We start from the raw sequence: 144,179 nt of genomic DNA, 5'->3' as shown, positions 1-144,179 counted from the left end.
CCGTCTTCCTTGGGCTCTGCATGCGCCAACAGAAAAACACACACATACACACACTTGAGACCCCCCATGTCCCATGTGCTGGTCCTGGCTACAGCTCCAATTACCTGGTGGCTACATCAGTTGGGCCCTAAATGGGTTGTAGCATCGAGCAGGCATGTCTGCAAAGGATCACTCAGTGGGAGGGAAGGGAACAGGAGGAGGAGGAAGGGAGTGAATGCTGGGATAGAAAGATGATGAAGAGTGAAAAAGAAACAAGGATGGAAAACAGGAAAGTTTGACTGCCAAAGAGGGGAGAGAGAGGTAAAAAAAATAAACAAATAAAAATGGAAGAGAAACTATAAAAAATTCAGAGAAGGGAAGAGAAGAGAAGAGAAGTGCCTCCCGCTGATGGAAAATACAAGAAAAGACAAGGAAATCTGCGACCACGAGGGAGGAAACGAGACATTTTATTTTATCTCCGATTGGCTAAATGCACCTGACATTTCAAACAATTAAAAGCCGTAACACAGTAGGAATAACATTTGTGTGAACATGTTTCCCTCAAGTGTCCGATATCTTTGCATTATTCCAGAGATTTCCTCTCATCCCACATTAATCTTCTTGTATTGTCACTCATACCCTCACTTCTCTGTGTGCTGCTGTCCTGTGTATTTTAATCTAATACCTCCTTTCTCGTCTCTTCCCTCTTGTATCAGTTCAGTTGTGAGAAGGAGGAGGAGAAGGAGACGAAGGGGGAGACACAGGAAAAGGAAAGCGAGCAGAATACAGGCCACGAGTGGGTGAGAATGAAAAGAAGCTGTCATTTCCCACAGAGCTTAAGAAATGATCTGACTGAGCCTAATGCACGACACAATTTGTGTGATTTATACTACATTGAATTAAGGGGAATTTTCTAATAGTCTATTTTTGCACCTCAAACAACAACGATACAACCTCAAAGGAAAAGAGTGTCACAAAACGCTGCTGGTTACGTCGGACAAAATTAAAAGGGTCACAGTTTTTTAAATATCTTTGAACGTGGTAATAATGTTCTGGCTAAGTCAGCATGATTAGAAAGTTTGAAGCTGTTGTGTGAATAGTATTTAGTTTAATTACAGTATTCATCTTCCTTTCAGAGTAAAACAGTCATGTTGAAAATACTTGAGTTCAGCATATCTTCTAGGGATGCTGCCCTTATTAGTCATTTTGGCCCCAGATACAATTTTCAAGTATTAAATATATCCTAATCCTGAAACTTACTTGCGCAATCTGATACCTGCAAAGTCTTTCTTTATGGACCTGCAAGCAGAAATGTGGCATAAACGTAAAATCTCAGTTCACAGAAGCTTGATTTAGCTACAACTATTTAAATCTGGGATATTTTTCAGAATGGTTCGACAAAGTATTTTAACTTTCAGTCGCAGAAACAAATCACAACTCCACCGAGAGCAGTCATGCTCCCGGCCTGACAAGTATCAAGCCGGGAAACTCAACTTTTTTGTTGGCAACTTTCGAAAATGGCTCCCAAGGTGAAACTTTGAGAAAATGTTCCAACTCCATCTCTGGGTAAATGGAGGAAAATGCACTTTTTTCATAAGGCCGGACAACTTTGCACTGCTACTGCGCAGGCGCGCCGCGGCTGTAGTAAACAGTTCTTCTGCTCATGTTCAAGTAGAGCGACAATAACAACAACGGCAGCCTCCAGAGTGTCGTGACTCTCAGTCCATATTCTTCTAGGACTTGTTAGTTTTACAGTCAACCTGATAACAATTCAATCTGGTCGTCTGTCCATACAAATGACTGTGTACTGTGCCACCGTGAATGCTTATGGCACATTGTGTAAGTGTGTGTTGCATTCATTACCAAAGCAAACAACAACACCCACTCGTTGCCCCACATGCTAACTACACCTTCTACAGCGTTTCTGCCATTTCCGTGTAAACAGACATCGTTCATAAAACGCTGGCTTATAAACACAAAAAACTTTTCTGAAACGAAAACACGAAATACAGTGCATTTTTACTTGAAACGTTGTTGTGTAAACAGATCGACACACTTAAACTTGAATTATGGCTGTTCCTGGTGACTATTTCCTCTCGCAAATAACCAGCAAAATCTCCCATTAAGCACTAAGATCTCTTTCAAGCCTTTCATCATCACAATCTTCAACATCCCTATCAGATTTTCAGTACTGCAGAGCAACACAATGCAAAACTAGAAGTTTTCATTTTGCTTTCCCACACAGCGTTTTCGGGATCAACATCCTGACGCCTCTGTTTTCAACAAAGTAAAGTGGCTCCACAAAGAGCATTGTTGTGATATATCTTCTCGTAGCTTGTCAGGCTGGCATCGGATTACAGCGTCTCCGTTTAAACAATGTCTGTTTGGCCTGAGTGTGGCTCCCAGGCACATTAATATGAATGTTGCACTTGTGGAGTGTTTATATTCAAGAATTTTTCTGAAGCAGCCTTCATGCGCCCTTGTTGTTTTCTGAACACAAGTACTGGACAACAAGGCAATTGTTTTACTGTTACGTCATTATTACACTGTTATTGACTGATATATTGTCTTTTACCTGTATAGAAATGTTGTTAATTAAAACACTACACAACCAGACTCAGGCTTTCAGTAAATAAACTTGAACAATTGCAGTCACCACACTCCGTTATTCAAAATAAGGGATCTTCAGTCATTGTTTCCTTCGAGTTGATGCTTCTCCTTTCTTTGTTTTAAAACGCTGGCGATCAACAAATAACTATTCATAGCCTGTCAGGTCTCATAAACAGACACTTTTTTTAATGTTGTGCTGATTTGCCGTGCATTTATATTGTATATATAGTGTTTATATCCTTCCGTTTTTCTTATTTATTCAATTTTTTAAAAAGGTTTTAAATGGACAATAAAGTCCTTAATATGCTTGATGTCCCCAACAGAAAGGAAAGTGTCACGAGAATGACGGATGTTGCAGTTTATATTAGAAATAATGTTTAGTTTTTTCTCCTTGCTGCAATAGTGGAAGTGATATTAGTACTATAGTGAGATAATGCCCAGCATCACTGTGTAATCAAAATCCTTTTTTTCTTCATGTATGCACATACTAATTGATCTGATTCACTTTAATTTTTTTCCTTTCAGCTCTAATAAACAAATTAGAAAACATTAAAGAGGATATTATGTGTCAGAACAACACTGAATCGGTTTATGAACAATTACCGGCAGAGCTGGTGGAGAAGAGTGAGGAGCACCTGAGTCCCAATGCTGACTGATGGTTTTGACTATTTTTATTATCAATAATTAAATTACTACATTATCTACATTCCAATTATTACAATTAAGTTAATCTCATTCTATGATTGTCTTCAATTGATTTTAATGTTACATGTAAATTTCAATAATAAATTCAAAAGGTTATTATTCTAAAATTACAGCAATATGATCGACAGCAATTACAACAAATAGACTGGAGCAATTCAAGTTGTTGTTTTAAAATCTCAACAAAAGTTATTTATATTCAATGTTTTGTCTAATTTCTTGAAGCAAAACAAGTCAGAGTCCAGATCTATGATCATTATACTGTGTTGGTCTGCAATCATAAGATGTCTTTTATTTCTGGTTTGAAAAGTTTTTATCTGAGTTTTATTTTCAGGTATTGGTATTATGATAAGTTCACGTACCGGATGTGTATTCTTTCTGTCCTGAGGTCAGCCATTTATTCAAACAAAATACCATTAAACATCTCCAGGTCAGTTTCATAGCAATAAAGATTTCAGATAATTCTACAAATAAATAGAATTGGGATTATTTGGCAAGCAATTGCATTGTTTACTCAACAAGTTAAAAGATTTTTAAAAAAGCAACAAACAAATGTCACAGGCAACATTTTTATCAACAATTAGAAGCCTCATCCACTTAAATTAACGTACTTGGGGACATACGAAACAAGTCTGCAGGGGGCGCTACACTCATATCGAATATATAACACAAAGGCATAATATATAACTAAAAAAAAGAATAATTTGGCAAGAGAGGAAATGTGCAGAAAACTGAGGCCCCGTGAGGCGTTCTCAAGCGAGAGCGGAAAACTATTGTTGTGTTTTGGGTGTCCGTTTCCATGACAACATGCTCAAAGCCACTGAAAACGCAACTTTTTGAAAACGGCTCCCAAGGTGGAACTTCTTTAAAACACTCATTGTCATGACTCCCAGTCCACGTTCTCCTGGGACTTGATTGTTTTATTAATTGAGAGTCACCTGTAATAGCAATCCAACTTGGTCATCTGTGTGAATATCCATACAAATGTTCTTGTACTCGTCATTCTTAATGTTTATAGCGTATCGTTCTCTGGTTTCATTACACAAACAACCAACCGACCGACTCCAACCTTCGTGGCCTAACATGAAAACCATGAAAACCCAAAAACAATGCGTTTTCGCTTGAAACATTGTCGTGTAAATGGGGCCCGAATGTATCCAGGAAACATTTGAAATGTCAATGGAATTAAACAGCTGTTTGAATATAATTTTATTACTGTTATATTAGGAAAATAAAATCGTTGTTTTCATAGAAAACAAGATTTGGTGGGCAAAGCTGAATATGAGCCTTGTAAGATTAGATGTTGGTTTATGATAATCATTGTTTTACAACCAAACAAATCCTTGCATATACGTATGTTAAAGAATCCAGAACCGTTGGTTCGGGAGCTCTCAGACGTATCATGAAGCCAATGCAAAGATAGTTCTATATCCCATGGGCTTTTAAAATAATTATAATAATTTGCAATAAAGTAGTTGCCAGCTTTAATCAGTTGTTGCATTAATGAATTGACATGCTCACATGTTGACCTGTACAGATCAAACATTAATAACTTACATATCAATAATATATGTTGCAACTTGACATAGACAAGGTTATGCAAAACCTTAAACTGTAATAAGTATATATATTGAAATGCATTATTGTTGTGTGGATTTTTTTTTGAAGATTTTGAAATGAAAGTCTTTAACAATAATACCTAAAGTAAAAATAACACGAGATGGTTTAACATTTAATCCAAAACCATCAACTGGAGAATACATATAAAGATCTAAACATAAACATATAAAACTCGACTATTTATGCAACAAGCATGCAGCCTAGTTGGTCCAATATACCCATACACCTAGATGATGTTTGGGTTCAAAATCAACTGGCCTGTTTATGGCTATTTCTGTATCCTAGTGCTGTATTGTTTTCTTCGTGTTTACTTTCCTCATTTTATTGAATTACCTGTGATTTTCATACACTATTCAGGTGTCTGCACGCTGCTTACTCCACATGATATTATACAAGCAGGAATTCTCTATAGGTTATTAATAAATACAATATCAGACATCAGGGTGAGCTGACGCAGAAAATCTAATAATGTTATCGACTGACATTGATTTCAAAAACTAATTACAGGTCACCCATGTTTGATCTCTTTACACACATCGGAGAGAAAACACACACACACACACACACACACACACACACACACACACACACACACACACACACACACACACACAACTACTCAAGGACGTTATTTTGCCTATGAGGAAGCTGATCTCTACCGTGTGTGTGTGTGTGTGTGTGTGTGTGTGTGTGTGTGTGTGTGTGTGTGTGTGTGTGTGTGTGTGTGTGTGTGTGTGTGTGTGTGTGTGTGTGTGTGTGTGTGTGTGTGTGTGTGTGCGTGTTACATGGTTTAATAATGTTCCTACTTCTTGTATTTCATCGGCTGTTCTAATTTGTTGGGTCAATGGCGTCACATGGCAGCACGCATGCTCAGGACGAAATTACACAAGGAAGAAGAAGATTTTTAATAAAAATAGAAAGCACAGATGATGTCAGCGGCCTCTTGTGGAGCAGCGGTGTGCTGGGATGTGGAGTTTGGTTTCAGTGAGATGTGACGTCAGACCACCGATTTAGAGACGAGACCAGAGATATCGCCTCCATTCTCTCTCCAACAGTTCAGAAGCATATGTTTGACGTTAAACTGTGTTCATATGGATCGTCACACTGTGTTTCCCCCGCCAGGGACTTGTGACATGTCCAGTGTTGTACACTGCGAAGCCGTTTAGAAGATGAACAGATGGACATTTCAAGCACTGCCAATCTCTCCCTACAGCAAGTTACACAAAGCACAGACAATAAACCAAAACGTGTTTTGGTAACATCATGACTTCTATCGACCTATAAAGAGAACCTCAAATGTTTCCAAACCAGGAATCAAGGCTCAAACCCTTCAGAATGCAGCTAAAGCTGGTCAAATGTCACTGCGTCTCGCTTGCACGCGGTTCAGCTCAGAAATTCAGTGGTGGATTGTAGAAATCAGCTCGATGTTCTTCTAGAAAAGAGAAAAGAAATGATCACGGGTTACTTTGCATTGACGCCATCGCGCGGGATGATAATGTGGCACTTCAAGCTTCGCTCCGGCTCGCAGGTCGTGTTGCTTTTGACAAAAATCAACCATCAATTGTAAGTCACTTCGCACATTGATTTGGCACTTGTGTTTGAACATCTCCCATTACGCCATTAGTGGCACAAAAGGCCACAAAGAACTATGCACCGGTGCACATAATTTATCCTCTTGTGCAGTTTCTGACAGCTTTGCTGTTTTTCTATAAAAGACTCAACAGTAAGAAACAGAAAAAAGTGGCCTGTGAAATGTCTTCCGTCTTCTCACCTGCCACCCAAACAGTGTGAGAGTGTCCTCAGCCACATATTTTCAGCATATATCTCGTGTTCTTCTTTAGCACATGTGGGTGTGTGTGTGTGTGTGTGTGTGTGTGTGTGTGTGTGTGTGTGTGTGTGTGTGTGTGTGTGTGTGTGTGTGTGTGTGTGTGTGTGTGTGTGTGTGTGTGTGTGTGTGTGTGTGTGTGTGTGTGTGTGTGTGTGTGTGTGTGTGTGTGTGTGGGCAATGGACTGTTTGGGTGTGTGTCCAATGCCAGTCCCATATTCCGCCATCACCATTCATCTCAATTTAACAGTGTTCAATGTGTGACTCCCCGCCCGTGTGTGCATGTGTGAGTTTGCGACCATCAGAGCCTGTAGATGTATAAATCATTGGTCGAGATTACGGCTGTTTTATTATTCATGATGCAGGCCTTTTATTGCCAGCGATATTTATCTCTTCGCTATCTCCCATGACCTGCAAGGGAAAGGGGGATGATGAAGGAGGAGAAAGAGAAGGGGGGGGGGGGGGGGGGGGGGGGGGGGGGGGTTGTTTGAAGAGGGTGGGAGGCTTCAGCTCGAGCTGGACATAAATACATTTGTTAAGTGGGCGGGTGTGGTTGGGTATCCGTGTGTGCGTTGTGAGTGTTACCTTCCATTCTCCCACCATGAGGCCGAGAAACCACACGCCGTAGTCCCACGTAGCACATTCCCACTTTCTTTTCCTCCATTTCTTTCATGAATCTTATCGTTGCTTCTTTTCTGTTGCTCAAACCTTTTTTGTTTTTTTTGTTGTTTTTTTTCACTACAATTGTGTTTATCTGATATATTTCTTCTTCATGGAAAAGTATGGTATACGTTCATTACCCAAGCTCGAGTTCTTCTAAAACGAGGTTGAAAACCTTTCTGTCTGATGCCACCTTTCAATACAGCGACCAGTTGTTTCATGCTGCAGCGTGCTTTTAACTCTTGCATTGCACGTAGTTCTTCTTTTTTTTTTTTTTTTATTCCCTTGTTTTAATTACCTTATTATTCCATATTGGTTGCCGCTCCAGTTCGGTGATGCAAAAGCATTTTTGCTGAAATGTGCAATACAAATAAAGTTGTGTGGCAATGTCTGAGCACTGCAAGAAAGCCCTGTTTCCTTTCTTCTGCACACCTTTTTCCGAAGCAAAGGGAGGCGCACTGTTATTTTTCCTCCTGTGACACACTGTGTAATTTTCAGAAAACACAGATATGAAATTGGGACGAGTCAGCATGCAGCATAACGTAATTAAAACAAGTGCAGCCGGAAGGTACCCGCGGCGACCCGGACCATGAAGGGGCTGCAGACGCTTAAAGTGTCAGCAAAACAAATCCGAGCCGCTTCCTGTGAAAATCTAACGTGAAGGATCTGTGGAGCGAGCAACTCAACTAGCAGCGCTTCATTATCACAGTTTCTCTCTGCCTCCCTTTAAAGCTTCCACTTCGTGGTCGTAGTTTGCTTTCTCCGATTCATTTTCAAGCACAAGTAGAATTTAATAAACATTAATTAAAGATCTAAGAGCTAAATTCTGCCTCAAAGGCGCTGGCTTGCATCTCCCTCTGAGATATTGAAACTGCAACTCCAGAAAATGCGGCTCGCCTGCATTCAGCCGGGTCTCTGCTCTCCATGCGGCGGCGGCGGCGGCGTGGCCATTTTAACTAAGTGGTCCCCGGGATCCTGTGGTCAATCTGTTTCTGTTTCTCTCCATCTCTATCACACACCTCAAGTCGTGTGGAACTAAAGAGGAGCATGTGTCGCAGGTCAGCTTCCCTTTCACCTCACAGGTGGCAGCCACAGCTGTTCACACACACACACACACACACACACACACACACACACACACACACACACACACACACACACACACACACACACACACACACACACACACACACACACTCAAAGGTATAACAGTAGTATGGAGCCCCCTGTTGAGGCACTAATGCATGTTAGAGGTTTTCACCTGTTTTTATAGATAATAAGAGATATTTTCTTAATTGATGCCGTTGCAGTATCACTTTGTTTGAAATGTTTCTAATGCTTATGTTGTGAATTCTAATGAATTGATATGCTTTACTGTCATGTTGTCATGTCTCGATGGTTAATGTTCAACCCATTTTACTAATAATACACTCTGGTATGCTGTCAGAGAGTATGCAAAGTGTCCCAGTGCAGCAGACTCACTCTGGATATACTGTTGTCGCCTCTATCTCTCCACATAATACAACGCAATGAACTTTAATAAAGACAATATTCCTTTTCTGAGTGCGTGTGGACCTCAAATAATGAAAAATATTGATTTGAGGCATCTTTAAGTCGATATTACTCTCTGTCATCAGGGAGCACGCACACTTAAGAGCTCAGAGAGGAGCTGCCATTAAGAAGCCTACACCACCATCTAGTGGCAGTAAGGGGAAGAGCAGCCTTAAAACACCCTCGTGGCTTTGCACTTTATAAAACAAAATATGTGTGTGCATGTGTGCGTGTGTGTGTGTTACTTTAAATAGAATAAACTGTCCAGCACTATAAATACGCTCACATTCACTCCGCCACGCAGTCCTGCGATGCTGAGGTCTAAAAGCATCACTCACATCCATCTTTTATTTATCGAAAAAGGAATGTATTATTTACTATCCGGGTTCCCAAAGAGAAAAGACTAAAAACTAATTTAGGTAATGAGTTGAAAATGACTTAAACTTTCAGCTCTGATCAAGATATGATATTTCAGAGCAGGGATGTCAATGTTATTTCAGTTCGGAGGCCACACGCTGCTCAGTTTGATCTCCAGTGGACCAAAGCAAACCAACGATGGCATAAAAAACAATGAATAACAAGAAATTCAAAGGTTCCTCTTAGGATTAGAGAAAAGAGGTCTACGTAACACATGACAAAGATGTGTTTCACTTTTCTTCTTTTTCAACATTTCATCACACTTTGTGACAACAGGCCAGATGCACACACGCACACACACACACACACACACACACACACACACACACACACACACACACACACACACACACACACACACACACACACACACACACAATCTAAGACAAAATGACTAAAAACAACAGTTTCAACAAACCGTTCCATTTCTTAAAAGCTGCTGGTGGGAATTGCAGCATGTCATAATGAAAAAATTCAATAATTTTTTAAACAAAGCGAAGCTGTCTGGTTAAAATGTACTCTTGATTCCTTGATTTGACGTAAAACGGGTCAAAGTAGGACTCATAGTTTTCATTCATTTTACATTTATCTTATAAATGTCAAATTAATTTTTTGTTAAATCAAAAAACATGTCATAACTGAGTCAAGCTGGGCATAGAAAAAAATAAGTAGAAGAGATAGAACAGAATAGAAATACTTTATTCATCCCAAAGGAAAACTCCACACAGAATAAATATAGAAATATAAACAGAGAAAGGATGGAATTAACCAAAAGACAGCAAACAATATTTATATTGAAGGTTATAGAGTCCTATTGCCAGAGGAAGGAAGGCTCTCCTGTGGTACTCTGTAATGTACTTGGCTGGTATTAGTAGCAGTGTTGTTCCATTGAAAACAAGAGGTTTTGCGATTCTACCGCTGCTGATGTAACTTGATTACTTGTCAGTCACATCAAGTATCCTCACTGTTTTGGTCATTACACTGCAAAGATGATTGTGTCATTTCAGTGATGCTGTCAAGATGAAGCTCCTAAGCTTCAACTCAACTTATTTTACACTGCCTTGATTAGATTTGGAGAAACAACAAGTGGCAGAACACAAACAGGTTCAATCACAAACTGAATCAATCAACTTTTTAGAGCCGCCACTGTCTGATTTCTACAACTATCCAACACATCTGCAGTCACATCAGTGGAAAACGTGTGTTTGAAGGTACAGGAGAGACAGTATAACCAGCAGAAATACACAGAGGAGTGAGTGGATTCATTTACTACGTCAGTTAAACGCTCCTGCGGGTTTAAATACTGGATTTTTCATCAAGGACAAATAAAAACATTTGTTCCTCACACAACAGAAGTCCTTCATATGAAGGTATACGCAGCGAAATCCCTGAAATCGCCATTAAAGCCAAAATCCTCCAGGGCGTTTATTCCTTATTAACATTTCCCAGCAAACCTTCTTCCTCTTGACAACTTATTTATTCTTTTCATTGTTTGTAAATTATTTGATTTGTTTGTTAAAGACTGATGCTTATATCACCTTTTTGTTTTTAACTCAACTTCAATGTTTTTCATATTATAACTGTTTTTAAAGTATTTTTTTTGCTTATTTTTGTTTGATTTATTTATTCTATTCAGTTATAATACTGGTTAGCAATAGTCTTTTATTTATTGTTTTATTTTTCTGGATTGTTTTGTCTAAATAACACATTTTCAGCAGTTTGTTTAACCATTTAAATTGTAATTACCTGCATGAAAAACAACTGTACCGACAGTTTCTTCTCAACAGGCGGTTAATGGGAGTTGGTGAAAAGGCAGTAAGTGGATCAAAGTTACATTTATTTTTGATAAAACATGCTGTCTCAGAATAATTATTTAATGCTTTACATAAAATTGAATGCACAAAAGAGACAAACTAAAAGCTATGTTTAAAAAAAAAAAAAAAAAAAAGTGACAGCTGGGACATTTTATTTATACAGCGTCTTTCACACATTAAATGCACAAATTGGTTTACTGTAAAAGTAATGCAATAATAAAAAGACAAGTATAACTAATGTGAACTAAGAACATGCAATTACTGATATAAATACCAGAGCTAATCATAAATCTGTTTAAATAAAAGACATTGAATTAAATAAAAGACGTTTTCTGCAGAGTTTTGGAGCCACTGCCTGAAAAGGATCACTGTCCTCTCGTATTAAAATGGTTCTAGGAAGCAAACAACAGTTTCTGACCTGAGTACAAACTGTGATATAGAGATGAATCAAGCTGAATGTTGAATAACTGTGTAATGTCCAATATGTGAACTGGCTTTTTGCAGTTTTGTATCATTACAGTACAATTGATTTGAAATTAAACGACATTATTTTTGCTCTTTTAAGTTTGAGACCCTCGGTTTAGAAAACTTAGCTGTTAAATAAAAATTCTCAGGATGAGAAATTCTACACACACACACACACACACACACACACACACTGGATTAAAGGAGCAGAAGTGTTTCTTCCGGTTCAGCCTGCGCGAGTGTGTGTCTGAGTGAATGTTCCCTTTTCACAACCTTGTCGATGGCATTGGTGCACATGAGTTCTGTTGTGGCGTGGGAGTTTTGTTTTCTTTATCCATCTCAAGGTCATGCAAAGCCCTGTTTTTTTTTTTTGTTTTTTTTTAAATGTTCTTCCACTGGCTGTCATCTTCTATCTTCGTCATTCTTATGAGGCGAAGCGTTACGCCAGAGAAAGGCTCCAAACTCAGAGGGGACAGGGTGGTCAGACGCAACAATAACAACATAATTGTTGTGAGACAAATCTCTCGCGCTACACCAAAATGTGGGCCTCAACAATTGTTGGAATTTAAAAATGACTACATTCATCTGCTGTCACACTTGTTGGTAAAAATATGTCTTTTTTTTTGTTTTTGTTTTTCCACAATAATTCATCTGTTTGACAGGGACAGTGCTTTTAAGGGTAATAGTCAAAATATGAAAGCGTCTTGCCCAAACAAGCCAGTGATTACCAAGTGAATTAGAGTTGGTATTAAATTTCTTGTAGTTGTTCTGAGGAAAAGGTGCTTGAAAAGCCTCCTCCTGGTGAGGATCTTCCTTTTTTTAAGTAACTTTTGCTTGACTTTCCATTTGTATTTGTATTTTTTTGCTTGTATGCTGTCGGATTAGTTACATATTTTTATATTTTTTCATTTCTTTTAATCTATTTTATGGATTAATTTATACTCTTTTTTTTTCATTTAAATCTGGTCCTAATCCAAACTTTTGACTCATCATGTGTCAAAAGTTGTGTGTGTGTTTTCTCACAAGCTATGGCCTCATGGATGCAATAGACAAAAATAGAATTGAATGCATCTTGACAACGTGAAAAACCGTTAAATGAAAGTTTGAAACTGCAAAGCTGAAGCAACACCCGACGACCAAACAGCCCAAGACAGGATTTAATCCCAAACGGTTTATCCTCAGAGAAAGGAACTCATTGTCACAAAGGAACTGTAAAAAGGGAACTCCCCTAGGGAACTAATAAAGTATGGTTTGTTAAGTCAGTTGAAGAGAAAATAATAGAATAATACTTTTGTAATCCTTTACAGATTCCTCCAGCAATCGCTGGCAATTAATACATTACACATGTTGTTAAACGGAAAAGCTTTAGGGGGAAGGCAGGGATGCTGGTCGGGTTTATAACATAGCATGTAAAAAGCATAACAATTTTATCTTGGTTGAAAAGTACCATATTAGATACAGTCTGATCGATTGGCTGATCTAATTGTTGGTTGATTGGTTTATCTTGAGTGTGAAGCAGTGACTTGTGACTACCAGGAGAGGGCGTGGCTGTGCTTCCACTGTGGTGTCTGGGGGTTGTGTTGCTGTCTGGGCCGGCGGCTGCACAACGCACACACACACGCACGCACGCCCGCACGTACGCACGCACGCACGCACGCACGCACGCACGCACACATACACACATACACACACACAGACAGGACAACAGATGAGATCTGAATCCCTCATCTCACAGGATCTCAGATGTTCTCGAGACATCTGCCACTCTGCGTCTTGTTTTGATTGTGTTTACACGAGCTTCAATCAGATAAGCCGCGAGATGTACGCTGCTCTGTCGTGCTTTGATGACGCCATCACGGGGACTTTCCGGATACGTCATTAGGGGCTTCCGAGTTATTAGCCAGCTCCGCCGCGGTCTTCTCGCCGTTAGACGCCTCAAACGTCGCCGCGTTGGTCGGGAACGATCCCAGAAACATGTCATGAAAACGCCGGAGTCTCTCTGCGACGCCGAAACGTGTGAGTACTGAGACGTAGTGGTCAGGAGCGGCGGTCGGACGGGGAGGAAGAATGTCAACAACGCGGCCTCTCCTCGGTATGAGACGAGGCCCCGAGCTAACGTGCCCGGAGCAGCCGGGCGGTAGGACCCCCGCGCCGGGCGGCCGCCAGCACCAACAAGAGGCCCTCACCGTGGACGAATTCGCCGTCCTGGAAGACAAAGAAGATGAGCTGAAGTGTGCCAAACCTCGAGTGGAGCAGGTTTTCAAAGTGACGTTCACCATCATCGGACTGCTGGACCACACAGGGCAGCAGCACGGCAGCAAAACATCCCGCCAGATATGGCTGCAGCTCCGGGGGGACAGCGACGACGTGTCCAGGGCTAAGGTGAGGCTCTTAACACACCCTCACTCACTTGAATCTTTTTCAGTGTGTATTTGTTGTTATTGCAACGAGGCAGTAGTGTTGCAGTCAAGACCACCCAACCTGAGACCCGAGTTAAGACCAAGATCAGAGCATCTCAAGACCCAGACTTTCAGAGTTTTCAAACCAAGTTAAAACCAAGACTTTAAGGGCCTAAAACCAAGAATTTAAGAAGTTGAGACCAAATTAAGACTTTCAAGGCTTTCAAACGAAGTCGGGGCTGAGACCAAGACTTTAGGGGTTTCAAACCAAGTTAAGACCAAGACTATAAGGACCAGAGTCTCAGTAAGACCAGCATTAGAGCATCCCAAAGCCACTCTCGAGTACTACAATACTACTCTTTGGTTGTCAGAAAACATGGTCATCTCATAGCCACTAGGCTATATTTCTAACTTAAACACATCAGTTGATGGTAGTTTCAGAAGTCCTTAAGTTCATTGAAAAGCTTTAGTAAACTCAAACAATCTCAATAGTGAACCAACAGCTCGTGATCACTCGCAGTTAACTCAAAAACTCTTTATATGTCGGCAAACTCTTGCGTATATTGCATCTTTGAGAATAAGTTTGGTCTAAAGTTAGTCATGTTTGTGTTTTCCTGTCAGTGTGCCCTCTGTTTAATCAGGCATGTAAACAATGAATACTTATGTCTTCTTTGCCACCAGTTTGCAATACAAACTGTTCCTCTCAGACACAATATCACCCATTCAAGGCTTAGTTCTCGTAACCATGATAACAACTCCAATATATGACTTTGGTATTTGCATTGTGGTTTTCTCCTCACAAAAATTTGACATTTGATTGTAATTCTTATCACTGATCAGACTCTTGTGGACGACGGGTTGAGAGCAAACTATTCACCATTAGTCGTCATTGCTATATGTGAAAATCGGGTGGTTTTACTTTCAGAATGACTTTGAGCGAAATTAGACCCAGTGACTGGTTTCCATTGCTAAAAAGGCGAAGGAGGGCTGAATCAGATTACAGTACAAGCAAAGCACCAAGTCAGTGTGGGTACTGTTTAGTCAGGGCGAAGAGTCATTCATTACATTTATTTAATGTTGATTAAATCAGATGACATTGTGTTATTTTTAAATGCAATTGATAATAAAATGAACAGTTGTTTTTAAGGTCTTAGTTGTCTTTTTTTTTTTTTTCCCATTTGCTTTTGCTGGCAGTGCTCATGAATGGGTAATTTTTGCTAACCAACAGTGACGGAACAGGAAGTTTCCTCATAGGAAGCTGCTTTATTTGTTGTTACAATTTACGTGCAGGTTTTTTTTTGTAACCACCAGTCCACCTCAGACGGACATACAAGCACTCCCACATACCCACTTGAACCTAAGTTACAGGCGTGTATTTAGACGAGGGGAGGCAGTTGGAATACCTGGAAAAAACCCACAATGAAAGTTGTTGAATATGCAAAGTACACAATGGCCTGGGCAGTGAAGCTTATCCTCATTAATCGCAGAGAGGTTGCTAACCACTCTCCTTGAGGTCATTTACAAAGAAAATGTTTCTTGGGGGAACATGTTTAAACTGGAAAGCACACTGCTGCGAAGCCCGTAGTAAACAAATAGATTGCAAGTAGATGAACACGTCTTTTTTTTTTCTTTTTTTTTTTTTAACTGAAGCTTTGTTGCTTTGCATCATAGACATAAACCCAGTGAGATCATTTCTAAATCAACTCGGAATGGTCTTCGATCTGATAGCAGCTGCAAAATAATCTATGCACCATGCAGAAAACTATGTTGCGTCCACATTTGTTTGCCATGTCATACAGCCTTAACGTGAACCATTTCAGCTCGAGACCTTTGAGAATGATCTAAAAACCCCTCAGACAATTTGAAGTGGTCATCATAGTTAAAAAAATCCTACCATAATATGGTTTCTGTGTTTTGTCAAATTCACGGCTATAATCCGATTATAAAAAAGCAGATGTGCACACCCTTTTACCACAATCTCAGCATTAAGCAAATTTTAATGAAATCCTCTGGTGCAAAATACAGTGAAATTTTTATTTATTTTTTATTTTTTTAAACTTCTCACAGTCTCAGTGTTGTGTTGTGTCCACTACTCTTAAGAAATGTGTTTTAAAAAATTCTCTTTTTTTTTTTTTTTACTTTTTAAAATTTGCTTGGTGGTTTGGTGAGCCGGTTTGAAGCCTCTTGTGAGCCAGTTTTTACCCACGGACATCGTGTTTGACACACCTGGCCACTTCTGTTAGTGGCACCCACTCGCATTCAGTTTCTGGTTAACTATTATTACACAGAGGCTAAATCTGGATTAGTATGTCTATATTCTGAGGAGTCCTTGATTAAAACTCATGTGTGTTAGATTTGGCTTGACTGGTTTATGTGTTTGAGACATTTCTATGTTTTCAAAGATGCATTTCAATTTCAAAATTATAAAAGAAAACAATTTAACATTTGCTTATAAAGTCTTGATTGTCTTTGTGTGTGTGTGTCTATTTTGGATGACACCGTTTTAGCCCTTGCTTACAAACTGCAGTATTTAAATCGAGAACTTTTGACTGAAGAGTAAATGTTTTTCATGTGACATTAAATAAGAAATTCTCTCCTCCGCTAACCGTAAAGCAACTGCTAAAGTCTTTTTTAAGATGAACCATGTTTTGATAATGAGACAGTCTTTTGTCACTCCATACGTTTTATACTCCAAAAGACAGAAAGAAGCGCATGAACTTTCCCATATTTAAATATCTTGTCACGCGTGCGTCTTGTGCGTCATGATGCTGCGCACTGTAAGCAGCTGCTCCGGGGTCTGCCAGTCAACCGAGAACTTGCTGTGGAAACGGCCCTTTCATCGCCCCGTGTAACTCCTGATGAGAAATACCTAGCACACAGAAATGCCTTTGCATGGCTCACGCTGTTATGTTGGTGGCGTGTCCTCTCTGGTTTGGGAAATTGCGACAATTACACCCACAGTTTTCTTTTTTTTGTGTGTGTTTTTCTTTCTCATTTCCCTTCTCGTGCGGTAACATATGATTCACTATCAGTTGCTCGAGCTCCTCGCGTCTTCCTTGAGAATGGTAGCATGTGTTTTAATAATTGTGGCGAGTTGATGAGACTATTTCTCTACATGTCTGTCTGTTTATTATCACTTGATAGAAATGGTGGACGTCATTCGGTCAGGATGTAATTACAGGGAAATATCAGTAACTACATAAATAACAGCACGCTTTCACTTTTAGATTTAGCTTGGTAACACTTCTGCTGGGGGGAAAAATAATAACGTTTTGGGCGTTCTTGGCCGTGTTTTGAGTTTTCACTTCACTACAGTGGAGGTTAGCGGGAACTTTTCTACTTCTATTGTTAAGAGCCGCCACAATTTCCAGACTCGGTTTCCCTGTCAGTTTGGACGAGGCTCAGGTTTCACAGTCAGCTGTGTTCCTCAGAAAAATTGGATGGGAGTATTGGTGGTAGTTTCCAAGTCTTGTCCTCAAGTAGCAGTTGTCAAGCGTGGACCAGGCGTTCCCGAGATAGTGTGTGGGGATTAGCAATCGGCCACTAAACTGCAGTATTCGCTCGTCACTCCCAGGAGAGTTTTACATTGTTTAACCTCGTATTCTGCCTGGTCTGCGAGAATAACACAGCTTATGTCAACAGTGGCCTCATCAGTTGAAGGTGAAAGTTCAGGGAGTTAATCGGCTGTGTTGAGTTTGAATATAGCAAAGTGTGTGACTGTGTGGAGAACTTCAAAGGCTGCTCTTTCAAGTCTATTTAGATCTGAGACTTATGGTTAAGCTGGTTTTGTCGTTGTCCTCAGAGAAATGTCAGGTGAGCAGAGTAAAGGCTATTTCCTCAGAATAAGCTTAAATCATACACTTTACTCACATATTTGATCCCCAAAAAATGTAATTATTTTGTTGTTATATTTCTAGTGGGGTAATTTGCTTTCTAAAGTTTCAAAATGACACATTTTATTCTAAATGCCTGGCCTAAATATCACCATGTCAGTTTACTTTCAGTTCTAACATCTTCTAAAACTGTGTCATGTTATAATGAGTCATCATAAGGGCGCATTGTCTTTTCATCTCCACCCCACCTCACCCCCACCCGCCCACCCACCTGCAGCTGATTCATCCAAATATCTGCCTCAGCCAGGAGATTCCCTGAATCAATGGCAGGCGTTTAGTTTCGGCACGTGTCTGCTTCTATACTTCTGAACCCGGTGAGCTCATATCAGCTCTGGTGGCACAAGGCTTGTAAAATAAATCTGTTTTCCTGCCTAATGTGACTCACCCTGATGGGGTTTTTATTTTTAAATTTTTTAGAGGAAATGAACACTGACATTTGCAGATGTTTGGAGTACAGGGCGTGGATACCTACTGTTATCATTAGCATTAGCTGTTGTTTATTATATCACTGATATCCTCTTTACTCGGTATGCACCTAATTTCTGTTGAGCCAACATTTTTCTCGTAACCGCGGCTTGGTGGAGTGGACTGTAATGTTAGCATTAGCCTGTATCTGCAGTGCTGACTGAATTTGCACAAAAGAAAAAAACTCTTTGTTGCGTTCAGGCTGTTGATCATAGATGTACATTTACAGACAGTAGCACAAAACTGCTTCAAGGGTAAAATGTTTTTGAAACTCTGGTGCATAATTTGTATTTATTAAAAAAAATTTAAGTCTGTCTCACTGGATTTTTAAAAAAAAAAAATTTCTAAAGCCAGCAACAAACTGCTGGTTCAAGAAAATCTACTGTTAGTAGAAATACAGATTAAAAAAATGCCCAATGTTTCCAAAGTCACTAAGTTATCATCTTAAATGATTTTGACCAAAATAGAGCAAGTGTGACTTTTGTCGTCATTTTGCAGCCCTACCTTTTTGTTTATGGAATTTGTTTCAATTTCTGGAGGAAATAGCAGGTTGTCTTGTAAAAGTAGTTGTCATCTCGGGATTTGTCCACAGCCGTCATTTAGGAAGCTCCAGGAAAAGTTTCACACCATAAGAGACGAGGAAAGCTCTCACAATACTATCACATGCTCGCAGTTTCTTTACGGTTCTTTCTTTTTCTTTTTCTTTTTCCTTTTGTCCTTGCAGGAGTATGTTCGAGGACTTTGTGACCCTGAGCTGCAGAAAGAGGAGCGCTACCCTGTGGACATGCACTGCATCTTTGCGGGGGCCCGTGGTCTCTTCCTGGACAGACTCACCAGGGACACAAGTGCAGAAGTCCTGGTTCCTGAACCGGGTCGCCTGCGACTGTTAGGCCGGGCTGAACCTGTGGTGATGGCCCAAAGCCGAGTTCAGCAGTTTGTAGCACTTTTCCAAGTAGGTGTTCCCATTATCATTTTCTGATTCAATGTGATGACTCAGGTTTTGAGTATGATGTGTCCTGAGACTATAATAATGAGTGGAGCGATGAAATCAGTCAAATAATAAAAGAAAAAAAAATTCTTTCTTTTTTTTTTAATGTCCAAGTTTGATTGTTTTCGTCTCTAAAATGTAAAGATATTGAAGTGAAATGTAATCTGGAGGTGACTGTAAACGGTGTGTGTCTGTGTTTGTGTGCTGTCCAGGAGAAGCGAAGTCTCCCGAGCGACAGAGAGCCTTCGGTCAAACGGGCGTTCAAGTCCTTCGTGGAGGAGCGGGACGATAAATACACTATGGAGCTCCTGCTGCTCCCCAGTGCTCTGAAGGAAGAGCTGCTGGGATTAGTTCACAGCCCCACTAGCACAAACGCCACTTCTCTGGTTAGTTTGTAACTTCTGTTTTGCCTTTTCTCCTCAATATATTTAAACACGTGACTTATAACACGATTACAAACAATGTAATCGCTCAACACGTCAAAGGAACACAAAGCCAACGCTAAATGCTGGGAACCTTTCCAGGAGTGGCTGTTCTACCAAAGTAAATCCAAAAGTGCACCGACAACTCATCCAGGCTTTTGAATTCCATCATTTTTTGGGTTGTCTTTGTCCTAAGTATGATAAATATGCACACAAAAAAATTACTTGAAAAGTTGAAAAGGGATCATATATTTTTATTACAGCACTGTATCATCCATACAACTTTATCCAAGTCAGGCTCATAGGATGCTGGAGTGCGGTTGCTTTCAACTAATAAGCCCCGTGTTTGAACTGTGAGAGGAAACCAGAGTACTGGGAGAACGCGCAAACTCCACACAGAAAGCGCCGTGAGTCCAACTCCGGATTTGAATTGGCGACCTTCTCGCTTTTGAGGGGAAAGTGCGAACAACTACACTATACAGCATCTATTGTTAGTTTAAAACCAATTCAATCGCTTGCTAAATAAAGGGTTCATACAATCAAATAAGGGTTGCTTTGAAAACACGTACACAATATGTGCAACACTTATTTTAATCTATAGACTTAATGTAAATTATTTCAACGTGACCAAAATCTATCAATTTTAATGATGTCCTTAGAGATACTGAGGTTTAGCACCATGTGAGGAAAAAAATGAATTGAAGAACTAAATTGGATCGTTGTGGCAACTTTGCTGTAGATGAAGAGAAGAGAGGTCACGTCTCCCGAAGAACACAGTGTGAAGTGTGACTGTGGTACCTGCTCATAGTATCTGAGAGGAACTTCCGCTGTGCTTTTCTAACTGAAGTGACTGTTGCCACGTTCGCTTCCAGCAGGCTCAACTCAACCGGACGCTCCATCCGAACTTAACGGAGGTGGACCAGGACCTCTCGCGGAGCAGCACCCCCGTGACGGAGCTTTCCATCCGCATCCTGGACGCCAGCTTCGAGGAGAAGGGGGCGTCCGTCAGCGGAAAGGCAGGAGGCGGGGGGATCGGATCAGGGCCCGAGTCCTTGGTGCTCAACGGCACGCGGCCCTCACACAAGCGGCGCTCGTCGGAGAGCGAGACCCGGGACACAAAGAGACAGTACTCCCTGGAGCGGAGGGAGGAGTCGCCGGAGAGGGCGAGAGAGAGGGAGCGGCAGAAGGACCGAGAGGGCCGGGGGGGCAGCGGCAGGTCCAAAACCCCCTCCGCCTCGTCGTCCCTCTCCTCCTCAGCCAAAGCAAACACAGTGGGCGGTTTAATCATTCTGGACTCCTGGGACGCAATTTCAGATGAAGGAGAGGCCGTCAGCCCGGAAACCAACCTCCGCTGCCTGGTCAATTTCTTCAGGTAAGATAACGGCGAATCAACTCGTTTTGATTATCGACAGGTCACAGCCGCGCAGAATGCAAATACAGCTCATTCTGGACCTGGTAACATCCGAATGTTTGTCTAAATCAGAGTCCACATCAAATCAGAGGGCCCTCTCTGTTTTAATGATTTTATAGATTCACATGTACCGACTCTTCAAGTACAGTAACGGTTAAATAACAGTTGTGAAGTTGGAACAAAAAGGGATTTTCTGTGGGAAAATGTTCACAGGTGGAGCTCAAGCTAAGCTTTTGTTTACCATTTTAAGAGTTAGGGATCAAACTTGGTTTTATTTTTACATTTTTATGTACGATGCAAAACTTTTAAAATGTTCTGCAGTGTTCCACTTTTATATTTTGTTGATTTTTCAACATTCTTCATTGTAATTATAAATGAATATCTTCAGAATTTTTGTTTTAGACGATAATAAAACCGCATGATCAGATATGTGTGTGATTATTTACATTTAATTCATCTTTTTCAATGTGGTAACAAAAGGTTTTGTGCAAATAACGTGGAATTAAAATAGACGAATAAAAAAGTCTTTATTAAGCAACAGAAAAACAACTGCAGCCTCGAGTGTCTTATATGAAATAAATGGTCTGTTACACTTTTCTTGTCCAGAACGATGGGATACAAGCAAGAAGTGGTGGAGCGCGTCGTCAAGGCAACGGGACAGACGGAGGACACCTTCCTGGTTCTGGAGAAAATAGTTGAGGAAACCAAGCGCTGCGAGCAGGGGTCAAAAGGAGGGGACAAAGAGAAAAGATTGAACACTGTGTGTACCGTGAACACTGCCTCGGCCGCCGCCTCCGCCCCGTCTTCAGCCTCTCACACCAGAGAGAAGGAGCGCGAGCTGAGCCGAACGCTCCTCGACCCCAGCAGGTCGAAAGAGAACATTAAGCCCGGCCAACCGGCGAGCAGCAGCAACGGGCTGGGGCACCGGAGACAGTGCAGCAGCAGCGAGACGAGCACCCAGCAGGTATTTTTGCAGGCGTCAACAACCACAGAGCCCTGGAGAATACTTGTATCGATCAGTATAAAAAAATGCAATGGTTATTTCATTCTTGAAAAGTCTTGTGTACCTACCTTTTTAAATAGTGCTGTATTCATAAGGAGCATGCATTTGTGGGATGAGCAGAACATGCTAAATGACTGATTCTGCTGTAAACTTTGTAAAAATTTTACTTTTTCTTTTTTTTTTCTTTTTTTTTTTTCAAAACAAACCATTGGAACCCATATACTCACATCTTCAGTTCATTCCACAAAGACATGGTACTTACAGATGTGGCACTTTTCAAAAGACAGATTTCTGATAATCTGCAGTATAAGTCAACCAGGATCAATTTCTCCATAGTTCAACACTCAACTAGTCCGCGCAGGCACAGTGCCTCCTCTTGGTACGTTTTATAGAAAAGTAACAAAACTTGGGATTTCATTTGTTTGAAGAGATTTTAAGATTTGCAAATACTCGAGGTTTGGCTGAGATTTTAATCACAATCTTATACTAAACAAGTATGTTACGTACAATAAGTTGGATCAATTGGAGTAGTTTCTGTATGATTGAGGACGGATGGGCTTAAAGTAAATAATAAAAAAGCAAGACAATAATAAACATGTTGAGATCAAGTACGTGTTTCTCAAGTATTATACCAAACCTTTTGAATCATTTTATAATGTCTAGTTTTCAGAGCTTCACCTGATAGAATAGACCGCATTTCACACATTTCAGTGTTGTGTCCCATCAGTGTCGTCTAAGTAAAGCTCTCGATTCAAAATTGAATTCGATTCAATTCAGACGGATCCCTACCAGTCATGGTTTTATGATTTTTTCTGAGACTAACAGTGTTGGATAATGCATCTTTCAACCAGCATGTCAAATTTGGTTTCAGGCCATCACCATCAAGAGGAGCTCCAGCGCTCAAGGCGGAGCGGGGAACTATGAGGTCATCACTATCGACGATGACGACGAGGTCATCCTCGTGAACAACAAAACCACAGACAGCAGGACATCCCGGATGATGACGGTGGCACACTCCGACACACAGTCGGGATCCAGAACGGACTACCTGGCCCGGGGCGGGGGAGGGGGCGGAGGCGGGGGCGGGGTCCCACAGAGGGATTACCTGTCTCGAGGCGGGACTCAGACTTTGGGGGGATCGATGAAAGTGGAGACTGTAACGGCGCTGCGCAGCCCGCCTCAGTGGCTCACTGCCACCTCCACGTCCCTGGCTTCAACCCCCAGTGTAAGTATTTCCTTTTATGTTGGAGGGTCTGTTCTCGTCTGGTACATTTTTCACTGTTTCCACACAGAAACTGAAGAGGAAGTGAGGTTGGAAACTGCTTCATACATATATGACAATGCATATCACGCTCATGGTTGTTCACAATATCATTTTTTTTCTTTTCTTTTTTTGTTTATTTTCAAAATCAGTTCAAAAAAGCTTTTAATGAAAACCTTTTAATTTTTCGTCATGATTTCTCATCAAAACCTGCAAAAAAAAGACAAATGGAAAGAAACCTCCTCATCCTGGTAGTTTTTAGACGAGGTTTAAATTAAATTGTGGATTAGGTGGCGCTCTTACATCGTGTAATGCACCGATTCGTGTCTATAACCTTTCTGGAGTCGTTACTTTCATTAAACACACACGTGGACAAAGTGAGGGTCCAGGTTCGGTTTCATTCCGATTCCCATCGTGATTCGTCTCGTTGTCTTTGCTCTGCAGTCGGCTGCTCAGCCCGTCTTCCGGCCCTCTGCCTCTCCGTACCAAACCATCGGCCACACGGCTTTCCACGGGGGAGCAGCGCGCACTCCCCCCGCCAACGACCCCCCCGCCCCCCCGGTGACGGGTTTGGCCCGTTTCCATCAGTCACTGAGGACCCCGTTCACCCTGAAGCTGCCCAACGAGCCAGGGCTTCCCGAGCTCAGACACATCATCATAGACGGCAGCAACGTGGCCATGGCGTGAGTACACACACATTGTCTTTGTAATCTTTGTCAAGAAGTAACTTATTTTGATTGTTAAAAAATGAAAAAAATGGTCACGGCACGCCCTAAAGGATCTCAAAAGAAGTACACAAGGCCATTTTGACCTTTCCTCCGCCAAACATCCATCCATTTTCTCCCGCTTATCCGTTTCCGGGTCGCGATGGTGTCAGTCTGAGCACCGTCACCCAGATCACATCGCACCGATTAAGAACCTTTCCTACAGGTGGTGAGTCCCCGGGAACATAGCCGAACAATTCTGTCCTAAAATGTGTGGTCTTGTGTCCTACAATGAGAGTTTACAAACAACCTCCGTCATAGCTGTGTGACCACGGACAAGCTGAGATCATCTTCTGTTTGTAGCAGTAACATGGCGCCGTGTCTCACCACTTTATCTTCACGTGCTGTAAAGCACACAACTTGTCACTTGTTTCTTCTTTTGTTCCTCCAACTTGTTCTTTCTTCAGGCTAAAGTGTACTTTTGGTTCTTTTATGCTTGGTTTCTCTCAATCACGGCACAAGTTTTGGGATCACTTGTTTACATGCAGATTTTAAGGATATTTTGTCAGTTTTTATTCTGCTTCTGAGACAAATTAAGAGCCTTCAGTATTGGTAGATTCCACAGAAAATACAGGGATTTTTAGATTTGAAGAGATGTTCGCAACCATCCGAGCATATTTATTAAAGGGAAAGAGAAAAAAAAAAAAAGGAGGAAGCAACAGGTTTATACATGTACATATTTTAACAGAGTGAGTAGATTTCAAGGTGTTGGCAACTTACTTGATGACAAATATGTTTTGAATGGTCTCACTTCCCACATTCGTATTACATACGCCACTGGTTTTTTTTTTGTTTGTTGTTTTTCTTTTACATATGAAGCCATCGCCCTTCCCATCATCGTCTTCATCATTACTTCACGTATCTCGCTTACACACACACACACACAGTCAGAAGCCATCTGTTATAATGCAGAGGGTGCACATGTGTGGGTGCACCTAAACTCTACCTACACACTCGCATAATGTTACTCATCAGTGGCTTGTGTGAAGATGTGTGTGTGTGTGTTTGAATGTTTCCGACAAAATAAATACAGTTGTGAAAACATGATATTGGAGGCGTGGGGTTGTGTTACGGGGGCGTTTTACAAAAGAAAGACCTTTTCATAAGAAAAGCTCTATTTGCAGTGTCTTGGCCGGTAATTGCGCAAGAAGAGTTTTGTGTGTGTCACTCGAGGAAGGGAAGCAGGTAGGATGGCTGGTCTAATTGTTTTTCCCCTGCCTCGTTCTCCACTCAGATTTTCGCAATCTTCATCTCGGCCCGGCCGTGTCCCGACTTCTCACTTTTGCAACCAAAAGTCATAGTCATAGTCTCGTTTCGTCCTCCCTTTCATCTTCCCAGAAATATGTCTAAAGAAAAAGGAGAGGGTCACTTCTGACTCATTATTGGTCCTGCAGTCGGAGCAGGAAAGTCTTGTTACTCACAAAATACCAGACTGACAAAATCAAAGTGAGGCAAGCAATCATTGTCCTGATAAGTCTCTTAAAGCCACTTCTCCACAGTTTGCCAATCCCGGGATTTGCGTTTTCCAAATTACACCAAGTCTAATCCACAAACTTTTTTTTTTTTATCACGTTTTGTATGTAAAAGATTTTCAGAGGAGATATGTGATATTACCACGTCTCAAGTTGCGTTTCCACGGTGATTTTACAGGTTGCGTAATCTCTTCCTGCCGCGGTGTCACTCTTCACTTTCTCTTTCAACTGTTGCTGGAACTTCCCCCGAGTTTTGCATTTTGGCTCCGACCACAAGCTGAAATCTGTCGTGGTCTGTCCTGTGCGTACGCGCTTGTGTGCAAACGCATTTTAATTCCCAACATTATTGGGACAAAACTCTAAATGTCCATATTGAGAAAAATGTACATGAAGATGTGTGTTTAGGGCACTGTCAGGGTTCCGGGTATTCAAGTAGTAGTCATACTTAAGGTTAGAGTGACGCTGTAGAGAATTAATAGAAATTTAGGTAAATTCAGCCAAAGTGATGAGAATGCTGCTTTTTGTATGCGTGGCTCTAAAATCTGTTAGAAACTCCTTTTTTTTTTTGTTTTGTTTGTTTGTTTGTTTGTTTGTTTGTTTTCGCACATTGTTGGCCCCATCGTTTTACGTAGTTACAAATGGAAGCAAGAGGAAGTGTGGTGTTTATGGTTAGCGGTGCAAAGAACGTGAACGTCAGACCTGCTCGTCATTGCTCTCCGAAAATGCTCATTGTTTGACATTCGTTCAGATGTGTTGAGATTTCTGCACAAGGTAGTGGGACCTTTGCTCACAGTTATGGTGCAGTAAGAGAAAAGTGGAAAAGACTGGCTTCTAACGCACACCGGGGTTGTTTCTTCCTTGTGGTTAAAGTTAGTGTCGCATCCCTGGGAACAAATACAAGTCAGGGTAATGACCTCTTTATTCACAGAGGCGGGTTTTGTTAAATGATCGGTGGTTGGTCTTTGTGTCTTTTGCTGGGTTGTGTGTGTGTGTCTATTGTATATACTGGGAACTTGAGTGAACTGATCAGTATGTGCAACAACCACAAGATCAATTGAGGTCATCGAACCTTGTGAAGGAAATCTCCTCACCTCCTTCCAAAAAGAAGATCCACTGTTTCCACTGATATAATCTGGTCAACACTGAAGCCAGTACTGCTTTACATCTTGTTGTAGGTTTTGTCTCCACTCAGCTGTGGCTGAAGGGACTGACTGCGTCTCATTGCATCATTTCTTCCTGAAGCCCCAGAGTTGTTGTTGTTGTTGTTGTTGACTCTTACTTTGTGTTCCACCGCTGTGTGGTTGAGCAGTCGGCCGCCGGGTTTGCCAGACGTACTTTACACTGCTCGTGTGAGGCTGGAGTTGTGGGTGAGATCGTAACCTCTCTCACAAGGAAGTAGCCAGCACAGACGGAACAAGAATTCACATGATGAAGTTTCATTTATACTTATTTAATTTTTCACCACAAAACCTCTTGCAGTCTATTTTATTTTGTCTCCATTTTCTGCTGCATGTGTCGCCTCTTCACTCTAGAAACGAAACCCCCCTTTTTTTTCTTTTTTTTTAATGAGCAGCTGTAAGATAATGAATTGAACCGGATGAATACATATATGTGCACAAAGACATTGGCGTATTGCGTAGAAAGCTGTTTGCATATCCAAAACTAAATGAATGCCTGAAGTGTTTGGATCGTGTCTCTGCTCTCACTGTTGCTTGTGTTGTTCTGTGGTTATCTGCACTACCCATCTGTTTGTTCTTTCCCAGTTTGGGTGACGTGCACTAATGCATGTGCACGTCACCACCAACAATCTGGGCCAGTCCGTCGAGTTACTTTCAAAAAGTAGACTCGTGTGCCCGGAGGCTCTTTTGTAACACTAACCGGCTCATCAGCAGGTTTATTGTTGTCGTCAGAGGGATTGTTAAATACCTGTTTGATAATACGTAGTTGGAAATTCTGGAGTTAATAGACATAAATAGACTAATTGCTTTAGATTACTTTGCTTCATGGCACTAATTCTTACTGGGTGAGTGTTTGCCCTCAGTCACGTCAAAAAGCAAAAGTTTTGTAACTGGAATAACTAAAAAAAACTTTTTTGAATTAAACAAAGTAGTTTTTTTCACACAAAGTAGGTGTTTGTCTTCATTTTCATTCACATTTTCTAATTGTATTATTTATTATAGTTCCTTACCTTACCATCAGCCATACTTGTACATTGGCTTTGTTGCACGACACTGACATGTTGCTATAGGCATGATTTGTCTTGACTAAAGTGTACACGTTGCATCAAAGCATGTCCTTTTTCTTCCGCCTGCAGTCATGGCCTGCATCGTTTTTTCTCCTGCCGCGGCATCGCACTGGCAGTGGAGACGTTCTGGAAGAGAGGCCACAGGGAGATCACGGTGTTTGTCCCTCAGTGGCGTCAAAAGAGGGACCGACTCACTACAGGTACGTCTGTGCATTTCACAGGTGTTTGACTCTCCCGCCGACCTCCTCTCAAAAAAAAGAAATCATCAGCGTGGGCCTTAAAATCAATTTAGAGGTTTAAGTAAAACGGTAGGTAACGAAAGGAAAGAATAAAAACACAAAATATACTAGTGTAGTATTCGGTCATCTCCCATACCAGTATCTATTAAGCTGAACAGGAAATGACGCAGTCCAAATGTTAGTTTTTTTTTTTTTTGTCTTTTGATTTTTATCAAACAAAAGAACCTATAATTGTAATGCTTCCTAAAATATATCCGCTCTAATACAAAGAAACGACTTTCCCAGCCTGCAATTAACATACCAGAGAGGTAGGTCACCTACAGTAGTAGTAGGGCATCTATTTCTGTTCTCGCCTCGAAGGTCTAAGCGTTCCTGCCACGTTCCAACGAAACCCGTTTTTAGTGTTGTCTCTAACGTAACTGTGATGTAATTGCAGAGCAACATTTCCTAAACCAGCTGGAAGACCTGAGGCTGCTCTCCTTCACGCCCTCCAGAGAGGTCTGCGGTCAGAGGATATGCTCCCACGATGACCGGTAAACACCCGTTATCCCTCATCACATCACAACCTGCTGGAAAGCTACTTTTAACCATATTAGCCATTTAGCATTTCTAGCAATTTTAGCTTTTTGAGCCATTTTATTTATCTACTTATAACAACTGTAGCCATTTTAGCTGTTTGGTAACATAAAAATCGTTCTTCAGAAACTTTTAATTTGGCTTCTTCAATGGTTGCCTTACTTGATGGCATGATTGGAAACTCAACATTTATCGCCGTAAGACTTTGACAGGAACCGCTAACAGAAAGGCTAAAGAGCTGCATGGAGGACCCTGTTAAAACACATTTCCAGCAGCTCAAACGTGCAAAAACAAATGTATTGCAGACGGGGACAAGTGTACTAATAAAAACAGAAGATGTGAAGTTATGTGCAAAAAGGTTATTTCATCTTATAAAAGGTTTTGTTAAACAAGGTAATAAAGTGCACGGTGAGGCGCGAACAGCTTCTACAGTCCTGGATGATGGTGATTTTGAACGACTTTGAACCAGATATCTATTGAAATGATTGTATTCCTGAGTTTATTTCTATATAAAATGCATGTTGGATAATGTTAGACATAAAATTTGTCCTTTTCATTAAACTCGATTCCATAAATCTTTAAATCCTTGTGCTTCGGTCCTCGGTTAGTGAGGATGAAGATGTCCTTCGCTTCCTGATGGGGACAATACTTTGACTTGAATTGTCCTTTAAACATGTCTTCACCAGAAAGTGTGTTGATTCTACTAATGGAGGTTTTTGTACCTCATGGGTTTACAATCACTCACTCCCTCCCTCCCTCCCTCTCCTTCCTACCAGGTTCCTGCTCCACCTCGCCGAAAAAACTGACGGTGTCATTGTATCCAACGACAACCTGAGAGACTTTGTGGACGTCTCAGAAACCTGGCGCAAGATCATCCAAGAGAGGTGTGTGTGTGTGTGTGTGTGTGTGTGTGTGTGTGTGTGTGTGTGTGTGTGTGTGTGTGTGTGTGTGTGTGTGTGTGTGTGTGTGTGTGTGTGTGTGTGTGTGTGTGTGTGTGTGTGTGTGTGTGTGTGTGTGTGTGTGTGTGTGTGTGTGTGTGTGTGTGTGTGTGTGTGTGTGTGTGTGTGTCTGAGTGTGTGTTTGTTCCTTCTGCACAGCTCGGTTAGTCATTCACGTGCAGCTGGACTCTGGAAAGTCCAGCTGACGAGCTGGAAGACAAATGTTAAAGGTTTACCGTCTGTTTGTGGCCTGTTTATTTACATTTACCACCAATCACAGGCGTCCTAATAAGAAAGAAGGAACCAACTAATAAGACAAATGCGGTTCAAGAGCAGGAACTCCGAGTTTAGAAGCGTGTTCATACAAATGAAAATATAAAGAAAACTGACTTTTCATTTTTAATTAATATCTTTAATTATACATGATGACTTTTGAGTATTTTATACTTATTAATGCAGCTCAATACAATTTCATTTATATAAATGACATTTTATGTCTTTAATTTATATTCGTGTTTATTTAAGATCATATCGTTTATCCCGGCAGCTTGGTATGAAAAGGAAGAAATCAAACTTTAAGAAACTCTTGATGCATTATGTCTTTATTCATTCAAAGAGAACCAATTAACAACAAATGCACCTTTTTTCAAATATTTTAATAAAATACTGATACTTACAACAACTCTATGGTTGTGACTGATATTACACATGGTTGTTACTGTTACTGATGTTGAAATAAGTAAGAATGTTTCATGTCCTCTATGTATTATTGCATCCTGTGAGCAATGCAGAGAGAGGAATAGGAAAATGAAGTAACGTCGCCCTCTGCTGGTCAGGACCTGCAAGCTACTCCTACAACCCTTAAAATCTCACTACATCAACCTGGAACCCCGCTACTGAAAGAGCTGTTTATTTTCAGTAAATTTAACATTAATGCTGCTTTAGAAATTGAATCCACTATCTGCACCGGTTTATCCATTTTAAGGGCGCTGCAGATGATTCCACCCGACTATCGACAAAGAAAGACACTCACACTCACGTCTATAGGCAGTTTTTAGAGTCGCCATTGAAGTCCCATGTTTTTGAAGTGCGATTGATCCACCTGATTGGACCTGCTTCCCTCCTAAACTTTATGGAAGATTATTGATATAATTATAGAACAAGATAAGAAAAGACACACAGAGAATATGAATGACAGCAATGGCAAAGAACCGGGAAGATTAAATTTGACAGAGGAGAAAAAAAGAGCTAGAAAACTTAACTGAAAGCACATAAAAGATGAGGTGATATGATGGACAGACGGAAGTGAATTTGAAGAAAAGATTGCTTCACACTCCACCACCACGTTCAAGTATTGTCAGCAAATTAAATAGACACAAAAAACATCTAGATATAGTTGGTTCTCATTAAAAACAAATCTGTAATCCAGTCCGTCTTTCCGAAAAGAAAGTGTTGATTCATTATCGTTTTAATGATCATTTTCCATGAATGACAAACAAACATCTTTGAGTGACTATTAACTTCTTTTAATTATTTACTGGGACTAACAGCAACCCTCGTCAGGAAGTGATTAACAGTTACCATGGAAACCGGTCGCTCAGCGCTCCTCCGCCAGACTGCACACGTCGATTGATGCCTTTGTTGTTTTAACACTTTGACTGAAGTTGACTGCACCTGTACTGTAGATAACCAACAATCGCAAAATGTTGAATTAAACCTTTAAAACATTCAGCACGGGGATCCAGTTTTCTTAAACAAATATACGAATATGCCAATCAATAAACGACATGTGGTTTATTTAAAGGTTTATCTCCCGGAGCTTTGTCTGTCTAGATGTAGGACGGGCTTTTCTTCTTCTTCTGGGATATGAGAACCGGGACTGAAAACCGGTGTGAGGCAGAGTTCTGACAACCTCAGAAAAAAGCGCAGCCGGCTGAATGGAGTAGAACAAATGCGTCTTTCTTAAAACAAGAATGTGAACTCGGTAAAAGTTTGTCGTCTCGAGCCGAGCGCCCTTTGGCGTCTGCCACCGTCCCCTAATTTGTTTCGATTGGCAGGTTGCTCCAGTTTACGTTTGTGGAAGACCACTTCATGATCCCCGACGACCCCCTGGGGAAACACGGGCCTCACCTTGACCTCTTCCTGCGTAAAGACATCAGGTGCGTCCTCCCGGAGCGTCCGTCTTCCAAACACTTCGAAAGGCCTGTGTCGCTCCTGTTAACCTCCCCCTCCCTCTCTGCTCCCGTCAGGAGGGCGTCGGCCACGCCGCCCCCCCTCAGGCCTCCAGACTCCAGACCTTCCTTCCAGCAGCAGCCGGTTTCCGTCCAGGCGGTCCACTCGGCTCCGCTGCTGCCCCACTCCACCACGCACTGGCCCCACTCCGGCCCCCCAGAATGGCACATGCCCCGCCGGTCCCCGTCGCCGTCCCCCTCCCCGCCCCCCCAGCGCTCGCCGGGCGAGACGTCGGAGCTGAAGAGAAAGCTGTACGACATTTTCCCCGAACAGAAGCAGCGGATCGACCGCATCCTCAGTGACAACCCGTACATGAGAGACCTGAACGCCCTGTCGGGGCTGCTGCTGGGGTAGTGGACTCGCACCGACGTCCAATAATTTATTTTTAACCATCGACGTGGACTTTTCTCCCGACATAAAGAGTGGTCATCAAACTACCCGCTTCTCCTCTGTTGCTCCCCCCCTTCGATTTCCGGGACAAAACTTGTCCCCACAACCAAAGTGTCAGCGAGTTGCCGCGTGTCTTGTCAAGCCGCCAAACCTGTCCCGTTCACCCGGTTTTCAAATCCCAATGAATCGGTGGCTGAAGGGTTTCCGTGAATGTGGGACCAGCGGCAGCGAGGCGGAGCGACGGCTCCCTCCCTCTTCTAACACGTCGACGTCAAACTGTACCGCCTACAGACGTTTCTCTCTCTCTCTCTGGGTATCGGACACTGGCAGGGTATGCATGAGGCTCTTCTTTTTTTCTTTTTTTCGGAACTTTTCTGCAGCTTAACGTTGAGCCCAAAACGGCAGTCGTCGGTGCACATCGTTTTAATTTCACAAGCTGGGAAAAAAAAAAAAAAAAAAGCTTTGATTTTTGGAAACATGATTGCAATGCTTTGTGGGCCACATTTTGAGGCTGCATCAATGGGCTGTAATAGCAACTTGTATTTTTGTAATATTTATTTAATCAAACCGAGTAAAGACGTGTTGCCCGTCTTCATCCCCTCAAAATGTGACCCATAATTCTGTGTTGTTGTTTTTGTTTTTAGTTTTTTCAAATTTCAAGAAACCACAAGTATTTTTTTTTTTTTTGCCCAAACCATTTGGTGTTACTTGAGATTTATTTTTTTTTATTTTTTTGTGAAATAATTGTTTAATCTGAGTTGGAAACATGCAGAATGATAAGATTAATCCGGCCCAGTTGTTTTGGCAGGACCATGCTGTTCCCCTGGTCGCTTCTGAATTCTGCTACTCACCGATGATTCCTGAAATATGGGGAAAAGCTCCTGTGGTGAGCCTGAATGTTCACAATCGGTTCTTCCTGGTTGAAATGGTTACTAAACAAAAAAAAAAAAACTAAAAACATTTAATAGTTAAAAATAACGAGGACATTTGTGTTTGGTAGATTATTTCTTTGCTCAAACAGTACTTGTTTACAAAGCCTTTGGGAAGTGGGATTATTCATCCTTTAGGAACCATTTGTGGGATGAGCAGCAGAGCGACGCCTCTAAATGAGCTCTACTGCACATCCTGCAAATGCAGGGTATTTACAAAAGAAATGGGAATAAACCAGCTTTCCAATGGAAATAGCTTTTGGAATCGGTCATTGTTACGAGCAAACATAATAATAATAAAGCCAGACTTCCTCACTTTAGTTTTTCCATCACCGTTTTGATGCTTTCTGATCTTCTCGCTCCCTCGCTCTCTCCCTCTCTCCCTCCCTCTCTCTCGCTCTCTCTCTCTCTCTCTCATTCCGAAATAAACAAAACACTACACCAGCTTTAGATTCATCTTTTCTCTTTCTGTTTGGAAAAAAAAAAAAATTGCAGAGAAAAAGAAAAAAAAGCAACCACAGACTCTGTAAAGTGTGATTTGTAAGTAGTGTTTACTGGCTACATTTCTTGCACTGAACACGAGAAGCGAGGCGAGAGAGAAGACGGGGAAGGGAGAAAAAAACAAAAAAAAAAAAGGTTTTTGTCGTCACACAGCCGGAAAAATGCAAGTTTGCGTTTTCCGAAATGGTTCATATGAGATTTGTGCTTTCCGAACCACTTTGCAGTGAAGAGTCTCCGCACAAAACGTTTACATGGTGTCAGAAAATGACTTTTGCTCGAACTTGCTCTGTTCACGTGGTATGGATCACTGAAGGATTTTATTTCTCTTGTAACATAATTCTTTTGTGTATATGGATTTCTGTTCTGTAAATCGATGCAAATTTTTTGGGCTACAGTGCACATATGGATTTATGTATGTGGAAAACGACAAAATAAATGCAGCATTCCCCAAGTTTCCCTCTTTTCTGAGTGCTCGATCAGTTTGTTCATGAGTTTGTAAAAAAAGGTGCCTAATGCGACGGTTACAGAAGTTTTCTGTACGTTTCACTATATTTTGCACCTGGAAGTCGCATTAAAATCGTTTTTACATTCAGATTCCAGTCATTTTCTCTAGTAATTGTTTGGTTTTGTGGAAAATATGCATCATGCAGCAGCTATAAGAGAAGTTTCTTTGCTGCAGTGCAAATGTCTATTTTTTGTCAAAAAGCTAAAGTAAAACTTTAGATTTAAAGGTTAAAGTGACACTATTTTACCAGATGACATTGTGCTGCATGTTTCCCCTGAACTAAAGTGTTTTTGACAGTTCACTCAAAGATGCCACAGTTTTAATACATCCCAAGTATACCTCCGCTGTATGGCAGCCTTTTAAAAGTTACTCAAAATGCTCTGTTAATAATTCATGTTCTTTGGGAGATACTGGTGGTTCTGCAGTGAAAGAGAGCCACCTTTTATGTTTCCGTTTTGCCCCGGAGGGCCCGTGTCCCGCATGTTCTGGCGGATTCAACGCTTGAATCCACTGACGGTCGTCAGAAAGCCCCTCGTCACATGAAGTTTACACTAAACGTGGCTCCTGGACTCTCCTCCACACTCTGATGTGTGAGATGTCAAACGTGACGCATCAATAAAAGCCCTGTCAGGTGAATTCATCACATCCTTGCCCACATGCCTCTTGTCAAATCAGGTTTCCTCCCACCGTCCAGAACCATGTGTTTTCGGTGATAATCTGTCTATATATATATATACAGTATATATATATATATATATATGACCTTTTCTGAGTGCAGTGTGCATGTTTTGGGGTTTTATTGTGTGTGAGTGTTATCAGCTTCCTTTATTCTAATTACAGCGTTCAGATTGGTTTGCTCTAATCATGCTGTCCGAGTTCTCTCTTTACATAGAGATTAGTAAGACTGGACTCATGTTTCCACTCATTCCGATCCATCTTCACATATAAAACACTTTCAAACCACCCAGCATAGCAAATGAATGAGAAAACGGTCCCAACATCCAGATTTGTATCCCTATCCGGACGAACACCATCGGTCACATTCCCTCTGTTCCCGGACGGACGTTCGGTTTTCATGAAGAGGCTGACCTCATCTTCGTCCTGGGACTGAGTGGTTTCACCCGATGTGCTTCATCGCCGCGGCCGAAAGAAACAAAGATAAGAAACGGCCTCTCCCTCACTGTGACTTTCAAAGGTGGACGCGTCGCTGCTTTTTTACCGCACTTATGAAGAGAACGGCTGGATTCTTCATTCTGAGCCCTGAAAACTTCCCCAAAGCCTTGTTGGGATTTAAAAGTATTTTAGAGACACACATGAAGTGAAACAAACACTTTGGACTTGAATATTGTTTTTGAACATTAGAATTTTTCTCTTCTGTCTCAGTGTTTCTAGACCACTTTATCCAACTTATGGTTTCACAATAAAATCCACACATGGAGTGTTTTGTACGAATAAACCAACCAGAAGAAAAAAAAATTTGCTGAGGACTGAGAATCTGCACAGCTCTACAAAGTTCAGTCTTTAATGTCAAATCTGTTCTACTGGCAGTGCATCTGCACGTCATACATACAAGACACTGTTCACACATGTGTGACTCCTCGCAGCCACATGTGATCTTTTATTTATACTTGTATAAATATTTGAAAATGTCATGCAGTCTTGGATCAAAGGTTCCCGTTGTGACCGGCATGTCATATGCAACAGCTTGTCATTCTTGTTTTAACGGTTTTTGAAGCACACGTCCTTCACTTCTCCTGATTCTTCACTAGGTGTCAGTATGCATTAACTTGTTTTCACGACAGTGATGGTTCTCGTCTGCTGTCGGCACAGTCTGTCAAACAGCAGGTTCAGTGTTTGGCTTCACCACAATCCAAATATGTGTCGATTCTCTCTACTCAGTTAAAAACATAATAATAATAATCCTGCACGACAACAACAAATTGTTTAGAGAGAAACTGCAGAGCAAAGCATGAAATCACCATGTGACTGGATTTCCGTTCATTATTCTGGAGTGCAGGGGGGAAAAGAATGATCATTCTGAACAGTTTTGTGTCAGATGAGTCACGGTCGATATGTTTCTGATCCCCGGGTGCTGTTCCAAGGTCAGGGTTCCAACAATACCTCCTGAACAACCTTCCTTCAACCTTTCCATGAGCACCACTGCCTTTCATGCTTTAGCCTTTTAAACATGACGGCCTCAGAATTAGAACAGACGGTCCAATTAAACCTGTGAGCTGCGGCCGCAACAACACACAGAGGCCATATTTTACTTTGGACTCCAACACCATTCAAATGAATCATCATCTCACACACACAGTTAAATAACAAAAAATCCTGAGACGCCACAGATTATGAAGCTATCATACACTACGAATATATCATGCACACACGTGATGTAATGTAAATTTACATCTTTTGTACTGAAGCAAAAGAAAACATTGAGGAAAAAAAAAGGTGTATTTAAAGTCGGTTGTGTCGCCAGAAGCCAGATTCACATCATGTGATCAGCAGCTTCAACGTTCAGCTTCATCCAAGTGAACATAAGTTAAAAAAGAAAAAGCTTAAATAATAGAGATGACAGGAGATGTAACACTTGATATGAAGGGGGGGGGGGGGGGGGGGGGGGTGGGGGGTGGGTAATATTTGATATTTTAGGGTTATTTTGGTGCTCTGTTTTTGCAGACACACTTATACACCATTTCATCACATTTCGAGCTTCACAAAGGGCCGACGAGAGACAAGCTGTACGTTTAAATTTACGGGCTCCTTTACTCTTGGATAAACCCATGTGTTAAAAAGCCTGACTTTATTTACTTTATTTATTTATTTTTTAATCTGCAGCTCTTCTGAGCAGCATTTTGTCAAGTAGATTTATTACACCGCAGCATCAAACTCTATTACAGCTCAGCGCCTGCAATTTGTTGCACTTGCAGTGAGATGAAAATAGAAGATGACAAAAGCCCGGGTCTTATGAATAAGTGATTGTGGTGTCTCAAAATGCACTGTTGTCCTCTGCGGCCTGAAGGCGTATCATTTTGCTGGCCATCAAGGTAATCCCTTAAATACAGCAGAGAGAGGTGGAGACTTCAAACACTTCATGTGTGTCCTTGAAGAGGATTCCTGATAATTGACTTTCACATAAACACCAAGATAATCACAGACGAGCAATAATGATAAAATGTGCTATTTATCATTTAACCCCTTTATAGGATAGATTTTTCTTGTTTTTCTCTTGACATATCATCAATGTAATAATAATCATAATAATAATGTGGTCCATTCTGAATGTAGTCAAGCCAGTAACTTAATAACTTTCAATAATGTAGTAAAACATATTGTTATAGGGTTAAAATACATTTTACAACCCTGTTGGCACTGAGTAGGAATTCTCAATGTGTTTCTATGACTATATCATCCACGGTACCGATTGTTCAAACCTGCAAAAACAGGATTTTATTTCAAAGAAACGCAGGTTTATTTGTGCATTATTACAATACTGACTGCACTTTATACATTTTTAGTAGATATTTCTTGAAAAACAACTTAAATTGTGTAATAACTTAATTAATTATTGGAAAATATTATTACGATAATGGTTCAAACATCTTATTACACTAAGTTATTATGTTACAGTGTTTATTACATTGAAGAATTACAGTGGGGGCAAACAAATGATCACTTTAGACACTGTTTGTTGTGCCTAAACAAAGTCAGCAATTTAAGTTTGGGGTAGGAGACCCAAACAAGGCCTCACCTCATAGAGAGATGTTAGAGGTGGGGTTTTTGTATAAAAGGAATATATAAATAGATATTGTTGAAGTTTAGTATTTCAGGATCTTGTATCGTTCCCATATGTATGAAACTCATTGATGACTCTTTGTTCTACAGCAAAGACACAACAAAACCTAATAAGGAATCTAAGAGGAAGTCAGAATACCAGGCGGAATACTCCAGAATAAAGTCTTTATTTCTTTCCCCCCCTTTTTTTTAATTTCTTAAGCAAAATACAAATTGAATCATTAAGAAATGTATTACAGTATTGAGAACAGCAATGATTGAGAGGATAGGAGCACAGTACTGGAGACTATAAGATATGAATATTGTTTTTATAAACCATAAATCAGAAAGGAAGCAGTTTGTCACCTCTTTGTTGTGAGGAACGTTTTCATCCTTTTAGAGTCTTAAACTCAAAGTCATGCATTCTATCAACTGGATGTTTGTGATTACTGCTTCCCATTAGCTTTCCCTCAGAGCCATCGATGGTTGAGGGTTTGAAACCCAGCCTTTCTGTGTCGAGTTTACATGTTCTCCCTGTGCACGTACTCCAGACTTTCTGGTTTTCCTCCCACACAGAAAAATGGAGAATCTAAATGGCCTGAACGCTTTTTGCTTCCTTTCTTTCATAAAGAGCCGGGATCACCTCGATCCTAATGCAGAACTTTAAAAAAAAAAAAAAAAAAAAAAAAGTTGTGAAAGAACAAGGATTGAAAATTAAAAGACTGCAATCGATTAAGCACACAGGACGGAGTGACGCGTGAGAACAGTTAAATAGATGATAACGTCAAAGCTGCAAGGTCGATAAAAGGTTAGGGCCGCATGTAAAAGAAAGCTGTTTTATTCTCAGATCCTCGGGCAGAGTGACACTTTTTCTCTGACGATAAAGAAACTGTTTCACTGAGACACAATTCAGAGAATTTCAACGTCAATAAAACAAAAGAATCTGACAGGGAATCAATGTAACGACAATAAAACAGGTGTAACAAGATCCAGGATAGTACTGACAAGGCAGAGCTCTGAATCACTCCTAATTTATGTAGGAATTTCTTTTTTTTTTTTTTTTTTTTAAAGTCGCAGATTACACTAAGACTCGTGTTTGTAGGGACAGCTGCACAAAGACTGTGTAATCAGGTCAGTGGAGACAGATGTTGTGTCTGCTGACATTTGCCCCACTCTCCTCATGCATATCCACTTTTCTTTACCCATATTGTCTTGCATGCATATTTAGAAGGGGAGTGCTACTTATAATACTGGAAAACATCACCGTCCCGACGCTCCTGTTGGGTTTGTTGCACCTGTTCAGGCAGGAAAACCGTCTTTCTTTTTTTCTTTAAGCATTAAGGTTAGTGATCAGCTCCACCCAATGTTATTGTGAGTTATTGTGACACGTCTGGTGAACCACAATAACTGAAGGACCGCTGCAAAGTGACGTTATATTACAATCCACAAGTCTGACCTATGAACGAACTGCATGAGAATTGTCTTTTGTTTGTTTATTTACATATACATTGAACAGCTTCTGTATCTTCTTTCAAAGACAGACATTAGAATCTGCATGTATCAATAAGGTTTCTCAAAAAATACTGCCCTACTGATGATGTAGAGGTAGAAAAGCTCATCTATCAAATGCGATACTCTTGGATTTATAGGGTTAATCCTAATTGAAAAGGAGTGGGAAGAAGTGTAAATTATTAAATCCCACCCCCTCTTCATAAATAATATATACATTTCTTTAGCTTCCATTTATTTAATAATCAATTCATTTAAACATCTTAGAGCTATTATACTAATACTAATTATCTGATTAAAAGGTATAAAAAAGTACTTTTTTAAAGTAATAATCAAATACATATAATATAGACAAAATATATTAAAGTATAATCATGATTTTGGAAGGGTAATATTCATAAATAATAAAATAAATGTAATTAACTTCAAATTAACCCCAGATTTTGTGTCCATGTGTAGTAACAGTGAATCTATATACATTATAGATTTAGAGATATGTGCATATAATACATGAACTGTGTTTACAATAGTGTACATTCGATTTATGTGTCTGAAATGGTAGGTGTTAAAAATAAAACGTTTGCATCCAAATATTGTTGCAAAGACACAAGGTTCATCCTGAGCCTTATAAATCCAAACCATTAGTGCATTTCATATTGTTTCTGCAACGTTCATTAGTCTAACCAAGCCCCCAGAGACTCCAGGAACACTTATGCAACGCATATCAGGTGCAACATCACACATGCAGCACGCGTCCTGCAGCTTTGCGTCATTATGCAAATGCCTGTGGCTTTTGTTACAGGTGCCCTGCCAGCTATTCCAATGTGTGTGTCCAGGAGTGATTCCTCGACTGCAGTGGAAAGTACTGATGTCTCTCATATGCAGGCCAGCTTTCACCGAAAAAAAAAAAGAAAAAAGAAATCAGCTTCAGGAGAATTTCCCACAAGGGAGGCAGTTTAATTTGAACCAGACAGGGGTGCTTTCTGTTGCAGCGATAGGCTTTAGCATGCAAAACATCTGGATGCTGCACAGATATTTTGGCTGTTATACATGCGCTTCTGACCTGAAGGTTGAGAAACTCCAGATTTTAGGGGGACTTTTAATGTGGAATCTTCTAGTAAGTCGTGTTTGGAATGAATCTAGAGAAACAAGATGTTCGTACATGTAATACAACTTTTCAGGCTAAACATGTCTTCTTATAACACTATTATCAGCTTTTATCTGTACAGCAAAGTAAACATTTAAAGTGGTCCAGTATACACATTTTAAGAGTTTTCCATAAATTTTCCCTTGCATTTCCTGTTTTGATGTCCTTCAATCTGAAACAAAGCCGCTGATCTTTTGTCTCTTCAGTGCGTTTCCACACATGCCGACATGCAACACCAAGCTCTCGCAATTTACCACCTTGTTTCTGAATTTTCTCTTTGGAAGAATCACTGACGTTTTTTTATTTTTTACTTTTTTAACCAGTTAAGCAGTCTACAAATAATTTAGCCTCCAACACATTTGCTCATTCGCACACATATCTCTGAGAAGACACTCTTTCCATGAAGTGAAAATGTCAAACTTTCATTTCACACCTTGGGAGTTGAAATCGGAACTTTTTGAAAGCAGCTTCCAATAGTGCAACAGTTTCAACAGGCAACACTCTCCCGTCGCCGTGTTTTAAGTAAAAATCACTCGCAAACTATAGTTTTTTCTGCACATGCATGAGTAGAACAATAACAGAACTGATGGTGAGCACCTCCAGACGACTGCTGTGCTTCTCACTCTTTTGGTTTTAACATTGGTTCTCCAACAGAGTGTACATTTACTACACCATCATCTGAATACTGACTGGGTTTATACTAATGAAGAAAAGGGAGTTTAAAAGAGCTTGCATGTTTTCACTGGGTTGTTCTTTGCGTGCGTGTGCGGGTGGTTGTATAACAAAAGACATATAGTACACAAGTAAACTACTGCCTTCTAAATGTGAAATTTTCTGAAAACAATTCTGTTTCCAGCCCATCATTGTTGTGTGAACAAAGCCTGAACTACTGAGGGAAAATGCTTGAATAAGAAGGTTAATGTTAACATGGCTTGGTCGAGCTTGTGTAATCACTAGCTGCCAGAGCACAAGCTCCATTTTCCTGTTCTTTGGCCTTTTTCTACACATGGTGTTTGGATGCAGGCCCCACTCTTGCCTCATAGCAAGAATATCTCCAGTTTGGGGGCCTTTCTGTTTGTACTTTGCATGTGTGTGTTTTTTTTGTTTTTTTTTCTGGGTACTTTGGTCTCCTCCCTCAGTCCAAAAACATATGTTCGAGGTTATTTGTGACTTTAGGTTGCTTTTAAGCATGAATGTGACTGTGTGTGAGAGATTGTCTGTCTCTCTGTATTTGCTTCATGGTGGCCTTGTCCTGGGTCTGCCCTTACCAGCTTCGTGGCCAGGGATCGGATGCTCCTCATGAGTTGGACAAAGCAGCGTAGAAGTTGGATTGGTAGATGGCAAGGTCAAGGTTGCAGCCAAGAGAACAGCAACAATGAGACACAGAGACAGCAAGGCGTGTGACTCCAGATCAGCTCAATTTGGGTACTTCCATAGCGTACATTCATATTAAATCTGTTGTATTTGGAGTTGTGGTTTTACACACAGATGTGGTAAACAGCGAGACGCTCTATTTAGCAAAAACAGGACTCGGTGAGGCGGCGCTCACAGGATGTGATTGAGCCCTCCACTGTTTCTGCTCAACAGAAAATGGGGAAACACTGGTTCCCATTATAGACTTGTGGTTTTTCCACTCTTAATGATCCCACTTAAACACAAAATGCTGCCTGTGCCACTGTTTTCCTTGTTTTTCTGAGTCAGACTCTGTCCTTAATTGCCTCTCTCGTTGCTCTCTGGCCCTGTGTGTGTGTGTCCGGCACAAGCCTGCAGTTATGTGGCCATAAAGACACAGACAATGCTGTTCGTGCTGCAGCCGGGCTTTGATCACTGCCCGTGGACCGTATTTTAATAACCAGATTTCATAATCACATAATTACATTAATCCACTGTAAAGTTATTTGAGAGCCACAGGACTTTAGGCTGCAAGCTGGTGAGCTGGTGAGAGGAAATACATGGAATTATGTAATGTGACAGATTTATTTATTTCTTTATTTATTTTAAAGCTACTTAGCTAAATACACGACCGGTTATCCATTCTTTTTGAGGGTCCAATTCTTTATCTGCTATCATGTGAGGCATTGTGGACTTTGCACACGCTTCAGTTTAGCAAAGCTGCCTCAAGATAGCTAAAAGTCACAGGAATTTTTTGACGTTTCGGGCAAATAACCTGATTTACTTTCTTGCCAAGGATTAGAGGAGGCAATCAATAAGATTCTCGTATCTAAGAGTCCTATTGATTTTCTCCACTGTCAAGATAGCGAGTAAGTATATAAATGTATCTCTAAAATGTCCTTTTCGCATCAATGTGACATAGTGAATATTGAACGATATGTGAGCTTGACATTTATTTATTTATTTATTCATTCATTTATTTATTTATTTATTTATTTATTTATTTATTTATTTATTTATTTATTTATTTATTTATTTATTTATTTATTTATTTATTTATTTGTTTGTTTGTTTGTTTGTTTGTTTTCCTGGCATGATCAAGGAAAAGATTTGTCTTGAATGAAAACAACCGCATTAAAGAGACAATGCTTCAGATCCCATTCATGCACATTGCCGGCAGCCTGCCTCAAACTCAACTATTTCCCAACTCGGCTGCCACACAGCCAACTCGAGCTTCAGTTTGCAGGGTGGAGATTTCAACCAGTCAGCTCGAGGTTTTTTCCACAAGAATCTCAGGACCAAACAAGTCTTCACACTGAGCCTCGGAGACTTTGATTTCAGGACAACAATCGGTTGCCAAACACTGTTACGCTTGGAATTTGCTGATGCTTCTCTCTCCTCACAGTCTCCTCTCCTTCTTTCCTCTTCAAAGTTCCCCTCCACCGTCTCTTTTTACTAACATCAACCCATATGTTACCTTTGTCCCGCACTTCCTCCCTCTCTTTCTCCTCGACTCAGTTTTTCTGTTTTTCCTTCTCAGTTCAGACCACCTACGTTGACCATTTCAAGCATCTTTCCACTGCCTTTTTTTTTTTTTTTTTCCTTTTTCACTCATGAAAAAAGAAACAAAAGTATGTGTATGATGTTATGTCCAACCAAGATATTCAGATTCCTCCAGCATACCAGCACAGCTTAACATTCTCTTTGGTTTGGATCCCTTTACTCTCTCTCTCTTTCTCTCTTTCTCTCTCAACCTCATCATCATCCCCTCACCCACCTTCTCCTCACTGCTCTTTCCCTGTACAACCATCCCTTACTTACTAGCTTTCCTTTCCAGCACTGAGGACAGAGGGCTAAAATTAGCCATCTCCAATACACCTACGACTGACTGAGAGATGTTCTTGCTTATAGAAGGTCCTCATTGCGAGATGGTCACATGTAAGTTCACCGGCTCCTCTTGGGAACTGGTTCGCAGCCGTCACAAACATCCACCCAAATGTTCGTCTTTTCAAACAACCTAGAGAGGTCACCAGCCAAACACACTCAAATTCACTCTTACGTGTAATTTACAGTCACTAATAACCTCAAGTGATTGATTTTTGGGACTGGAAATCGTAGAAACATGACACGTGCGCAGGGAAATCATGCAAACTCCACACAAAACAGGCCTTCATCTGTGCAGCCCAACAGGGAATAACTAAGATGCTAAAATGAACTGTTGTTCAAAGAGCAATAGGATTGGGAATTACTTTAGTCCACATTGACAACATGCCAGTTCTCTATCATTTACAACGTTTCTTTAACTCACAAAAGTGTCAAAAACCAAAAGCATTTTGAAGCAACCTGACAAAAGTGAGACACACGTCCCCATGCAGCACATATCGTTCTAAAGGTGGTCTACTGTGCAATTGATTTACCTGATATATTCGGACTACACCTGGTGCGATGACAGTAAAGTGACTTAAAGCCACACTTCACAAAAAGACAACAAGAATATATTAACTGAATTCTTTTTCCCTCACTTTTCTTGCCGACTGAGTGTCTCCCGCCCTCCAATGCACTCTGACTGCAGCCGGCCTACTGGGACAATGCACTTACATAACCAATCCTTCTCTGTAATCCCAGGCTATCCTAACACCCCCCCCCCCCCCCCCCCCCCAAACCCCCCCGCTCACTCTCTCATCCCCTCCAAAACTGTCTGTGCGGGACAGGAGTGGTGTTGCATCCCCCCTCATGCCCAGATTACTATGGAAGAAGCAACCTGACCTCTTAATCTTAATCCCAGCCAGTTACATGTATCGAGCATCAAGACTGAATTGCATGGCCTCGCTCTCCAGGCCATTTCTTGACGCAAAATATTGTTGGATTTGTTAGAAGGATTTGAAACCTGAGAAGAAAAATAGAATGAGGGCTGTTTTTGAAAACACTTTAAATGTAATTTCTAGGCATAGAAACAGACAAACACACTATTCACATGTATGGACAATCCAAGGCCACCAATTAATCTATGATCTTATGAGCAGCAAATACCGGGACTCAAACTAGGAATGACTTCACTGAGAGGGCCAACCATTACCCCACTGTATAGTTAACTTGCACTGAATTTTATTTTTTTTCTACTTTAGTCTTATAATTCACATTTACTTATTTTAGTCCTGCCACAGCTGCAATTGAATGATCCTACTTTTAATGTTGGACCAGTTAAAGGTGCTCTAAACTTTTAGAATTGTCTAACAATATAATGCATAAAAACGGTCACCTTATAAATGAATAAAATGAGGTATAAGGTTTAAAAGAAAACAATAAAATGCATACAAACACTCAGATATAAAATAAACAAAGAAACTAAAACAGACTCATGCAACATACTACAATTACAGCACTTTCATTTCAGTTGTAATGAGCTGTTCAATGTTATTATGGGCCTAGGGTAAAGTCTATCTATCTATCTATCTATCTATCTATCTATCTATCTATCTATCTATCTATCTATCTATCTTTTGGTCTACATCATAAAAATGACTTTTTTTTAGTGGAAATAATCTTAGAATGAAGTCAAATGCACAAGAGAGAGAGGGAAATAATGCTTGTTTTAAAACGTAGAATTGTATGCATAAGGATTTCTTCTCTTTTTTTAATATTTCACATCTATTTTATTTAAGACCACTTTGTACAATCTGCGATTCGTGCAGAGCGCGCTCCCGCGACAAACTTCAACAACTGCGCGCGCCCCCGAGCGGCTGGTACTTAACGGCTGGCGTCTCGTCTCTGCTCTGGTTGCGGTGCCAATGTGTACAACGAGTAAACGGATGAAACACGCTAAAGACGCGTCCTCTATCCCCTGCCGCGTATTGACGGATCTATCGCTCGTGAGCTGAAGGATATTTCGTCCGAGGTAAGCGAGCAAAGTGAAACGTCTGATTTTTTTTCCCCGAAAACAACAGACGTTAGCTTCCTTCCATTAGCGCGATGCTAATGTTAGCCGCTCGTTAGCACAGCGCTACCTTAAAGCTGCGCCTCGACGCGTTTTGGCGTGTTTAACTGCGGCTTCCCTGCGGTGTGCAGTCCACTGGTGTGTGTGTGTTTGACATTGTCGTTAAGGTTTACAGAGAAGTGCATGAAAAACGCGAGGGTAGCGGCTTCTTGGCTGGTTCACACTCACGCACACACACACATACACACTCACACACACTTGCTAAGCTATCAAGTCGCCGATTTAGCTCGCCACTGTGCTTTACGGTAGGACGAGGCCTTGTGTGCCTGGGTCGCTTTCGTGCTTTCCAGGGGACGTCGTTGTCTGCCTGGCCGGACAAGGCCATTTCGCTCTCCAAGCAGGTTGGTTCGGGTCAGTGGAAACCCATCGAGGCGTTGTTTTTGTGTTGCGGCGCGGCTGGTTTCGTGGCTGCTGTGTAGGACGCGATGAGTAATGTTTACTCAAAGGAACGACCGTGGCTGCAGTCGGATCCTCCGTGACTGCAGGAGCCCGGCTGCCTGTGCATGACCTGTCTTACATGGGACGATTGAATGTCGGATCTCAGTCGGCATCGACCATTAGCGGACTCTGTTCTCCTGTTATTAGTGCACGCTTATGCCGGTCTGCGTGGCGAAAGCATTTGTTAACGTGGACACCTGTAGATGACTCTCAAGTTATCAACAAAACTAAAAGGATCATCGTCAACATGCTACAGAAGTTTTCAAATGTGGGGATCACACGAGGTCACCAAACTAATCAACTCATATCATGACAAAGGTTAAGGTGCTCAGAGCAGGTACGTGATGCCAGAGCATAAGGTCTTTATGCCCACGTTAAAGAGCTAGGGTTATATTGTACTAAGATGTTTCAAATATCAATATGCATTGGGTTGTAGAATTTGAAAGTGTTTATTTGGTCTGTGTGATTGCATATCATGATGAAGGTATGTGACTGCACTGAAGATTTAAAGCAGGGCTGTCAAACAGAAGGCCCATGGGCCAAAATTGGCCGGCAAGTGGCTCCAATCCGGCCTGCCAAACTACCAAGTAAATTGTAAATATTTCAGGGTGAGTTTGTAAAAACCTGCATTGTGCAAATGTTGTGTGTCCCCCCTGACATTTTTCAAAAAGGATAAACTTTTAAATTTAAAGGTTATTATCGCACTAGGTTACTGGTGTGGCCCACTGAAGATGGAGTTGGGCTGCATGTGGCCCCTGAACTAAAATGTGAACTAAAACACGTACGGTCAAGTTTATAATAAAAGTGCATTAGATTAAGTGCAACACATGCAGATGACGCCCTTACATCATACTCATAGTAGCATGTAGATAATAAATAATAAATAACAGGGATTCTAATGTAATTCCTGCAAATACAAGCATGCTTGTCAGCTTAACTTGTTGCATATAAAACCAATGTGGTACATTTTGTCCTGAGATGCTCAGGTTAAAGTACAGATTCATTACCAAAGATTTGGTTGTTTTGAATCATCAGTTTTATGATATTTAGTATCCGTTTGGAACAGGTGGATAAATATCTTTTGTCGATCAGTAACTTGATTTTGTATGTTTTTGTTGTGAGTTGTAATTACTTGTGGCATTTATCGCCCTCTGTTTCAATGTAAGCAGTACCGTACTGTTTTGGCATTTGTTTTGCTGTGACTAGAAATATTTAAACGTCTAATTCAGATATTTAAAAGTGGTTTAAAATGCTTTGACCATCAATCATACTTAAGCAGGGAGAAGTGTTTGTTGCATGTAAAGAACACGTTTGGTATTTTCAACCTCCTGTCAAAGTTGCAATCATGTCAATCCAAAGAAAATGGCTTCTGTGGCGATGGGCTATATTTTTAAAGCAACGAGTAAAAATCCACCAAAAGAAAGCGTGTAACGCTGTTTTAAGGAGCATTTTGTTATCAATTTTGATCGTTTCCCACTCTGTTGTTGCAGTACTGCTAAAGTGAATTACAACAAAGCACAACTGAGCCTGAGCTGAAGTGATGGGTAAAGTTTTTGGTATATCGGTGCCTGAGGCTGAGTGTTTGACATTCTACTGTGGGGATTGCACAACAGATATCACTGTGCTCAGCAGCAGGGTCTCCTGACCTTTGGATGATTGGCACTTTCAGCTACATTTGATCACATTGCTGCCTGTTTAGTGTGTGAAGATCAGGATCCCCTCTTCAGGCATTTAAGTGAAAAGAAACTTTCCAGACCTGCATGGCAATGACAGGGAGGAAAAGGTGTTTACTTGTTGCTTTGTCTTTTTTGTGCGCATATAATCCAAGCAACTGCCAAGTTTTTAACAAGCTATATTTTCTTGCAAGTATATGTAATCTCTAAAAGAATACTGCAGTTACTTTCTGCAGAACATAGTGGGATGAGGAGAGTCATGTTTCCATTACTGCTCGGCTTTTTCTGGCTACACAAAAGGCAATACATAATATTAAAAGCTTGGTCCATTTAATAAAACTGATAGACTTTCCTCATAAGCAAATGTAGGTTCTAGTGGAACATCAGTTGGCATAATGTTTACCAAAAAGGTTTCAACTTTACACACATGTAGCAGAGCTGATCTCATTTCCACATGTGAAACATGTCTGCTCGTGGAGACTTTGTTTTATGCAGTTTCTGTGGTGTCATGGGTGGTCTAATTTGTTAATACAGTTTTGAAGTTGTAACACAGCTTGTACTAATCCCAGCATGCAATTGAGCTCGTCTGTAGCGCCGCGGCTGATTTAGTTCCAATGTGTAAATTATGTCTTTATTAGGTAATTAAAAAGAAAGAAAGTCATGTGTGTGGGTTCAGAACAAAACATTTTACAGACTGGTCCAGTAATCTGTGTAATGTTGAAAGACGTGTTGACCTGGGGGCTGCACGGTATCGGGTGAACATGTAGTCAGGTTGTCAATTGTTACGATAGCGATATGATTTGCGATAATATGCACTTTAGTATATGATGTCAATATCTTCCCGGCTTGAGATTTGTTTTTCCACTTAAGTGTGTGCGTGATATTTTGTGCCATCGTAGTTGGCGTATCTGATGCGCCAACTACGATGGCGTATCTGATGCGCCATCGTAGTTGGCGCATCAGATACATTTTTTTCTTTGTTTTTAAGTTAGATTTTTTATTTTATTTTTTGCCAATTTTCAACCAAGTATAAGATCTCATGGTGGTGACCTCATAGCCGCTTTTCCCCATGAATATAGACATAAACCCTACTCACTAATACCCCTGTTGTCATTTGTAATTTTTAGGTGGATCTTAAATAGTAAAGGTGGTTCAGCTTTAGTAGGTGCATGAAAAAAGTAACAGTCCAGTCATAACATCTAAGTCTACTCGTAAGCTCACACAACTGTTGTTTTGAGTGCAAAAATGTACATATGATCGTATACCACCCAAGCAAAAAACAAACTATATATATATATATATATATATATATATATGTATATGTATATATTAGAGAGAGAGATACTTTATTTATTTTTGCTGACTGTGCAAGAAATGAACTTGTTTTGACCCAAGGGTTTTTCTGTAGCTTTTAGAGAGGCTTAGTTGTTGGGTAATGTAGCCACCGGGTGGTTTTTTGAATGCGGATAGATGTTGACAGATGCCAAGATGACAAGGATTTGTGTCACAGGCCGAAAAGACTCATCCTCATGAAATCCTCAAACTCATTAAAATGCAAGAAAGTAATGCCCCCCCCCCCCCCCCTTTTTTTTTTTTAATAAAAAAACAAACAATTCAGGTTGTACCTCCTACAGACCAGCAATGGTTGGTTTTGGCATCAGTTGCAAGTGTAGCAAAACAGAAATGAAATGGTTTGTCAACTGAACTATATAACTTTGCAAACATAGAAACATCTGCCCGTTTGCATGCATAGAAAGTCGATTTCACACTGACCTGGCATCGTTACCCCACCTTGGTGTGATTGTGTTTAATTGGAATGGAAAGGGGGGTCAGACAGACTGTTCAGAGTTGGTAGTGGGTCGGAGTCTGATTGGCAGCTATACGATTAGTAGACGCAGTATATATTTTTATGATGTATTCTTTCAGGTTGTAAAAACACAATACACGTGCAATTGCTGTCAATAGGAACACCGCCACTATTTGAGCGTGAACAGTTTGTTGAAAAATCTGCATTTTGTAGTGAAAATATTGTGCATGCACTTGCTCTTGGAGGTAATTAACCTCTTTAATGTATGTCTCATAAAAAAAATTATAATTTTATTAATCTGTTGTCATACTTTTAGTCTCAGGAGCATTCACACAGTGACGTGTCAAATTATAATTAGTTCTCACGTTCCTTGTGGTTCTTAAGTTGTACGGCTCCAGGGAGGTAAATTGCTGCTCCAGCTGCTTTTGTTGGTATGTGGCCTTTCTGTGAACTGTAAAAGGTTAGAGACTGTTGTCCAGACCACTTTGGTCTTGTATCCTCCAGAGATCATTCTGCCAGCTTCCTGTAGGTGCAGCTTTTACAGGCTGATGCATTTGGGATGAGGAGTCTGCAGCAAGGATGATGTAACCTTATGTGCATACAGACGATCAAGGTTGTAGTGTTGATGGTTTAAGGTGCCTTATCACCTCCCCTGATCTAACTTTGTACGCGGCATACCTTTAGTACCGTTAGAAAGTTCTGGAGATTTTCATCCCACTGCTCTTGCAACTTCATTCACTGCACATTTTGTGAGAGAATCTCTATCCACCACATCACAAAGATTTGCTTTTGGGTTGACATCTGGCCAGTATGGGGTCCATGTAAATACATAAAACCTTTAAGGAGTTCAAAAACTGTATAATTGCGCCACTGGCGCAATGAGCAACCCCGTTGAACTCAAGCATTTGGATATCAACCTTCATGGTACGTCAGCTGTTAGCCAGCCAATTTGATATCGCTTACCCAGATAAGATCTTCTCCTAGAGGTAATGCAACTCATCATGACAATGACTTCTCTGGTTATGCTCCCACTTACAGCTGTTGAAGGTGTGTGCTTCGGGGAGTTAATGGAACATGAGTGCAAAATGATAAGATTCAGAGTACAGTACAGTGCCTCGTACTTCAGCAGTATTTTAAATCTGATGTTTTTTAAAGTTTTGATTAATGGCTTCAAAGGGCTCTAAATACACTATCTTTGGGGGATGTTTAAAATACAAAACAGTAAATTATGCAGCTTTTTTTTTTTTTGCCATTTCTGAGAATCATCCTTTTTTAGACTACTGAACTTGTCTGAATTCATTTTAATAGATTTTATACAAGGCCGGTTGTATGTGTTGTCTTTTCCATGCATTCGGTGTCAAAGTCATGTTCAAAGTTGGCTGGTTTTTTTAATGTTCACTCCACCAGGTCATCTTGACCTCATCTACTTATCGAGCTTGCCTAAATGCACCGATGTGCTTCTGTGTGATTGGCTGAGTGGGGTGGCTTTCACCCATTCATCCAGCATTTATCTGTTAACGGGTTGTTGTTGTAATAGATATGGTTTTATTCGTACATATGAAAATGTAGATTGTACATGTTTAACCCATCTGCTTCTTAAACTGTGTCTGAAGATTGAGTCTTCACCATACTTGAGCCTAAAAAGATGTGACACACTTGAGTTTTTCTTGAACCACAGCTTTATCAACTATTTGTGTTTAGTTTTGATGTGGAGATCTGAGCCAACTTGTCATTTTGCCGTTTGTTTTATCATCTGCTTGTGGCACATGGTAAGGATGGGATATTGTCTATACTGGACATGGTGTTTCTCATAAAACAAGTACTTGTAGAGCTTTTTTTTGTCCACATTGGGCAGATCTTGCAGTGTCACCCAGCATCTTTGTGTTTATGTATAGAGTTCAGTGCTTTCTAGCAATTCTTAATTTGTCAAGAGTGTGTGTGAGTGTCTGTGTGTGACTCACTTGCCGTGTAACGGTGAGGTAATTCTAGATCTGTTACTAATGCCAAAGGGAGTCCCTGCTTGCTCTGTCACTCTTTGCATGGACGTGTGCGCACACATTGTGAACATTTGTTTCTTTGCGAAGCCATAGCTTGTTTAGTTTTGTGTGTTTCGGCATATGTGTGGAGAAGGTTTCGCCTCTGCCCTGATATCCCTGGTCTGTGTGGCTTCTCCATGGTAACAAGCTGCTTTGCTGCATTGTTCCTCAGCTGCTTCCCCCCCTCCGCTGTGGAAAAAGAAGTGACTGTAAAAGAAATGACTGAAAAAGAAATGACTACCTTAAATAAAAAGTGCATGTTCTTTTTTTGTATATTGCTCAAATGGATAGTTTTTCTAACATGTCCTGCAACTCAACAAACTGAACGAATCTTTAGAAATGTGGCTTCCACTTGCTCCAAAAGGATGCAGACTTTTCAGTGTGGTTTCCCCTATTACCTTATCTTGGTCTCAGCCTGATCAGTAGCCAAATCACTTTTAATGAGGTTTTATGACTTGTATTCAAAGCTTCCATTGTCCTGTCACACTGGTTCTGAGTTTCTCCTTTTTGGTTATAATCAACTTGTTGAAGGACTGGATAAGTGAAGAAACATCGCCAGTGACATGTTGATGCCAGGTTTGTGTCATGGTTTTAGGGTAGGAAGAGTTGTAAAATGACACTTAATTTTGTATGCCGTTTTTCAGGCTTCAGCTTGTAGGCAGGGATGTGAAGAGGGCAGCAATCTGTGGGTCAAAAATGTACCGTATTTTCACGACTATAAGGCGCATATAAAAGTCTTAGATTTTCTTCAAAATGTGCGGCGCGCCCTATGGTGCAGTGCGCCCTATGTGTGTGTTGTTGTTGTAAAGCGGACGTAGTAGTGAACACCATGAGAACGTTAAAGGGGGAAGTGTGGGCGTGGATTGTATATAAATGAACGAGTATGTGCGTTATGCAGAACATCGTTGTTTTAACAACCCTGAAAAGGGCGAAGATACACGCTTATGAAGCACAGTTTAAACTGAAGGCCATCAGCTACGCGGAGGAACATGGAAATCGAGCAGCCGCGAGAGAATTTAAGATTAATGAATCGATGGTTCGCAAGTGGAGGAAGCTGGAAAACGAGCTCCGACAGGTGAAGAAGACGCAGCTGAGTTTCCGCGGACATAAGGCGAGGTGGCCCGAGTTGGAGGAAAGACTCGAGCAGTGGATCATCGCACAAAGAACGAGTGGGAGAAGCGTTTCGACGGTCACCATTCGACTAAAAGCAGTAACGCTAGCAGAAGAAATGAAAATTGAACATTTCCGCTGGACATCGGTGTGAACCGGCCGTTCAAAGTAAGGCTGCGCGCGGCGTGGGAGCGATGGATGACCGATGGAGACCACAGTTTCACTAAGAGTGGAAGGCAGCGCCGGGCGAGTTACGCCACAATTTGCAAATTGATTGTAGATGCTTGGGCTAGCGTGTCTGCTGGCACTGTTGTTCGAGCTTTCGCAAAAGCCGGCATCATTTCCAAGGAGCCGCACGGCACGGAAAGTGACTGACAGTGAAGAAAATGAACCTGGTTTGTTTGATGGAGATTTAGCGCAGCTGTTCAATTCAGAAACAGAGGACGAGGAGTTCGATGGGTTTGATTGATGACGATTACAGGTAAAAAAAATGTTAGTACTTTGTAATCAATACTTAAATAAAGCACAACCAAACTCAGTTTTGCTCCCGCTCTATTTTTAAATACGCACACTTGTATGCTTGTGTGCGTGTGTTGTTGTAATGCGGACACCATGAGAACGTTAAAGGGGGAAGTGTGGGCATGGAACCCGCGCCCTATGAGCAGGTGCGCCTTATGTGTGTGTTAAATGCAGTAATGGCACACATAACTGAGACTGCGCCTTTTAGTACGGTGCGCCTTTTGGTCGTGAAAATACGGTAATTGGTCTTCAAGTCCATTTCCACTGCCCTAGAATGAATGTTGGCCCCCTTCCTTTTTTTTTTTCTTTTTTTTTTTTTTTTTTAACACATCTACAATAGGCAAAGGAGGCTTTTGACATGAACTAACTTTGGTATTTATATTTTTCGGTTAACTTCAGGAAGTTCCTGAATGCGCTGACTCATAAGAGAACAGAGAAACAGTGTTGTGATCATTGGAACAACCAAGGCATTATAAAATAGTAAATCTGAGGCAGGTCCTGTGATATTTATTTTAAGTGGAAGCATGAGATGGCCAATGCCTTATTTTTATTCCTTTTTACGTACCTACATTTTAGTGAAACGGTTAAAGAACAAACGGCACGCATCAACTTGTGTGGAAGTAAAGACTCTACTACGGTCTCCTTGCCTTTCTGCATCATTGAGCTCACTGGTCTTGTCCTTTACTTATTCTCAGCTAGGGGTGTTTTATAAATGAAATCTAGACATCTGCACTGCAAACACATGCTTAAGATGTAAATGGGCTGTCCATCTCCCCTCCCTCTTTCATCTCCTCCTTTGTGAACCCCTGGCTGTAGGTGATGAAGCGCTGAGGTCGCTGGTGATGAACTGCTGCTTGGTCCAGATGGCTCATTGTTGTATCTGCTGCCCTGCCCCTTTTAATAACACACTCTGGGCATTGGCTAGTGTCAGTACTGCTGTTTTATAGCTCACAGTGTGCATATGTGTCTCAGTGGGATCTCTTTGTGCCCATGTTTTTTTTTTTCTTCTTTCTTTCTCTCTGCTACTGAATTTCTGACTGCATCATGTTTATATTGTCTGGCGATAATGTGAGCAGATGTGGCGTAGCGATCGTGAAAGGAGTACAGCGGGGGCACTGTAGCATGTGCCTCATGTCTCGGTGGTAGTGACTGCAGAATCCAGGAGCCGCTCATGTAAGAATATATGTGATACATAAACGCCTGTTCCACATGAACTGATATTTTTAGTGACAATCCCAGCAACAGATACAGTTGCACAGTAGCATGGAAATAATAGAAGTTGTGGTTGGTCTATAAAGGGAAGTAAATTACAGTTTTGGTACTCTTTTCTAAAGAACGCTTACAAAATTCATTCATTTTAGTGGTCGAATCAACTCGCCATATCGGTAAGTCTTGATCGCTATGATGTAAGCCCCCTTTATAGCGATCATTTAATCTGTTTTTAAGTTGTATCCAAAGAGTTTTTCTAGATATAGATTGTTGGCACAGTTTCTTGTCACAGTACATACTGCAAATCATTTGTTCCTCACCGGGGAGTCCAGGAGGGTGCAATGTTTTGTAGAGCAGATTAAATGAAAAATATGTATCCTTTTATTTTTAAGGTTCCCGCACTTGGTGAAAGTTGGTGAGAGTAAGCCTGTGTGCGTGCCAGCATTTGGATTTACTTAATTGTTTTAAGCAAATCTATGACCAAGACCTAGAGGCAATCTGGTGGAGTTTCTTGAGTTAAAATATTAGGAATTACTGCTGTAAAAGACTATGTGCACTCCTGGCAACCTGAGCTGGGAGATTAGTTCAATGAGTAAATGATTAAAAGTAGACCTGAGTTTAAAAACATGGTTCATGAGAAAATGTCTTGCAAAGTGAGGTAGCATGCGTTCTGTTGGGGGGGGTCTAATCACTACACAAGAGCAAATGAGCAACAACAAACAAATCCAACATGTGTATATTTACATACACATAATGACTGCTGCTTCTGCTGGTGGTACTTGCCACACATTTCCTTTTTTAAACTTGTCAAAAAACATTTCTTCATTTATGAAGGTCATTTCTAGATTGAATCTCAAAATTTCAGTATCTTGCTGTGACTTTGGAGGGACGGTTGCCTCTGTGTTTAGATCAGTCCATATGGGATTGAATCCCCTGAGATGTCTTTTAACATAACATGTGAACAGCGTCGACGTTTCCCTCTCCGAGCGCACTTAGCTAGCTATCACGTTCTCTCCTGCTGACAGACGGATTCTGGCTCAGAGTTATATTTTGGGTCTTACATAGGCTTCTTTTTCCTGGGTGGCACAGTTGTGTTTTAAGGAAGTGAGTGCGTGCAGGAGAATGAGCTTGTGAAAGAGAGCGAACATTGAGCATCCTTGAGATGACTTTATAAAGTAGTAAGAGTTAACTTTTATCAGAGTAGTTGCAATACTTTTGAGCTGATCATTTATGTATATTTGGAATTTAAACATAACCCAACTTGCATTGCACACAAAGATTCAAGTGTTGTCTTTTTTTAAATTTTATTTCTTGACGTGTGACAGTGTCATGCCAAGGTTTGTCATGCAAACCTTTTGATTGGAAAGTCAGTAGAAGGACAGATTGTAAAGAAAACGCAGTGAGAAAGTGAGGTATGGTGTCAACAAGGGCAGCTGGTGGTACAGCCTGCAGCCAGACAAGGCTGAAATCTGAGACTTGCACAACCCCAGAGGCAGGCAAAGGGAGGGAGCAGAGAGGGAAACACGAAGGGGGAGAAAAAGAGTGTAAGAGTGTGGCGGGGTGTTGTGTCCATCCAGAAGAAAGAGGACAAAATATGCAGACTCGAGGCAGAGACCTCGTACAAGAAAGACTTGTGGCGAAAAGACAGAAATGCTGACGTACAGCTTGTAGTGTACTGAGGATACATACAAATTGTTAGACTCAACTTGAGGCTTGTGTGCAAAAGAAAAGCCAACATGCTCGTGGAGAAGAAAGGGTTATGTATTTGGGTAGGGAGTTGTCAGGAGAGAATAGGGAAGGGTGTGGGTGAGCATGCTCTGTTTGGACTGACATCGGATGCCGGCTCAGCTTAGCTCAGTCTTTTGCACAAATACACCCAGCAGCAGTGACACCTACTACACTCCAGGGGACGGCGAGAGCATCGCTTGGATTAAAGCACAGTGCAAGAAGGAGTCTGGGAAAGAGAGAGAGACTTTTTGTGGGACTTTCCCGTCTTTATTCACTCACAAGCCTTCTCCTCATGGGAAACCAAGAGAGTGGGGCTTGTTTCCCAATCAGTACTGGATTATTCTTGTCATAACCTCTATACATTACATTGATTTGGCTTTTCATCATATATTTTTTGTATTTAAGCTATTGGGAATAGTGAATTAAATTCTTTCCTGGATTTTTTTTTTGGTATTGAATATCTTTAATTTGGAGATTTTTTTTGGGGTGGGGGGGTTGTGGAGTTTACCTGTTAAAAATGTGGTTTTACAGTTCCTTAAAATTTGGCACGAGGACCAAAAGTGCGTGTTCCAAATGGCATAGTTATCCAGTTTGAGGAAAAACTGCAGCGAGTTGGCTAAACTGCCTTGTGTTTCCTTCTGTTCCTCGTGGCTGATGAGGCGAAGTGAGGGAGTGGCATCCTGACCACACACCAACCAACAGACTGCTTGCAGACTACATTTTAATGCGTTCAGTGTAACAGACAACTAATCTGTTCGTGTCCCAGCACTGCTCTGACCTGATTGGTCTTCATTTTTATTTAATTCAGATTGCATTTCAGTGTGACCTGAAAGGCCAGTTTGATGGATACCTGCTTTACTTGTGTGGTGACAACAGCTGTTTTGCCTGCTTACTGCTGGGCGTCCAGCAGCTGAATCAATTAATTTTTATCTTTTAGTTTTTTGTCCAGGTCCTCTGGTCTTCTCGAGTGGGCAGTTATTTTCCCAGCCATTAGGGATCTGTTTGGCCTTGCCTGGACACAGCTCACATTTTTGCACTACAGCCTTGCCCTGGACCCTCGTGAGCTCGGCTTCCTAAATGGGGGGAGCGGGAGGAAGAAATCCGATCCTCTGTTTTGTGGTATGTTTCGGGCAGCAGCGGCAGTGTGTGGTTTCCATGGAAAAGGCTGGAGAAATATGGCACAGCGAGACTGCATAAATGCTCTACCTCTATGTCTGTGGTCCAAGTGAAATCGAAGCCGGCTAGCGTAGCACTGCAAACTCCACCCTGGAACTCCTTGTTCAGACTCTTCTCATGTGTAGCCACAAGGAACGTCCACAGGACTAAAGGTGAATAAACTTTAAAATAGTAGCATAAGTGAAAGTTCACTCATTTATGGAGCCATTTACACCTTTATCATCTGTCATCTGTTCTGTGCGTTTCTGACAAGTGCCCTTGTTGCTGCCAAGGTTGTAAAATATCCTAAATTTCTGGACTAGCTGCAGCTGTCAGGTTTGTGTCCGGTTGAAAAATCTATACAGAAGTATTTTTTATTTTTGCATCCCAAGCTCCTTGTAAGTATGTTGTGACAGAATCTGTGCTGAATAGTTTGTGTGTGTGTGGGTGAGCACAGAAGATGCTTTAAGCAAGGGTTGCGTGCATGCATTGTGAATTACTCTGTATGGTGTGCATGAACACTGTGCAATGTGTATGACTGGGAAAAGAGTGGGCCATGAGTTGAGAACAAAGACTGGCATTTTTGTATCTAAGTCCAGTTTGTTTTCTGCCTCCCCCTCCACTTGTGCTCCCCATCCTTCTCCTGTCTCGTGCCTTCTTCCATATCCTTTTTTTTTTTCTATGTCTTTATCTCTTCCCCCAGTTGTTTTCTTTTCGGCTCGTTTCTTTCCTTTGGTGTGCTTATTTTCTGTTTTGTATCCTCCTTAGGTTTTTCCTTGTTTCCGTGTACTTTTAAGAGTCCCAAAGCCTTTTTTAGTCATTGGCTGGAGGCATTTTGTTTCTGTTGGTCTGGCTGAAGTCATCTGTGTGTGCAAGGCTTTTCATTGTGTGTGAATGTATGTTTATATTTTGTCTAGGTCAGGTTGCCACATGCTACAGATTAACTCTGGTGACTTAAAGTGAATGTAGTTTTTCCACAGATACACACCGTTTTTTGTTGAGCGTCCTGGATTAGGTTTTTGCTCATAAAGGTTGGATCTTGTAGTAAACTTCACATCTTCAGCGTCGACAGTGACTGTCTTAAACGGCAACCTTACTTGACTTAGGTTATGAAGACCTGTAACTTTAATCACTTCTGGAAATATTGTCATTCTTTCTGGGTTGTAGTATCAAGAAGACGAGACTCTGAGATTCTTATATTTTGTCCAGAAACCTGAATTGGACGCCTCACTCTCTACTGATTGAGAAGTTATGAAAATGCAATCTTCGCTAGTGTTTGATAGGCAGAAATGTAGACTCATTGCAATCGATTTCCAATTTCCTGTATTATGCTCTCAGTTTTGTTCCATTAGCCCACCAACAGTTGTGTTCACTTGCACTCCCTTATCGACAGCAACAATCACAGCATGTATTTTTAAAGTTATCTTAGTGTGTGTATGCCAGGCCAGCACAAGGACCACAATTAAACATGTCTTACTGTCACACCCTCACGTGTCCATTCACAACGTTTTGGCAGGTCCAGTCTCAACATGACAAAGAAATACATAAAATCAGATGCTTGAATACAGGGCACTATAGACGAGCTCAAATTATTTTAAAGCATTGGTAATGTGAGTCTCCTCCAGTTAGTTTATAAACCCTGTTGTTGTTCCACATCTCGAATCTTAAGTAATGGAAAGTCATTGTGCATCATCAACAGAATGCAGTGCTGTCTTTTCAGTTTCTCCAGCTACAAATCCACTCGCGCCATGCAGGTAGAAGCTGTTTAGAAAATAAACTTTGGTCCACTGGGTTTGTTTGCTATGTGTTGTACAACAATTCAGCATGTGGAGACAAGGCACTGAATACTCCTTTTCTGTCTTTGACAGAGTGATTTTTAGATTTTGCATTTGAGTAATTTTGATCACTGATTTAACTTGTACTGGATTTGAATGTTTGCTCCTGATGTAATGTCGGTACAAGTTTTCTAGTGTGACGCTGCATTGTTGGAGTGTTAGTGTTTGTGGTTCTCCGCGCCTCTATTTTGTCTCAGTTGATGTCGCTAAATAGTGTTTCTCCTGCTGGTAAAAGAAAAAAGAGACAACACAAGGACATCACAATATTCAAAGTGTGCAAAACACAGGAAATTAAGGCCACGGTTTCCTATCATATTATAGATATATAATATATTTTGAGAGAGATTGTTGAGATCAGAGTGGAATGAACAAATGGTATATCAAGTTTGTGACAATTCCTTGAATCAGATTAATACAGTACTGACAGTAGATTTAAACATGGATAAAATATGAATGAAGAGTGATGTGGGGAGAAGCTGTGGAGCCAACAAAGTACAGTAGCAATCAATGATTGTAGGGTTCTCATACTAATGTGCACAGCATTTCCATCACAGTAAGTGGTTTTAATGCCTTGAATGAGCATTGTTCAGCCCACGAAGGTGAACAAGGTGGGTTGTGCCCTTCCTGATCCCTTATAGCGACTTGGCAGAGTTTACACCACTACTATTAAAAACTGAACTTTCATAAGGAACTTAATATGATGGGAGCTGATTCAAGCATTTTACTAAATAACTTCAGAGGCAACCCATCTTTACCAGGCCTCACAGCAGCCAGTAAATGTTTTTATGTATTTCTAATGCCATGCTTATTTGAACTTTTCTTTCCTTTCAGAGGTCCCCACATTTCAAGAGAAGACGAAAGCCTTATTTGGAAATCTTATGGACGAAGGTGAGTATTTGTTTTTGTTCATTTCACTTTTAGCCTCTAGCAGCAGCCATTAACCAATGTCGGATCTCCAACCCCACAGTTTTTCAGATATGTGGCTCCTATCTAAAATTTTCACAAAAACTACATTTGGCTGAAACGTTTTCAATTTTTTTTAGAAATACTCTTATTTAAATTATGAAGTGTCACCTTGAAATGAAAGGTGACATATTTATGTGTCATCTTGGTAAGCAAAACATTAAATCCAAATAAATGCCTTGGAGGAAAATGGAGTTTCATTCAAAGTGGACAGAGACGCTGTCAACGATGCAGATTTACCTATGTTGAAAGCTGTCATTATCTAAATTACTAGAAATGGTTAGGGAAAGGTAAGAATTTGTAATGGTTTAAAATCTACATGAGCTCAAAGGACTTTAAATGGTGAAACAGCTTCAAATATATTATGTAACACATCATTTGAAAGTTAGATTTGTTTTCTGTCCCCAGACTTTGTAATGATGATTGCAAATCTCTGACCTGTGTGACAGGATCTATGCCACAGGGTGTGTCCTTATCTTTTTTTCTTCTTTTTTTTTTTCTATTCTTCAATTGAAACATTACTGAACACCTTTTAAGAGACCTGCAAGATGATATCTCTCCAAGTAGAGGTTTTTTTTTTTGGTTATGGGATGTTTTGTTCATCAGTGCATGTACATGAAACAGAAATCCCCCCAGAAGAATGTGTATTTTTCCTCTTCTGTTGCATCACCTGAACACCAACAACTGTGCTCTCAGGCGCTGCTCGTCTGAGTCCTTCCCTCCACCCCCTTCACACAAAGCCGTATGTGCTCCTCTTCCTCCCCCTATCTGGTTAGCTGAGTCACTCTTTCTGTCTCCTCAGCCCTCCTTTAGTCTTGTTTTTACTTCCTCCTCGCTTTGCTTTGTTTTACATTTTGATGTTGAATGTATTTATAATGACTCTGGGGAAGAATCATCCCCCTAATGAGCTGCTCGTGGTGTTCTGTATCCACATTGTTGAAGGTAAAGCCCACAAGATTTATAAACTCTAAAAACATGAACATAAATGACATTTTCTAAGCCTCCTGCTCACAACAAAAGGGTGCTGCCAGTCTTTGCTTTGCTGTTATCTCAACAGTATCGTCTCCTTGACCCCTCCATGTACCGGCCAACCAACTGATGCTATGTTTATCCCCCGAGGCTCTTGTTTTGCTGGGCATGTTGCAGCTTGTTTATAGCCTTATGTACAGCCTGCTAACTGTAGCATTCTCGCTAATGCGATTTAAGCAAATGTTTTTGACCAAAGGTAATGTTCAACCCAGAAAACGACAACAGAATATTAAAGCCGCAAGCAGCCCCGATTCTCGCGCTCTGGCCCAATCATGGCCTCTGGAAAAGGTCATTTATTTTGAGGGAGTTTGGGTTCTTGTTTTGAAAGCCAGCAAGCCCTCATCTAGCTAACCTCAAAATATCACTTTTGAAGGCAATATATAATTTTTTCATTATCAAGGATCTTTATTCTGAAGGACTGTGGGGCTTTTATTTTGAAAGTCAGGACTTACAGGTGGACTGGTCACAGTTTGTTCTGCAATTCACACCCAGTATTGCACTACACAGTGTTCTCCCAAGCTGCAGTTGGTGACATCATAGCGATTGGGGGAGAAGGGGCATTTAAACTAACATTTTGGGAAACAACTCCCCAGATTCCATATTTTTAATGCTTCTAATCTGCTCGCTTTATAAATAGGAGTCGCGGTTTAGCCACAAACGCCACTTATTTGAGGTGTTTGATCGGGGTGGTTTTTTCCAGATTTTGAGCGTTTTCCCATGTATTTCAATGAGCGTTGATCACTAATAAAATCCAAACTGCTCAAATTGTACACCTATTTTGATCAAAGTGACTCCTCTGTCATTTAATAGTGCCTTTAACACTATTAAATGATTCGGAGGCCTGAAAACAACTGATTCTTCAAAGTGTCTTTCTAATCAGATTTTATTCTCAGTTTTCATATAGTGATTCTGTCGAGACCTGCTTCATGGCCATAATTTGTGCCAAGATCCCACACAGCTCAACAAATCTGAAGTATTATCACATCATTGACAACTAGACTGTTTTTTTTTTTTTTTTTTTCAAACATTTCTGTGCTCCAGTGAACATCAGTGGCTCATGATCCTCTGGTAGAATTCAGATAATTTGTTGACGATATAATTACTACCAAAAACGTAAGACGATCCTAGTCCAAACAACATATTCGTTCTACGTCTACTGGAAATGGGAGGAGCGCCTCAGCCTATTTTATTTAATCTTATTTTATGAACAAAAAGCAAGCTTTTCTGGCCTCTTGGTTCAGGTCCAATTTGTATTTTCGCCTGTGAGGTCCGTGTGACTCGGTTGTCCTTTCACTAAAAGTTAGTATTGTATTTGACTATTTAAGGCTGCTGAGATTGGCGTGTTTTAGGGATGCAAACAATTAGTTACTCTACCAGACTCCACACGGGAAAAATTCAAAATTCAGAACACAGTCTTATTTGTTGATGTACATCGCTAATATCTTGTCAATACCTTTCACAAGGAAATTCATCATTACACTCGCATTTCCAGCATTTAAATTTCGCTGAACATCCTCCGGTTTGTTGACATCTTAGCGGTGACAGAAACACCTGAACAAGATCCCATTTGTACACTCGAACGGGAAAAATGATGGCTGCTGCAAGTGATGTTAAACATAATTGGGCCAATTTGACAGCATTTACCCGTGTGATCCTGCACAGTCTGACAAGCTAACGTCTCCACAATGACACAGCGCTCATTTCTGAAATTCAAGGTTTCCTTCTTTAATCCAGGGAACTAGTCAAAGTAGGTTTGTCCAAACAAGCATTCGTTGTAATATTAGTTCTTAACTTTAGCCTGATTACCTCTTCGGGCCTTTAGCAGTCGTGCATGTTGTGGGATGACGTCTCCGTGTACTCTGGAGAGACTGATCAGCCCCACCCAAAGCACACAAACTTTGTCTCCGCTACACACAGCTGCCAGCTGGTTGCTGTTTCTGCCCTTCTCATAGTAGATCGATGGCACTGTTATTGTTGGTCTGGGTTCTCAGTCTGGAACTCAAAAACCGAAAGAGCCAATTTTGCTCCCCAACAGTTAAAATTTGTCTGGGTTTTTGTGTATGTATGTATGTATATATATAATTTTTATAACATTTTTTAACCTTCAAATTGAAGATAACAGTTATGACCTTTTAAATAGTTTATTTTTATGTATTGTAGTACATTGCATTGATGAATTTAAGCATTTAAAAACCATTGACAGTGCATTACTATTTTATTTTTGAGTGGTTTAAACATCTTCACTTCACACAGCTGGTTTATCATGTAACTGCCCTCCTTGTAACAAACACACCGAGCCAATGAAAGTACAATAAAGAGATCTATTTATATACTTTCTTTTTTGGTGAAACGTCCAGAGAGGCTCTAGTGCTGGGTTGCAGACCCCAGGTTTAAGTGTAGGAAAGATACGATTTGACACTGAATAGCAACACAGTTAGATTTTGATGCTTTCTAAATTTGGTTTCAATCGTATTTCATTACGGATATGTTATGATACAGCCATCCTACTTTATTCTAAACAATCCAATTTAATCTAAATTAGATTTTTTTAGCTATCAAGACCTGGAATGAATAAGATTGAGCTTCCTTTATTTTCTATGGTAAATAGTCTTTAGGTCGTGTTGGTCTATTGAAACTTCTCAGAGTTGAATATTTCCGTCTTGCATGCGAGCTGACTGTGACCCTGGCCTTGGCCTTGGCCTAGCTCAATGTCCTGAGCTAAATCTGTCCCATTGCTCTCGGTGCCGCCGCTGCTGCTAGCAAGCTAGCCAGCTAAGAAGTCCTATTAATAGCCGCTCGGGCAGTATCTCTCTCACAGCACATGTGTTTACACACAGGCCGGCGAGTGGACAGCTACCTAATACGCCCTTTGATGAGATCCACCTTTTCCCTCTGCAGTTGGCACGAGCGTGCATGCAGGGGAGATTTACCCGAGCAGGCCTGCCTGCCTGCTGGCAACACCTCCAGCAACTGATCCCCAAGCCAGAGCCACGCTTACGCAAGTTGTGATGTTGTATATAAAAGTAGTGCGTTTGGCATTCACCGGTACTTTGTTTCGCCAGTAAAAGCCTGAAAAGGCTTTCTTTGTCGGAGCATTAAAATGACTTGTCTTGTTCAAAAAAAAAAGTTTTATTTAAACTACCTTTCACACTGAACTGATATGCTGTAATCACAATCATGATACTTCATCTGCAAATAATGAAAAACTCAAAAGGTGGAAATCAGATGAGTTCCTGCGGTGGCCCCTGTTTTAAAATCTGAGCGTGTTTAATTTTACACCTTTTAAATTTGAGAATTAGCTGGGTCCATTTGAGGGTCTGAGCAGGCTGGCCAGAAACTTGATTTGAGCGATTGATCCTGCATTTTGGCCAAATAAAGTGACCAACACAGAGAATGGTGTTTTGGTGATTTTGCCATGACATGTATGATGGCCACTCTGAGGGGACAAAGGAATTTCCAGCAGATGCAGAGGGCAGGCAATTCCCAAATTATTTAAGGTTTTCTACATCCAACAATTTAACAGAAAAAAATCAATCGGGACCAGATAATATATAGCAGCTCAAAAAAGGTATTATTTTGTATACCGTGCCTGCTGTTCTGTAAAACCGAGGAAACTTCAACCACTACATTCATTCTACAGATGAGTTGACAATAGATCAGTGCATGGCATTTGGAGATCACATCTAAACATTGCACCATTTCCAGTGGTAAATATTCATTTATTTCCTGCTCGTGTCAAAAGCCCAATACATAAGAGTTTATTTGGCCCGAACATCTTATTAACCATTATTGTCAATGTCTGGCACATGTGTTTTACAGAGAGAGGAGATGAATATGAGGGGAGAGGAACAGGACAAGTCTGAATGTGCAGACTTCATCGCCAATCATGGTTTTGGGCAGAAAGCAGTGTTTTGGGTGTCCACCCCAAAAAATCTGGGTGTCAAAGATTTGTGGGATCAGCGATCGTGGGGCTGGCGGGAGTTCCAATTATTAAAAAATTAAAAAAAAATAAAATGGATGGAGATAGACCATAAATACTGGACTACTAAATACTACATTGTGACATGTAGATTTGCTTCCTAACAGTAATATAGTTCCGTTTCTCCTTGACATTTTTGCTGATGCATCCAATGTACTTTCTTTGCTTTAAGAAGTTGTCTTTTTTTCTTTTAAGGTAATAGCTGATTTTCATTGCCGATATTTTTCACTTGTACCTGTAACTACCTGACTCGCCTCACTCCAAACTTCACTACATGTACTTATTTATGCCCCCTGTCGTTGACACATTGCTTCTAATTGAACCCCTAAACTCTGCACATGCAGACTCAGAACTCTGAAATAGTTTTTATTATCCTTTTATTTCTTTTTAATTGAATATTAGATGCTTATTTATCTGCAGGCCACCTATAGCTCAGTCCTAAGACCTCAGTATGTCATAGTCACACATAAATTGGTGATGGAGCAAGCATGATTGTCAATACTTGTATCAAAATCAGCATTTTCACAAGAAAGAATATTTTATTCTTCAATTAAAAGCATGAATGATGTGCAGTTATCCAAACATGTCAACATTTTGGAAATGAAAAATTAGATCAGTTATAGGTTGCATAGATTTAGTCCCACCTATGTGGATTCTGCAGATAAAATTCCTCAGCATTTTGGAAAGAAAATTGGCCAAACTTCGTCCCCTCTGACTCATCACGATGCGTTCAAATGTCGGGGCAGAGAATTACGAACCAATCAGAGGCCGCCTTACAAATAGTATAGACCGCATGGTATCAATCGACCAATCACGTTGCTTGTTACTTGGCATAATTCAAACCGGAAGTCAGTTGCAAGTTGCGTACTTGAGCCAATAATTTGCTATATTTTGGTGAATAAAGATTACTTTAAGCAAAATTCGATGGTGACAAGTAGTGACGGTCATTATATATATTTTATTTATATATATTAGGCGGCTTGAGCAACACGTCCGCTATTTTTTCTGCCGTCATTTTTCTGAAAATTGACCGTCCAAATGACGGCTGTACCGCTCGCTGCCTCAAAACCATTTTGCCAGTACACAATCGGATCCCCAAACAGAACGATTGTACCACCGAGCCTGCCTACTACTCGCATTCGCCCAGTACTAACGTCCTACTCAAATCTAAACTCTGCTGCATCACTCCATAACCTCATCTCTCGCTCTGCCGCCTCCTTCATCTGTGCAGAGCCACTCTCCCCTTTCTGCCTCTGTTCCACAGGCCATCCCATGCTTCACCACAAACTTGTTACCAAGGCAACCACACAGCACGATGGGAAACAGTACACACACACACACCCATCTCAGTTCACTGTACTGTCTGCCTGTCCTTTATCGGTTAAGGAGCCCTGCTCATGCTTGTTGCAGGGAGAATAGAGGAGCTGCACACGATGGCTTCTGCCCACTCAATTACTGAAAGAACAGTCATGATGTTTGTTTATTACCGTGTGTCTTTCTAAAGCAGAGGAGCAGCGTGGTTGCTTCCGTTTATTTATTTCTGTTGGTGATGGTGAGCTAATATATTTAAATGATTCAAATTTCCTGGTTTTCTCTGGTGCTGGTGATGAAAGTGCGAGATGAGCATCAGTCCTGCTCGTGTTGAAGTGTGGTAGGATGACTGGTTTGGAGCGTGCACTGTGGGCTGAGGTTGTTTAAGTGTGATGTGGCCCTCCTATGTTTCACATCTGCTCATCAGGTATATGAAAGGATGAAGTCCTGCTGGTCAGATCTAAATCTTGTATAATATATTTTGATGTAATATAACACTTCCTCTCCCTCTCTCTCTTTCTCAAAAACCAGAAATGAGTCGCCAGACTGCCACCGCGCTGCCCACAGGAACCTCCAAGTGCCCCCCCTCTCAGCGCGTGCCCACCCTGTCTGGCACCACAGCCTCAAACAGTGACCTGGCCAGTCTGTTCGAGTGTCCTGTCTGCTTTGACTATGTCCTGCCCCCCATCCTGCAGTGCCAGTCCGGCCACCTGGTATGTCAAGTTGAGATCCTGAAAGAATTTCCGATTACTACCAGAAGACTGGTCTTCATAGCCATGATCATTATAATTGACTTTTAACTGTTATGGCATCGGTCTAATGAGGGTAAATATCTCCTCAGCTCCAGTGTCTCCCCTATTCATGTGAATAGAAGAAGATCAGGGCTCATTAAAACCACTTGGAAGCTGTAAAGTCATTGGTATTTATTCATCATTCAAGTATGAGCAAAGTACCCTTTTAATGTGCAGGATTCGAATTGCAACTTAAGTTTTTGTACCTTTTCCTTGTTATTAGCTGCAGATTTTATGAGCACGACAGTAAGTATAAAAATGCCGACATTGATCTTTATATTAAACGAAACATCAACAAAAATATGAAAATGGAACCAGTTGTTCAATCCCAGTATTGGCAAGGTCCAGATATTTTTGTCTGCGTGCAAAAATTATACATGTTTGAAAGAGTTGGTATAAATCCGAGGTATACCTATTCAAGATGGAAACGAGGAACTTTCCTCTAGGATTAGTAAAGTATTTCTACTCTACTCTCTGACATATCGTTCTTAAGCTATCCTCACAGTAGCTTGACATTCTGCTGCCAATAATCTGGAGTGTGACTGAGGAAATAGTTCATGTTAAAGGTCGAGCTGTCGGGTTCGATGATGTGCTCAGTATTTTCCTGATGAATGAGTTTGTCCTGCGCTGAGCTCACACAGCTCTCATAAATATGAATCGGTAAGACTGCTGTAAATGAAAGCAGACGTCGGCGAGACGGTTGACATTTTGGCGAGACGTAATAATCCACATAATCTGTTCCCAGGTATGCTCCAACTGTCGGCCCAAGCTCACCTGCTGCCCCACCTGCCGAGGTCCCCTGGGCTCCATCAGGAACCTGGCCATGGAGAAGGTGGCCAACTCGGTCCTCTTCCCCTGCAAGTACGCCTCGTCGGGCTGCGAAGTCACCCTTCCACACACCGACAAGACGGAGCACGAAGAGCTGTGCGAGTTCCGGCCGTACTCTTGCCCCTGCCCCGGCGCCTCCTGCAAGTGGCAGGGCTCCCTGGACGCCGTCATGCCTCACCTGATGCACCAGCACAAGTCCATCACCACGCTGCAGGTCAGACACGCTTCCTTCACTCAGACAATAGCTGTGTGTGTGTGTGTGTGCGTGTGTTTTTGTGTGTTGAATGAATGTGCACATGAATTAAGCTGAATTATGAAGAATCTTTGTAGGGATCCTGATTTTAAGAGCGCCCTCTGCTGGACCACGAAGCGTATCACGTTTATACTTCACTGTGAGAGTTTTGTTTTGTTTTGTTTTCTGAAATAGTTCTGCAAAGGTTTTCCTGAGTGAAATAAAGGTGAGCTCAACAGGTGCTCACGACGTTAAGTATTTGTATTATTAATGCAAGATTTTCTTCACATCACTTGCTTCTAAACAGAACACATCTTTGCACATTTCAGTACTTCTGTTGAATTTTAGCAGCTTTCTGAGGATGTAGGTTCTTTGTTTCTCATTAGTTTATGTTCTTTTGACCGCAGTCAGAAAAAAAAAAGTTGCTGCTTCTCAGCGGCCTTTTCTTGGAAAATGTAAACAACAAAACAATCCGCTCCCGCTCCTCCAGAAACAGTCGTGTAAAAAGACATTGAAGACGATCATGACCAGGAGCCAACATTAAGCGGTTGTCCTGTGTGTCTCTGTCCAGGGCGAGGACATCGTGTTCCTGGCCACAGACATCAACCTGCCGGGCGCGGTGGACTGGGTAATGATGCAGTCGTGCTTCGGCTTCCACTTCATGCTGGTGCTGGAGAAGCAGGAGAAGTACGACGGGCACCAGCAGTTCTTCGCCATCGTGCAGCTCATCGGCACCCGCAAGCAGGCCGAGAACTTCGCCTACCGGCTGGAGCTGAACGGGCACCGGCGCCGGCTGACCTGGGAGGCCACGCCGCGCTCCATCCACGAGGGCATCGCCACGGCCATCATGAACAGCGACTGCCTGGTGTTCGACACGTCCATCGCACAGCTGTTCGCCGAGAATGGCAACCTGGGCATCAACGTCACCATCTCCATGTGCTAAGAACTTTTCCAGAGAAGAGCGTTTTAAAAAGTTAGCTTGTTTAGGGGCATTTTTCAGGGGGTCAAACCAGGCGTGACCTCGCGGCGCCCCCTCCCTCCACACCTTCTCTGCCTCTCCCTTTGAGATGTGGAACTTGGACTGTCTGCTCAGGCAGCCGTGGAGGTCCCGGGGGTGAGACGGACGGACGGACGGATGAATGAGTGAATGGATGAGTGCAGGAACGGATAAATGCACAGGCCCAGCTGCAGCGGTGGCTCTGGACTTCTACACTTTAGCATATGTGGGACTCATGCACACACATGGCGTCTCATCCTCTGTTGGTCACAGGCAAGAAAAACAAACTGCGAAGCTGTCAAGACTCGTTTCCTGGCCACGCCTCTCTTCCTCCCACCGCTCTTGTTTTAATGTCTTTCCTCTCTTCTCCCCCCTCCCACTCAGATATCTCGCACGCTGCAGCTCTCCTCCGGCTTGTAGCTCGCCGAGGCTTCAGGCCGTCCGGAGGGAGGCTCAGCACAGACCGCACCTCCGTACCTTCCCCCGCGTCACCGTCGCTCGCAGTGCAACCACAGTGAACCCAAAGTCCATTAAGATATTTAAAAATGAAAAAAAAAAAAAAACTACAATAAGAAATTCTCACCTGTGACTGGCAGTGCTGTCGGAGGACAGGAATGGAACCACCGCCCGTAGACGCGGTTGTCTGTAGCAAGCAGTTAAGCAAGCAGTGCACCCCCCCCCCCCCCCCCCCCCCCCCACCCCCAACCCCACCCCCATTCTTCCGGTGTGGTGACGAACTGACCGAGGAGCAGAGGTGTGCCCCCCCCCACCCCTTTTTCTGTTTTTCAGAGCAAAGAAGAAAAAAACACTGCATTTCAGTTGACGTTTTCTTTTTGGGTTCATTTCTCCAGTCTCTTTGTTTTTAATTATTTAGTTGTTTTATTTTGTATGTGAGAAGAGAAAAGCTCCTGGTTGTGTGAGAGAGTGTCTATATGTTTGTGAGAAGGACGTATGGCTAAACGTCGTTCCCCCCCCCCCCCCACAGATTTTTGTTTCTTTTCGTTTGTGCTGACTCTGACAGTTTCTACCGTTACAATGTTGCTATTGTTATTAAATGGAGATGATCATAATTATCATTTTTGTAATGAATTTTAAAAACTAAAATTAAAAAGACGGTTATAAAACTTGTGGCTAAACTTCAGTGTTTATAGTTAAAAGCAAGTTGTGTCGTTCTGAAGGTTTTTTTTTTTTTTTTTTTGAGTTGGCTTGTTTTCATCTACTTGTCTCTCTTTGTCCTCTTTGTTTGTGTGGAAAGTCTTTTTCTTTTGTGTTTCTCTCACCCTCCCCTCTTTTTATTTTATTTTATTTTATTTTTTTTGTCTTTGATGAGGGAGGGAGGTCAAGCCAATCATCTCTCCCTCTCTCTTCATGTGGAGTCTCAGTAATGTTGCTGCTCTTGTCTCCCTCAAGTCCTTGACTTTTTCTGTTATAATTTGTCATCAAATAAATCTATCTTTTTCATACCTGCTGCTCCTTTAGTCGTCTTTCCATCGTTGACCTCAGGTTATTTTGGCGAGCGCCGTTTCTGTTCGTCCCCTGCAGAGTTGTGAGAAAGCAGCGTTTTGATGGCATGCAACTGCTTTCCATGGAAAAGTCTTGATTTGAAGTACATTTACTAGTTCAGCTGCATCAGTCTGCCACCTAGTGGCCTGGCATGCAAACTAGAGTATTCAAATTGATTGCAGTGAATTACAGCATGGCCAGACTGTGGGTGTAAACTTGTGTAAACGTGTTACAAAAGGGACATGGGTGTTACTGATATTTCAGTATTTTACAACAGGAAGCTTAATTCAAAATTGATTCAATTTGAGATTGCACTTTTCTTTTAAAATACACTTTTTCGAATTGTAGGAATAAACAATAATCTAAGCTGTATGCCCTTGTCCTGTGCCATTTATAATCTGGAAAATTTGATACAGATTCAGCTTTTTTCGTTAAAGTAAAAAAAATAAATAAATGCAGCTTTGTGAAGTATATACTTTGTGCATCAACAAAGAACAACATTGAATTTAATGGTTATTATGACACTGTTTTACCGGTCCGGTTCACTCGAGATAAAATTGGACTGAATGTGGCACCTATTTAATTTCCTTTCATCATGAAATGGTAATCAAGACGGGAAAATGCTGAAATTGTGCAGGTTATTTAAAAATACATTGTTTTATATGTAAACTTTTTCTTAAATTTGCACTAAAATAAAATGCATGGATTCGTCCAATTTGTATTAAAAGATTATTATGCTGTAGCGTTAAATGTTGTGGCCCACTCAAGATCAAACTGGGCGGCATTAACGATAATATGAGGATAATATGAGATTAAGACCTCTCTTCTAAAGGACAATGACGATGTCTGCGTTGATCTGAATAGTTCCCGTTTCTTTTAAAAGTCTAAAATATTTCTATTACTACATTTTCTACCCTAAATCTGACAACATATCTTGTAGGATCCATACTTTTCTTAACAGCTTTAGACATTTCTTTTCTCCATCAGTATATTATGACAATACAACATAAAGAATCTGTATCTCCGGCGGGCCGCATGCTTGATGAGCATCTGTATGCTCTGCTCATATTCTGCACAGATCTTGGTTCAAAGGATTCCCGTGTTTGAAGCAGCGTGGTTTTTACACTCTTTGAGGTAAGGCCTAAGATTACTGGTTAAGATTACACTCAGACGCTGAACCCCCTTTTTCCTGTCGTCAGTGGGCTCAGCAGGGTGGCTCGTCCGGGGGAGGGGTGGGGGACCTCACCCTGGGGTCTCACCCAGGCTGGGTGTGGCTGTCTTGGAGTCACTGTGACACAAATGTTTTTTTTCCCACCAAACCAATACACAGATTGCAGATTAAATTGTTTACAGACTCCAAACGAAATGAAATCATGTATACACATAAATAAGAACCTCTGATAAATGATCATGCTTCTTCAGGGTCCTTTTTATTAATATTATTTCTACACATCATACCCACTTTAACCAAACGAAGGTAGGTATCATGAAAATTACTATTATTCATATTCTAACCAACCAATTAAATTAAAATGTGTTTTTGGACTGTCTGAGAAGCACTGTATTATATATTGTATATAAGAGTGTAATTTTACTCCCTTTGTGCCACTTTATTACATTTAAAATCATAAGTAACCACTGAGTATTTCCACAATTACAAATGTGTGCATGTTTTATACAGATAGGTTGAAATGAATTCCTCCCAGTGATGTTATAATAACACATCCAAAGTTCAAGAATTAACTGAGTAACGCTGGTATTTTTTATTACTGCAAAATAAAGTAAATTTCACTTGTAGCTAAGCAGAATAATAACAGTAATTTAACAGTATTTTCCCCTCCTCTGATATAAACAATGAAATCATCGTTTCAGCTTATATCTGTTTATGAAGTTAAAATTGTAAAAATGTGAAAGTCTTCATGACATTTATATCCTAATAACTATTATTTACCTTATTCTTGATCTGAAATTAACTTTGAGCTGTTTTATGGGAACTTTATTAATGTAATAATGCATCCCCGGATAAAATGAAGTTATATTCCATCTAAAAATGGCTGAATCATGTTTGTGTGAGAAAGCTGAAGTATATTTTTATCCTTTGAGATTTTTAAATCGGTACAAATGTGTGTGTGTGTGTGTGTGTGTGTGTGTGTGTGTGTGTGTGTGTGTGTGTGTGTGTGTGTGTGTGTGTGTGTGTGTGTGTGTGTAACCAATAGACTCATATAGAGATCCTTGTTGTGACACTGCCCCAAGCGGCCGTATCAGGTATTACAGGTGCTGTCATAAGAGCCACACAGGACAGTGTGAGAAACACAACTTTTCTTCATACTTGTGTTTTCAATAAAATGATTTGTTGTAGTATGTACATTTCAATAAAAAAATTATATTTTAAAAATTTGAAACAATACAAATGGGTTATTTGAGTAACAGCCTGCAGGTCATAATTTAATCCTCACAAATTAAACACATTCTACAACACTCAAACCAAAGCAAATAGCAAATACACCAACACACAGATATGGTAGATATTTAACATATTATCAAAGATTTCCAAGCCAAAGAGGACATTTACCAGAAAAACTATCAAGTAATACAGTGAGCAGATAAAAGTGCCTGGGAGCCCGGAGGACTGCAGGACTTCTCAAACAGCGATGATTAACAATGCAAATATCTTCATGCACCATGAATCACATTGTGCACTGCACATTAATCTATAAGAATAAACTCCTCCCAGTATGAGTTGAGCCAATATTCTACATTCATTAAGGAAAATAATAATGTGTTCAGACTCAATCCGCAATTCATTTCAAAATCAAGTTTGCACACAAACCTTTAGTAGATCAGTGTTGTGGTTGATATGAAACTCCTACTGACTTTTTTAATTTTTACAGTTCAAGTTTGCACGAGTCTGTAAGAAATCAGCTCCTTGGTTCTAACATGAATAAACATCCCTGCACAGGGATGTTTATTTAATCCCTGTAGGTGGTGACAGAGAAAAAAAAGCACATCTGTATCTGTTTTGTTTTCTTTATTATTTCAATATTTCCTGCTGTTCAGCTGCACACTGAAACAGTTTCAACCCGCGTGTTCTTCATACCCTCAGAAGCAGCTCCTCCAGGAACCTTTAACTCACCTGTCAGGTTTCCACAGCTCAGATGAAACGGGACACGCGTGCATCCAGCAAGAGGATGACATCACCGTTGGATTCCCACGTACCTGAAGGCAAGATCACCAAAGTGAGCCACACTGCGATCCCATCGCAGGCTTCAAGCCAAGACGGCCGAGAGCGGGGGAAGTGTCTCTGGCTATAACCGTCATGGGTATGAAGGAGGAGGCAGAAGACCGGTGCTTTTTGATGAGTGAGGCTTGTTATCGGGCTTCCTGCGGCGCTTCATCCAATTCAAACAGGAAGAGAGTGAAGGTGCCAGACTGTTGCCCTCCGGCTCCGGGAGTAAATAGATAAAGACGCCGTCCACCCAGTGAAGGCAGAGTTCAAGCACCAGCCCCCATCGCAGGACAAAAACAGACAAACGCACAGGAAGAACATGCTGACGAACCGCTGTTCCCCCCCCGTGAGGCCCGAAGACTACATGTCTGAGTAAAATAGATCTAAAAGAGATGATTTGACACGTTACTCACACAGTCTGAGGAGTGCGAATTTAAAATATTCCGACATTTCATTTCCTCTTCCTCCATCACTCATGCCATCTCCTTTAAAGCAGATGGCATCACCTAAAATAAGGAAATAATCCAAACACGTTTTAATGACTTTTTCTGATTCATTTATTTCTTTACTGACACAATCAGATCAAAGAAATTCATGTTAAAAATGCATAGATACTCAAAGTGCCAAAAATCTGCAAGTTACAGAAAACAGTCGAGGCGTGAGCGAGCTTCTCCACACACACACACACACACACACACACACACACACACACACACACACACACACACACACACACACACACACACACACACACACACACACACACACACACACACACACACACACACACACACACACACACACACACACACACACACACACACAAAGAACGCTTTGATTTCAACACCTCACAGCATCTCCAAATCCACATCTGTGGCGCAGGGCCGCAGATGTGTTGTAAATGCGCATGAAAAGTCAATGCACGAGAGCGTGACGACGCGCACTAGCGAGGAGGCTGCTAAAGCTTTTAGCATCGCTGTTTGCAAATCAACCAGTTGCAAATCAAATTCTGTTGTACAGCCTCACCTTCCTCCATGACCTGCTGTTAAGTGCATTAATCACTGCGCGTGAGCAGTAACCAAACCACGTCTGCTTCTCTGGACTACTGATGTCGTGTAATTGTGCATTCGGCTGCTGCAGAGTGGAAAGGTGCATTATGAAAGACAGAAATATCTGTAGTGTGTTTTGAATGGCAGCTTCATTAACCTAAAATCATCTTTTCATGATGAAAATAATCTCCTGCACACAGACCTCAAAACAGTGTTAAAGATCAGGTTTACTACAGTCTGCTGCTCAGCTGAGGGCGCAGCAGAGGGAACCCTCCATCGAAGGAGGCGTTGAGCACCTCCTCCAGGTCGGCGACCGTCACGAAGTCGAGGTCTGCTTGGACGTTGGCCGGGAGCTCCTCCAGGTCCTTCTCGTTACGTTTGGGGAGGATGACGCGCTTCACTCCGGCCCGGTGCGCCGCCAGGACCTTGTCCTTGATCCCGCCCACCTGGAAGAGGACAGACCGGGTGAACGCGACGTCAGTTAAACAACTGCAGAGAAAAATAAATTAGGAATGGAAATAAAACAAATATCAAATATAATTCAGTTTAAAAAAAAAAAGAAGAAGATTGAAACAACCGGTTGTTGAGAGGTACAATAAATGAAGAACATTGCATCAAAATGTACCATAGTTCATTATAAACATCTGTGCAACTCTTGGTGTTACATTAAATTGTAAGGAACTTTTGTCACTGAGGCGTTCAAAAGAAATGTTTGAGGGGTAGAAGTCAACAAGACTTTACTTCTTCTTACTCTGTTTCCATGACTACCGAGCATGGCGACCTCCGGATCATCACAGTTTCATGACTACAGAACACAACCGACAGAAGTGGGAACAAAACGGTGTTTTCTGAGAATAACGACGTTGGGAATGCCGTGTTTGTTTATGTAGCTGCGATTCATTGGCCTCTGTTCCGTCGCTTTTGTTTATTTTCTGCACCATCGCTTTTAATTTGGCGCGCTGTGCACGGAGTACAAACATTTCTGGGGCAGTATTGGGGCACAAAGCAACGGAAGCCTTCCTGATGAGACCTCCGCCAAGACATGATATGACAATACGCGTTGTTGTACGACGCCTGTGAAGTTCTGTGAAGCATCAGGCTGAACCAGAGCAGCCCTCAAGTGTTTTCAACTTATCGTGTTTTAACCCACAGGCAGCACCAGCCCTCTCAACGTGATCTCTCCGGTCATGGCCACGTCCGATCGGACCAGTCGGCCACTGAACAGCGAAGCCAGGCAGGTTACTATGGTAACGCCCGCAGAGGGGCCATCCTTGGTGACGGCGCCGGCGGGGAAGTGGAGGTGGATGTCCGTCCCCTCTAAAGGATTTGGAGCCCCGACCACTGTTCGCACACAAACATTTCAAGAAGAACATTTCAGACGTTGATTCAACACAAAAAGAGACAGACAAGAGAAAACAGGCCTTCTGGAATGAGGTGCTGCGGATAGATGGTGGAGCCGTTCTGGTTTTGAGTTGCCTCCAGGGTTTCACAGCATCAATGAATCCAGAATTCAGCATCACATCAAAAACAGCTTTCAGGATAGTCTGAAGCCTTTTCATTGAAATCAGAAGTTAAACCAGGTGTAGATGTCAGAAGAGGATAACTACCATGAGCATGATAACAAATTGGGTTCAAAAAGCAAAAAACCTAAGAAGAAAATGAGCTGGTCAAAAGAAAAACAGGTCCGATTTGAAACCCGTTCAAATCTGAAACACAATCCTGAGTTCACAACTTCGGCAACATGCAGACGTCAGAACAAAACATCCTCAACTCACCTGTTTCGCTAAAAAGAACAAACTTTGTGTGCCAGGAGTGTACGCACTTCTTCCCCGGAGGACAATCAAATGTTTGGATATTTCAGCTGGATGGTTACTGAGTAGTGTGTGTGTGTGTGTGTGTGTGTGTGTGTGTGTGTGTGTGTGTGTGTGTGTGTGTGTGTGTGTGTGTGTGTGTGTGTGTGTGTGTGTGTGTGTGTGTGTGTGTGTGTGTGTGTGTGTGTGTGTGATCTTACTGTTGGTGAGCTGGTAGTTCTTAGCGTTCCCTCTCAGCCAGCTGATGGCCAAGTGCGCGGATTCTTTCATGACGTCTCCCAGCTGACCTGTCAGAGTGAGCTGACCTTCTCCCGCCATCCGACTCGCCTCCACGAACATGATCTCCCCTCCGAGCGGCGACCAGGCCAGGCCCAGAGCCACACCGGGCAGGGTGAGCCGCTCCGAGACCTTCCAACGCGCAGACACAGAAAAAACATCTGTACAATTTTCGTTTGGCGGAACAATCACCGAAAGACCCCCAGGAGGCTTTCGTAACCATTGAAACTCCGGCAAAGAAATGTGAAAAACAAGGTCGTGACCCGTTGAGACAAAAGGAGAGCGAGAAGAGGGATAGAGAAGTGCAAGGAAAACAGGAAAACTTATAATACAAGTGGTGATATAGGAAGTAGAACTGCTTTTAAGAAAATGGCTTGATTCATCATGTCCATTGACTGGAACTTATCAAGCAGGTATTTCTCTGTCTCTTCTTTCAGGTGTACCCCAGGGGTGAGTTCTGGGCCCATTATTGTGCAGCATATCCATGCCACCTCTGGAGTGTATTATCAACAAGCACTCAGGTGCCAAACAGAGGATCACGTTCATATCGAAGAGGAACGGAAAGCAGGAACCATCAAAACATGGGAAAATCAAGAGTACCGGTACATTAAGACGTTACTGTGGTTTTCTGACTTAACACTTTCTTTTTTTGTGAGCTGTACCTCGGTTTGATACTAACCTCCATCTGAAACACGGGCGGTCCCAGGATGTCTTTCAAGGTATTGTGGTCGATCACTATGGGCATTTCTGGAGGGTCTGCATTGTCTGAAAACACATGGGTAAGAAAAAAAGAAACAAAGGAAGGGAGGAAAGAAAAGTCAGAGGTTTCTCAAAAATACAACTTATGGAATCAGGTGAGGAATCGTCACTAATTCATAAAAATCCGTTTCAATCAAAAGCCTTTGCTTCCTATAACTTCATTTATTGCAAAGAAATCAATGGAAAATGCAAACACATCCTGAGTTTTGGTGACATGAGCAGAAAAAAAAAAAGCAAGTAATGATCTCTTGTTTATTCCCTTTATTTGCTCACCTAAGGTGTTTTAATCTGAGTTATACTACCATAACATCCTGTCTTGTTTAAATCTGTGTGTTAATTCAAACGGGTAGCATCTGTGTACTAATGAAATATATTCCTGTTGGTTAAACACACAAAGATTGCTCCATCTAGTTCAACGTCTTCACACCAATGTCCAAATCAAATGAGCAGAAAATTGTGTCTGATAAGCGAGTTTGTCTCCAAAAACCGGCTGATTTAAGAGGTGACAGGGTTTTTCTTCTCCTCCAATAAACACCAGCTGGCTGCACACTATCCAGCTCATTACACAGCGACTGAGAGGCAAAGACAAAAAAAACACTTCCACAGTCTTTCACATAAATGTCGCTTTCTTTCTCGACTATCGTTACGCGGCCCGTATAACCCGGCTCAATGCAAACATCAATCTGTCGGAAAGACGACACCCCATAAACCAAAATCGACATGAAACTGCTGTGTGAAGTATTTTCTCATGAAACATGAACACCAAGAGGACCAGGCCCCGTGATCGGGCCGGGCCGTTACTGCCGCATTGTGGAGAGCTCGCCACTGAACCTCCACGAAAACAACTAATTGCTTTAAAACAAGCCAGTTGGAGTAGATGTCACCCGTTTAGCACCGTTTCATGACTTCAGCCGTCCCAGAACACTTTGCTGTTGGTTCCATTCACCTCCATTGTGTGCAACGTATTGCCTGACGACACTTTGACACTGCGGGGAATCAAACCACAACTTGAGATTGGAAGACGCCCTGCTTTACCAACTGAGCTGCAGCTGCATGAATTCACAAAATCATTAAACCAATTATTTGGTTATTTGATTAAACCAACTATTTATTAACACGAGAAGTTCCTCTCGCGTAGCGGACAATTTCATGAAAACAACAAAGTTTTAATAAGATTAATGGAGAGCCTGACAGGGAGCCAATTCTGGATTTATGGTTGAAGACAGTGTGATGATGGTGAGATGCAGTTTCTCAGTTATGTGAACCACCGGCAGCATTTCTGTGTTTCTGTTTTGGAATTCAGGTAATGCTCATGGTGACATGAAGTTAGTGTTCAAGCTAAAACGGCTCAGACCTACGAAGAGCTGCATCTGGTACCAGAGTTACTGTGAAACTTTAAAAAGAAGCAGCTTTGCTGATTTACTGATGTGTGATTTTTTCAACTTTAAAAAAAACCAATTTAATAATCTACTAAACTATACTCACGTTCTCATCATAGTTATCCTGAGAATACCTGAGGTTTGATTGTGGGCCAGGACATTTCTGAAACGTGCATGTTCTCCAGGTACTGTGGCTTCCTTCCACAATCCACAACGTTTGTTTTTTGTGTGACTTTAAATTCCCTTGTTGACATAAGTGGATTACATTCCGCTGGAAAACTTTGCACATCATGAGATGCTTTCTAGAATTGTGCGCAGAACTGGGAAACGGCCTAAAGCTTTTATCTTTCTCGGCAGTGGGCGTCTCCCCCGGGAATGGGTTTTACTGTAATGTTTTGGCACATCACAGACGGCGGAGGAGTCTGCAGCGAACTGGGGGAGCTCTGGGTTGAGACAGCCAGGAGCCGGTGATGAAGCCGAAATTCAGTTTTGTATCAAAACGACAAAAGGGAAACAATAATTAACAGAAGTGATGATTCAAGGATTTATCCCCCCCCAAAAAAGCCGATTCTTACTGGAAATGTTATTGCAAAGTATCTGTAGCATATTATTATTATTATTATTATTATTAAATAATATATAAAAATCAAGAGACCAGAGGACGTCTTCTTTAATCGAGCGATACATAATCATGAGATCAAGTCTTTCCTGTCTCTCTCTCATGAGGGTACAAATGAACAAACCTCCAAGAAAACTATCTCAAAATGAATTCCCAGCGATGAATATTCACATTAACACCTCCAGACCGTGTGCAGCTCACATATTCCCGATGACACAAACATCTTTTCATAGTTTCCATGTTGTTTACAACATTCTGACACGTGAACATACTAAAGGGTGAAAACATAAATCTCCCAGTGTGGAAAATTAAATCATTCAAGGAGCACAGGAAACGTTTACAGCATGAGAACTGACTGAGAGGGGAACACAAGGGGGGGTTTGTCTTTTTTTTTTTCTTTTCTTTTTTCAGTCAATAATTCACACAGAAGTGTCTTCACACACACCAAAAAAAAAAATCAAAGTGAGCTGAGCTCACATATTTTAGAGCATCCATTTGGGGGAGTGGTGCCAAACCAGGGGTTTTCAATATTCGATTGCCACATGAAAAAAAAAGAAAAAGAAAATTGTGTCTCAATTGCAGTTGATGTGTTCATCCTCCATTTCACCCGGTGCATCATGTGAGACAACGAATCTCAGAGTGAACACGGTGCTTTGAGACTGGTGAAGCTAATGTTTGACATTTACTGAAAGCTTTACGTCTCCTAAAAAATAAGATTGAGTATAAAGTAAATGAGGGGATGAATCCACATTTCAATACCTGAAGATTTATATGATTTTTTCTATTTATATATGCAGGACTCGTGAAGTCATAAACCACTGTCTGGTGTGGAATGTAGAGTCTTCAGGATGACTGGCGTTGAGCGACAGCCGGCACGTTAGATATGCGAGTGAAGATTTACCTCCTTCGATGACACAGATTCAAAGAAGCAAAGGAGAAAGCGGGACAGATCTGTGGGGCTCGCTCACCCTCCTGCAGCATGGCGGTCTCGGGGGTCTCCGTGTTGGTGACTTTATGAGCCTCAGCGACCTTCACCGCCACGGCTCGGCAGATCGCACCAATCTTCCTCTCGAGAGAGCGCACGCCTGCTTCCCGGGTGTAGCTAGAGGTCCAAAGGAAAGAAAACAAACAATTGCAGAAATGACCCAGAGGTGACATTACTGTGCTGTAGAAAGGAACTGTTGTGTAATGTCTTGTCTTTTTTTTCCCCCATCATATAATCACTTGCATATGATAATAAAATACAACAAGCTTTGATATTCAATAGAAAACAGTAGATAGGCGATCAAGTTGGCAGAGTAAATGCATTTAACTTTGACTACACATGCTGGGAGCAGAGAGCTGTAGCAGGTGGGGAACAGCTGAGGCTCAGACGCCCGCATTTAAATCAGTGACTATGATTCAAAGCTTGCTTCTCAATCCCGCGGCCACAGTTTGCCGTTTACCAACAATATAGTGCTCAAAGAAGGTTTGATACTCAAACCCTAAAAGTCAGGAGTCAGCGTCTTTCCTGTTGTGTTTTCCCTGCGATAGACTCACACTCTGTCCATGCTCCACCCTGCCCTGTCGCCCACAATCGACACCCATAACCTGAGAGCGGCAGGATCTTTGGGGAAAGAGCTTCAAAACTACTGAAGGGCTGAATCGCAAAAAGTCGGTTCCCCTAGACAGATCCTGTGTTTACTACACCAAGAGGCCAAAGAAAGTTCATGTAGACTAGAGCACAAGAAGCAGCGGCAAGTGTTTAGCACTATCTCTATAGCAAAAGGGTAAAGATCACCAAAAAGATAAAATGATAACGGGGGTCCGGCCCGCGCTCAACACTTTCAGCTGGCACTTCAAAGGCTCTCACACTGGGAGGTGCAGCGGCCCACTCGCCCCATGGTTCAGATCAGCTTTAACTTTTAACTCACAGTTCAGTTCAAATCATCAGTTTACAAAGAACTATGGAGCATTGTCATGTGTGTCTCGTTTTGTTTTTTACTGCATGTCAGGGTTTCCCCACACCTCGACTCACTCCTTGTGAAAGCTGACAGTTTGACTCGTATTCAGCCGGTTCAAACACAGAAGATTTTTACAACCGAATGTAAAAAGAAATGGAGAGGAAAAAGGAAGGTGGAAGTTGGCTGCTTCACTTTGATTTTGAAATATATTCATTTGATGCGGTTTGTGCGGCCAGTGACCACAGCACAAGGTTCATTGACCTCTAACGGGTGTCTAAGAAATTCGACTTGACAAAACTGACACACGAGCCACGAGGTTGATGTTTTCTCAGCAAAGATTCAAAACAAACATCCAGTTCACCACTTGACAGCTCACAGATCCGTTCTGAACACCAGAAGAGGGATTCCAAGTTATCCTCGGACGTGAGCTGCCAGCTGGCCGAGCTCCCTGGTCGGACAAATGGAATAACAAGTGAACACACTGACTGTGTAAACTCCTTGATAAAATCTGATCAAATCCATCCAATTGAATTACTGTTTAAGTAAGACGTATGAGCTGTCAAACACTGTGATGAGCTGCAAGAGAAGACGGGATTGTACGAATCCTTTCAGCTCGGTTCTTTCTGCAGGGCGATACGAGTGGAGGAACTATGAAGAGAGTAAATTGAGAGGTCAAATAAAAAGTGGGAGCGAAAGTTTTATTTTGTGCGATACAGAGAGAATTCTGCTTATTGCACAGTGTATACAATAGGAGGTCAAACTATGGAATACCGGAGGACACCAGAGCACCCAGCGTAAACAAACCTGTGCAGCCACATGGAGAACATCCACACAGAAACACCAGCGGTACTGGAACCAACTTGCTGTGAGACGAGAGTGTAAAGCACCACAAAAGAGTCGCCACAAAGACCCGTTCTTCCTGCGTTGTGGGTTTTTGTGAGCGTACCTGCTGATGATATCCTGTGTGGTGTCCTGAGGTATATGCAGCTGTTGAGGAGTCAGTCCGTGCTGCTCCAGCTGATTAGGGATCAAGTGACGGTGCGCGATCTCCACTTTCTCCTCCTGAGTGTAGCCTGAAACGACACCGTTGTGAATTAGGATCATCAAAGCGGCAGAAGAAAGGTTATCGTTCTTTTTGCGAGCCAAAGAGCGACTGACTAGTTTGCGTTTAAAAAGATGATGCCTCTGAAAACAGAAGCCAATATTTAAGCCATTTGAAAAGTGTCTACTCTTGCCTTGGAGTTCACGTTCACTTATGACAAGGTGAGTCTCGGACAGTTGTTATTTAAAGTATTCTCCTGACTTTATAGCTGCTGTGAACTCAGACAGATGGACGCCGCTGGAGATCACTTCTGTCAGTTTGGGGAAGATGACTCTGGCCTCCACATCAAAGGAGAACGGGGTGAGTCTGAGTTAAACCCACCTGGCACCTGCAGCACCTCCATCCTGTCCAGCAGAGCTGGAGGAATAGTCGTTGTGGTGTTCGCAGTGGCAATAAAGAGCACTTGTGAGAGGTCAAATGCCACGTTGAGGTAATGATCCGTGAAGCTGTGGTTCTGCTCCGGGTCCAGGACCTGGTGGTGCACATAAAATGAATGTCAGTGTTTCACTGAGGTAAATGAATTTGACTGTAAGATATATAATAGTGACACAGTTTGCCGAAGCATGTAGAGCGGGGGGGGGGGGGGGGGGGGGGGGGGTGAAATATAAGGACCGTGGGCCAAAAACAGCCTGCAAGAATTCATTTTTAACACCGTTTTCTTAAGAGTAGTGGACATAATGCAACGCTGAGACCCGTGATGAGATGTCTGTGATGCTGTCCTGAAAGCTGTTGAGCGGAGAGCTTGTACAAACATGCATGAAAATACTGCAACAGTCATGGATGTACATCTTTGGAACATTTCACAGTATTTTGCGTCATTAAAATTGTCTTCATGTTCAGATTGTAGTAATTTTTTAGTCCTAATTGTTCAGATTTAGAAAAATACAGATGTTATGAAAACATATAGTACCTGCCACAATAAAGAAAAACTTTAAAGTTTAAATTTGAAAGGTTATTGTGACACTACTGCTTAAGATGAAGCTGAATGTGGAAGCTGAACTGAAATGAGTATGACACTCCTGAAACCAAAGATCTGATCGACATCTACCGAAGCTTTTTGCACGTATGAAAATGCGTGCGATTGTGTTATTAGTAGTAAAAATACTTTTGTTTTGGTTTCATATTACTTTTAAAAAATGTCTCCTCTTTGAAGATACGCTTGCAGAAATCAAATGTTTATTAAATTGTTGATTGATTTTAGTTAGAGAAGAGACAGTATTTAAACCATTAGATTTAGCCATTTGTTTTCAATTAAAGGAATATTATAAGACTGAACTTTCTATCCATGCAGACATTCTTTGAAGAAATTAAAATTATGACCTCTCATGAGCTCTTCACTATAGATCCAGATGTGATCACCCTTTGCTGGCATGTATATGTTTGAGATTCTGTTAGTTAAGTCGTAGGCAGTTGAAAACTGTCATCCTTTAAGTCATAGAGGTCAAAAAACTCAAATTCCTTTGGGGATTAAAAACCTTTAGACACTTACTCTACACATATTTTAGATATGACACACTGATATTAGAATAATGCCACTTATAGCAGTGAATAAACACTGCATCTGCAACATATTAAGGAAACTTCAAGTAGGAATTCGAATAAGGATTTGATTTTCTTAGGAAATAATTAATAGAAGGTGTGAGATACTGCAGCACAAGCAATATGAAGGCGAGACTGACCTCCAGCAGAGCAGCTGCAGGGTCTCCTTGCAGGCTCTTCCCCAGTTTGTCCACTTCATCCAGGAGGAAGACGGGATTATTCACTCCCACCGTCTTCAAGCCGTTGATAATGCGACCAGGCATGCTTCCTACATATGTGCGCCTGTGGACAGGAGATGGACCGTAATCTCTGACGCATCTCATTTCTAACCGCACTGGGGGCAACTTTATTAAATCATGCTGGAATCGTGCAGGAATGTACCAGTGCATTTCGGAAAAATAGAACTATCATGAAAGTGCACAACTTTCCTCTACTTTACATGACTGATAATTTACATGAAATGTAAATATCAAATTTAAGACTTTGAATCATTTGAATTCTTGGTAAAAAAAACTATTCATAAATTTATATGTGCACTCAATCTTTCTTTGGAAGTCAGATCTATGCTCAGTTAAAAAAAGAAAAAAGATCTATGCTCAGATTCCTGCACGGTGCGCGATGAAGTATGGAGGCGATCAGCCAGTGAAGGTGTTAACCAGCTCATCTGGATCGTGGCTCTGATGTGTCTTATGTATGAAAACATTAGGCACATAATTCAGGTATCAAGCCAGTCAGCCGGTCAATCCATCTCAGTAATTGTCATATTTTAAAGAGAAACATACATCTTCAGAAAGCAGGACACGTCATAAAATCTCCTGGTAGAAGCTGCGCCAACCTTCGACTCGAGGAAACAAATGAGCAACAGGAGCAGATTGTGTTTTCCCCCTTCCTCCCTTTTCTTCAGGGCTCGCCATCGTGGCGGATCGTCCGCTTCCTCGACAGTTACATCAACCATTCCACATCCCTCTTCTATTTCTGCCCTGAAGCTTCATCTCCAACACCACACACGTACAAACCACCTCATCACTGCTCAATTTTAAGCCGTTTGTCCTTCTGACCCTCAACATTCTGCCCAATCCAAATAATATTCCAAAGTTCTATTGTGCTCCCTCCATCTTTCCATGAACAAACACACACCCACTTTTACCGAGTAGAAAAATAGAAACCTTTTAAATGAATGCACTGGGTTTAAAATGTGGGGTAGAAAGTTATTTTTATGGTTTTCTTTGACACGTGTGAATCTAATCTTTGCAAATTCAGAACAGAGAAAGCTTCAGCAAACATCTGTGATTTGGATTTTTCAATCCCGTCTTCTCTATGACTGCAGCAGGAACTACAAGATTCATCAAATTAATACTGAACGTAAAGTTGATTCCTCTTAACAATTTGAGATTTTGTTTTTCTTCCTTTAACTGGACGTCATAATATTTTTTGTAATATTCTAGCTTACCTTTACAAGAATTCAACTTTTCCAAGATAAGCACATTTTCAGGATGTGGTACAAACAACATGTGCGTCACATTACCATGCGAGAATACAAAAGAGCTGAGGCAAATGTAATTACAATGTTCTCTGTGACGCATTAACTTAATTCAAGCAAGCTTCAAGTGTGTAAATGCTGAAGGCATAAACCGCGCAGTTCATTAAATACATGTATCATACTGATTACTGACAGGAAACTAAAAATCACAGAGGAAAATTCACCAATTGAAAAAGCTGGGAGACTTTAAGGTTTAGTAAATCTATAAAGATCTGAATGCTGAACCCTTTCAGGGGCACAAATTGAAATGCAGGTTTTAATGGGAGAATAATGGAATTCGGTTCGTAAAATCGCATTTTAGACCAATACCATTGTCCAGAAATCGCACCTATTCAAGAGTTTATAGCATAAAATTAAATTAAAAACATCTTTACACCTCATTATCTATTTAGTTCATTTAGTACGAGTCGCCTGGTTGAACTTTTTTCCACTGTATTTTAAAGAAAATCTAATTTAAGTGAAACTGCTTCAAATTTAGTGACATGATGAAAGGTGCAAATCCTCCTGGTAAATAGTTTTTCTTTTTTTTTAGCTGATGAGATACAAGCCCTGAACATATAATACCTGTCATTTAAATAGAAAACAAGCACACGTTCAATATGTTCCGCTGTGTTTGGAGGATATTGGCAGAAATGATTTCTGTGATCAAAACCTTCAGAACTTCTCTGATACGGGAAAAGAAAATTGGGAGAAATTAGTTTTTGGGGGCGAAAAAAAGGCTTGATTGTATTTTTTCTAATATTCTGAACTGAATCTTTACTGTTACAGTTGAAATATTTCCAGTAGAAACTCTTGGGTTTCTGTTGAGGGTACCTGTGTCCTCGGATGTCCGACTGGTCACAGACGCCCCCCAAAGCGATGCGATGAAACTCTCTGCCCAGAGTCCTGGCGAGGGAGCGTCCCACACTCGTCTTCCCGACACCCGGCGGACCCACGAAGCACAGAATGGGGCCCTGGAGACACAACAGGAAACGCATGAATGTTAAACTGCACATTCAAAAAAATAAAGAAAATGAAGTAAAGGAGGACCTAAAAGGAGGCACCTTGAGTGAAGTCTTCAGCTGTTTGACGGCGATGTACTCGAGTACGCGTCTCTTCAGTTTGTCCATGGCATAGTGATCGTTGTCCAGCAGAGTGCGAGCGGCTCGGATGTCCAGACAGTCTGAGGGAGGATAGGAGTGTGAAAGAGATGAATGGTGTGAGGAAAGAGAAGAACATCCAATGAAGGATTTGAAGTGAGAAACAAGAGGTCAAGACGATTTAAAATCAATTATTACAGCGGCTCTCAAGGTGGTTTTTTCAGAAAATGTTGAGGTTTCCATGTAGCACCTTTATGAAAAAAACCCAAACGTACGGAGACGGAGACTTCTGTTCACATTTGTTCTTCTCGTATGAAGATTATTTACAGACACGATGGAGAAAAGCGGCGGTATCATAATAATAGGCACTTAAAGGTTTTCTTCTGTAGTTTAACTTGCAGTTTCTCTTTGAGGAATTACACTGGTTGTATTTTCACAAGAACAAAACCAACTTAATGTTAACGCATATCAGCGATGATCCTCACTGATATGCGTGAACATATCAGTGTTGGACTTTGTCAAGGCCAGCCTGAAGAGTCTGTACTTTAATACTCAACCAATGTACTTTCGAGCAACACTCAGATGAACTTTTCCCGGCACTCGATTTACCTTTGGTGCTTTTGCTCCACGGCAGCTCCACCATCAGGTCCAAGTAGTTCCTCGTCAGTGCGTACTCAGGCATCGTCTGATACATAGACTGAGGCATCTTCTTCAATCTGCATACAAAATTCAGAGGAATGGCGATCTGGCCTGGACTTGTCAGGGATAAACAGAGGAACTGGGCTGTGCAGTCAAACATAAATGGAGCCAACTGTGAAACCTGGATATGGATCAAAAAGTTGGATTTGCCAACTGTCAGCTGCGATTACCCCACCTCCACCTCCACCTCCACCCCCACCCACTCCCCACCGCGACCTAAATTGACTAAAGCTGTACAGCTGATGGATGGAGGCTTGACCTCACCTCTTCAACTCTTTCAGGCAAACTTTGAAAGCAGCTTCAGGCATGTTGGCTTCATGAACCTTCCTCTCCAAAGCTGCCATGTCATCTCCGTTGTCATCTTCATCCTCCTCGTCCACATTGAACTGCCGGCCCGGGAACACTCCACCTTTACGTACTGACAACACCTACACAGGAGATAAAGGAGATGGGCTTTTGGAATAAACAACATTTTAAAAAAATAACAACAAAAGGTGCAACTGTACGCGACCTTCTTCTCACTGTCGGGGCTCAGTTTCCTGGTCTTCTGCAGCAGCTTCAGTCCATCGATCTGCTTGGTTAACAAGGGCAGCGCCGTCTTAAATCGCTCCTCCAAACTCACTGCATCCAGAACCTGCACAGCACATGTGAAAGTTTGATTGTTTCCATATTTCTATAACATTCCACTTTTCATTCCTCTCCAGTTTTTCATTTACTCCCTTAGATATTCTATATTCATCTTGTAGTACTACGGCTCTATGCTCTCCCATATTGATGATAGTTATAAATCCACGAATGAGAACGATGAACCATCAGTAGGACATTTTTTTGTGCAGTTACTGTTTATATTTTTGCAGCCACTACTGATGGTAGAAATTTTTTTTTTTTTATTAAATTCTCATTCTAATATGGTAATTAACTTTTTTTCGCTGCCAGAAAACTACACAGTGAAGCCAAACACCGGCGGGCACACCCATTGTCAGAAACAATACAGAAGCAGGAATCCTATTAAATATAAAATATTTTAAAATATCAAAACAATCTGTTGGGTTTGCTGTAGTTTCCTCGGAGCAGGAAAAGGCCCCGAGTGCCGCGTGTGATCAGTAGCTTTAAGGAGATCCCTTGTTTTTTTTGCCTTCTTTTTGTAATAACTCTGACACAAGATAACTAAATCAGTGCTGACATCACCTGGAGTTTCTCCTTGTTGGAGGTGCGGATCATGGAGGCGACCACATCAGGCAGAGTTTCCCTGGGCAGACTGTCCAACAGACGTCGGAACTTGGCCACCACTGGAACGGACATGTCTAACATACCTAATAACTAGAGAGACACACACACACACACACACACACGGATCTGATTAACTGACAGAATCATTTTTCTTGTCTTTTCAAAGTCTAGATCCAATCCATCACAAAATGCTGTCTGTTTCGAGTTATCCTGGCAGAATGGGGACTCCCGAGGTTTTCACAGGAACTCACCTGAAGGGAGTATCAGCAGGCTTTCCATAATTCATAAATGCAAAGGTAGCCGTGAAGCCTCCTGTACTGAGCCACGACGTCTTATATCACACGTGTTTGTACAGGTTTTCAAAGCCTTCGTCACACAAACTTGAATCTCCCAACCTATTCGGAGATTAGAATAACTGGGCAATCAGGACAAAATTTGATAGTCTGAAGACGTAAATCACCAAATCAAATCTGTTGACCTTTCCTGCTAAATATTCAATAGTTCTAGATGATATCTTCTGAACGCTTTACCATACACCCCAGTCTGAGCTTTCTCTTGTCATCCACTGTCACTATGTGCCTCTACTGACACGTGTCTCACCAGGTAACTAGAACTTTCTGATCTGTCTCCTGCAGTGTTGCCGTTTGACATAATTTTGTTTATTTGTTTTGTTTCTCGCCGTCTCTGCCTGATCCTTTTCTTTCTTACTATCCGCTAATCCAAACCGCTGCAGCGGAAAGCCGAAATCTCTGAATATGGATCTGCTGAAGGCTTCTTCCCAGTAAAAGTGGATTTTTTTTTTTTCATTCTTTCCACTGATGCCAATGAAGGCTCATGTGGGATTGTTGGATTTGTCCTCAGTATTTCTTCGGATGTAAAAGTAGAATGAGACAAACCCTATTATGTAATAAAGTTACCTTGTATGATCATTTTTGAATTTCTTTTTTTTTGCTGATTGCTAGTTATGTAACCGTATCTTGATTCATCAATTTCATTTCTTACTTGTTGTTTTCTCTCGATATCCTTTACTTCTCATTTCACTTACATTCGTTGATGTTTCAATAGCGAGGGGTCCTCCACAAGCCATTATTACAGCTTCTACAACCTCCTGCACATTTAATATACAGTGTTTCTGTTTTCTGTGCGTTATGTTATGTCTTGTTGACCATATTGATCATAAATAGAATTAAATGCTTTGGGTAGCAAGCCAAGACCATCCTGTCTGGAGGATGGCTTCAATATGTCCTGACTCAGAGCATGCATACATCGAAGCATGGCGGTGGCACCATCAAGATATGGGGCAGCTTTTTAATAGCAAGGATAGAAAGACTAGACGAGAAGATGAAAGAAAGAAAACCTTTTTATTGACAGAGTATTGACTGATTGCTTTTCATAACAATATCAAAAAAACTAACACTTGGTAGAGCGCAGACCTTCGCCAACGCCACATTTGTTTGCGGGCCCGAGTTAGCATCACAAGTATGATAGCCGTGAGCTCATATCGATGCTAAGTAGGTGAGTCGGGCACCTACATCCCAGTGTGAAACACTGAGCAGGGAGCGTCTCCATGGCAACAGACGCTGATTTCTTTTGATCTCCTCCATGAGGTGCCTCTCTCATCCGCTTTGTATGGGAAATGTTTTCTCAGTTATTTGGGATTTATTCGAAAAAAGAGAAAAAACTCTACGTGCTCATAGAGCTTCATATACAAGGCCACGGCATTATAGCCCTTTAGAACAAATTACAATGAAAATACCTACAATGTTCTATTTGTTGCCTTTATATCAAGCTAAATGAAATGCCAGCTAAAGCCTAAATTCTACTTTTTTCCCCCCAATAATTTTCCCAAAGCTGAATAAAGTATTTCATTCCTTTTTCCAAAGCGGAATATGAATATATCATGGCACAAATTCTGAAAAGCAGAATTACACAGTAATACAAGTACAAACTCACCTATCTACGATAGATTAAATCACTGAATACACGCCTGGGGGAAGAATGTACAAAGCTGTAATAACTCAAGGGTGAAAAGTTCACAAATATCATGAGGAAATGACTAGCTGATGTACCGCCAGGCCAGAGTGCTCTTAAATCAGTTCATCAAGGAGAGAGACCCTGAAAGTGCTTCATATTTCACTATGATGCGGTAAAAATATAGACTAAAAGGTGAGAAATGTTGAGAGGATTTTGAGAAACGCGAAGAGGCCAATGAATTTGTCAAAACGTCTTCGTACGGGTTGGTCATCAGTGGTGGTGTTGACAATGAGCCTCACGCAATGGAAAAGAGCTGGAAAGGTTCAATTTAAGACCACCCCGACACTTCCTCCATGTTTTCTGTGAGGATCAGTTGAAACCACCGACAAATGCCCCCGCCGCCCCGCTCTGCCCCCATACCCAGAGAAGGATGTCAAAACAAGGTTAGAAACCATCAATCACCTGCTCAGGAAGAGCAAACAGGACAAAATGCTTGGTCTCAATTAGCCACGGTGGCAAGATGAATAACTTCACACCCGGCGGGGTGCAGAGCGGTGCTAACACACTTCACATTCACCGGCTGAGGGGACTTTATTTCCTCTCTGATCTTTCTTTTTTCCCTGTGATCATTTATTCCTTGACACACCTACCTGGACAGCAGCCTGGTGAAACTTCTGGGACAGCTTGCCCAGCTCGCCATCATCCGCTGACAGACCCTGTGCTGCCGGAGTCGTGTACTGCTCCAGTTTATCCAGCTGCTCCACCTGCAAGATTTCACAAATTGGATTCACGGCGATACTGACGAGTCGCTCCTCTCGGTCAAATGTTACTTCCGACACATCCTCAGTCACAGCAGACCGTGAGCAGAAAGCAGGGTAAAGTCTGGGCAGGTCGCCAGTCCGTCACAGGGCAAATATGACGGAACCAATAAGCTTGTTTGAAACAACTGCATAGGATAAGGGGGACGAAACGTCCTTTGGAGTGTTGCTCTGTGAAGCAAGGAGTAGAACAAGTGGGAAGCAGTTTTGTTTGCGATGTGCATGTTTTCAGATAAAAAATGAGGTCATAAAGTGTGACACAGTTCTTTGACTTTGCACTTATATGTTCAAGTGGCACATACAGTGCAGTGCTGGTTTTACAGCAGCACTATAAATTGGCCTTTTTCTTTCGTTTTGTAGGTTTGGAGGAAGCAGCTGATTTGACCATAAAAGGAAGAGCTGCAAATATTTTTTAAAAAAAGCATTCAACATCAGTCACTGTTTAGCTTAAAGAAAACATAGGAAACAATTTGGTTGATGAAATCAGTTCTGTTCTTTTAGTTTTTATTTCTTTGGATCGAGAGGATTTCTAAATTTTTTTTTTTTAATTGATATTGAAAATGTACTTTAAGAAGCCAATCACACACACAATTCTAATATGCCCCTTAAAGCTTCTTGGTTCAAATGGCTGACATTCAGGGTGTTTCAACGTTTATTTTGTTTGTACATTTGCTTTGACATAATGTTTTCCAAATGCATGAAGTGGACAAACTCAAACTTGGAGACATGGTTACTCAGCAACAAACTCTGCTGTCCATTGGCTGGATGCAGAGTCTTTCCTGTTAGAAACCCAGTTGTTATTCCTGCTGTGAGAGTTCATGACACTCATCTGTAGATACGATCTACACAGTGTACACAGCCTGACGGGGTTCGAAAGACGTTTGCAGAAATTGCTCCATGCCCCCACCAGCAAAAGACGTCTGTAAAGCACTCGATGTTGATTTTTTTTTAATTCTGGTAATAACAAATGTAATCAGATTAGCCTGAGCTGAAATCTAGTCATAGAAAGGAATTTAGATTTTAAGTTTTTTTTTTAAACTGTAGCTGTGCCTCTTCAGAGATCTCCATGTTGGCTTCCTTTTCCCATCGCTGTCCAATATAATTCATCGTTTTCCACATTGCAGACATCAAAAGAAGAGTAAAACCAGTCTGCAGGATAAGTTGTGGGCTATTACATGTCAAGTATTAAGAATCTGTAACCATACGGGTGGCGGGAACAACAGGAACCTCTGATTTTTAGAGCCTGAATCCACAGCAAAACACAAATTGGCCAATTTGTCTAAAGTTACAGAAAAATCCTAAAAACAAACAAAGTTGTCTTTAATGTAATACAAACCCACATTGTTAATGTTACCCTGCACACAAGTGATGGAGATCTGCAGAAAAAATAAAAACAACAACTCTCTAATATGTCAATCAAAGTTGGCCCGTTAAAAGTGTCCAACCTTCTCTTTCCAACATTTCTGACTAGTTTTCCTGCTCAAGGACCAAAAGCCCCAAATCTCAAGCTGAGTTTTCTGACACCGAACAAGAAATTACACACCGAAATACCAGGAATATCTTTAAATATCATTTTGAGCCACTGCAGTACCAGAGACAGCGAAGCAGCCCCACGGTGTGATGATACCGCCACCATGTATTACAGTATGGAGGCTGACCCAGAAAGAAGAAGAAAGAACGATTTGTCACGCTTTAGTCTCGTTGTTATCACAAGTGGTGCCCTCTTAGATCTTAAAGCCCTTCTTGGTTTAGTGTACGATGGACGCTGAAGACATCCAGGAAATAATATTAATAGTTCTTATGACTGTTGCACGACTCGATAATATTATGAACTTTTGCTCTGTACTTTTTGTTTGGGAGCATTTTCAATGCTGTCAGACACTTTTCTTCAATGCATCATGGGACTTTTTTTTTTTTTCTGCCTGTGCAATAAAACCACAATTTGTCGGGCAATTCAGGTCATGTGAACACAAACAGTGAGTCTTACACATTTCACATTCTGTCTGGACTAATTCGATCATTATGAAATGACGGCCAGCGATTGTGTCCAGAGTACATTTTTATGTTTGGATAAATTTATGCCACAAAATGAAAATTTGAAATTTTTGTTGTTGTTCAGTAACTTCAGACATTTTATTAAATATTCTTATTATACCAGATTGATTCTTCCGATTGATGCTTCGGAGAAGAGATACACATCTACATCCTCCAACAATAACTAACTATGGCCCTCCAGTAGCTCGAGCCAGCGCTTCAATTGAAGTACCACATGAAGCAAAACTTTCCACTCCGTGGCAGAAAGTTGCTCATTATGACGTCAGCATTTATCAAAACGGACACTATGCAAAGTCACATCTCTGTAAGACGTGTTTACAGGCGCAAAAGAGCACGACCGACACTATTTTCAGTGGTGAAATAAACTTTCAAGCTTTAAAAACCAAACAGAGCTCCTGAGATAAGATGTAAGGACAGAATGCCAGAAGAGTTTTACCTCAGCCAGGATGAAGGGCCGCTCCTTCAGCAGAGCCGACACGCGGAAGCGGCACAGCCCGGTGATGAGGAGGGTGTAGTGAGGTTTGGGCCAATTACTGCCCACCACCTGCACGGCTATCCCCGCCGTCCCAATTCTACAGACACAAAGAAAATCAGGTTGATTTCAGAGCGATAACACACTGGAACACAGCCATTGATGCAAGCAGCACTCAAAACAAACAAACAAAAAAAAAAGCTTCTATTTTCACACCGATATAGATTAAAGAAATGTGTTTGGTACAAACTAAAACACAATTGGGGGAAATAAAAACCCCTCTGTTACAAAGAAAGAACTTTGAGCAAATGTAGGTAAATTAAGCTTGAGAACTGCAGAGGAACAATTCCAAATGGAACATGGGTCGCAGGCCGTATCTCTTTTTCCACTATTGTTCTCTCGGGAATAGATTTAAACAGTAAATGGACTTCACTTATATGTGCAGCCCCAAAGTGCTTGACATCGTTCATCACATTCGCCGCGGCCGTGCAAGTCACTCCAGTGGGAGCAATTTGGAGTTCAGTGCCTTGCTCAAGGACACGACGGCACGTGGACATGGGAATCGAACCTGCAACATTCTGATTGGGAGACGAGCGCTCTACCAACCGAGCCATGCACTTTGTTCTTTCGTACTGCTGTGCTTAAATTGAAGAAAAAAAAAACCCCAAACATTTTCTGCAACTCATCCAAAACCTCGTTGCACTGGCTCCCAGTAACTTTTACAATCAATTGAAGGTACTTTTAATGTTACAAGTTTGATTTTTTTGTTTGTTTGTTTTTATATTTTACCTCATCATTAGGATGTTATTGTCTTTTATGATGTCCATTTTTAAAAAATATGCGGAAAAAAATTATTGCACCCTAAATCTAAGGTTCAGTCTAAATAATATATTATTATTATTATTATTATTATTATTATTATTATTATTATTATTAATATTATTGCTGCTGAAATTGGCCAGTATGTTCAGTCTCAGTTCAAACATGAAATTTTTGAGGCAAACGTGTCCCAATGCTCATTCCTGCTATTAACACTCTTCAACAACAAACAACATGTTCTATTTTCTATTTACAGCTCCATCCAGAGTTTTTCTGTGGCATAAAACTATCAAAGCAATCAAAAGCTTTTCCCCTCGTCAGCTGCCAGATACGTTGAACTATTCCTGAGTTAAACTCACAACAAAACAGTGAATGCAATTAAAAACTAAAATCTGATCGAATATCCAGTAATTAATTAAACTTTTCCTTTCATATCTGTGTCACGTTAATACAGAAACATGGACATCTCACTCCTCTCTTTGATTTCACTGATTCATCCTGAATCATTTTGTTCCTCCCGAGGAGCAAGAAGAAACCCCGCAAAAAAATCCAAATGCACTCAAATTTCAAGATGTTTCCTATTGAGTGAGGGACTTTTGTTGTTACACGGTAAGGTTACATGACATTACTTCATCACTCAACACGACACCTTTTAATAAAGATAACAGATATATAAAGAATCCTGAAACCTCTATTTACTAACCAGACTGTGCTTGCAGTCAAAGTCCTCCTCTCAGTGCCTCATTGGTTTTGACTGCAGAGCAAATGCAGACGTTTCTAGAACAAATTACACTGACAAACATTGGGGGGGGGGGGGGGGTCAGCATTCTAAACAACTCATAACAGATTTCAGTCCTTTCTTTAGAAATCCTACATAAGAAGTCATTTGACCTTTTGAATGCTGAAAGTCTGATGAACACTTTGCACCCTTCACTTCATTGTAACATGATAACAATTAATTTCGAACACATTTACAAGTTGGAGAATAAAAAGTAATGGGATGTATTATCACTGCATGATTGTGATTCACACATTATTTCATTCTTGATGAATTTTATAATACTAGTTGGGTTTATGAAATAAGAAAAAAACTAGACGTATGTGTCCAATCATTTAGAAAAACAAACTAATTACTATGTTTATTATGGGCAAACTGTGTTGTAATTACATTTCATAATATCTGGAATAGATCGTAGGCTGATCGTTGCATATCTCGTGGTCGCATTGCTACTTTTGAAGTTTATGTTTTCAAGTATAATTCTATAGATTCCCGCTGGAAATGGGACAAACTGGAGTAAGTTTTATAACACCTCCAAGTGGGCCAACTGTCATCTCAGCCCCCACAAATCGACACAAGCAGCAGCGAACTTGATCACCCCCCAACGCAGCGGAGTTTGATTTACTTGTGCAGAGTTGGGAGGTCGTTGGAGTCGTGCTCGGGGTCCCTGGTGTCGGGGATCACTCCGATGATGGTGCTTTTCAGCGAAGTGCCCTTCAGCAGACGCTGCCGGACCAGCTGCATGTTCCGCGGGGAGTCCACGCTGAAGCGGACGGTGGAGCCCGGGAGGAGGACTCCTTCGTGGGTCAGCAGCAGCGGGAGACGGTTGGGTATCTGGATCTCGCCACTTGACATGTTGCAACGGTTTTTGAGGTGGTCAACGTTTACAACTCCTGACAAACTCCTGTCATCTGCTCACCGAGGAGTCTGCACCCGGTGTTTCGGATTAAGTGGTTTCCCTGTGAACCGGTGCCCAACTTCCTTTAGCGTCACGTGTCGCTGGTAACAGCGGATATTAACAATCCGACAGAAATCAGTTGCTGGCCTGACAAACGCCATATAACCGCATTTCCAATAAAGCTTCAAAGTGTCAACATTTTTTATTGAGTCTTATTTTTACAAATGCTGCAACAAAAACAAGGGCGATAGAACGCTCTGTCACCAGTTCACAGGGAAACCACTTCATCCGAAACACCAGCTTACTTCCTGTTAATCATTTAACTGAACTTATAAACATGTAGCAGAAACAATGGAGTTATTATTTCAAATTAAATCAAGACATATCTATTTTTATTATTATTAATACGACGAAAAAAATACTTAAAATTACAAGCCTATTTCCGGTTTTCGTCGATTGACTACGGTAAGTACGGAGGGACAAAATATGTCAAATCGCGTATTGATAAGGAACGCTCACCTAAATACTCTGCCCTCCTGTTTATTCATACCGTTGTAAAACTATTTCTCGAAAAATAAACATACACGGTGCTTAATTATTTCTTTTCCCAAGCCAGAAACTCACACATTCACTAATTCACACACATTCTCCACATCAGAATTCACACTTACACAAACAGGTCAAACACTGAAATATCTGTGAACCTATTGTCATTTCGCACAATTTGTTTGTTATATTGCACAACTTTTGTTGTTTCATTTTGTTCATTTGCACTGCAGGAGGAACAGCTCTCCAATTTCGTTACAAATTGTAAAAGGACTTTCTAATTTATGCAATTATTAACTGTTTCTTGTCTTGACTTTAACATACTTTGCTCTTCAAGTGGACATTTGGCTGTCTACAAATTCCGACATAAAAATAACATTTCAATGTAAAAATATATCTTTTTGATGAATTGCAAATGAACATAAATATTATCAAACTTTCATAATTTCAAAAAAAAATTCATAATTTTCTCAAATACTCTGTGGGAATAAATGACTGGACTCTCATCAAAAGGTTTGTTGATAAAAAATAGTGATTTCTTTTATTTCTTTGATAAAAGCATTACCACATAGCATTATACATTTCCAAAAAATAAATATTCAATATCTTGTGTATAAAAAAAAAGAAAAGAAAAGATAAAAACTTTTTCCTAAAATCTATCTCCAGACCACAGACTGCAACCATGTGTTTGCAGTATTGCTCTCTTGCTGCCAGATAGCTGTGGGAAATATTGCATTAGTTTTCACAATAAGGGATCTCTGAATACATCTTAAAATACTTGAATTGTTTGGAAAAAGACAGCCATGATGTTACATAAGATTGACAAAGTATAGTAGAAAATACTTTTAGAAAAAACCCCGACCATGAATCACTATCCTTTTTTTTTATTTTTTTATGTGAGGGTCACTTTTTGCCCCTCAGTCAGCCATTGCTGCATGTGTCATGTTATGGTTTATTTGGAACAAGGATGGTGTACAATAAATGTATCAAACCAGGTGGAACACAGTGTTAATTTCCACCTGTAGTCCCTGGGTGTGTGTACATTCATATATTACAACACAAAAACTGCCACATGACACTAATAAATACACTTGTAGGGCAGACCAGTGCATATACATTCAGAGAGGCATTATCAGATCGCTTAACTATTTTTAATATTCATGTAACTGTTTATGAAATGTGACAAAATTGATAATAAAATACCACATAAACATCACCATTCTCCCTCTTAAAGAGAATGGTCAAAACTTTACAACTAGATACTTTATACACGCTCAGATGTAACACGTTATGATACAAATACCTGAAGCTTTAAAGGGCAACATGATTTAGACTGCACAATAAATAAAACTTTATGGAACGCAACCTTTGTGATTTAAATATATGGTTTAACATTTTTTTGTGTGTATAACTTGTATTTCACTTTTATGATATTGTGAAATCATAAAGAAGAGCAGGTGTCACTCACTTAAAGCAAATGAAGAGAATACTCTCACTTACAATCATGAAGCATAGCCAATTGTTTTGGCAACCAATTCTGAAATCGTGTTTGAATTAATAAATACTAAAAGATCAAAAGTGATACGGGAGGATGAGGGAATGTCACACGAGTAACTTACTGAACCAGTAAGTCAGGATCTGCTGGCAATGTGCCAAATGTATTGAGATTAAGTCATCAGGTGCTTAAAGATGCCTAAAACACACACAAGAATCGTATATTTATTTTCCCTAAAAAGGACGACTGTTGTACTCTTCTATGCATTCCAGTTCTTGTGTTAGCCTCCCTCTTGGAACGGGAATGTCTTTCTCATACTAATATCTGAGAATTAGTATTAGAAAGACATTCCCGTTCCAATACTAATATCTGAGTTGGTATGAAGGTCAGTTTTCAGAGAGCAATTTCTGCCCTAATGATGATTTAACCACCCAAAGGGAGGGAATTTGTATAAATGTAGCCAAAGTCGGTGAACTAAAACAGGTGGCGTTACAAAGTCCCCCTTCAGAAAGCCTTCTCTGCCCTCTATATGCTATGACCAGATCTCCCACAATGTATTTTTCATGCCACGTCATCAAAAAGAGGGGGAACATCTTAAACAGCTTAACGGCTTAAGGGCTTACCACCCTACTCTAACTTAACTTCATCATGATCAACAATCAAGTCAAGCATGCCAAATGAAACCACATGTGAAACACTGAGCGTCCACAGGGAAGATCGAAAACATACAGAACAGACATTTTGAGTCAAACCAAAGAAGAAGCACTGCAGTCCTGGATTAAAAAAACAAAAACAAACCGACTTTACATGTCTCTCTATTGTACCTCTCATCAGGATGCCCTCAGTCGACCGAGCGCAGCTGACTTCGCAACTTCACTCAGTAGTACGTCATAAACATGTTCGTTCCTGCACTGGTATCCTGCAATCGTCTGTTTCAATTCGGTGCCTGTACACAGGAATCACCAGGGAGCGTTAAGTGCAGTAAAACTACAGTACCAATAGATCTTCAACACCACTTTACCCAACTTTCCAGCTCAGGGCTGCAGGCCACTACCATTTTAGAGTCTCCAATAACCGTGGGAGGAAACCCGTTTACCTGGAGAAAACACATGCATGCACAGGGACAATAATGCAAACTCTCCACAGCTCAGAGCAGGGAGACCCTCGCCGTGAGGCGAGAGTACCAACCTCTACACACCGGTCCTTTATAACAGCAAAGAAGCTTTATGAAATCTGTACATATCACACTGGCAACACTTCTTCTATTTATCCATCCACATCACAACGGAGTAGTTTCATCCACACATTTATACTAAAGCACTTTTTTGGCCTTCACCTTCCAGCTGTTTGACTTTGAACTGCTTTCTAAACATTTTGGCTTTCAGTGGGTTTTCCTATTGAGAATCCGTTTTACCCCCCCCCCCCCGGACGTAAACAAAAACAACGTACAAAAGCCTTCATTTTCCTGCTTTTCTCGAATTTTCAATAAATATACTCGCTGTACTTAGGGCCTGATCTACTTAAGGTTTGCTTGTAATAAAAAAAGAGTGCAAACGTGATATTCTGCACACGCGCCGTGGGAGCTGATTTACTCACGGGACACACTGAAGGAAATAACACACTATTTATTTAGCATGTTTGCCTTCATCGGCCTTCAACGTTTGAGCAGGTGGTGCAAACCGGCTCTACGTTTAGCAGAGATGCTGTTGGTAATGTGACAAAAGGCCCCTTTCTCTGTTTTTGTTTGCTGTTGTTTATCTCATAGATTTCTTTTTTTCTTTCTTTTTTTTTTAAGCCAAATTTTGATTTATTTACTGTAACACTCGGATACACACTCTGATATGTTTGATAACTTCCTCCATCAATAGGTCAAACTCTGCATTTCTTCATTCGATCGCTCCATGATTAACACAAGTAAAGACGATCGCCCTCGTGAAAACAGCTTCTAAAACACACAAAACCTTCATTCAGGTGCGTCATCTTTACACCTGCTGTCACTCAGTGTTCTTCCTCGTCCAAAACCTGCAAAATGCACGCAAGCTGAAAGCGCGAATTAAGCAAGTCAGTACACTTTTTGCAGGCTTTCAGTAAATCAGGCTCCCAAGTAGCAACGCATCAGTGGAGTGGTGGAGGGAGGTTCAAAATAACACGTCACCAGTGAGGACAGAGTGAGAAGTTATCTCTGACTCCATCAACAACAAAAAATACTGATCAGGTTTGATGGGAAAAAGTCGCTTTACATGTTTTGTTAAGCAACATCACTCGTTCTCTTACTTTTCGCATTACCTTTTCCATTGGCAGAGCTGAACATGTCTTCATGCTTTGAAACTTTGCTTGAAATGATAACGGCCACACACCTTGAGTCCTGCCAGCATCTTAATATTAACAATAAGACATTCAAATATTCAATAGCTTTCTGTTAAAGCAAACTACCAGACCTGCAGCAAATGTGAATGCATAGTTAGGACGGAGGGAGACGACTGTGTCGCTATCCATCAACGTGGACTTGGGCAACATGGGAACTACGAGCTTCTGATCATGCTATTTGGAGCATCAGCAGACCTGCAGAACACTTACAAAGGGCAGCGATAGGTCAAGGGATGTAAAGTCAACAGCGGAATACAGAAGTAAAAACAGTAGTTATCAGTTTGCATCGGGTTTGGAGTTCATATACAACACTCACGCTTTCGCCAGGGAGGCGTTCACAGGAGAAAAGTCACTATGGTACAAAGTCAGCTGAAGTCTCTCAGTATCATCCAGAGTCTAGTTTCTCGCCCGTTGCTCTCCGAGGGGAATCTTTTGCAGGATGACCGGCGTTCTGGGCAGAGATTTTTGGCAAAGCCACAGTGATTGGGCCTCCTGCAGGTGAAGTTAACCCTTTGCTGACAAGGATTGAGACGCTTGTGCCACGCTGTCCGTCCAAAAGAATCCGCAATAGGAAAGGATCATTTGATCGCACGTCAGTTCAGTTTACACACGTGAGCATGAACAAATCTCTTCCAAAAACTTGTTTCCAGGGCGCCACACTTCCTGACTGAGAGGGCATTGGAAAATGTTATGACGTCGCCTCAAAATGAGTTGTATTTTTGTTTTTAGATATCTAATGAGTCATCACAGATGTTACCCAGATTCCCTGCCTATGTTTTGCACATTTGAAAAAGACTTATTCATGTTCAAAACCAGGAATGAATTTTTCTCCTTTCAGTGTCGATGGTCTTCGTAGCCCTCGCCATGGGAATATTAAGAAAAATACTAATCCCTAATCCGTAACAACGGCGAACTTCACTCCGCTGACGTCGTCTCAGCTTTCAGGCTGTAGATCTTTCTTCCTGCCTTTCCTCCAATGGGAAATTCCACAGTCTGAAACACAGAGGCAAAAAGAAACTTTAATAAACATAAACCTGGACGGGTTGCAAGCCCATCACAGCGCACATACAGAGAGAGACACATAATCGAAACCGAGGGCAACTTTGACTTCAAATGTATGTTTTTAGACTGTTAAGAAGATCCACACACGCACAGGGAGAAAAGGCCAATTCAATCCAGATAAAGCCCAAGACTGGACTTTTTTCAAATCATACACACGGATCACTTATTTCCAGGTGTTCTTGATAAGCTGCACTCTATCTATATATCGGCACCATGTAAAAGCGAACCGGTAACTTGGACAAGTGGAGCAACATCGAAGTAACTTGAAAGAACTCCAAGGCATGCATAAGCTTCCCAAACATCCAAGATCAGTTAGATCTGAAAAATAGCAAATCTGGATGGAAGTTTCAATGAACTTAACTTCACAAATTGACAGGAGAGAAGGACAACGCCACTGAAATGTAACTAAATGAGGTCGAATTACCAAGTACGCTCAGTACCTACTTGAGTAAAAGCATAGATATTTGTTTAAAAGTAATACTCGAAGACATACAGTTCATAGTATTGTAACTTCATTGCCTTTAAATTTAAGTCGTTTTAATCCTTTTACTATAACATATAATATAAGTACATAAATACTATAAGTAATATTTTAATGAGTCATTCTTATGGAGGTTAAAACAAGAAATGAGTTTGAAAAATGTAAAAGTAAAATTAATACTCAAGTAAAAGATAACTACAAATACTGAAAAATCTCCACAATTAAGGTACCAAAGTGAAGTACTGAGTTACTTGCCACATCTGGGTTACGGTCATCATAATATATTTGTTTCATATCATGATAAGAAAGTGTTTGCATAGAACTTGAAAACATTAAATAGAATGGGGTGGACATGTGGATGTACGGTGGCCCAGAAGGGCCAACAACACAACACAACAACAAAAGCCACAACACAACAACGTGACATTGTGACAAAAGACAGACTAGAAGTAGATTCTGCTGCCGAAGACGTTTTTTTTATGGTCCTTGTCAGCAGTGGAGTCATTATTGCAAACTGCAGAGGATGCTCTTATATTAGTCACATTCACCCCTTCACACACACACACACTCACACAAACACACACACACGCACACACACACACACCAATGGTGACAGCTGCAATGCAAAGCGCTCTCCAGTGAGAGCATCTTAGGGTTCACTTTGGAAGATATACACACTAGAAAGAGACAAAATATTTTTTAAAGGGGACATATCATGCTAAATCCACTTTTTTAGCCCTTAAATGCATTTTGTTGTATATTTAGAGTGTTTAGAAGTACAGAAAAGTTCAAAGTAGTCTCTTCAGGTGCTCCGTTGATATCTTTATATTCTGTTTTGGTCATATTTTGCGATCGGTTTCGATTTTTCTATTCTCTATTACGTTTTTTGAACAATGACGTCACAGTATTCTCAGCGGAACTGCCAAATTAGGACATCGACATTTCGAGCAATCCGCCATTTTTGTTTCTCGCTGCGATTTTGTGGTCCAACCGAAGTTACGAGAGGATAAGTCAAAATGTTCGGTTGTTGGATGTAGTAACCCACAAGCTTCGTTACACCGTCTCCCAGCATCAGAACCTTTTCGAAGTGCCTGGTTGAGTTTTATTTTTCACAGAAATGTACCCACATCTGTGGGTAAGGTCATTTTTGTGTGCGCGAATCACTTTAAGGACGACTGCTTCAACAACCTCCGCCAGTATAAAGAAGGATTTGCCGAAAGACTTCGTCTGATTGAGCGGTCAGTTCCTTCTATCTATGGAGACGACGAACAGAGCACTTCGGTAAGCTGTATATAACGCTAAAAAGTGTGATGATAAGACGTCCCTGTCATTGTTTTGTTAGCATTAGCAGTTGCACCGTCTTCATATGTTAGCGCTGTGTGCTCGTTTTAGATTATAATGTAACTTCTGTGTTAAATAGTCGTTGTAATACAGGCAGTATTGTAGTAGTGGGCATGGATGGAGAAGTTAGTGTAAATATAGTAACACACCATTGCGTTACATCCATATGAAGACGTTGTTCTGTAGGTGCATCATCGTCATTTTCATCTCGCTCCGCCGGGTCCGACTCTGGCTCCAACATGTATGGCTGGATGGACAAATCTTCCGTTGTTGACATTTTGTAAATAATGTGTGAATATAAAGTTTCTGCGCCGCTAGATAATTGTATCTGTTCTATCAAACTACAAAGATGGCCGAACAGGGTGACGTTGAACCGAGTGTCACCTCTGCAACCTGGAGAGGAGGAGGGGTATGAAGTGTCTCATTTGCATTTGAAGAGACCGCCCCAAAACGAGTTGCTCTCAGAAGCGCATCAGAAAAGGGGTAGAAAAGGGGCCTGTGGAGCTCTAATAATGAGGAATTCAGACCCAAGCATTGCAGTTTCGCGTTGTATAGACCACAACTGTATGATTTATATGTAAAAAGGAAGGATTTAAAAGCATGATATGTCTCCTTTAAGTATTATTTAAGTAGGATATTCACTGGTAAAAACACTGAGATTTTTACTAAACTTTGACACTCAAACAATAGTTAAAGTTTGGCGAATGTAGTATTGTTGTGTGTCCAGGTGTGGACTAGACACTGAAACTGCAGTAGAAACCTGATTTGACGAAAGTTTATTTCCAGCAAACATGTAGATTTTCTTATCTGAGCCCCGATGATCTTTATTTTTCTGTTACTCCAATGGTGTTTTTATGCTTCGATGCGGTTATTTCATTAAAACACTCGTGGGACGCGAGCTGGAGACTTAACCGTAACCTTGCCGTCACATGATGGGGAATAAATTAAATTTGACAATAAAGTTGTGGTTCCCGGTTAGTTTAATTTCTCTTTAGGGTTAAGTAAGTTGGGGATGGAAGCACCATGTGGAGACACGTGTGTGTGTGTGTGTGTGTGTGTGTGTGTGTGTGTGTGTGTGTGTGTGTGTGTGTGTGTGTGTGTGTGTGTGTGTGTGTGTGTGTGTGTGTGTGTGTGTGTGTGTGTGTGTGTGTGTGTGTGTGTGTGTGTGTCCAATTGGAAATAGTGAGAAATGTGGGAATAGGAACCATCCATGCAGACATCTCTCTTTTGGAAATCTGGAGAGACCAGAACTGTAAAGATGGCTTGGCAGGCTCCAATAAAACCTTGAGCATCAAAGGTTTGGCAAAGGTTTTGACCGAGCGAAAGAGCGGACACTTGGAGAACACTAAGTACTGTCAACATGTACTGTCTGCTTGTCATATGAGGAAAAACATTTTAACTCAAATCAAATATGTTAACAACACAGAGTTTAGAGTCTACACGCCTCTGACATATAGACGAGAAACAAACGTCAAAAGGTTTCTTCAGGACTTAGAGATGGTGGAATGTTCCCTTTGTGATGAGGACATTAAATATTACATAAATCCATGAACACCTGAGGTCATGCTTGCACACCCCGAGCCAGGTGAAGCGTTTTTTTTATGTTTTCATCGTTTTACAATCCAGATCAAGTTGTTTCCTATCCTGATGAGCTCATTTTTAAAAACAAAAAAACAAATCACTTTTCCATCAAAGGGTCTTTGCCTACATACTTCTAAGTTATTATTGTCAAAGCAGTTAAATACAAATAAAGCTTTCACATATTTCTTGCTATACTCACAGTCCTGTTGGGCATCTTTGCTGGAAAAGCACTCGCTGAAGAGACAGTACATTGTGTGGCAGAGGTTGTCCAGGAGGGATTTGGGGAAAACGAACCGCCAGCTGGACTCTAGCACCATGTCGGTTTCTTCGGTTAACTGGTCCCAAATGTCCTGGATGGTCTCTGGAAGCTCCTGCTGGAACACCTAAACTCAACAGAGAAATGAGACAGTCAGGTGAGATATCCATTGATCCATCTTCTATGTTCTATGTCAATCCCAGACTCGAACCAGAGACATTTTCACAGAGAGGTGAAATATCATTCACTCAAATCATTAAAAAAAAAAAATCTTTGGCTTCACAAAGTGGGATTGTATGGCTGCAAGGATCTTTACATAACTTCAAACTGTAAGTCAGCAGAAAAACTTTCCAGAAAGTTCTGATCGCCAATCAACTTTTTTTCCCATATATGCGTCATACATGTTTCACTCATTTACACCGGAAATAAAAAAAAGCGTGTTGCCAAATATTAGTAGTGTGTGCACTCAACTGGAGCTGTATGATGCATTCTGAGTATTACAGAACAACGTAGTACTGTTTATATATGTGTATGTGTCTTGATGAGGCTGACAGCATCTGTATTAAATGTCAAGATTAAGCACTTTGAGACTTCAGAAGCAGTAAATGTGTAACATTAATTTAACATTAGAATACTTAAGAGCTCAGAAGTCCATGAGGTCTGGTTTAATTTCTAGTTCCTTTCCATGGTCAAAAAACATCTTTGAAATTAATTGGTAAATTTTCATGAATGTGACCCTTGACCCTCAGTTGGCCAAAGCAGCACTGAATATGGATGGATGAATGGACGGCATACCTGCCTAACTACTACTACGTGTGCAGGCATCCATGAGGCAATTGAATCAGGACTTGGTCACATGTCTTGGAAGACATTTCGCCTCTTATCCGAGTGGCCTCATTAGTTCATGCTGTTCTCTTGATTAATCACGCTCACGGGCTTGCAGAGCTGCTACTGAGAGGTTCACAACAAACTACATTTAAAAGGCAAAATGTTTACAAAGGAAAACCCCAAACTACTTAGTTTGAAGTTGTTTGGAGCTATTGCTGTTATCACTGTGATAAGATTTAATACTAAACACTATTATTTTTGAAGAACGTATTCCAGTCAACGCTGGTGTTCTGGTTATACTCAGGATTTCGTAAGCGTTCAACTGATTGGCTATGCTTAGTTTGTGACTCGCAGGGAACCTTTTGTGTAGAGTGAGCTGGTACTGGCTCGAGCCTCTGCCACCATAGTTTAGTACAGAAGATAAACACCAATTTGTGGTGGAACAGTTTTCTCATTCTTGCTTGATATCAAGCTATTTTGGTTAAACCCAACTGACGAGTGAGGATCAAACTTTTCCACCAAAATTAATCTCGAAGAGAATATATAGATTAGATCTGAAACGAGCCTGCTTTTTGCCCCCTGTCCTAAGCCTGATGATTGATATGGCAACTGTGTTAAATTCATATAAATTGTCCAGTCCTCCTTATCCAACATTTAGAAACAGGTGCAAACCAAATAAATACACATTTGATTTAACACCAGAATGTCTGGAGCCTCGTCATCTTGGCTCCCATTCTCCCACCAATGTGATAAATTCAAAAGTAAATGTACAGCTTCTATCTGAGGAGGAGCTGAGTACACCTGCGGTACAGATATGTGAACTTTGACTTACCTCAGATGGATGTGACTGTACGAACACTCCCTCAGCATCCTTGAAGCGTCTCTCCAACTCAGCAGTATAGGAGCGTGAAGGATGTCTCTCCGGCAGGACCCGGATAATCTGAAATTTATGATGGCATTAGGGTTGGATGGCATGAAAAGAACTCGTAAAACTGATAAAATATACTGAATAAAACTATGCTATTAGGTAAAAAAAAAAAAAAAGAAAAATGCAAGAGAGAGAGAGAGAGAGAGAGAGAGAGAGAGAGAGAGAGAGAAGACAAATATTCCAATGTTACAGTTGGTGCAAATATGTTCAAAATGTAGTATGAGACCAATGTAGATATTGTTATACTTAAAGTAGTTAGAAATATACAGAGTGCATTTTGTTATTCGAAAGAGGTGCGAAAAGTTTATTTGTTTCAGAATCTTGTCCTCGGTCGTGAGCACTGGTTGTCACTTTCACGACTGTTTGGCAAACCTCCCATCTATTACCTCAATATCTCAGCACAGTCGATTTAAACTAATTGCCAGCCCTCGCCCTACCTCCCAGCATATTAGATTCCGCATTAGACCAATAGAATAGGGCTTTATCAACAGTTGCAAACCATCAAGTGGCAACTTGTCCGTCACTGCGAGCAATTAAGATCTTTTTAAAAAGACAAACATAAATGTATAAAAAAGACTTACACGTAATTCTATGGGGCTTGGTTATGATACAGGTTTGTTCTTTATGACTATATAAATACTCAAAAGAATTGTCAACTTTACCTATTACTTAAAAGAAGCCAGTCTAATAGAAGCTTTTATTTGTTTTTGTTTGCCCCAGGCAGGCAAACTGTGAGGCCCTGATGAAGATACGGGTGTACGGCGGAGTGAAAAGCTGCAACAAGCACGGTCCTGCTCGCAGGGGAAAGACCTGCAAAGTCAAAGGCAGGTACTGTTTTCTGATTTCCCACGGTACGCTTAGCTGCATAACTCAGGTCATGTCCTCTGTGCAAATAAACGATGCCTCGTTCAGGCATCTCTATAATTCAATGAACCAAGTGGGGAAAAACAGTTAACGCAACTTGAAATATATACTTTTTTTTTTTTTTCCGGAATTGAACTTGAGCCTTTCTGCACATTTCTTAAACCGTTTCCACAGCATTTCCATACTATTTTACCATCCTAATTATTTCATAATTTGAAAGTAGTCCGTGTCAGGCTGCATTAGATTATGGATTAGGAAATGAGGACATCTTCATAAATGTGTTACTTTCAAAGCATTTCCAAGCCTGGATAACAGTGGTATTTAATTTGATAAATTTTCCAGAGATCTTATGACCACACGAACCTTGTGAACTTGATGAAAAATCCTTTTGTTTTTATGGTTGATCAACAAACCGCACTTTCCAGATACGTTACCAGTGACAGAAAGGACTGATGTTTTGCAGAAAACTGAGGTCAACTGGACAAATCTCTCAGCTCAATGCCCATTGTCAGAGGGGTAATTGTGCATGATATGTTGCTTAAACGTGTATTCTTTCACCGTACACTTAGGTAAGTAGTTGGTGTGAGAGTGCCAAAAAGAAAAAACGAAAAAAAAAAGATGGGGAACCAACAAAAGCAGTTAAAGTTTTAATACTAAGGCATGGAGGAATCAAAACATCGAGCACACACACTCCAACCAGTTGCTGGGCTGTCGCTGTCAACATGTGCAAGCATGCAGCAAACAAAAATGAAAAAACATTTGGCTTACAGATGCTTCTTCATCAACAAAGGTTTTTTTCCAAAAGGTATCGATGTCATGCATGTACAACAAAAACACTGGCATTGGAAGATTGCAAGCTTAATTTCATTTGAGGTCATTTCACGCAGCTTACTCGATATGAAAACTTTCCCAAGTCTCTTAAATCTTAGCACGGCTCCAAGCTGTACGATTTTAAAGTTCTTAGGCAAAAGACGAGCGTTGCCTCAAATCTTTGTTGTTCTGTGCGATGGGCTGCTAGGAAGGCCATGGACCTGATCATGCAACCACAGACAGGCTGAAAACATTCTCTAACCGATTAACTTCTACTGTTGGCGACAGATAACAACCAACAGAAATGCATTAGAAAATGATTAAACCATTAAATGGTTCACTTACAGAGTTCTATCTAATAAGAGCCGGATGTTTACTGACTGATTGATGTCGGCAAATATCTGTCTTTGTTTCCAATTTATCTTATATCAGAATTATACATATATAAAATGGAGGAAAAACAAAGACCAAATGTCCAAACTGACACCAAAACAAAAAGCTCTTCACGCCCCAAGACGGTAAAATGTTGGACCACCTCCACATCTGTTTCCATACCGATTTCTTTCCCTTCACATAAATTTTACTAGAACGAGACACAATTCGTTATTTTGCTGTCGACATCAGCATGTACCTGGATGACATGCAGGACAGCATTGTTACGAATGTGCATTGAAGTACGACCTAATTGAGCGAGCTTCTGAAATCCATGCCACATGTGGGACGAGGTACGAAACTCACGTAACTGCTTGACCACACGGTGTGTAGAAGTGTTGACAGGAGCTTTGCCCCCAAGCATTCATCTCTAATATGATAGATTACTGCAATTTGCAGGATTACTCATCCAGAAAGTAGCCAATGTCCAGCTCATCCAAAGGGAAGCAGCCAGAATTCTTCACGTGAACACAGAAATTTAGAGAATCACTTAATAAAAAAACAACCTTACAATAGCCTTTAAAGCAGTTGAAGGTTTCCAGATACCTTGCATACAATTGGTAAAAAATTGTATGCCTATGCTACGTAGTTGCTTAGGTGTGATAGCGACAGAAAGTCCATACAGGGAATGAAAAAAATTAATTAAAAAATGCAAGAAACGTTTAATGCCGGAGGGGTGCTGGGTCAAGTCTACATCCGGCCCACATTTTTCTTCCATTTTCACAATTAATGGAGTTTAAAGCCAGTGGAAACAGAAACTAACTTTTCCTACCTTTTTTAAGACACCTTGGTTGACCTGGAACCACAGTCTTTGCAGAATCAGATCGTCTGTCCCCTCCACATTTAACCTCTGACAAAAACAAAAAACAGAAGAAATGTATTATTACAATCAACGCGTATCCATGATAAATTGACACACAAATGTGGACAAACAGTGTCTAGACAGGAAATATTGGCAATTTAGTTGTTCAATATTTAATAATTCAACATTTCAATTCGATATTTCACTAATAGAACAAAAATCAAGGAAACTCCCGTGGCTCTTACCATTCTCCTGATATTTGACAGTTTGAAGATTTCCTTTTGATGAACCCGGATGGTGTAGTTGATGGGGAAGTTGTGCTTCTGCAATGAAAAAAGAAATGGGGAGACAGATAAATGTGTGCTGCATAATTCTCTAAATTGTCTTTAAAGATGTTACACTTGAACTTATCGAGTTTGGTAAAAGGAGCCGTGCTGGTTTGCTCAAGGTCACATCTAGTGACAAATGGAGATTGTTTTTGCTTTTAGATCTCTGATTCCCTCCAGCTTACACTTCTTTATGGTCGCTGCCCTGCTTTCAGTAAAGCTTTTAAAATCTTAAGGTTAGGCTTGTTTAATACTTTCACTACTACCATGTTCCCGTAGAGAAAATAAAAACACCCAGATATAAATAATGAGAGTGAGCATATCAAAACACCGATTACAATATTTTCCAAGCAGGATTATTTTCCTCCTCGATAGACAGAACATCCAATTTTCAATCTTTCATCACTAAAAGCTGAGCAATTTATGTTAGAGACTATATCAGAATCAGAAAGATCTTTATTGCCAGGTATGCTCAGCATACAAGGAATTTGTTTGGGGGGTTTTAGGGCAGCGTTAACAACGATGTGGCAGATGTAAAGATAACTTACATATATTGACATATACACATAGGACACAAATCATAATATAGTACAAAAGCGCTTTTTTATATGGGTGGGTTATGTCAGCAATGCTGTATCAGGAATATAGCATATTAATGATGTGAAGGGCTGGTTGGTTGTATTTTTGCTAAATTTGTTTGTCTCCATAATAATTATTAATTTCAAACTCGCTAAGATTTTTAGGATGGAAACTGCAGCACTGCTGCAACATCTGATGAAATTTAAAGCTTTTTAACTAGTTATTATAAATCTAAAAGATACTCAAGAGTTGACACCTGGCACAACAGCACTCATTTCTAAACCAGGAAGTACAGGTTTACATTTTTTCTTCAAGCCTCAACAGTTACTGTAAAGTAATTTAACTGTATGTGACATTGCAAAACAATAAACTGAGCCACAGTATAGCTAAAACTGAATGATCAATGGAGAATAACCCCTGAACCATACAGTCTGCACCTTGATTTTGAAACAAAGATCTATTATCACCTCTCAGCAGGATTTCTAAGGCCTGAGGCATGAGGATGCCTTCAGTGATTATTACTCTTGTAAGATCTGGCTCGTACCAAAAGAGAAGCCAAAAGCCAGAAACTTCAGCTGCAATAACCAAAATGACAGAGTGCCTCTTTAAACTGAAATGATGTGCTTAACCTGAGGGTGTACATTTCCTTCCAGCCAACAAGTTTTATACCGTACTTAAAATGTCTGTTGTTTGATTCACTTCCTGTGTCCCGACCTCCCGCCAGCTGCCTCGCTGAGCGGATCCCACCCCACGCTTCAAACACACCATCATGCTCTCACCATGTACCGTCGCCTGTGGCTGAGGCTGTCGTTGAGCGTCTTCAGGGGCGTGCACATGCTGGCTGGCGTCTGGGCCATCAGAACAGGAACTATCAGAAGCAGGCCTGCGGAAACCGGAGTGACAGAGTCTTAGAAGTTGTACAGCACAGGGCGCAACTTGTCCCCACTCCGGTCCATGTGTCCCTCCTTCTGCTTCATTATTTATCATTGCAGGGAGTCAAATGTGTTCAAGTCGCACACCATTTCCAGGTTTAAGGATAAAAGATGTTGCTGGAAATGGAAATTTGTTACCAAATGCTGGTTACAGACATTTATGATGATCCATTTGTAAAAATAAAGTTTTATTAAAAACATGAAGCTGTAAAGCTTTGTGATGTAACGATAACAATGCACATATCATGTCCCACACCACACAACAGCCTCCATCACAGTCCATCCTACACATACCCCGTCTGAAACAACCGTTCTGCTTTTGTCATGAATTTCAGCCTTTGTATACATCTGGACTGAAACAGTCTGTCGCATTAGCTTACATTATACGCAATTTTATGTGTTTTATGGTTTCCCACCAGACGACTGAGTAAAGCGTGGAAGGTGCAGTATGTGGGTATAGAGCTATAGATATAGATTAACACAGTACATGCAGGCCTCATTTAGATGTAAGGGAAACCGCTGTTCAGTGTATGTCCAGAGTTACTGCATCCATCAGATAATCTATCAGCCAAACAAATATTATTCTGAGTGTCATCTGACGCTCAGAATAAGTTTGACCATTTTGTGTCAAACCTAAAAGAATTGCCTCCGACATATTAGCACATCAATGAGATTTTGAAGTATGTGTTCTCTGTTAATGCAAATCACACAATAGCAACTCAGCTGACCTGTTGTGTTGCTGCATGATTTGCCAATGAGTGCAACATTTACAAACCCTCGTCTCGTACCGTCTGTTTCTCTGTCATGTGCATGGTGAAGCAAAAGCCTTCGGCACAAATGGATGTCGCTCTAGAAACAAATTCTCATCTTCTCCAAACTTGACAAATGTCATAATCAATATGCCTCCGTGAACAACTGGGCTCACCCAACATGCTCGTCTGTGCATCGCTGGAAGATGTAGAGACAGTGCAGCGAACCACTGCTCTGTTTCTAGTTTTCTGATTTATTCTGACTTTACACCTTTCTCTTCTTCGCCCTGTTTTCTTTTTCTTCTTCATGGACACACAGACAACTAGTGGCCCCTGTCTCTATAATTGATGAATATATATATAAATAAATAACATAATGCAGTACTAGATTCACATGTACCAGTAGGATTATAACCACATTTCAACCAGCTATTTGCAAATTACTATTACTGAGTTAATTTCTAGGTTTAAAAAAAACCAACTAAACAATCTACATTAAATACATGTAAGTCAATTGAAAAAAGTGTTTTTAAATTAGCTGCAATAATTGTGATGTATTCTTGTGTTAGATGTTCTCGGTCACGATTTGACTCTCTAGGTTGTGAGGAAAGTTCCTCAAGAAAAAGGAAGAGGGGAAAACAGCATGGTGGGAAGAGTAGCAATGGTCTCCTTTTGGAAATATCCATCTCTCTTTCTTTCTCTTTTTCTTTTTGTTTTAATCAAATTGCACCTCGCTGCCATGCATGTTTGTGCAGTGTGGAAATGAGAAGCCATGAAAAAGACCATACGCAGCAGGGGAGAACATGCAAACACAAAAAAGGCCCAAACCATTTTCCTGGCAGTGTTTGTAAGATACTTCTGAGCAAACTACAGGCCTGTATTTCATGGAACTTCCAGAAGGTTTAATGTGGGTTTTTTTGTTTGGTGGACTCATGAGGAGAGACGCTAACTTGGTAGAGGGATTCTTTCATATTTATGTTGTAACTCACTGTTTACCCCCCGAGCACCCTGCATGAGTCCACCTGGCTCTCTATTTCACTGAGAAAGACTGAATCTACACTCTTTTTCAGACAGTTATCCCACTCATGCGCCCGCACAGACCTGAAGTCCTTAAGATTACTTTGTGAAGTTTCCTAATTTTGAGCAAACTACTAAATCGTGATCAAATGTCCCCTTTTTGAGAAAAGCAAACTCAATATGCGAGTCTGGTTTGAAGTTCGGTTTGCTTGTCCCTCAGGTTTGCTGGCTCCTAAACTGCATTAAGCTTTCTGTAGTGATTCCGAGGAGAAGCTCCTTGGTTCTAGCCATGAGTGCTAATCACTGCTTCGCCGCGCCGTCTTGTCCACTTCATTAGCTTTAGATTCAATCTTCCTCATTTCCCAGGCCGGGAAGCCACTCTAGAAACAAGTGGAGATCAAACTTCTGAAGCCCTGCATGGCCTCGCCCACTGAAATCATCTCTAAAACTGAGCTGTGGAACGCTCCCTGATTGAAAGGAATTGCATATATTTTTTTAAAAACTGATTCAAGAGCAGATGGCCTCCAGATGGTCAGCAGTGTTTTAAAACTAATCTTTGTGCCAATCTCTGGATCAGAAACTTGGAAAATGCCACTCAGAGGAAACCTCCCCACAGGCCATATCCATAAACACTTTGAGGATAGAATCAAATGGCTCTTAACTTGAACGGTTGGAAATTCCCAGCAAGGAGTCGCAGATCAGGAGCGATTTAGATAAGCTCCACAACACAGTCTGGCATTGTGATAATCACATTTATAATATTTTCTGTTATCTTGACTTCACAAAGACGTTTGCATATCTTTGTTTAAAGATTTCCCATGAACAGAAGGTTAAAAAACAACAGATGATAGACGTGTGAAGAAAAAAAACCAAAAGGAACAACCACAAACCCTGAAAGCTCTCAGTGTAGCTTACAGATTAATATATCAGCCCTCATACAATTTCTGAATACCTGCCACCCTGACACATGTAATAAGCGTAAGAGAAAGACACCCAGCAGGACGAGACACACATCTACCGCTGAAACGTGACTCTTTAAGAAGGGATGTCAATCTTTAGGTTGGGGGGCCACATACAGTTCGATCTCAGCTGTAAAATGATAGTACCCTTACCTGGAAATAGTGGGAAAGAAGCACAAGCACATACAGAGAGGATATTGGTAGCACAGTAAGTGTTACTGCTTCATTCGTCCAAATCCAGAAGTGGTTCTAGTGTTGGAGGTTTCCATTTCTACAGACTTCCATCATAGATGGCGTCCATCCTTTCACAGTGATAATAAACAGTAGAGTTAAAGTGTGGTGCAATAAGCCAACATACTGTAACACTGAGTGTCTTTAAAGATTTTTGCTGTATCAGTGTGAAGCCTACGCTCAAAAAAGCAGTTTTCTTTAGTTTACATATCAGACATATGTTTGAGTAACATGAGCATATTGAGTTTATCTTTGTCAAATGGTTCATTCTAATACATGCTGTTCAGATAGCATGGTTTAAAGGGATTTAATCTACTTAATCTGAAAAGATGGAAATGTGTGACATGATTAAATCACATTAACTCAACAGATTTTGGGTTTAAATCCTCACTGTAAGAGATTTTTAGACTTTTAGTACATGAATATGTTCATTATTCATGCATCTATCAACAGGATCAGTTCTTAACACACACACACACACACACACACACACACACACACACGCACGCACGCACGCACACACACACACACGCACGCACACACGCACACACGGACACAGATTCAGATTCACACAGAAAAAATTAAGCTTTGCTTCCATTTATACAAAAAGAAAAATGTACATATCTTTTTTGATTAAAAAGACATTTTTACATTAGTATTCAGGGGTAAAAAGTGCAGTTTTCACAAGCTCTTCTTTAGTTTGGCTCCATTGCCATCTCTCTTTTTCACTAGAAAAATCTGAGGCATCTTTTTTTTTTACCATTTCTATTTTAGAAAAACCAAACATAACATATAGATGTTCCACTCAGAATCTCACACATGTAAGAAATGTACCTGGATCAGGTGAGGGTGTAGTACAAACATGGGCAACCACACTTTTAAATCATGGATCAACTCGAATAACTCCAAATTACGGGTTTTACTCATTCACCAAAAGTTAGAAAATTACAATAACTTTTTCACATGAACTCTAATACAGTCCTAATGTAGATGTTGTTGGTCACAATTTGGCCAATGGAATTTACAATTCACAACGATCACACTTTACCAATACTGGTGCAGAAAATGTAAATGAACAAGTACAGTCAAATTCAAAGTCTGAGCAGCACAGTGCCACTGTCATTGTCGCTTATCCGCACGCACGTGTGAAGAATAAATATTGACTGGAAGTTGTCCACATGTGGAAGCCCTGTGTTGTATTGACCTCTCCCTGTGCAAACAGAGGCATTATGAAAAACAACCTACTCTGGAAGCCTTGTTCTTTTTTTAAATGCTCGAAAAAGCTGTTGTGATGTCCATAAACAGCCAAAATGCAACAGAAGTCAACAATTTTCAAGAAAGTTTTCTTTAAAACTGCCATGATTTCATGGTATGTCTCCTAATCGTACGAAACCAATGAGACCCAAATTAGACAAACTAGGAAGAACAGTTACTTTATTATAATTATATTAAATTTATTGTTATTTTCACACTTTGTTATGTCTGCGGACCAGATTTGATCCTCCGGTGGGCCCATCTTGGCCCACATGCCTTTTGTTCATCACCCCTGACTTTGAGAGAGAGAAGACATCATAAGTTCATACATTGCCTTTTATGATTCATAGTAAATTCAGGCGTACGTAATCAGGTTAACTCCTCTAAATGATTTTCTGCCTGTCAAAGGCCAATTTTTCAGCAGACCTCTCTTGCACCTGCTGCTTGTTATCTTCAAAAAGAATTCCACACCGTAGAATTTACGTGTTACTCAGTGGCTAAAGATCCTCCTTGAACTTGATCTTTTTTTTCCCTCCACACCATGAAAAAGTTATAAGGAGTGCAAGTAAAAAAAAGAAAAAAAAAAAAGTGTATCACTGTCAGTGTAGTGAAAAGTAAGTGTATCTGTAACTTTATCCAAGAGCACATTTTATTAGCTTGACTACAATTCTAGACTAGGCTGTAAACCTTTTAAAATCCTATCATTCTTCAGCGTGAACTTGAATGTGAATGTGTTCAGACAATAGCAGACTGCCATCACAGCCACGTTTGGAGAAGTAAAAGACTAAAGAGGGATATTGTTGTGCTTTATTTATTTAGTTGTGCTTCTAAAACATCGCAGGCGTCGATGAGACGTCAAACACAGACGATCCAAAAAAGAAAAGATCAACAGGAAGAACCAGGTTCAGAGATGACAGGATTCTGCTTAAACTTATTGAGTTTCGGTGACGAAGAGAGAGAAAATGATGGGACAGAAACAAAAAAGCAACAAATTAAAAAATTGCTGCAGAGAAAAAGCAGGCGGTGACACAAACTAATGAATGACAACACCAGAACCGTGAGATATTACAACAATTAAGGTCTTCATTCAGATTATCAATTTCCTGACATCCTTTCAGGGTAATTTTGCAATTGATGATCTAATGAGCTCCTCAAAAAAGAAAAAAGAAAAAGAGAAAAAGTAGCAATTCTTAGACCTCAAGATGAAATGCAAGAAAAACCACCAGTGAATACATAATATTCTGTCAAAAAAAAAAAAAAAAAAAGAACCATATGTCCTCTTACTGAATCTGCTTAGTGTGTGTATGTATGCGAGTGTGTAAGCAGAGACAGAGGCCGCAGCCAGCCTCTTCTCTCACAGGGATTAAGTGAAAGTCCTGCTGCACCATCTGGAAGTCTTTCCATGCAAAAAGCTCAGAGAGGCGGCGTCAGATCAGCCTGCTCGTTACGGCAGGATACCGGCTGAGCATGCAAACGCCACATGTGGAGGAAAATACTTCGGCCTGGTCCCGTGAACTGCCTCGACGTTCCCTGAAAGCGTTACCGTTCGCACGGTTTAGTGGTACGTAAAGAGCGCACACCTATTTGATTTATGCATAGTTCCCCTGTGCTCAGTCACTACGGCGCCTTGAGAGGCGACGCGCATGTGTGGCCTCACGCGTTTGCTCAAGCAAGCGAACGCTTGTGTTTACGACACATTATCTTGATTTCCACTGTGTGATGTTGCCAGCTGAAGGGAGAGATTGTCAGTCAGATTGCCGCTGCACAAACACACAACAGGTTTTTTTTTTTCCTAGAGGACATAGCGCGGATTACAGTACACTGTCCATTAATCGCAGTCATCATAGGAGCATTTCTGATACTTTAATGCACCTCATGTGTTGCTGTAATACTTCACTGCTGCCTGGGCGCCAATAAATTGTACACATCTGTCAGCTATGATGGAGAAAAACTAGGAGTCAGAGTCATAATCTGCCCTGAGACTATTAAAATGTCACACTGACAATGCTAATGGGGTGTTTACGAGGGACATGGAAGCAGGACACCTTAATGTTTTTTGGACTTTCTCAGAGGCCAGAGAAGCAGATTTGATGCATGTCAGTATTTGTGCATGTATGTGAGAAATCCTGAAAATGTTTACAGCGCAGTGTTCGTCACAGGAACTCACTGGTCACTTCTTTTAAAAGCAGACGACTTAATTTATTAGTTACTGTGGATAAAAGAGTAGTATTTATGTACTTTTACATAGTCGGAATTAACCCCACTCCACACACGGTTCCAAAAAATATGCATTTCGAGCTTATCGGTAATCGTGCCAAAAGATCATCATTGTAATCAATTACGAGCACAATACTAACCACTGTGGAGGCTTTAAGTTAAAGAAAATAGTGGGACTTTATCAGTTAGCTGACTATAAAGAGTGGGGTTAATTCTGACTATGTAAAAGTACGTAAATTGATATTGACCTTACATCCATCCGTGAGTTAACTTTTATGAGTGATTTCTCAATAATACATTGGGTATTGTTATTATTAGAAGGCTGCATGGAATGAATATGATAGTTGTTAAGACGGTTGACTGAAAAAACAGAAACTATATCTGAACTTTCAGGGTGATTGAAGCCTTTTTTCTTCGTTTTAGAACATATTGGATCTGACTTGGGCGTTTTCTGATCTCATAGGAATTCTTACAACTTGGGAAAGTTTTCCCATCTGCAAATATCCCGAATTCAAAGCTCTGTAAAACACATTGTGTTTAGGTTGATTTTAGGTATGAATAATGTATTACATGCTTCCAACAGTATTGTGGTACGTTACACAACCCACAACAGTGTTTTCCACATGCACAGACACAAATAAAAACAGGTTCATTCAAGCTGAGATCTAATGGCGCATGCAATAGCTTCTCCACGCACCAATATTTCCCCTAAAGCAATATGTTTCGGGACAGTTTTTCAAATCTCCATGTACCACAAATGTACTTTTTCGCAGAACAACAATCTAAATCAACAAAGGGAGCCAACAGGAAAGCTAGATCTACAACATGTGCCGGTTTTTGCCAAATTGCATGCGTGTAGATGAGACAGTGGAGAGAGGGAAAAAAAACCCCCACTGATACAACAATTTTCCACAGACCATATTTCACATGTGCGTGATTTCCGCCCCGTCAACGTCTGAATGGAACGACTGCGCTAGTCTGCCCAGCTGCATGTCAAGCTCATGCTCAGAGGGAGAGCGACTCAGTTCAGATAACTAACACATCGACCTGTCACTCTTCATATCTATAAACATACCTGAACGACATTATTTTGTTGAGGTTTTTTTTTTTTTTAAACCAGCATGCCATATTGACACCTGCTGACTTTTATATGCAGTGTTTCATGGAGGTGAATATAAATACCTTCACGTTGGTGTAGAGTAATATTATAAAGAAAGGCTGGAAGTCCTTTTACACCAGGGGTGGGCCAATACTGGCTTCAATCCTAAACCTAAAACTAAAACTAAACATGATCCAGTACTTCTAATGTTACCACAGTACTTTTCACATGAGTCAATATGTGTCTGCTTAAGAAGAGAACGTGAACTCTTTAGACCTCTTAGCTGTCAGCGCTGCATGGTTCAGTGCTCCATGACATGAGTTTAAGCACTTCTTGAAAGAAATCGTTTTTTGAATACATGATAATGAAAGAAGCAGCAACAGCCGAGATCACGTATAAACCAACAGGTGTCATGCAGGTCAGAGATCTTGGAGTAGATGAACAATAACAGCAAAGCAGCCTTCAGAGTGTCATGTCTCCCGCTCAACAATCTCCTGGGACTTGGTAGTTTTGTATTTGACCGTCAGCATAATGACAATCCAACTTGGTCGTCTGTCCATGCGAATGTCCGTGTTCTCGCCCTTGTTAATGTTTATAGCGTATCGTTCTCTGCAGCGTGTGTGTGTGGTTTCATCACAAAAAAAGCCGCAGCACCCACTAGTGGCGCTACATGAACACGATGTCGTTTTCAGCGTTCTGCCATTTCCGTGGAAACGCAAAACCTTTCTGAAAAAAATAAATTTAAAAAAAGGGGTAAAAATGATGTTGTCTAAACGAGGCCTCAGGTTCTGCAACGTTTCTCCTGGTTTTCTCCTGGCCTGAGGCAACACTTGCTAGTTTCATACATTTTGATGACAAGTAAAGACTTTACACGTTTGAGGACGAATCAAACCAATTCGATTTTATTATGAAGTACATCTTCATATGTAGTCTGTGACCCTGAGGGTTTTGGAACAGTTACTTTATCAATATGTTTTGTTGTCTTTAATAACACTTAAATTTCACACAATATATACACACACACATATATATATATATATATATATATATATATAATTAAATTTTTTTGTATTAAACAACTACTTGATTTCTTCTCAGAAGTAAAACAAAAAAAAAAAGGTTTTCTGGCAAACCCCAAATGACCTGTACCATATTTGGAATTATAAACTATATGAATTAAATATGTCTGTAAATATTGAATATCAAACAGTAAAAATCCAAATTTAGAAATGTGTGTTAAACCATTTATTGGGCTCGTGACGATATTCGGTAGTTTCTTCATTTTTACATTTTTTTTCCCCCGACTGGGTTTTAAAGAAGGTATAAAAATAAACTTACAAATGAGAGCAAGTGGAGGGCTACCAGTTCCACTCAAGCGTGTCATATCAGCTTTTATCAGCTAATTTGTGTCCATGTGTCTCGTCTGACCTAGGAAATGGTACAATCACTCCCCTAGCTGTCTTCATTTACACCATCAAATGTATTCCTCTTTTACCAAAACAAGCCAAAAGCAAATGATGCAGAGCAAAATCTCCACTCCACCTCACGCTGCACATCATCTGAAAACAATCTCTGCTTTCCGACCACAACCAACACATAACAACAGGCCCATCGAGGATCCTCTCAAACTCAGATCACTTCCAGACACAAAAACACATTTTTCACTCACAGCAGCAAGTTTTTATGTTTCCTGCTCATAAGTTTCAACAGGTGTCAGATCTGTCTCCACGTATGCAAAGCGACGGACAATGCACGTTAAAGCGCAGCAGTCAATCCCCTGGTCAACACACATCGTGCAGGAGCTTGTGTTTCTGGATCCATGTCCTGCTACGTAAGGCCTTCTTCTGCTGAAGCTTTGCGCTGGTGAAAATGGACGCAAACTACTATTGTACATACAAAAGTGTGTAAGCTGATCTATTAATGAGGTGCAATGAGGATCGCATCTGACAGATGGATAAGATAACACACACACCGTTCGCCTTGTGTGTTTGCCTTCATGAATATGGAATATCAGGTGTGTGTCCCGACAGGCATTTCCTCAGCTGGGCTGTCATGCCATTACTATTAAGGTTGTGGATATTAGAATCAACAACAGAAGTTATTATTAGTATTATTATCATGGCCTATTTACTTGTCATACATGTTGCATTTCTGAGTTGTAAATTGTCTGTTTTATTGCTCTTAAAGTGGACCCTCTCTGAACGATTTTAAATGGTGGTTAAACGTGTGGCTCACAGTTTCTCTCAAGAGTCACTTTTAGTGGGTATACAATCTATTTGCCAACATCAAAAAATACATTTATTGTTATCATAATTCATGAGGCATTTCAGCCTATGAATGTCTCAATAGCTTTTCCCAAGACGTGTGTGTGGGGGACTGAAGATGCACGTGACGTAGTAAAATCAGAAAAATACTGTGTAAGTGTCAGCACTGGCAGCCGGCATCGCTGCTGGGACATGTGGACCAAATCCATAACAGATGTATGATGGCGCTGGTAGTAAACTGACAGCTTTCTTGAAGTCTCCAATTGATTATGTGTGAAGGGATTGAATTACAGTGTGTCTGCATTTTGTCAGTTCCCATCCATGCCTGATCTGAAGACTCACGAGAGCGTGGAAACGCTACATGTGACACAAAGTAGGAAATGTAATGTTTACGAGCTCAACGTCAGAGGTACCATTTGTACTTGTGCATTTGTGTTGCTGATGACTTTTTTACATTTACTGCCCATATTTAAACAGAAATATTTGTACTTTTTCTTCCTCACTTTGTACAAATTGGCTCCTTTCTTGTTTCTTGTTTCTTGTTTCTTGTTTCAAGGATCAAAGCACCTGACAAGTAAGTTCTGGTAAATACTATTTCAGAATGGAATTCACAGTGTTTTATATAAAGTCCTGCCAAATCATTACCTGTTTTTAAATCATCTATTCTTTGACTCAAATGATGACACAAGTTGAATCGTGATCTATAGACAGTGTTACAACAGTTTTAGTGTGTAGTGTGTGTGTGTGTGTGACCCCTACTGCTAAATCAACCACTAAAAGAAGGTTCAATGCTGCAGACCTGTCGCCTAGACCTTTGTGGTCCTGAAGTCATTTGAGCGCCTCATGCTTTCCCACGTCAAACACATTAATGACCCTCTGCCTGCAATTCCTCTGCACTTCATTCTCCAGCACCCAGTTTCCCCAGGACCCTACGCCAGGATTTTGTTTGTGGATTCAGGTCTGCCATCAACACAATCGCTCACGATCAAGACAAGCTCCTCCTGCTGAATGCGCCAGATTCCACCTGCATGGGACTTTAGGAAGAACTCAACCCCATCACCCTGAGAGGCTGTTCAGCAGACACTATGGAGTCCTTCTGCTTCCTGGGCGATACCATCACCTAGGACCTCAAGTAGGAGATAAACATTAGCCCAACAGAGGATGTACTTCCTGCGGTTCAGCCTGCCAGTGATAATGATGGTGCAGATCACCATCTCAAACAAGTTTCGCTGACATGACATTCATTTCTGAGCATGTTTGTGTGCTCGGTGGTAAACCAGCACTAGTCTGGAGAATCTTGAAAAACAGCTTGTACAAACTGCACACAAACTGTAGCAAATGTCACATTTGCATTCATGTTCAGTCGTTACACAGCTAAAGAACCTTCTACTTCCAGATGCAGCGAAGAATGTGGTGGTTGTTTGGAGGGGCCAGGACAAACCAGACAGACTAACATCTGACGGGTTTGTGAGAGCGGCTCTGTTGTTATTGGAATTGTTATTGTTATTATTACGTTATTGGAAGGAAACAGATGAAAGTTCGAAAAGGATCAAAGTTGTAGAATTTCAGAAGAAACATTTTCCAAAGAGTAAATTAGTGATAAATAAATAAAAAAATATTCTAATTGTACTGTCCACATGTCGAAGTGTCCTTGAGCAAGACACTGAACCCAGGTTGCTCCTAATGGATGGATGAGGCGGCGTTTGTGGCGGCTGCCTCCATTGGTGTGTGAAAGTGTGTGAGTGTGAATGGGTGAATGTGACTAACAATGTAGAGAGATCGGGGGCTGCTCATGCTGTGGAAAAGCACTATAATAATGAAATCCATTTACTTTTGCATTTGGCATTTTGAAAGTACCAGGAATTCACATGGGATGTCAAAGCTATCCATCCATCCATCCATCCATCCATCCATCCATCCACGCCCACTAAAAAAAGCATTCCTCAATAAAAAAAACATTTTTATGAGCGTCAGTTTCTTTCAGAGTATTTCCCAGTCCGTGTCTGGTAATCATGATAAAAAAAATTTAAATTTCAAGTCCAGCTAATTTTTATCTTCCATTGTGAACCACCAATGATTGCTCTACCAGTCAAGGTGCTGGACACCATGTTGCAACCAACAATGCAATAATGACCAATAACATGAAAAATGTGACCATTTAAAATGTAATAAAGCCAATAATAACTTGCCATAATATTTCATGCATCATATAAATTACTACTGATTCAGAATTTCCCAGTGACACCCTGAGGGCCAGACAAGAAGAATTAAAGGGCCATGATGCCCAGGTCTACTCTAGAAGCGAGTCCGACACCCCCAATTCTGAAATGAAGCAGGAGTACGAACCTGCACCAGTGTGCAGCCCCTGGACAGAGTACTGGACAGAAACATTAAGCAGAGTTGTAACACTAAATATTATCCCGACTAAAGAAGTTTATGTGACCCCAAAGCCCAATGCTGGCCCTGTGAAACACTAATCGAGTTACCACACCCAATAAACCGTATGCACACGGCTCTGTGCTTCAGAAAACCTGTAAACTTCTCAGGCTGAAGGCTGCAGACGCTGTGCACACATTCCTGCTGCGGCCTGCAGGTGGTTGCATCACTTTTTTTGATCCCAGAAAAAGAATTTATTGCTCCTACTTGTCATCGTAAAAAAGCAGGTGTGTCGTTATTCACGCTCTTTTTCACCCCAATCGTCAGCTTTAAAGATTGGGTTCATATTTTTTACAGTGTGTTCCAAGCATGTTCCCTCATAGTAAAGAAGCGTACAAAGAAGGATGTTTAAATACCTGATTTGCTGCAGTTGGCCATACCTCGGAAGCACTTTGTTTAACAGATTTGTTCATAATGGAGCGAATGAGACCAACACGAAGACCATTTTAGACACTCCCCATGTAATCCACAGCATCCTTCTCAGTCTTCATTTCCACAAGTATCTGCCTCTCACCTTGACAGTTAACGTTCAATAAATCATGTTCTGCTTAACTGACATTCAGCCGCCCACCACTAGTCTGGGCTAAAGAGCCATCTGTCCCTCGCCTCAGCCGCAGTTAAAAAATATCGTGGTGGGACGTTGGAGAGGCATCTTCCCACAAAACTAGTGCTGTGTGTCAGGAGACATTTTTGCCACTTAGCCCCTTTATCCACCCATCCATCTATCTTTGATAGCGCTTAATCCTGTGAGGGGTCACTGGAGTCAATCCCAGCTCACGCTGGGCGAGGGCAGGACACACCCTGGACATGTCGTCAGTCCAACACAGAGCACTTACATCACAATTATTCATTTTTTCTTTCCAAGCGAAAACTATTGAAGTATTGAATTAAACTGCCACATTTTTCACTTCAAGCTGCAAGATAACTGTTCAAATACGCAAACAATTAAGAAGGCGCCACTCCAAAGGGGCCAAAGAGCCACACAAGGCTCCAGAGCGTGAGGTTGCAGGTTCAGGTGTACATCGTTTTTAGCAGATACTCTCGACACAAAGCAAAAAAATGAAAATATGTGGATGAATCTGAAAACATCTCTTGTCATAACCTGCATGAGGTAACCATACCAACCAAGGATATTGTGTGCGGATTACAGGGTTGTTTTCATTCTACAAAAGATACCGAGCTTGATATGGATTAAACCGCCAATGTTCACGTTCTCTTGTAATTTGTCTGTTTTAAAATCATGTGTGACCCAAAGCAGAAGTTGTATTTCATCGTCAGTCCACGCATACAAAATATGTCTCCTTTATAAATTGTGTCATGATGACTTCCTATAACATGAGTATATGGACAGATTCAAGTTTTCACAATGGCAACGAGTACACACACACTCACCTAAAAGGCCGGTCAGCAGGCAGACTGACGTGGACAGTTGAGCCATACTCTCCGGGTTTGAGTACTCAGTTTCCACGACGCTTCAAACGCAACACAGTTCATATATTTAAAAAAAAAAAAAAAACACACACACACACATAAACTCTGCTCCAGCGCTGGTGTTTGAAACTTTTCAGGTCTTCAGTTCAGGTCTTCATCGCAGCGCTGCACAGATACACGGAGACAGAAGATTGTGGATTTTGCAGCTTTGGTTGCTTCCTCTTTTCAACAACCTGAAAACAAGAGAGGAAAACAGTGAGGGATGAATGGAAGTAAAGCTCATACACGAGTACAAAAAGACAGTGAAGACACTCAACGCCAATGACGCCTGACGGACAGCGACAATTACAAAACCATTTCCCTTTCCACATTTCACCATCTCACACAATAAAAACCCTCAAAACACATCTCAGAGCTAATATTAGTGATGCATATATAACTATTAGTCACCATCTTAATGTGTTAAAACCAGAAGAAAAAAACAAACCCCATGACTAGATCCAAATCATTATCTGATCATGGGACCAGATGACTCACCAAAGCTTTTACAATTTGGCCTTAAGGATGGGATGAAAATCCAAACAAGTTTTCACGGTAAGCCATCAAATAACTGCAAAGGTAGTTCACTTCAAACTCAGGTGGTGGATTTACTGTGTGATCAAAGACTCACAACATGGGAGTCAAAACAGAAAACACAAGTTACACAAAACGTTGAAATTCCCTTACTTAAATTAGATATCTATCGGGTGCTGCCAATCTGGACATCCCTCATATATACACCAAAACTGTTCCAAAGTTTAACAATGAACTCATATACAGATTATTACCGTTTCTAGATCAGCAAAAATCTCAGACATCGATTGTCAAAACATGACACTTGCACTAGACAAAATACTTTTGTATATCTACTGTATATCCTATATACTCCATATATCCTAGCTAATTTAGCATTTTGATGATGTAAAGCATTACAATATTACAATCATTGCACAAAAAATATGTTTCATAATACTCGTAATAATCATGCTACAGAAAGGACCCAAATTGTGACCAAGCATGTGAACTACAAGTATATAAGGTCATTATGACAAGTTAGACATATTATTCTTTTATGTTTTTGTTGTAATAGTAAATATTTATTTTTCTTTCTTCTATAACGTGAGAAACTAACAATGTTTAAATTATCAGCTCATTGCTTATGCTATATGGAACTGGATATTTTTCTTTTTTTCATGTAAATAATTAAGATACCTTAGAAATGTAATGCTAAAGATGCATAATAGCATGTGCAATAAACAAGTGCCACAAACTGAACATACAGATATACACTCATCTGAACTGCACCTGCTTTGAGTTTTAACTGTACAGAAAAGTGACAGACCTTTAAACTAAGTCCAGGGCAACATCAGGGTCAAACCATACTTCACCAACCAAGAACAGTTGATGGCACATCCTGTCACGTCCCAGAATGAAAGCTCCCGCCTTCAACAACAAGGGCAATTTATTACAAGTATGACCAAACCTGAACCAGTTCCACTGCACCTTTGCCCCCAAGGAGAATTACGTTGTTCCTGTTAGACGGAGAAACCTATTTCAAAACAAATATATCCACGTGTCAAAGACTGGAGCACTCAGTGTGGGCGTGTGCAATCCACTCAGGTCAAACATGGGGAGGAGTGTGGCTCACTCGGATCAAAGAAATGCAAAAATCATTTATAATTTCCCTTTTAAAGCGCTTAGCATTACCACATTAATTGCTGGCTGTTATTGGAGAAAAAGACTTTTGCGGAAACAAGTAGTGTAAGACTCACCTTCACAAAGTGAACATGAAAACTCACACGCTTTCCCTCACCTCATATGGCAGCTTTTAGCTCCCTGCTCAAGTTCCAGAGATTTTCAAAGTAAAAAAAAAATGATTTCAGTCTGACCTACTAAAAGGTCTGCACGTATAAAACCCATTGAGCGTGCAGTCCTGTGTAAGCTATTTAGCACTCATCCAGAATCTGAGTAAGTCTGACCAAATGGGCGCGAACTGGAAGCTGTCACTTGATAAGTGAGGGTCATTCAACGTTTCTACCCTTCAACTGCTCTATCGATCACCCTCACAGTTCTATATCAATGACTTTTAATTGGCAGCTTCTATTTTTGATATTAATGTAACTGAACACACTCCAAAACAGTATGTTGTATTAAGAATAAATACTTGCTTTACTCTACTTCAAAACCAAGCCAACAACCTTAAGCTCCTAACCTTGTACTGTTACACTTATGTGTATTTTTGATTGCAATATTGATCATTTTTATTCATTCATGTCACACCTACAACCAATTCAGTTATAAAATGTGTTTTTTAATTAAATTAAATGGGAATAATCCTGCTGGAAAAAGGCATTTTGACCCTGAGATTAGTTTTGTTTATGTACCAAACCTCTGTGGCATATTCCAGAGAATTAACGTTTAGTTATCTATTCCCTGACCTTGTGACCTTGTGACCTCTGTGACGTGACTAAAAGGGTTTAAAGCCAATATGATGTACAGGAATGCAACCCTTGGCGACCGGGTTGAGCATTCATTCATGTCAGGAGGGCTCAGAATAGAGCCATCACTCCTTGAAAGAAGCCTGTTCCTGCTGTTGAGGCATCTGATTGGAAAACCTTCTGGAGGTTCATTCGACACAATGAGACAAGGTCCCAAGGTCAGGAGACACTAGAAAGAGTACACACACAGGACAGCAAATTCTGCTCCTTTCTGCACAAAACCAACATTTAAGCACTGTTTAGAGTAACATATTGTGTACAGCCACGTTTGAGACTGACCGCTCAACGTTTCCTAGTTCAGATACAAAATTCCTCTCATAGCCAGAAGTCATTAAATCAAGGAACAACGACCAATGACTGCAATGTTAACAATGTGCTCTACTTCTGCAAGGCTGCTGGTGGGAAATGTAGATGCACATGAGATTAATAAAAAGAAAAACAAGAGAGATGGTCACATCTACTTAAAATTAAGTGTACGAAGAAGAAGAGCACTGTTGGATGTGTATGTTTTTATTTATCGCAAGACGTACTGCAATTTACTCAACAGCGTCATTGCATATCGCATGCTAAAGGAATATCGTGCAGCCCAAACTCTAGAAACGTCCACTCAGAGTAAGTTTGGCGACCTGCGTATGGCTGTACATTTTGTTCATTGTTACCTGCCATCACCTCCGACTTGCCAAAACACTAACTTCTATTGAACGCGGATGGAAAGAGATCGTTTTCAGAAAAATCAGTCGAGATTAAATTTCATGAAATCAGTTTCAATTTCTTATATAAACTTTGAAATACTTTTATCAATTTTATCTTATTTCTTCTAATTTCCCAGACATGCTGGCCTTATACAAACTACCATCTCACACCTAACATCAGGTGCAACACTATCAATACAGATCTGAAACAATAATCCAACAAATGCTGTGAACAGACTACAGAAGCCTCTTATTGATTTCACTTAGTGAAGCTGCACATGCTGCCCGACTACCTGGATCCGAGTGTGAGCTTGATTCATCATCAACAAAGACTGTGTTGACATTAGCAGACCTGCTTGGTATAATAGTTTTGAGTAAAAACGGTTAATTATTCAAAAACTATTGTTTAGATGAGTCATTTGCAATGATCTGACCTTAAAAGAGCTGAAACCAGAGACTGGCTATCATTACTCAGATCACAATAGTTTAGATGATTTAAAAACTAAAATATTTTAGTCATAATTACGATCCAAACTTGGGCACATACAGTATAGAGTGACTCAAAGTCAAACTGAAGCACTGCTATAAAATCTCACCCCAAACACTTGTTTTTACTTCTCTGCATTTATATGCTCCATGTTTCCTGTAAACTAAACTACTTGTTACTCATTTCTGAATTCCCTTGTGAAAAGTTAAATCTAACCCCTGGATGTAATGAGTTATTAGTCGACCCGTTTTTGGATCTGACATCTGGTTTGGCTGAACACCAAAAGCCTGTAATCACATTTGTCTGTGGGATGTTTTAAATTAGGACACCAGCAATATATCATGGCCTTCTTCTGAAGTATTTTGGCCTTTTAAGCGTTCACATGTTTTATGGTTTTAACCTCGGATTCACAGCGTATAAAGATCTGTGGAGCTTCAAGTGGTAAATCTTCATGACTTCCTAAATCAAACAAGTCCTGAATAAATTGTCAATATGAGAGGCAATGTTGGCATCAATCATGATTCTGGTGCCGTTAATCCGAGATGCCGAGAACCTGAAAGCTCTAAGAAAACATACCACTTGAGAGAAGACGAAAGCGACCTGACAAGATTCAGCTAACCACATGCAGAATATATGAGAGTGTTAATGTTCTCGGGTGAGGGAAGTGACAGTGCGGATTTATTGGACCGCGCTCTCATCACGACTTAAGAGTTACATGTTTTCTAATTAGGAGTGATTTAGAAGGTCCAGATGTGCAAAGCCAACGTAAACCAAAGCCACTGGCTTCAACTGATGCCAAAGGAACAACAGACTATTGTTGACATGCAATTAGCATTTAATTTCTACCTAATTTACAAAGTTGTGAGCCACATAAGCAGTTTTAAAAAGTTGGTAGCTGCAAGATCACTTTACATGCACTGTGGGTAACTTCCAGGATGACGGGTGCAAAGACAACCAGCTCAAGCATTCAGAGGGGGATTTTCTACATTATAGTCCCAAATACAATTTTAAGGCCTGAGAGAGAGTTAAGCATCACTAATGATTGGATCAGCTTCAAAAACATCAATTCAGAAAATTGAAATGGCATCACATAAAAGCTGTGAAAAAAGCTAAAACCAATTAGATACCTATCAATTTATGCATTTATGTTTTTATCCAAGTTGTAATTAGCTTTCTCACACACACACTTGTGTCTAGTCAACCACATTCATGCAAAGATGTTCAGTTCGTCAAACTTAATCCATCAGGCAGTGTGTTTATGTGTTTAACCACAGCTGTCTGCAACTGGGTGAATGAAAGGTTCAACCTGCAGGGGGCGTCATCAGTACATCAATAAAGACAGGTGATTAAAATTAAATGTATCCAACACAATTTGCTGTTTACAAATACAATATTTCAGAGTTATAAGTTGGCAAACTGTTGAGTTCTTTGTTGAGTACATCTATTTCATATACCGCTTTATCCAATTCAGCTTCTCTGATCCGGGATCAGTATGAGTGAAAGCGGAGTACAACCTAGACAGGTCTCCGGTCCATCACAGGGTGAATACAAAAGGACAAACCGTCACAAACACTCACATTCACACCTTGAGTCGCAAAGTTCCCTCAAGTGCATGTTTTCAGACTGAGGGAGGACACCGGATCACCTAAAGACAGCTGATGCTTGTACAGAATATCCTGGGCGGGAAAACATGACCTTCTCGCTATGAAGTGAGAGAGCGAACCACTACTCCACTGTGTCACCAGCCTTATCAAATGTACGTTAAATGCTATTTGACTACAGTAAATCAATGCAATAATGTTAAGAAATAAATGCAGAGCTTCATGCTAAACTTAAAGGGAACCGTGCTACACCTCTGAGCTTCGAAGGAAAAAAAAAAAAAAACTTTAACCAAAAAGATATACAACATAGCAACTGTATGCACAGAGCTTTCAGCTGCAACTGAACAGCAAACTCCAAACTTGGCAACGTTCCAACCAGTCTGCCTTTAAAATTTGCTTAAACATTAGAGTGAAGCCAAACAACGGCAGACACACTCACTTGTCAGCATACGAAAAAAAATGAGCCTCCAAAAAATATGACATAAGCATTTGTCAAGGACACGTCTGAGTAAGATGCAAGAAAGTGTCCTATTGTGGTTTTCCTGCACAAATTTACATAAGTATGAGGTAATACAGTAAAAGGAAGACGCTCCTGTTGCACTTCCAAAAGATTATTTGTGGCATAGAGAGAGAGAGAGAGAGAGAGAGAGAGAGAGAGAGAGAGAGAGAGAGAGAGAGAGAGAGATGAACCATGTCACTTCCAGAAATCGGAGGCTGTCAGAGCCCAATCAAGAAAAATGCTTTGGTCCCAACTCGACTCCAATAAAATGAGAGGAATGCCTCTGAAGTTTTGATAGAAAACACACAGGTTCTCATCTGTATAATCACCACTGACTGCCATTGATTTGCAATACTCACAAAAAATAAAAAAAAGTAATGTTTTCATGACATTGTTTCAGGACAAAAAGTTTCCACAACACTTCCAAGCAAAAATAGTGAGAGGGCTGATGATGAAAGTGAATAAAAAAACAAAAAAAACAAACAATAACACGTGTTTTTTCTAAAAGCACATTAAGTATACAGATACTTTGATTCCTTCCCATCCCCCCTATACTCCAGTGAGTAGACAACTAACTGGAACTCAATGACTCCCCCGGTGGCTGAGTGAGCCATCAGTATTGAAGTCATTGTGGCGAGAAGTCAGCCTGTTGCTACAATTCCACGCATAACTCCATTCAACTGTTGGTTTCACAGCTTTAGTGAGTGGTCGGAGCGCTGCATGGCTCATAACAAAAGCACCCGTCTTGTAAGAAAACACCGAGAATAAACTCAAAGGATTTACTAAAGAAGCTTCACTTCATAAAAGGGGGATTTGTAAAGATTTATGTGTGGATTCTTCCTATTCATTCATCTTTTCATAGGCAAGTTGTGGAGGGTGTACCCCTCATCTTTCTCCACATATGGTGTGGGACCGGCTCCAGTACTTCCAGCCTGGATTAAGTAGCTCTACAAGATGTATGGTTCAATGGATTGACGGGTGATAGACTGTCAAAAACAGAGTTTTTGGAAATCTGCATACCAATGGGATATTTTCGTGAACTTCACTGTGGTACAGGTGTTTTTCTTTTCTCCTTTTGTCATCATGTTTTAAACCTGACATATTGACCTACTCAGGAACTGACCGACATAACCTGGGAGTGAGTCACGACTTTGACTTCACTCACTGACCAAGCGTACACAAGATTCATTTTACAAGAAAAAACAAAACAAAAAACAACTCCAAACCTTTCAGACACACACGCTCACACACTCAGTACAGATCAGAAGCCAGAGATCGGAAGTCTTTGTCTATTGATCTGCTGCCTGCTCCGAGTTTTTTTTTGTTTTTTTTTTGGAAAACTCAGTGTTTCATGAATAAAGAATCATTAATATCATCACTACACTGCACCACAGGCAGTGATCCAAAACAGCTGGATCTTTAAACCGACAACAGAATGTATTCAGAAGATTGAAGTGCAGCGTTTCTGCTCAAGGACATGCTGTATGTCTGACCACATCACAGCATGCATAGACTGAGAGTTCACTAGTTTTTCCTCATTGGTTATATTTCCACACTCCATTCACTCCAACCTGGACCACCAAACCTCATCCTAACTGTAATGAGAGACTAAACCTTAAGAGTTATCCTCTAGAAAAACCAGCACATTGCTTGAGGCTGACTCAGTCTCCTTTCATCAGTTGCACTCATCATACTTGAGTAGAATTCATTCAGCAACAAGAAGATTATATTCAAGCAGATTCGTGCCAAACCGCCTTCTTTGGATGCACATGGAAGTTTAGAAGCTTGTATGATAATGTCTGCAGACACCAGAACGGGGAACGACCACGGAGCATTGGACAATGTGGCATACAATAATTTTAAGAGCAACCATTTGAACTGGATAAAAAGTTGCATCCACTTGAGTCGCATGAACAAGTTGCAAAAGAAATCAACTGCACGCTCACGATTGTTTGTGCATTTTAACTTTTTCATGTTAATTATATTGTTATATCTGAGCGAGATTAAACGGCAATCTGTAATCCCAGATGATCTTCCACTCTGCAAGCCTTCACCTCTACAGGTTTTTTTTTATTTTTTTTTGTGGAAACTGTCCAATGCGGATGTTTGCTCAGTCTATCTGCGCTCCTGCTCCGGTGATCCAAACTTGCCTTCATCTTTCTTCACCTATCCTCATGATCCGTGACCGCTGCTGCAAACTGACGTCGCGACTGGCTGCACAACTATCCGTGCACTGAAACCAGGGAAGTTTATTTCTCTTGCAGCTCGCACTGTCGCTCCTGTCCGCCAGAGGTGAAGCGCCGCTCGGACAGACAACCTGCGCACCTGACGAAAGCGAAAGTGCTGCAAAAAGGCAGAGCGCACGAAAGTTTGCGCTTTGAGCTTAATCATAACCCCTCTAACTCGTCACACCCGATTTCAAACTTAGTTCTGAAAACAAGAATTAGTCTGTATTAGGTGGTGGCTTTCAAACAAATCCCCTCATTTCTGCGATCTAAGAGAAAGACGCACAAGTACGCACACACACACACACACCAAAACGCACCTCGCGTGTGCCTTTGCCGTGTCCTCCCGGGATGCGTGAAATCTGTATCCGCTCAAATGTGGCGGTTGTAATGAAGAATCGGTGACTTGAATGAGGAGGGAAGGGAAAAAAAGCCGAAATACAGGAATTCCAGCCACAAACGTGTCTATCAATGTTCATTCAGAGAAGTCCGGTACTGACTTCTTCCATCCACAATGCCAGTGGTGCGCGATCTGTGTGTGCCGCCAAGTGCGCAACAGGCTGGCCTGCAGCTTCTATGCTGTCAATTTCAAGTCCGCAGCATAAATACACACTGCTTTCAGAGTAAGAGCTGCTGGTGTACGAGTTTCTCTGAGCCACACACACTTCCCACCCCTCCCACCCTGCAACGATATTTCCTATTTTACTTCAATCAGACCAATAAGCTCCAGAAGCTTAAGCAGAAAGACAACCCAGTTAATGAGTATCAGGTAATACAAACTTGCATTTTTGAATGAAACTAATCATCTTTTGCTGTGGGAGGGTTTCCAGCTGTTCCTTCATGGCAATGTAACTTTCTCGAGGGTCTTTTCTATTTATCAGTATTGCCTTTCCAATAGGCTATGCTCATACATTTTACTGTAACTCACCTCACAGACTGAATCTAAAAATGTGACAAATATTAAGACAGAAACCAAAATATATTTTTGTTAAAATGTAAGTGAAGGAACACTGACCATAACCTCACAGTCGTATTCGCCATTAACATTTGAATCTTCAGTATTACTGTAAATTTCTATTTCTATTTTATTGTGATTTACATAATTGTGGTGAAGCATTAGTTTGAATAAGTACAACAAGAAAAAAAAGTTATTTCTTTCCAGACACGTGTGCTGTCTGACATTAGCTAATCACTTTAACACCATGTTGCGTCATTACGCACACGCGCCGCACGATAGGAAATGTATTTTGAAAGTCAAGTTTCAGTAGGATCCGTGAGTGTTGTAAGTGTGTGTGACTTGCCACTAAAGCGGAGGCGCATGCACATGCACGTGAACATGCACATTCGTACCTGGCCAGCAAGCTGCGTCCATGCGCATCTCGGCTGTCCTGCTCGGCTTTACCGCCCCCCGCCATAATAACCCCCAGCTGGGAAAGAAAGCTGCTGCGCATCGCGGAGCTGCGTGTGAGGATGGAAGGTCAACCAGATAACGCCTGTAGGTCGATCATGTGGCTTTTTCAGGGTTTACTGATGAGTTAGATAAGGACAACTTCGGAAAGGAAGTGAGGTGATTCAGATTATAAAAACCGTTTAATCTTAATGTGAGTTTCACCCATCTTTCCTGAAACGAAACTTTAAAAGTGCTTGGATATAACCCTTGCATTGAGTTGTGTTTATGACGTTTTTTGTTTTGTTCTTTTAAGTTTTTGGTGCTTACACACTTTTAGGACACATTTGGTTCATTCAACAGATGAAATAAGATTTCAAGACCAAATTGAATCAAATTAAACTTTTAATTTCTTGCACAATCTTGTGCTGAAAGGACAGTTCATTGACTCACAGAGAGCAACTGTTGAAATGTTACCGCAGCCTCAGATTCAGCCTGAGGATCCCCAGGCTCTTAAGTGTTCCTGCAGTTTTGAGAACAAATCCAATGATCTATTTCACGGACAAAACAGGAGTTCTGCACATAATTCAATCATCTGGAAATCCTAATTTTGTGCATAATCTTCTGCATAAAGTACAGTCTCTAGGTTTAAAGAGATCAGCTGTTAAAACTGAAATGGAGTCTTCGATGTGATCATTAAAATGTAATGCTCACTTCAGCAAATTATTTGTTGGATTGAGCAGCTTTTATTGCCATTTAATGACACTTTCTTTTTTTCACATTTTCTACAAGATTGGATGATACTGTGCAAGGAATTTGTTTGTCTATATGCATATGTGTATGACACACACACACGAACACACACAGCCCAAGTGGTCAGCAAAAACTGGAAATCTCAGTCTTTTTTTTTTCTTTTTTCTTCAGTTCCTGGAAAAATTTGAAGCTAAAGAAATTCAAATTAGAGTTAACTGCCTTGAGCAAACAAGATTTCAGGACCAAATTCAATCAAATAAAAAAAAAAAAAAAAAAAAAGATTTCATGCACGGTCTCGGGCTGAAGGGCAAGTCTCTACAATCTGAGAAAGCAACTGTTAAAACAGTAACTCAGTCTCAGATTCAGTCTGAAAATGTAATCACTTCTCAAATCAAGTTGGAATTCTACCTGTTGTATTATGACAGGATGCCACTTTCATGGCCATCAAGTAGCATTCCTACATTTCCAGGGAAGATCAGATAAGACAGTAGAAAAAGCTTCCTCCCACTACTTTAGACTTGCTTTGGGTCGACCCGTCCATCTATTCATCCACCAAGGAATTCTTAAGGTAAATGAAGTGATAGATGCCCTAATGTGAAGGGTGAGGCGGCTGCCTGAGCTAACATGCTGCTGGGATATTTTGCATTAGACTGGAGCCAGATCACACCAAAACACTCATGGCCAAACCTCCGCCACAACCGCATGCGTCTCTCCTGACTGGCTGCTGAGCTCAGATGGGAAAGCCCGCAGGAGCGCAAGGCAAAAACCAAGCACATTTTCTTTTAGCATAATTTCCATTCAGTCATATAAGGTCTCATTTGATGCATTTTTTTGCTTTTTAACAAAGGAAATGGTCAACAAAAAGTTGAACCAAGACAAATAAGTTGCACAAAAAAACATTCCTCTGAACTCAAAGGACCCAAATGTAGCTGTGCAGGAGTCTGAAAGAGCCACTGCTGTAACAGAGCGATGGATCGATGGCACACGATGAGACCGCACACTGATTGCTAAAAGTCTGAGATGCCCCACAAGTGTTGAAGTCAAGGGCAGAACATTTAAATAGAACCCTGTTGGTTAACAAGACAACTTGGTTATTAAAAATAAATAAATAAAACATTCTAAAGTTACTTAGCTGTTTTTTGTAGTGCTTAATCAGATTGCTAAAACAACTGCCAAGTCAGTTCATTCATGAGTTTGATCTTGTAATCCTCCTACAGCTAATTATATTCAGGTTTTCTGGCTTCATTATAATTTTCTTGTTGGTAAATTGTCTAAAGATAAGCTAAACTTTCAAAATCTGTCAGTGATTGTAAAGTGGTTGGCATTCAGTTAGGTTAAAGGTCATCGAGTTCATGTTCGTGCTATGTTATAAAGGTTTTCAGGTAATCATTTATTAAAAGCTCCAGCTTATTGGTAGTTTTTGAATTTTCTAAATATCATGAGTAAAGTTGGAGAAAAATAAACCAGGATTGTTGTCAAAGACATTCATGACATTTATACAGATTCGCTCAGCTGCGCTACTGAAAGCACATTAAAGTGATGATGAGTCTTTTTCTCAAATAAAGCCAGCTCTGCTTTTCTTTTTTTTATGTGTGACTATTTGCATATTGCTCGTAAATGCATCTATTTGTCCTGCAAAATTCCTTTTCTATAAAAAAAAGAACACCAAATGCAACAATAAAAAGCCTTAAAAAGCAAAAAATAAAAAAAAATAAAAATATCAGGAAAACCATAAAGCTCCTCTCCCACTTGGCCAAGCAGCAGTGATTCAGCTCTGGTGAAAAAATGTTTTGTCCCCACCAGTAAGGGACTCTGTGGTCTGACTGAGATTTATTATTGTGTCCAGCTCTGCCTTTCCATTGTTCTCACTTCAGCAAGAGCCAAGTGAAGCCTGGTTAACAACAACAACATCAAAAAGTCTAATAGAAGTTCTCCAACACAACGTCAACAGTTCCTTAACTAAATTCCAGAAAGGCGTGGAAGATAAATGCTATACTTGTTTGTTTGTTTTTCCCAACAACTAAGAATATTTAGAATATTGTCATGCAAACTACAGTTAAGACGAGAAGAGACAAGATGCGGCAGGACGCGACAAGACACAACAAGACAAGACGGGAAAAGACAAGACAAGATAAGACAAGACAAGATAAGGATTTACAGTTGATTTAATGAGAAAAATGTCTGATCTTGTTGGGCCAGCAGTGTTGTTCTATTGAAAGAACTGTGGTAGTGCTCCTTATTGTAAGGCGATTGCAACACTGCAAACAGTGTAAACATTTTATAACAGGTGGACTTTGTTGGTTTGTAAAATATAATCTTAGTTTAAAGCAGAGGCTCCACCTTCAGCTTAACTCCGAAAATGGATGTAGTCCCTGTCAGATCTCTGACTTCTGCAATGAAGCCAAATACTGGTGCATTAAAAAATTAAAAAAATACAAAAATAAATATCTGCTTTACAGTCTTACTGTCGAGTTTGTTCTTTTGGTTTTTTTTTACATGTGCATATCCAAATCTTGGGCCCACACCATTATCTTTATTGCTCCCTGCAGGGGTCCCGGACCATATGTTGAGAAGCATGGGTTTAACATCAACTGCATAAACACCAGAGTTTTCGTGTTTTTTTTTAATTTTCAGATTTGCAGCCAGAAGACCGTTTCAATTCCAGTCTCTGTTGACTTGGAGTTTGACACTAAGAAAAACAGTTTTATGACAATAGAGTCTACAAAGCATTTAAACAACTGCTTATTTGATGGGCAAGTTGCTTTGAAAGGTTTTACAGGCGGTGACATTTACAAATTTACAACAGTAAATCACAGCAAAACAGTTTTACAATGGGTTGTCAGTGGCTGCCAGGGAGCTCTTGTAAATTTCTTGGAAAGTTTCTTCGTGTTCAGAGCAGAGATGCAGCTGATATACTTGGAAGATCAGATTGATGTAAAATCACATGATCGGGCTTTTGATCTGCAGCAATAAAAAAAATGAGCTCCGTCGATGCTTCCAAAAACAGGCTCTTCATCACTCCGCTCTGCCTCCGTTAGTGATTGTGGTGAAACGTGGGTCATGAGGGGACTTCAGAGTCACTTTAGTCTTCTATTGCATTTCATCTTCCAGGTCACTGAATGTTGCACTAAATGATAAGTCGGGATCATTAAGGAGAAGGTACACCTTTCTGCCAGATCCTCTTTAACCTTCCATCTTTAATGCACTGACTGGAAAAGACGCGTATGACTGCATTTTCTTTACACCTCTTGCAGTTCACTTTGGTCTTGGCTCATTACTGAGTGCTCTCTGTACTAAATCAGCCGTTAACTATCACATGCTCAGGGTTTAGTCATCAATTTCAAGTAGAATTTGTAATTTTTTTTGTATAGTTAAATCAAATGTTTGTTTTACTTAAAATGTATTTAAGGTGGTAGAAATGAATACCCATGTCTTAGGAAAATATAAATATGCCACAGATAACAAAAACTGGTCAAATTTTCATCAGTCAGGTGTACTGATAGTGACAAAAACTAAGAGCGGTAGCATGTGCAGTTGATTTATTTTGAAAGAATTCTAATCATTTCCCTTTTTCACCATTTTCTCAGATTCATAATGTCCTAAAAAAAACGTGCACATTTCTCAAAAGGTTAGCAAAACCCAATCAGTGACTGTCATCACTATAAAATTTATTTTGAAAGAAAGGCATAAATTCAATTTGGCCACCTAATGAGTTTGCAAGTAAGTATCGCCACAAAGTGACTTTTGCTGAGTCATGTAGAAATACCTTATCCCAAAAGTATGTGTCAAAAAAGTGTATTTAAGATCATCAACTCTATTTAGTCTAGTGTTTTTTAGGCAGTTCTCATCACATAACCTTTTTAAAATAACTATGATCCACTGGCGTTTGCTCTCATATACTGGGAGAAGGTTTTCACTCGTAAATATTTCATAAATCATTCGATATGATAGCTGAGATGCCTGTTGGTCTTATGGTTTTGCATCATAGCCTTCAACATGACAACATGCTTCAATAACATGACAAAAGTTGCCTCGGTCAACATTTAAAATGAACAGTTTTAAAATCATCTTGCTGGCATTCCCCGTGTTGCAGATAAAATAGCAGCTGTAGAAATAACATCATGACACTCCGATGCTAACAGCTCTAACGACTTTTCCGTGCCGTCACAAGACTCTCAAATTCACCAGCTGATGTGTAAATTTCTCCTCCAGGCGATCTCTCTTAGTTCTGATGTGTTTAACGTCCAGGGCAGCGTAGATCCTGGGTTAGGGTTAGACGTCTGCGCTGGTTCACTAATAATCAGGAATGTTACATTTTCATTGGAGGCTCGCCGGGGAGATAAATATCTATTATTAGCTGGATTTAAGTCAGGCCTCTTTTAATCGGAGAAGAAGTTGTGGAACGTGCAGCTCCTGATACATAATCGCTCTTTTGTGCAGCTCCAAGTCAACTTCAGGTAAAAGGCCACAATCTGTTTCAGCAGATAACTAAACTGCTGCTATTTTCCCCTGAGAAAACACCCCTGCTAGGGACATGGGCATGTTATCTATCGCAAATCAAAAATGGTTTCCAAGCATCGAGGGGAAAAGGTGGTCTTGTGGAGCTCGACCGTCATAGCTGCTCTGGCTGGAAATTCGTAGCCTGAAGACAGCGGCTCACATGGTGTTGATGATGATGTTCTCCTAGGAGCACACATTGTGGTTCAGATACTTCACTCCTCGAGCCTTCGGGGATTTTCTTTCTTTCTTCTATTATTATCTTCACCTGATATAAAAGCGACCGTCCACAAAATTAGTCAGCAAACAGCTGCAAAATTCTTGGGGCCAAAACCAAAAAAGAAGAAGAAGAAGAAAGAGTGAACTCCTTCAAAATAATCCGTCCAAAAATAGATGCAAATTAAAACTCAATGAACAAATGTAGTCGAATTAATATCAAGTGTTTATCGAAATATTGCACAAATGCCATTTTTGTACAGAGAATCTTGAGAATAAACTGATCGGCTGAAGACAAGCTCTGTCAATAATATTTAGCATTTATTGATTAAATATGTTAAAGTCTTTCATATTAACCAAACAAACCAAACGAAAGCCAAAGACTAAAAAGAGGAAGTGCCCTCAGTCTTATCACCAGTGACAGTGAGGAGAAACAACAAAGAAGAGATGTACACTGAAACAACTTTAGAAAGTTGTACCAGACAGCCTGGTTCTCATAGAGAACCCTGCAGTGTGCATGTAAAAGCTTTAACCCGCATATAATGTTTTTCGACCTTAAACTGCAGTACAAAATTCCCATAATGTTATTATTTTACTCATAAAGTTGATGTATATTCTCTATAATGACCGACGATATATACTAAATGTTCAAAACCTCAGACAGAAACCCCCAACCTGCTCTGAAATTGGCTGCAACACGATCACTCTCAGTCGACCTGTTGGAAAGTGTTGGCCGTTTATAACTTGAAACACACATGAGCACAATTACACTGAACGAAAATATGAACGCAACACTTTCCAACAGGCATTTGATAGCCGTAACCTGCTTGTTTTTTACTGTAAAAATGCAATTTGGCATTTTACAATAGTAATAACAGTACAGTCACTCCCTTTGGACTTGCTGTAAAGTGTTTTGTATCTATAGCTTGAAAAACATGTTGAATTATTTATATTAACCAAACAAACCAAAAAGAAGTAAGATTTTTGATGTTTTAGAATTAAACTTCGGAATTTTTTTTCTTATCAACAGATCAACCATTGAAATTGAAATAATCCTCCTAAAAGGTGCTCAAAAATAATCATATTGGGGATAATACTAATTAAAAGTAAAGTTATGAAATTTAAGTGATCTGCCAGCTTTGAAAAAAGTGCAAAAAGTGTATTTTTGTAATAAAAATAATCCATGTACACGTATAAAACTGGAATAGCTTTCGGTTTGTGCTGAAAACAGCTGCAACATAATCCCTCTCAGTCGACTCATTGAGATTTTATAGCTTGAAACACACATTGAAAAACAAACAAAAGGTAAAACCACACAAGAGCACAAGCATATACCTGTTTGCTTCCACACCCTGAGCCTCAGTCGCTCAGGCGGGGTGTCGGTTTACAAGGCAGTAAAAGAAAACGGCGTAAAAGGCAACATATGATGGCCCAGTTTACAGCCTTTTAACACTCCGAGTGGAGATCTCTGCTCCGAGTGCTAGTTTGTCCTGCCATTTAATGAGTCGGGATTTGAAGGGATTACTTTGTTCTGGCTGGTCCAATCCAGAGGGAAAAAAAGGACAACATTCCTTAAACAATTTTTTTTTTTTTTTAAATGATATAGCGTAAACTAGATTAAGTTATTGGAAGAAGGATTTCTCATCTCAGTCTGCAAAGGAACCATATAAAAGGCCTAAAACAGGTTGAAGATAAAGACTGTGAAGATAAGACTAATGGACGGATGGATGGATGGATGGATGGATGGATGGATGGATGGATTCTAAATTCTACAAGGAGCCAATAAAAAGTCAATATGAGAGTAATATAAATGTGATGCATTACAATTATCCACTCCACTGTTTTTGACATTTATTAGTATCATAAGTAATTATTGGAATATTCGTTCAGTGTAGAAGTCTCTTTGGGATTTAGCAGTGAAGCAAGATGACAACAAATGTACACCATATCAAATTTCAATTAGTTTCTGAATGTGAAGAAAATAGAGAAAACCCACCAACCACAGTTGGGAAAAAAAGATGATTGATTCATACTCCTGCAACCACTTGTTGATTTAAGCATGTTAAGTCGAAGTACAGTGAATTAATGTGTAATTAAAGCGCAGTGATTCAGTTTTATGTGTCACGTCAGGCAGTGAGCTCATACATGGAAGAAACGGATGAGAGAAGCTTATTGAATCATTATGCCACCATGCATTAAACCCAGCAGGGAAATCCAGCCGGGAGTTTAAAAATATCAGGAATTTCCTCTGACACACAGCTCCAGATGGTGGGGAGGTACAGAAAATGTCCCCCATGAGTTAGGCTGCTCTCTTTAGAAATAAATATAAAGCAAGAATAAAATAAGACATACGACTCTGAGTTAAATACAGCCATGTGTGGCACACAATCAAACAGTTCGCGTAAAACTCAAGAGAAGATTCCTTGGGGAGAACAAATTGTGTGCGTTTGATGTCGTCACAGTGTTTCAATTTTAATTGGAATTTTATTGGGGCTCAACAAAATGAAATTTAATAGTAAAACGTGATCTGCAGTTAAACGTGTAAAACCAAATCTGGTTTGAATCCAGAGTGATTTATTAGGTGTTCTCCTTAACGGACTCATCTGGACAAAATGTGTTAACCCACCTTCCAGAAGGGACCGTGAAAAAAGGCTGTAAAAGTGACATCGAGTTGTTGAGTTGATTAAGTTCACAA

At 40.7% G+C, this 144,179-nt stretch overlaps 4 protein-coding genes across 7 annotated transcripts; 2 read left to right on the top strand and 2 right to left on the bottom strand.

The window, feature by feature from the left end:
• Window positions 1-13,501: 13,501 nt before the first annotated feature.
• Window positions 13,502-33,786, top strand: n4bp1 (nedd4 binding protein 1). Of its 3 annotated transcripts, none has more exons than XM_080475801.1 (12): window positions 13,502-14,025; window positions 19,125-19,352; window positions 19,601-19,774; window positions 20,686-21,182; window positions 21,828-22,185; window positions 23,096-23,449; window positions 23,930-24,168; window positions 28,036-28,166; window positions 28,642-28,738; window positions 29,558-29,665; window positions 31,777-31,878; window positions 31,969-33,786. In XM_080475801.1, exons 1-12 carry the CDS (start codon window positions 13,711-13,713, stop codon window positions 32,303-32,305), a joined length of 2,940 nt encoding a protein of 979 aa, XP_080331927.1. In that variant the 5' UTR covers window positions 13,502-13,710; the 3' UTR covers window positions 32,306-33,786. The 3 variants fall into 3 exon arrangements, with proteins under 3 accessions (XP_080331927.1, XP_080331926.1, XP_080331925.1); XM_080475800.1 differs by having other exon boundaries at window positions 20,683-21,182; XM_080475799.1 differs by having other exon boundaries at window positions 31,777-33,786.
• A 12,045-nt stretch (window positions 33,787-45,831) lies between these two features.
• Window positions 45,832-70,276, top strand: siah1 (siah E3 ubiquitin protein ligase 1). 2 transcript variants are annotated; one of them, XM_080474927.1, is made up of 5 exons: window positions 45,832-45,996; window positions 60,437-60,493; window positions 67,419-67,600; window positions 68,424-68,720; window positions 69,310-70,276. In XM_080474927.1, the coding sequence occupies exons 2-5, from the start codon at window positions 60,484-60,486 to the stop codon at window positions 69,679-69,681; spliced, it is 861 nt and encodes a 286-aa protein (XP_080331053.1). In that variant the 5' UTR covers window positions 45,832-45,996; window positions 60,437-60,483; the 3' UTR covers window positions 69,682-70,276. The 2 variants fall into 2 exon arrangements, with proteins under 2 accessions (XP_080331053.1, XP_080331052.1); XM_080474926.1 differs by lacking the exon at window positions 45,832-45,996 and adding an exon at window positions 57,327-57,943.
• Window positions 70,277-75,001: 4,725 nt separating this feature from the next.
• On the bottom strand, window positions 75,002-97,373 carry lonp2 (lon peptidase 2, peroxisomal). The gene is made up of 17 exons (XM_080474913.1): window positions 97,031-97,373; window positions 94,773-94,908; window positions 92,114-92,227; window positions 89,448-89,579; window positions 88,771-88,893; window positions 88,524-88,687; window positions 88,170-88,276; window positions 87,525-87,643; window positions 87,295-87,434; window positions 85,082-85,223; window positions 83,724-83,874; window positions 83,247-83,373; window positions 81,326-81,459; window positions 78,280-78,365; window positions 77,525-77,732; window positions 76,664-76,854; window positions 75,002-75,959 (listed from the first exon to the last, which is right to left on the bottom strand). Exons 1-17 carry the CDS (start codon window positions 97,258-97,260, stop codon window positions 75,744-75,746), a joined length of 2,520 nt encoding a protein of 839 aa, XP_080331039.1. The 5' UTR covers window positions 97,261-97,373; the 3' UTR covers window positions 75,002-75,743.
• Window positions 97,374-101,067: 3,694 nt separating this feature from the next.
• Window positions 101,068-135,209, bottom strand: il34 (interleukin 34). Its single transcript, XM_080475645.1, has 8 exons — window positions 134,952-135,209; window positions 126,552-126,823; window positions 112,781-112,884; window positions 111,342-111,419; window positions 111,067-111,144; window positions 108,093-108,200; window positions 106,376-106,559; window positions 101,068-102,704 (listed from the first exon to the last, which is right to left on the bottom strand). The coding sequence occupies exons 2-8, from the start codon at window positions 126,595-126,597 to the stop codon at window positions 102,646-102,648; spliced, it is 657 nt and encodes a 218-aa protein (XP_080331771.1). The 5' UTR covers window positions 126,598-126,823; window positions 134,952-135,209; the 3' UTR covers window positions 101,068-102,645.
• Between the last annotated feature and the right edge of the window lie 8,970 nt (window positions 135,210-144,179).

Source organism: Lipophrys pholis, assembly GCF_963383615.2.
Source record: "Lipophrys pholis genome assembly, chromosome: 11".
In the NCBI taxonomy this organism is placed as follows: domain Eukaryota; kingdom Metazoa; phylum Chordata; class Actinopteri; order Blenniiformes; family Blenniidae; genus Lipophrys; species Lipophrys pholis.
This window is presented reverse-complemented; position numbering and strand designations above follow the sequence as displayed.

Coding starts and splice junctions, on each gene's coding strand:
- n4bp1 (XM_080475799.1), top strand. CDS start 13,711: ATGTCAACAACGCGGCCTCTCCTCGGTATGAGACGAGGCCCCGAGCTA. Junction 14,026..19,124: donor ACGACGTGTCCAGGGCTAAG/GTGAGGCTCTTA, acceptor TTGTCCTTGCAG/GAGTATGTTCGAGGACTTTG. Junction 29,666..31,776: donor CGCAAGATCATCCAAGAGAG/GTGTGTGTGTGT, acceptor TTCGATTGGCAG/GTTGCTCCAGTTTACGTTTG.
- siah1 (XM_080474926.1), top strand. CDS start 57,826: ATGTCTGTGGTCCAAGTGAAATCGAAGCCGGCTAGCGTAGCACTGCAA. Junction 57,944..60,436: donor GAACGTCCACAGGACTAAAG/GTGAATAAACTT, acceptor CTTTCCTTTCAG/AGGTCCCCACATTTCAAGAG. Junction 67,601..68,423: donor AGTGCCAGTCCGGCCACCTG/GTATGTCAAGTT, acceptor ATCTGTTCCCAG/GTATGCTCCAACTGTCGGCC.
- lonp2 (XM_080474913.1), bottom strand. CDS start 97,260: ATGTCAAGTGGCGAGATCCAGATACCCAACCGTCTCCCGCTGCTGCTG. Junction 89,580..92,113: donor TTCACCAGGCTGCTGTCCAG/GTAGGTGTGTCA, acceptor GTGTCTCTCTAG/TTATTAGGTATGTTAGACAT. Junction 87,435..87,524: donor AGCTGAAGACTTCACTCAAG/GTGCCTCCTTTT, acceptor TTGTGTCTCCAG/GGCCCCATTCTGTGCTTCGT.
- il34 (XM_080475645.1), bottom strand. CDS start 126,597: ATGGCTCAACTGTCCACGTCAGTCTGCCTGCTGACCGGCCTTTTAG. Junction 111,420..112,780: donor GCCACAGGCGACGGTACATG/GTGAGAGCATGA, acceptor TTTTCATTGCAG/AAGCACAACTTCCCCATCAA. Junction 102,705..106,375: donor CAAAGATGCCCAACAGGACT/GTGAGTATAGCA, acceptor TCTGTGTTTCAG/ACTGTGGAATTTCCCATTGG.